This window comes from Indicator indicator, chromosome 13 (genome assembly GCF_027791375.1).
Source record: "Indicator indicator isolate 239-I01 chromosome 13, UM_Iind_1.1, whole genome shotgun sequence".
Taxonomy (NCBI): Eukaryota; Metazoa; Chordata; class Aves; order Piciformes; family Indicatoridae; genus Indicator; species Indicator indicator.
This window is the reverse complement of record NC_072022.1, coordinates 27,856,752-27,960,109: the sequence shown is the minus strand read 5'-3', so window position 1 is coordinate 27,960,109 and position 103,358 is coordinate 27,856,752. Positions and strand designations below refer to the sequence as shown.

Genomic DNA, 103,358 nt, shown 5'->3' with positions numbered 1-103,358 from the left:
TTGCTCAATGTCCCTGAAATCTGAATGTTTCAATTCCAAAGCCATGACCCTTCCCAGCTGCCCAGTGCCTTTGAAAGAGGCTTGGTGGTGACAAAGCTGCCAAGCTCACAGCGAGCTGGTGCACAGCCTGCTGTGACAGGAAGCAGCCAAGCTAAATCCTGCTGCAGAAACTGATTAGCACCAGTGCTGTGGTGGTGGACACATTCCCATGGCAGTTAGCAAAATGACTCCCTCCTGAATGCCTTGGTGGTGGCCAGCAGGAGTTCTCTGTGCCCAGGCAGAGGGCCCTGGGCTGTTGGTGGATGCGTTTGGGACATCAACTCTTCAGATGCCTTGGAAAGGGCCAGGGTTTCCTTTGCCATTCTGTCTGTCTTGCCTTGGCAGTAACTGAGGTGTTGCATCCTAGGCTTAGTGTCCCAGGCTCCAGAGGGAGGGGGCTGTGGATCTTCAGGATCAAAATCAATCCTTACTAACCTGGGGCTGACAGGAGGGGATGTGTGAGTGTGTCCAAAGTGTCCACATAAGGAGTAAGAAGGTGTCCAGAAGAGGACAGTGTGACCAAATGCCTCCTTGGGCACTGAAACCTGTCCTCTGTCTCTTTCCATGCCAGAGACACCCTTGCTGGTGGGTGGAAAGGCAAACCCTGTGCTAGAATTCCTCTGGCTGTGACCTGTAGGCCAGCCTCCCTTTTTCTTCAAGCACAGCAGAATCAGCCAAGCTAAATACAGCCACATTGCTTTTACTCCCCAGACTAAAGGTCTTCCAATTCCACCTCTGCATAAGCACAAAAAGAATTCAGAAGAAATTGGTGGTGGATGCATCTTGCAGCCCAGCCAGAACTTCACTGGGTTCACTCTTCATGAGGCAATTCAGCTCTGTCTTTACTGGGACAAGGAGCCACTTGGATTCCATTTTCTCCACACCTGGAGGGGGTTTTAGCTTTTCTACCCTTGAGTTAAAACTTGTCAAGTGCAGGATATAGGAGATTCAGTGCTTTAGAGTTGGCTTTTACTTTGCAGTTTTGGCTTTTTGCTCTTTCTGAAGGTGTCAGTGAACCTTGTTGTTGATAAAGGTGGCTTGAGGATGGCTCATGGTGTCATTTAAAATAGAAAAGAGCCTTGAGATCATCAAATAGTTAAGAAAGAGCCCTAAGATCTTCAAGTCCAATCATAGTTAAGATAGAGCTTTAAGATCAAGTCCAACCATAATTAAGAATGAGCCTTGAGATCATCAAGTCCAACCCTACTTAAGAGCCCTAAGATCTTCAAGTCCAACCATAGTTAAGAGAGAGCTTTAAGATCATCAAGTCTAACCATAGTTAAGAGCCCTAAAATCTTCAAGTACAACCATAATTAAGAGAGAGCTTTAAGATTAAGTCTAACCATAGTTAACAAAGCCCTAAGATCTTCAAGTCCAACCATAGTTAAGAGCCTTAAGATCATCAAGCCCAACCATAAACCTTATCAATACATGAGATGGTCTTGACAACATCAAAATGAAATTTCCAGGTCTCCAAATCAATGGTGATGGATGTGAAATGTGACCCAAATCATAGAGTAGCTTAGGTTGGAAGGGACCTTAGAGAGATCATCTCCTCCAAATGATGCAGCTCTTTCCTTTTTCAAACTGGATGGATTTGGGGTTGGGTTTTTATTTTTGATCTATGTTGCTGTTTTGTCACACAAGCCAGAAATGTTGCCGCTGAAAAGGGGTTGAAAAGGTTCAGCAAACTTTAGGTCTTGCTACTGTTTGTTCCTCCCCACCCTATTTTAAAGTGCAATATATTTTTTTGGTAATTATTAGAATGATTGTGGACTTCAACAGCTTCAACATTAACCCAAACCAACCAACCAAAAAGTCACTTCAAAAGGACAAGAGGAAAGAAATGGCCCAAGCTCTTCCTTTAGAGTCTGCTACTAAAATGGGAGATGGAGAAAATGGTCCTAGAAGTGGAGCAGGCAAATGGTAGCAGATGTTGTAGGGCCTGAGTGGGGTTCAGCTGTGCCTCCTCTCTAGCAAAATGGCAGGAGGTGGGGGGTTGTAGGTGAAGGGTTTGTCTGTGCTGCCCCAAAGCTGGTGTTCAAGGAGCTGACTGACACAGAATGGAGGTGTTTGGTTTGCTTCAAATGATTTTCTGTGCAGAAGAAGCTGCCAGGTGGTGGCTTGGTTTAAACCCCTGAGCAGGAGCAGTGTGGAGTGAGAAAGGTCCCAAGGGAGAAGAGGGTGGAGTGAGGGGTTGGTGTGGCAGGACATGGGGAGGTGGAGACCTCTCCCTTGGTGCCCATGTCGCTGTGGGGACTTGCAGTACAGGAGTCATCATCACCTGCACTCACAAGCAGGATTTGTTGTTTCCCTTCACAAAGAGGCAAATCCTGGTGCTCCAAATTTCAGTTCTGTAATTCCGGTGCCCTGAGAGAGAAGCTGTGAGGGAAAGCTTGGAGGTCTGAGGAGCTGTGTCCAAAGGAGCTGAGCACTCACCACTGCTGTGCCTGCCCCTCACAGCATCCCAGACTGCTTTGGGTTGGAAGGCACCCTCAGAATCATCCAGTTCCAACCCCCTACCATGGGCAGGGACACCTCCCACCAGCCCAGGTTGCTCAGGGCCTCATCCAACCTGGACTTGAACTCCTCCAGGGAGGGAGCAGCCTTGCAAGACAGCAGCTGAAGATCCAAGGTGTTAGCCCTGCCTCCCATGAGCTTTGGTGCTGTCACTGCTGCTGTCAACAACTCACCCTCCTCACCTCAAACACCAACTCCACCTTTGTTATGGACACTGCAGCACCTGCAGTGCTCACTGTCACCACTTCCTTGGTTTATGTGCAGCTGCTCAGTTTTGATCTCTTCTAGGTGTCTTCAGTGTAGTTTCAGGTGGTGATGAGCACTCAGCTGGCTGATGACAGAGGGAATTCAGATGGGGTTTGAGGAGAAACTTCTTTGGTGTGAGGGTGCTGGAGCCCTGAAGCAAGCTGCCCAGAGAGGTTGTGGAGTCTCCTTCTTGGGAGACTTCCAAGACCCATCTGGATGTGTTCCTGTGTGTCCTGCCCGAGGTGACCCTGCTTTGGCCGGGGGGTTAGAATCAAAAGATCCCCAGAGGTCTCTTCCAACCTCTACCATGCTGTGGTTCAATGATCTGGTAACACAGGGATGAGAAGAGTTCTGTCAGTAAGCACTGTCAGGTCCACTGTGGGCCAGCAGAGCACCAGAATGGAGAATGAGGTTCTGCAGGCAGCAGTATTTGGAATCATAGAATTATTTGGGTTGGAAAAGCCCTCTGAGATCATTGAGTTCAACCCAGCACCACCATGGCCACTAACCATGTCCCCAGGCACCATAGCCACACATTTTTTGAACACTTCCAGGGATGGTGATTCCCCTCCCTGAGACAGTCTGAATTATTTGGCATTTTCCCCACCACACAATTTGTAGCCAAGCCCAGCAGCAGGTTTCTTAAGTTGCTGGGCTACAGGTTCTGATTTTGCACTGTTTCTGTGTTTATTACTTAATCTTAAAGCCTTCACTCTGAGTTAAGTAAAGTCAAGCTAACAATGATACCACTTTGAAAAGCAAAGCACAGCAAGGGTAATATTTACCTGTACAGCTTCTAGCTACTCACTGAAGAACTGGTTTTAGTCTGAACCTTAGAGGAAAAGGTTTGATCCCAGTATGGGTTTAGCTGCCTTGGGTTATAAGTTCCAGTGGAATTGGTGCTTTTCCTGACCCCCTGAGTTGTGGTTTGTTACTGAGATCATCTCATTTGCTGCCTGTTGGTGTGGAAACCTAGAGCTGGCTTGAAATGGAAGACTTGAGTCAGCATAAATATGTTTGGGGTTTTATGTTCATGTCATGTCTGTGTTTTCTTTAAAGACCATCCAGGTGCATTGCACACACGGGCACTTGATTCACCTGAGGGGAACGCTTGGCTTGAGCCAAATTACAAATATTTGTTAGTTTGGAACTAAAGGAAAAGAATAAACAACTGATGCTGATGAATCCAGCAGTGCTCCTGAGTTGTGTTTTCTCTTCAAACAGTGCCTTGGGCTGCGACTGGGGGCCTGTCTGGCAGCACATTTCCGGGAGGGTGGTGGGGGTGATGTATTTGAGGTGTGATGAGTTAAGCTCATTACCAGTTAGGTTTAAATGCCAAAACGAGGGCACTAATTGAAGTCACCAGAGTAGTATGGCAGCTGCCTGAGCGCAGAAGCGGTGCCGAGCCTGGCTTTGAAGGTTTATGAGAGCTGCAGGCACTGGGCCCAAAATCTGCTTCCCCAGGGCACAACTCGCCTCTGGCCGCTTACCCCCTTCTCTTCCCGGCTCCCCAGGCCCGGCGCTCCGGTTCCCTTATGCCTCCCCGGTTCCCCGTCCCCTCCCCGGTTCCCCCCCGCCCGTTTTCCCGGCTGGCGGCAGTGCTGCTGGCTGCCGGCAGGGGGGGCTGTGCGCCGAGCCAGGCGGGCGCTGGCGGCCATGTCGGAGCGGCGGAGCGGGGCTGCCGAGGGCCTGGCTCGCCTGTCCGAGTGGGCGGACGCGCATCTCAGCCTCCTGCGGGTACCGGGGCCGGGGTGGGCGGTGGGAAGCCGGCTGAGGGGCCGGGGCTGCCCGAGGCGGCCCGGCTGAGCCTCGCTATCCTCTGTCCGCAGAGCCTGAGCGCCGGGATGGCGGTGGCGGGGGTGCTGGTGCTGGCGCGGAGCGTCCGCATGGTGAGTGCCGGGGGGCTCCGTGGGGGCTTTTCCCGGGGTTCCCCCACGGCCCTGCCGGGAGCCCAGAGCGACGAGAAGGTGACGGGGAAGGCAGCGGCCGGCTCGGGTCTGGGCACAGCCGTTTCACGCCGGTTTCAGGCCGTGTCCCCTAGCAGGCGGCCTCTCGGCGGCCAGAATCCAGAGCCGTTCCTCGCCCCTTGTTTGCTTTCTCATTTAATCGCTGGTCCGCATCTCGGCAGCTTCCTGCAGCCCCTCGCACCCCGCTGCTGCTGCAGCCCACGCTGCTTCACTCCTCTTATCCAAATAAAGGTGAAACAGAGGAGGGTTCCTCGCATCTTTTCTCCATACTCCCATGAAGGGTAGTGCTTGTAGAATGTGTTCAAAGGTGACCCTAAATATCCCTTCCCTCCTGAAATGGTTTGTTCAGAGCCTGTACAAACACTTCATGGCCAAAGCTGTGTCTTCACAGGCAGTCTCCCTTGTCCCCTGCTCCTCCAGCTGCTTCAAAATAATCATAAAAAAAGAGTTATGATCATAAGAAAGAATCATCACCCTCATAAAAATCTTTTAGGATCATCAAAACCTTCCCTCTGCACAACTGAGATGCAGTTTGCTATGGAAGAACATCTGTAGAGACTTGAAAATCCTGTCAGAAAGCCTCAGTTACAAATGGTGCCCAATATTTTTATTTGATTTTATCCTCGTTTCTGTTTTGTTTGGGGTTTAGTTTTTAAATCAAGGCTTTGTGCCTGTGTTGGGAACTTCCAGTGCAAATGGGATCAGACTTCAACAACTTCTGCTCCAGAGAACCTTCACAGAATCACAGAGTGCTCTGGGTTGGAAGGGACCTCCAAAGCTCATCCAGTCCAACCCCCCTGCAGTCAGCAGGGACATCCCCAACTAGATCAGGTTGCCCAGAGCCCTGTCCAGCCTTGCCTTGAATATCTCCAGGGATGGGGTCCCAACCACCTCCCTGGGCAACCTGTTCTGGTGTTCCACCAGCCTCCTGGTGCAGAACTTGTTCCTGAGATCCAATCTAAATCTTCTCTGCTCTAGTTTGAAGCCATTGTCCCTCATCCTGTCCCTGCAGGCCTTTGCAAACAGTCTCTCTCCAGCCTTCTTGTAGCCCCTTCAGGTCCTGGCAGGCTGCTGTTAGTTCTCCCCAGAGCCTCCTCTTCTCCAGGTTGAACACCCTCAGCTCCCTCAGCCTGTCCTCATAGCAGAGGTGCTCCAACCTTTCTCCTGACCTGCTCCTTCAGGCTTTCTCTGCATCCTGGTGAGAGACCTTAAGGACACAAAGGGGAAGGTTTACTGACTAAATACCCTGCAGCAGGAAGGTCTCAGGGTCTAGGCATGGTGGTTTGGGATTTTCCTTCCCCCCAAGGGCCAGTGTGTCACAGCAGTTGTACTTAAGCAGGTCAATACTTTTCACAGCTGTGCAGAAGTAGCTTAGTGTTCTACAAAAGGCTTCTTGCAGCCAGACCTTTAGACATCAGCGTCATAAATCCTGGGTGTTAGACCATCCCCAGGGCCTGTCCTTCTCCCTCCACCCCATAAATTCTTGGCTGCTTCTTTCTCTGCTTGCTGGCCAAGCCTTGGCTGCTGCAAAGCTTCATTTTCCTGTGTGATCAGGTAACCATCCCTTTGCATCCCCCCTGTAAATCGAGGGCTCTGGTATCAAATTTAATCTCCTTGTGATCTTTTCAGAGGTGTACACCTGCCTTTGTCCCTCTCCTCTTTCACTCTCTTATCAAAGCCTGTGTTGTTTCTGTCCTTCCTGCTCTGCCTTTATTTCAGTGTCTGCTCTTTGCTGGCTCTTCAGACACCTCTTGGCCTCCTTTCACCCCTATTTAGCACCCTTTTAAAATGCTCTTTTCATGGCAAACCCAGTGAATTTCAATATGCACTGCTCCAAAAATGCCAGTTTCTCTTCTTGCTCTGAACCTTGCTTTCACGGCCACCCTAAATTGCAGGTTCTGTAGGTGAGGGAACATCCCTCGGTGTCTGGAAGGTCTGGCACAAGATGACTTCTGCAGTTGATTACTGTTAAATACAGCTAAAGATACTTTTCTGTGCTGCCTGATAATAGAGCTGCAATTTGCCAATCTGTTTTCAGAATCACAGGATGGCAGGGATTGGAAGGGACCTCTGGAAATCGTCCACTCCAACCCCCCCTGTCAAAGTAGGGTCACCCAGGCAGGTCACACAGGAACACATCCAGATGGGTCTTGAAAGTCTCCAGAGAAGGAGACTTTACAATCTTTCTGGGCAGCCTGCTCCAGGGTTCCAGCACCCTCACAGCACAGAAATTTCTCCTCATGTTGAGGTGGAACTTCCTGGGTTCCAGTTTGTATACACTGCCAGTTGTCCTGTCACAGGACACCACTGAAAAGAGCTTGGCCCCTTCTTGACACCCACCTTCAGATATTTATAGACATTAGTGACATCCCCTCTCAGGCTGCTCTTCCCAGACTACACAGCCCCAGGTCTCTCAGCCTTTCCTCATCAGATGTGCCAGTCCCTCCATCATCCTCGTAGCCTCTGTTGAACTGGGGAGCCCAGAACTGGACCCAGTACTCCAGGTGTGGTCTCACCAGGGCAGAGTGCAGGGTGGGGAGAACCTCCCTTGACCTGCTGGCCATGCTCTTCTTCATGCACCCCATTGCTCTTCTTTCCATCAACAGACAACAAAGTTCACAAGTGCTCTGGATATACCTGTGGAGTTTGTCACAAAGAATGTGAAACTGAGGGGGAAATTACATCACATCACGGAGAAAGGTCTGGAGGTTGAACACATTCCCATCAGCATTCCTCTCATCACATCCATACAGAGAAAATGTAAGTGAGAGGAGGTGAAGAACCAAGGCAGAAATTAAACATTTATGTTCTTAATGTGGCTGCAAGAATGGGAGGAGCAAGCTGGAAGGGAGGGTGAAGGTGTTTGGGGCTCTGAGCAACCTGCTCTAGTTGCAGATGTCCCTGCTGACTGCAGGTGGTTGGACTGGGTGACCTTTAAAGGTCCCTTCCCACCCAAACCAGTCTGTGATTCTTTGAGTCTATTATTTGCTTTCATGGCTCATCTCCTTCCTGGCAAAAAAGACTCTGCTGGGAACAGGCTTTAATTTAGGGATGAAGATCTGGCAGCCAGGTACAAGCCCATTGTCATGGACAGTTTTTCTGTCACTTGGCAGAAGCTGTCCATCAGCTCTGAGTCACACTCCTGCTTTGCAAATCAATACCTGCAGGCCCTGGTGCTTCTTGCCTATTGTTTGTGCCCTTCCAGATAAAAGGGCAGTGACTGATAATGAAAACAGTTCCATCTGTGTGCAGAATCAACCAAACCAGCTCAAATCACTTCTGCAAGCTCGAATTCTTTTTCTAAAGGGAGAGATGAGACCAAATTCTTCTGTGTGAATAAATAGTGTTTGGGGGAACTAAAATGGGTTGGGTTTCTTTGGTTTGTAATCCATGGGAGTAAATTCACAACCAGCAGGTGAGGGTCCATGCAAAGCATCAAGCTGCCTTTGCTGCGTGCAGTAACCAAAGTTCTCTCTCTAACCAGGGCAATCCAAAGGTCTTCTGCTGGTGAAGCTTGCTGGAGTGGAGTGGGCTCCCAGTGGCATGGCCTGGTTACAGCAGGAGCTGAAACCCAAACAGATGATCTGGTTCCAGCTCCTGGGAAGGGAGGAGCTGGCACTCGAGTGCCTTGTGTTAGTAAATAAGGTGAAGAGAGTGGCAAATATTGACCTTTCTCTGTGGCAAATATTGACCTTTCTCTGCAGTTTTGAGTTTGTGGTTAGGCAGTTTAATCACCTCAGGACGTTTAAGGAGTGGACCCAAGATTTATCTATGGAAATGAATTTTAGTTGTGCTTGGAAGTCTTATTTCAAGAGCAGTATTTCTGCAGACTGGTTCATCAGCACTGGTGGGGCCACACTTTGCTGTGTTCAGTCCTGGGGCACTCTACAGCAAAGACACTGAGAAGGTCCAGAGAAGGGTAATGAAACTGGTGAAGGGTCTGGAGAACAGAAATAGGGAGAAGCAGATGAGGGACCTGGGTTGGTTTGGTCTGGAAAAAAGGAGGCTGAGGGGAGACCTTCTGACTCTCTACAACTCCCTGAAAGGAGGTTGGGGTCAATCCTTCTCCCAAGAAACAAACGATAGGACAAGAGGAAATGGCCTCAAGCCAGAGGAAGTTTAGGTTGGAGATGAAGAACAATTTCTTCATTGAAAGGTTTGTGAGGCACTAAAACAGCCTCTCCAGGGAAACAATTGAATGACCTGGAGGCATTTATAAGATGTATAGATGTCATGCTGAGGGTGACTTGGCAGTGCTGGGTTAATGGTTGGACTTGATCTTAAAGGTCTCTGCCAGGCAGAATGATTCTGTGTTTGTGTGAAACCAGTGTGTCTCTGTCAGTGGTGGACTGTCATTTACACTCAGGGTAGGGAGACACTGGAACAGGTTGCCCAAAGAGGCTGTGGATGCCCCCTCCCTGGAGGTGTTCAAGGCCAGACTGGATGAGGCCATGAGCAACCTGGAGGTGTCCCTGCCCACGGCAGGGGCTTGGAACTGGATGATCTTGAAGGTCCCTTCCAACCCAACCCATTCTATGAATCCATGATTTAGTTCTGATTAGTCAAATACTGAGTCCATCACATGTTCTTTTACACATGTTCTTTTACAAATGTATTGCATGAGTGTTAGGTTTTAAGTCAGCTGGACTGCTCTTAACTTTTAAGTCTGCTGGAGAGTAGATCTAGGCAGAAGTAAAGCTTGCATCTCAGAGGGATTTCACACCTAACCCCCTGATTTAAAGGTGAGTGTCATCTTTATCCTGCCTTTTTATAGGGTCGATTCCTCAGCGTGTGCTTGAACGAAGAGATCTTGAGGCAAGGGCTTGGCAGAACAGTGCCTATCAAAGGGCTGCCTCACGACTCCCACCTCCACTGGAAGCTTCACAGAAGGCTCCTTCGAGCAGAGTTGAAGGCCTTGAAGAAACACAAAGGAATATGGCAAGAAGAAAGCTACTATGAAAGACTTCGAGATCGGATCAGCAGCAATAGAGTGGTACAGGTACTGAAACAGTTTGTGAGCTGGCTAAGAAGCTCTGTGTGAAGGTCAAAAGGGAGGCTGGGCTGGTGAAATGCCAATTCTTTATGATTCATGCTTTATCTCAGGCAGGTGGTTATGATCAAAACCATTGCCCTGACTTTGAGGGTCCCTGTCTTGAGCAGAAAGCCCAGGAGGTTTCTAATGCCACATTAGAGTCCATGGGGCTGGGTTTTAACAGTAATACAAAAGGCAGGGATTAAAATGTTCTGAAGCCAAACTTCTCCACAGTAATGTCCTAAACTGGTTGTCCAGTTTTCCTCTGGTGAGAGCAGTGGGCAGTCCACTTCTTGAGAGAGCTGCAGGGTGTTAGTTCACAGGGTAGGGCCTTAAATGCTTCTCTGCTGCAGGTCATTGCTACCTTAGTTAGAAAACTCCATTTCCAGAGCTTGTGGGATGTGTTTGCTCAGGAGCATTTTGCTTGAATTCTATTCTTATGCCACTTTGGTAGACGATTTGTGGTTTAAAAATCTTTCAGCTTGAATAATGGCTTGCATTGTTGGTGACATAAAAGGTAATTTGTCATGGTTGAGCTTAAGAAGCTGATAAGGTCACAACAACTAAAGTTTCTTGGAAGAAAAAGTCACTTGGTGTATCAAAGCATAAAAATTAACACCACAGGCCTCCAAAGTTTTGGGGACAACATTCAATGGAAGAGGAAAAATTTCAGGGGTTTGGTGTTTTTTTGGTTTTTTTCCTGCTGGTTCTATAAATATCTAAAATTAGCTAGAAATAAAATGAAATTTCAAAAGAGGGATCATCCTGTGCCAATATATTCTTGGGTTTATTTTTGCAAGCAGTGTTAAGTATTATTTATTTTGTACACAGACTCAGAATAAAGATTGAATTTCTCACGTTTGATGTTACATGGTTTATATACCAAGCACTTGACCTTTGTTTAACCTCCCCCAGTGCAAATATTTATTTAAAGTGAAGTGTTTTACAGATTTTTCTTTCTTTCTGGGTGATTCCTTGCCAATCAAATCCAGGGAGAAGAGTGTGGTACAAAAATAATCAATAAATCTTCAAATCTGAGCATTGCTTCTTTGGCATTTCTAGGGGCTATGCAATTTTTTTATTTCCTTCAAATCAGCATGAAAATTGTGAATCCTGAGATCCTATAACAAAACCAACCAACCAACCAAAGGAAAACAACAAAAAAGACAAAATCTGCCAGTGTCTTTACTACTTTTGTAGCTCAAAGTTTACTTTTAACCCCAAACTACAGTCTCAGCAATAATCCACTTCTCATGGGGGTCTGTAAGTATACCTGGGAAGTACAAAGCTTTCAAAACTGAGCCTAATTGTGCAGTTCTGATGATTTTTTGCTATAATAATTAAATATTATTCTACCTGGACTTTGCTCTCCTAGTTTGTGAATGAGTGATAGGAGTGTTTATCACCAAAAATTCACTGTAAAGCTGAGAGAAATATCTTAGGAAACCACATTTTGAGTACGCAGAGGTGAAGTGTGGGTGAATGTGAACCAAGTTTCCTCCCTTTTAACCTTAAAGTAAGGTTTAAATTAAATTAATTAAAAAGTAAGGTTCAGAAAAATCCTTAATTTTTCTAAATTACAGCACAGGGCTGCATCCTGTTAGATTGTGGGTTATAAGGATTTTTAAAAGTTGGGAATACAGCTTTTGTACCACTTAATGGAAGCCTTACCTCACTCTTGACTAAAGTTTCAAGTTCCCTTTCAGTTGTTGGCAGTGAGGTGAAAACAGAAATAATTTTGTAAGGAACTACAAGGAACTACAGGGAGGGACATTTACATCTTTAAACTCAGGCCTCTCCTTACGTGATTGCTGCACAAATTTTGGTGATGTGCTTTTACCACGGGTCTTGTCAGAATACAAACACAAGAAATGTGTGGACATGGCACTTGGGGGCATGGTTATTAAACCATGGCCGTGGTGGTCTTAGACTGATGGTTGGACCTGATGATCTTGGAGATCTTTTCTATGGTTCTCTAAGCAGCTCCATGCACAGGATCAGGCTGTAACAGACAGTGCTGGTCTCACGAGCTTTGTACTGTGGGCTTCGAGATTGACGTGACAAACGATTTCAAGGAGAGTCAACTGCTCTAATTGTTGGTTAATGCTGTTTTCCTTATCGTTCAGGGCTTATCTGTTTAAAAAAAAACAACAAACAAACAACAACCAAAACCAACCACAAGGCACCCTCCCCCTCTCAGAAAAAGAAAAAAAAAAAGCAGACCGCAGTTCAAAGCTGTGCTTTCCATCTGTGCCAGGCTTGAGAGCTTGCAGATCTTGTCTCTGTGGGAGGCCTGTCTATTGACAAACTTGTAACAGGAGGAGAAACAAATAGCTCTGCAGAACCGAGCTGAGGAGCTGGCTGGGAGGTTGGGGGAGAAAAAGAGCTTTTCTCAGTGACATAAAACCACCCCATGCTGCCTCTGAGGAGCACTGTCCCACTCCTTTAGCCGCAGCAGCAATGCAGGCAGGAGTATTTTCAAGCAGAGGATGTAGCTCTTTTGTGATGAGGAATAAGGACAAGAATTAAACTGCTTGGCTTTTGTGACTTTGCCCCTGCAACTCTAAAGAAGCTGTGAGCAACACGACGTCTTAAAAAGATCATAGGGAGGGAAAGGAAATACGTCCAAATGGCCCAAAAAGGAAAGTATCTTCTGCGTGGCACAGGCTCTTTATTGCTGGTGAGGCATGCAAGGCAAAGAGCCCACCCATAAGCAGTGGGCATGGTGCTGTTCAGTGTCCCTTCCTGACAGGCTAACAAAGAAGCCTTGCTGCTGCACAGCGATGGGTGTCTGGGCTGGCTGCCCCCTGCCAAGCTCCCTGCGACAGGAGAAGCAGCACAGTTCCCCCTTTCCCGTTTGTGTCTCTTGTTCATGGCAATACCAGGCTTGTTGCCCACTTTGACAGAGCTCACACCAGCTGGGTCCCTATAAAACATCCTCAGACACACGTGGGACCATTGGATATAAAAAGCTATCATAGAATGATTTGGGTTGGAAGGGACCTTAAAGATGATCTAGTTCCAACCTCCCTCCCATGGGCAGGGACACCTTCCATGCAGAGTTTTAGACTTAAACTCCTCCAGAGGTGGAACTTTCTCCTTCTCACGTCAGGAGAAAGCCCAGAGCTTTTTGTGGCCATCAGGAAAATCATAAAACTGTTGATTGGAAGAGATCTCTAGGATCATCAAGTCCGACCATTAACCCAGCACTGCTAGGTCACCACTGAACCCTCAGCACCACATCCATTCTGCTTTGAAACCCCTCCCGGGATGGGGACTCCACCACTGCCCTGGGCAGCCTGAGCCAGGCCTCAACAGCCCTTTTGGGGAAGAAATTGTTCCTCATGTCCAACCTAAACCTCCGCTGGTGCAACTCGAGGTCGTTTCCTCTTGTCCTATCACTTGTTCCTTGCGAGAAGAGACCAATCCCCACCTCACTTCAGCCTCGTTTCAGGGAGTTGTAGAGAGCTAGAAGGTCTCCCCTCAGCCTCCTCTTCTTCAGCCTGAACAACCCCAGGTCCCTCAGCTACTCCTCATCAGCCCTGTTCTCCAGACGCTTCATCATACCTCAGGGCAATCAGAGCCATTTAAGGACCACATATCCCTTCCCTGCCGTTACCTTCCGTTATCCCGCGCAGGTGAACAGCCCTTGAAGTTCATCGAGATTTTTAAGGGAGAAGAAAAAAAGTTAAAAATCCCCTCCCCTGGGGGTCCGGGCCCGCTCGGGGGACAGATCCCCGGGTGAGAAAGGAGCACTGAGGAAGGTGTGATGAGGAAGGGACAGCGAGAAGGGCGGTGAGGAGCAGCCCCGCCTCACAGCAGGTGCGGCGCTGGTGGCGGTTTGCCGCCGTCCCATGGCGCCTTGAGGGGCCGGGGCCGTGGCCGTCCCGCCCCGCGCGTCTCCATGGCAGCCGCCGCCGGCGGGCCGAAGGTGAGCCTGAGGGGCCGCCTCGCCGCCTCAGTGACCGCCGGACGGCAGTTCGCTTTAGCCATCCCCGGTTCGTGGAGCTCTGTGAGTCCCGCCGTGAGGAGATGAACTGGGACAGGGAGGGGAAGGACCCTGAGGCGGGCGTGAGGCGGGCGGGCGCTGAGGGGCAGCGCTGAGGGCCGGGGTGGTCCGAGCGGCGCTGAAGGGCTGCGCTGAAGGCAGGGCTGGCCCCGGTGGCGCTGAGGGGCGGCTTGGAGCAGACACACAATGGAACAGGTTGAATGGGAGCGGGCCAGGGGCCGACGCAACACCGGGAATGGATCGACGGCCTCAGCCGCCGCTGGGTCTCCGCTGGCGAGCGGGAGCTCGTTCCGCTCCGGGTACGGAGCGGCTCCGGGTTTCCCTCTGCGCTGCGCGCCGGAGGGCGGGCCGGGCTGGGGCGGGCCGGGCGGCAGCGCCGTGCGTTTGAACGGGGAGCAGGTTGAGGCGGACGGGACGGAGCCGAGCGGTGAGTGCCGGGCGGGATGGGCCCCGGGAGGGAAGCTCCGAGCCTTCGGTCCCTGAGGCACAGCCGAGTGGGCAGCGGTTGTGGTGCAGCCCCCGCGGGGGCTCCCTGCGGCCGATCCGGGACGGAGCTGTCCCCGGGTGGGATTCGGAGACGCTCCGTTTGGTTTTCGTTTCTGGGAGTTAATACCGAGTTTTGCCGCTTTTTTTTGCAGCTGGAAGTTGAGAGTTTGCAAGGTGCAACTTTTGTTTGCGGGGTTTTCTGTCGGCTAAGATGCTGTTGTGGTTGTTGAGATACTGTGTATCGTAGTCCCCCGGACGCTGTTGCACTGATTTTATTAAAGCCACGAGGACTTTTCCTCCCCCAGGACCTCCAGAGCCCTGCGGGGCTTCTTCGGGAGCATCGAGAGGTCCCCCGGGGGAGCAGCCGGTACCGAGGGCTTTGCCTTGGTGCGCTCCCAGGTGTAGTTGGTGCCTTCCGGAGTCACAAGGAGCTACTCCAGCGCTTGGAGCCCTGTTTGTTCTGTTGGTTAAATAATGAATCATACCGGATAAACTTCCAGCTCTTTTTGGGGGGTTAAACCTGCTTTTGCCCTATGGTACGGCAGGTTCTGCTTTAATGTTGTTCGGTGAGGAATTAAAACCAGAGAAAACTGCAAGCGGTTTGTATGCCTTAGATTTAGTCCAGACCGTGTTAAATGAGGCTTAACATCAAGTCCTGACCCTTCGGAGAGGAGTGGAGGACATCACTTGAAAAGTGTCACAAGGCTTACAGAGCAGGCTTGGTTCCAGCTCTGTAAGATGCTAAAATAGGTGGGAACTGAGTCAAGCCTCTTGCTGGATTCAGTCCTTTCTAAAAATACCTTATACAAGGGCTGATAATCTGATCCATAAACTACTTTTCAAGAAAAAAAATAAAGTGCAGTGAGCTGGGGATTCTGCTCCGTGCACGTTTTGTTGTAATGGAGCAGCTGTGTAATTGTGGGAACTTCAACTCCAGCTGACTGCAGGCTGTTTTTAGAAGGAGTGTTATTAAATTGCAGGCAGAAAGATACAAGCCTTATCTGATGCACTAGTCATAGGCTCTTTGTTTAGAGTGTGCCTTTCAACTCCTGGGTTATAAAGCACAGTGTTTGCCTGTTTTCAGTGGATGCTCCTGATTTTCTTGTCCTTGGGAATTTCTGGCCGTTGTGTTACAAAACTTAGAGGAAAGCCAAAGGAAAGCAAAAGACTTTGGGAGTCCTGTTCTGAAATGTGAAGGAACACCTGTATGTAACAGTGCTGGAAAGAAGAACCTGGATTGAGGGTTCAGCCCTCAAATGAGGCACCTAAGTTAAAGACAATGTGGTGTGGATAAAGAAAATGTGGATTTTTGAGGAGGGAGGAGACAGCAGAGTGCATCCACGCTGTTAACCTTCCTGTTCTTTAAATGTTACCTCAATGGGCTAAGCTTAAGATGCTACTTTTGTGTTCTTTAAACTCTGAAGGAAGCTTTTTCTAGGTTTAAAAATGTCAGCAGGCTGTTAGGGAAAAACAAAAAAGCAAAGTTTTATCAGTCACAGATGAATGATTTGTGAGAAATGATCTGATCAGTGGCAATTTTCTGCTCCCTATTGTCTCTAAAAACGGGGATCAGCTGGTGGTTTTGGATCGAGGGCTGCACAACTCATTATTCCAACAATACTGGCTCAGCTTGGGAGGTTGCCTAGGGAATTGATTTAATGCTTCTTGTCCTTTCACCCTTTGAGGCGGGTGTCCCATGATGACTTTGATCCAAACCCACCAGCCTTTGTAAAGGAGAATACAATTTTCACTCCAGAAAAGCAGAGGAGAGGCCACCCCCTCTTAGCAGATCCCAGTTTTTTTGCACAAGTCAATCTGTAATTTAAAACAAACACCCGTGGCAATAAAACAAGTTTCCTGATAAGCATCAAAACACAGAATGAAATCAGTCCTCTCTGTTCAATATTTAGCTTCTCCTTATTTCTGGGGAAGGCTTTAACCCTGAAGCTGTGTATTTCTGTTGGCTCTACAGAGTAGTCTTTCTAGAAATGGAATAGTTTTGCTTTAATGAAATCTGAATCATTATTTTGTATTTAAAGTGCCACCCAAGATACACTTCAATTTAAATTGCTAACCTAGATGGCACAGGCTAGGTAGCTCAGACAGGGCTTGGAGATCCTGGGGTTTTGGAGATGGGGCTGTGAAGGTCAGGAGCAGCCAGCAGTGAAGACATCCTGGGTGACTGTCTCATTCCTGGAAAAATGGGATGGATTTTTGCTAGAAACAGTGTTGATTAGACTTAGGGACCAGCATGAACAGCAGCTGTGGGTCCTGCTCTCAATGCCAGCTTGAGCAATCTCCTGCCAGCTACTATGCAGGGTGCATGGTGGTGGATTTTGTTGGGGCTTTTTGTTTGCCTGGGGTTGTTTCAATAAGTTTAAAGAAATCTGGGTGTTAAAGAAATACCACAAACACCCCAGAATTTGGGAAGCAGAAGTCTGTTAGAGACCTCCTGTATTGTCTTTAATAGGACAGCTTTTCCTGCCTGTGCCTTCAAAGGAGGTAAGGCTATCATGACTAATCCCCTTGTAGGGTCTTACAGAAACTCCCTTAATGCCTCAATGTTATCAAATGAGGTGAAGGTGCTTTATGAGCACAGTTATTAGGGTGTTTTCACCATGACACACCAGGCTGCAGAGCGTTTCTGGGCATTGATGGTGGCTGCTGTAGTGGAAGGGTGTCAGAGCAGTCTCTGCCCAGCAAAGCATGGTTCCCCGGGGCACTGGAGATTAATTAGTTGGAACCACTGGGTCTGAACTGCACTAGGGATCAATCTGGCCTTGCTTCCAAGTCTGTAAGCAGGAGGTACTTCCACTGCAGTGCTGTTGGGCTTGCCCAATGTTAATGCAGACTGATCTAATTGCTAGGACGGGGAGGGGTGCGTGGAACTGGTTTTGTTTCCCCCTATTTTATTTATTTTAGGAAATGATTTGTTTTCTGTAATAAAGGTGGCTTTCTTGTTCCAGCTCTATGGACACAGAGGCCATTATCATCACTCCAGAGATCTGAGCTTGCCCTCTGCTTTCCTGACTTGTAGAATCACAGACTGGTTTGGGTGGGAAGGGATATTTCAAGGTCATCCAGGCCACGGACATCTGCAACTACAGCAGGTTGTTGACAGCCCCAAACAACCTGACCTGGAATGGTTCCAGGGATGGGGCATCTCTCACCTCTCTGGGAAACCTGGGAAAGGGTCTCACCACCCTCAGAGTAAAAAATTTCTTCCTCTTTCAGTTCAAACCATCCCCCCTTGTCCTGTCACAACAGGCCCTGCTCAAAAGTCTGTCCCCTGCTTTCTGCTCAGCCCTTGAAGCACTGAAAAGCCACCAGAAGGTCTCCCTGGAGCCTTCTCTTCTCCAGGCTGAACAACCTCAACTCTCTCAGCCTGGTCCCACAGCAGAGAGCTTCCAGCTCTGCCAGCATTGCTGTGGCCTCCTCTGGCCCTGCTCCAGCAGGTCCCTGTCTGTGCTGAGGGCTCCAGAGCTGCCCCAGCACTGCAGGGGGAGTCTGAGCAGAGCACAGCAGAGGGGCAGAATCCCCTCCCTGCCCCTGCTGCCCACACTGCTGGGGATCAGCCCAGGCCAGGCTGGGGCTGGGCTGGCAGCGCTCAGTGCTGGCTCCTCTCCAGCTCTGCACCCCCAGCACCCCCAAGCTGTCCTCCATGAGGCTGCTCTCCAGCCCTTCATCTCCAGAGTTATGGAGCCTTTTGCTGGACATCTGACTTTACAGAAGGACTATGTAGTTGTACCTGGGTAGCTGAGAGTGTGTCTCTGGGGGATGGAAAGGCAGACTGGGAGATCCAGAAGGAAATACCTGCTGCCACAGATACATGTTTATTAAGGTTCCTGGGGGAGTGCAGAGGAGAGGAAGGGAGGGGTGGGCAGAGCTGCTGGTAGGAATTTGGAAGCAGCCACCTGTTGCAGTGCTAGAAAAAGTCAGGGACATGCTGCTGGGCATGTGCCTTTCCAACAGCTCAGGTTCTCTGGTGAACCATGCAGAGGGCTCTTGGCCATGTGCATTAAAGCAATGTATCATCTTGGGCATGTCCATGTGAGTCTCTTCAACTTGAAATGACTCAAGGCTGCTTGCAAGAAGCTTCAGGTGGAAACAAGCTGTTGTGTAAAGCTGTCCATGCTCCATTGCTTGACTTATTGAGCCGACACAGAGTTCATGTACCCATGCACACTGAGCATGACCAAGCATGTCCTTGAGTATAGGATGTGTCAACTCCCTGCATAGGTCTAAATCAGGCACTGCTGAGCCTCACATCAATGTGTTTCCCATGGTCTTTGCTTGGTCTTGGTTCAAGGCATGGGTGTTTGATAGTATCCCCACAACATAAAATGGAAGAATATTGGCAGTTGTTATCTGTGTCAGTTGGTGGCGAACACAAAGGGTCCTGTGGTATGAAATGTCCACTCTTTGGGGGCTGCATGTCAATTGCTAAGTAGCCAGACCTAGAGAATTCCATTTCCAGTGGGATGACTTGTGCTGAACCCAGGCTGGGCAAGTTAGGTGTTTTCTGAAGCTGTGCCCACTGAGCTGCCTGCCCTCCTTGAAATAATTCCTTAAATAGGAGTTAAAAAAAAAATTCCTTTTAGGCTTGAGGAATGGGGGGCAAATGCTAATTCCCTTTCAGGGTCTGTTGCCATGGGGAGTCAGTTCAAATCCTTTCTAATGCCTTCCTCAGCAGTGAGTTGTGCTGACACATGCTTTTCAGGACTTCCCAGAAGGAGCTGAGAAATTACTTGAAACAAAAGCTCCATCAGAACTAAGAGCCACAGGGAGATTAAAGTTTGCTGTGTGTTAGCTGTGGGGAGGAGAGATGAAGTTGGCTGTTTTGTGGGCTAACACCTCTGCAGTCTTCCTGTAGGATCCCTTCAAGTACTGCAAGGCAGGTTTAAGGTCCCCCTGGAGTCTAATCTTCTTCAGGCTGAACACCCCTAGCTCCCTCAGCTTGTCCTCACAGCAGAGCTGCTCCAGCCCTTGGATCTCTGTGGCCCTTCTCTGCACTCACTCCCACAGTTCTATATCCTTCTTATGTGGGGACACCAGACCTTTGTAATCGATGAGAGCAATAAACTCTGGAAAGTATCCACACATCTGTGACATAATTTACAGCATAGGTGGGTGAAACTTTGCCTTTTAGATGATGAGAGCAACATGAATTTGGGGCCCAAGTGTCATTTTGTGTCAGCTCTACAGATCTTTGCTGCAGCCAGTGTGCCCTGCCTGTTCTGCATGGCTCCTGCACCATTCATGCAGGTTATTATTTGGAGTGAATGTTGATGTTTGATGCTGATTAAGGGGGAGATTTGCACAGATGATGTGTAGGAACCCTGAGAGCCTGGCTTTGTGTGAGAGCTAAATCTAAATCTGCCTGAATTCAGACCAGCTTAAATGCTTAGCAATATTGGGGCAACTGCCAGTGGCTTAGAGAAATAAGAAACCCAAGATTGCAGCTGGGTGGATCCCCCATGAAGTGTTGTTTATCATCTCTTCAGAGTTGGTTTTTGGGGCCTAACTGTGGCTGAACTTCACACCCAGTGGCTACTTGGTTTTGTGGATACTGTTCAAAAAAGGAAATACAGCCCACCCTGTGCAGCAGCTGCTCTCTGAAGGCTTGAAGGTCGTTCTGCCGGAAGATTGGTTGCTACTTTCTTTAGAAAGTTCAACCCAAAGATTTGTTGCTACTTTCTTTTAGAAAGTAAAAACATGGACTGGAAACAGCAGCTCTTGATCCTAATGGATAAAACCTGAACAGAAGTTCCTCTTGATGGCTACCATTAAACTAACCCAGGGGAAATCCTGCAGTTTGTTTTATTGTGTTTCAGGGACATAAAGGTGGTGAGAGCACAAATTTTCCTGGTTGCACGTTGTGTAAACAGAATTGCAAATGACTTCACTCCCTCTCGTTGGTATCTGTTACTTCCCACTATCAGTATAACAAAGGGCTGAGCCCTTGGACTTTGGAGAGCATGTCTGAGAAGTGTCCTCTCTTCTTGGATTTCCAGGGCAGCTCTTTGCCAAGCTGCTGAGTGCTGATGGCACCTTTGGAAATGAGAATGGCAGAATCATGCAATCCCTTTGGTGGGAAAAGACCTTTAAAGGTCATTGGGTTCAACCATTCTCTAAATCTACCAAGGCTGGTGGAAAACAATGTCTCTCAGCACCACATCTCTGCCTCTTCTAAATACCTCCAGGGATGGAGATTCAACCACCTCACTGGACAGCCTGTTCTGGTGGTTGAGAATCCTTCTAGGGAAGAACTTTCTTCTGATACCCAACCTAAAACTCCTCTGGTGCAGCTTGAGGCCATTTTCTCTCATCCCATCATTTATGTAGAGCTTGGTCTGGATGTTCCTTTATCAAACTCAGGTTGTACAGAAGGACCAGCAATCCTGTCTGAGCAGCCCTCATTCTGTTCCTGCGGTGTGCAAGTACAGCTTTTGCCTGTTCTCAAATGTAGGGTCAGTCAGTTAACTCTTTTCACTGCCACCACATTATTCTGCAAGAAAGTTCCAGGTGGGATTTGTACCATGAGTTCATTGAATGGCCTAGGTTGAAAGGGGCCTTAGGGCTTCTCTACTCCAACTACACTGCCATGGGCAGAGACACCTCTCAGGTAGACTCAGCTGCTCAAGGCCTCATCCAACCTGGCCTTGAACACCTCCAGAGAGGAGGCATCCACAAACCTTCCTGGGCAGCTTATTCCAGAGTCTCACCACCCTCATACTAAAGTTCTTCCTAAGACCCAGTCTAACCCTGTTCCCCCTCAGCTTCAAACTGTTCCCCCTTGTCCTGTCTCTAGACATCCTCATGAAAAGTCCCTCTGCAGCCTTCCTGTAGGATCCCTTCAGGTTTTGGAAGGCAGCTCTAAGGTCCCCCCAGTCTTTTCTTCTCCAAGTTGAACAGCCCCTGCTCCCTCAGCCTTGGTGCTTGCTCTGTCTGCAATGACTGGCAGCTAGCTGGGTGCACAGGATTGCAGTCAGCAGCCATTTCAGTGCCCCCACCACCATCACAGCTGCCAGATTAAAGACCAGGGTTTCCCTGGCTGGTGTATTCCTGCTACTCAGTGCTGGCCAGATGGTCCTTCTGCCCTCCTGTGCAGATGTCTCCACTAGAGAGCATTAGAGTGCTCTCTGGCCCTGGCTACAGCTAATACAGCATTATTTCCCCTCACACACTTAGTGTGCCCTTTGCTTGACTCTCTGTTGCTCTTCTCACTGTTAACCTATTTCTTTTTTATTATTATTATTTTTTCTTTTCTCTTTAAGTCAGTTGTAGCATCTGAACTACTTGTAGTGTAAAATTTATCATTGGCAGCTCTGCATCAGGTGCAAGCTTGTGGAACCTGGAGCCCTCTGAACAATTCAGTGTTTTCTGGGCTTGTTTTTCTGTCAAAGGCAGAATTGCCAGGCACACAGGAGTTTTTTCTTAATTTAAAACCTCTGGCAGAACTTTTGACACTATTTGTTTTTGCCACACCATTTTGTGCTAAGGAAGGGAAGGAATACAGCTTTTCAAAGGCATCACATGCTCAGTGGTTTTGTCAAAGGGAGCTGCAGTGTCTGTCCTGTTATTAGGAAGGATTCACAAGGATTCATGGTGTCTGATTGACTTCAGGCTCTTATCTGATCAGTGCTTCAGAAACAAAAGAGGAGAGAAGCAGCTCAGAAGGGGAGATCAGCAATGTCCACCCTGTACACATCTCACTTAACTACCAGTTAACTGCTCTCGAGAGAGCTGTGCACAGGACTCAGAGCAGTTCCTCCCCAGTGCTCAATGGACCAGTGCTTAATGCCTTCTTCACATTTGAGACCTGCTCAGTGTCCAGGTTAAATACTGCAGATAAATGTTTGGATTATGCTTCTGCTTTCTAAATGGTGCTAGCCACAACAGCCAGAGCTCAGTACCTGTCACAGAATGGTTTGGGTTGGAAGGGACCCTCAAAGTCATCTTGTCCAGTCCTGCAGTCAGCAGGGACACCTCCAACTAGAGCTGGTTGCTCAGGGTCACAGCAAGTCTGATCGTGAATATCCCAAGGGATGGGGCCTCAGCCACATCTTTGGGCAACCTATTCCAGTGTTTTCACCACCCTCATTGTGAATAACTTCCTCTTCATGTCCAAACTGAATTGGCCCTGCTCCAGTTTCAAAGCATTGCTCCTTGTCCTATCCCCACAGGCCCTTTGGAACAGTTCCCTCCCCAGGCTTTCTGTAGGTCCCCTTCAGATATTGAAAAAAAGATTCCCACTGAACTCCAGAAGAAACCTGAACATGCAGGTTTTGCCATGAGAACAGTCAGATATTGGAATCATCTCCCAAGGGAAGTGGTGGATTCCCCTACCTTGGTCAGTTTTAAGACTCAGCATGCCAGGGTGCTGGGCCAGCTCATTTCAGCTCTGCTGTTGCCTGGAAAGGTTGGACCAGCTGATCCTTGGTGTCCTTTCCAACCTGACACTCTGAGAATCTGTGAAGATACAGCTTCTTCATGTTGCTATGCTCTTGCAGACCACAGAATGTGCTCCCTTGCTCAGTTTACACCTTAACAGACTTTATCCAGATATGAAGTCAATGGATTTTTGACACACTGGAGTAACATCTCATCACCAGGGTAGTGAAGCACCAATCAATCACTCTGCCTCTTGGGATGAAAGTGCCAGGCTGGGGGCTGAACCTGCAGGAACTTGGCTTGTGAGTGATAGCCCGAGATGAGAAACCTGCAGAGCAGAAATGGTAGGAGTGTGTTCAACTCTCTGAGTTGGTTGTGTTGTCAAGAAGCTACACAGACTAATTTTTAAACCCAGATTTATTTCTGCTCAGGGTTTTGGTGCCTTTTTTTTTTTTTTTTCCCCATGAATGATTTTTATATGGGACAGTTCTTTCCTACTTAGATACCATGATAATATGCTTACTGGCATTTTTTACTCATACAGCTTGTTCTACATGTATAAAACTACAAGTAGAAAGCTTATGCCACATGTATGAAACAAAAAAGGTTGGCCCAAATGATCCTTAAGGTCCTTTCCAACCTGGCATTCAAAGAAAATAAGTTCCCCAGGTGTTACCTCTCAGACATTCTGAGCTATGCCATCAAATGTTTTTTCCCCCCTGTGTTATCCTTTTTGAAATGGTGCAGATTTGTCTACAGTGGAGTTCCCAAGTGCATGTTGATTTGAAATGATGGTATTTGGCCCAAAGCATGCCCTTAGTTGGGTTTTTGTTTGCTTTTTGTGGATTGTGCACAATCCAGTGAGGCATGATCTTGGCTGGGCTCTCGCAGAGCTCTGTGAGGGAGAAAGCAGAGCACTTTGAGGGCCATCCAAAGCAGTGCTGGTGTTTCTGAGGAGGGGTTTCTTACAGGATGTTTGTGTCAGCTGGTGCAGCCACTTTGGGATTCTGCCTTCATCCCCGAGGTGCCAGGGAGAACCTTTGTTCTGAGGGGCCACCGTGGTGTGGGAGAACCCTTTGTGCAAGGACAAAGGAGTATCGTATGGGCATGAGGCATGAAAGGGAGGGGAGGGGGCTGAAGGGTTTCTTTCACTGCTCTCTACCTCTTGACAGTAACATTTTCCCCATAAATCTCCCCAGTGATAGCAGTTATGTGTGGGAGCTGAGCAGGAGATCTCTTTGCATTTTGTGCACATTCTTAGTGATGAATATTTGATGGGCTTTTCTTAATTAACACACCATGCCACTTGTATTTTTACAGCCTAAAGCAGAAAGCCTGGCAGTAGGCTGGACCATGATGGAAGAATTATTCCTATCCTTTAAAAGTAGCTAACAGCTTGTGCCTTGCTAATTAGTGCTGGAAGAGTGGCCCTAGTTATGGCAAGCTGTAATGAAGGCTGGTGGCTGGCAAGGGCAGAAGGCCAAGACGTGTAGAAGGCAAAGTTTGGCAGAGGCAGCCAGTATCAGTGCTTAGCTTTCCAGAGCGGAGTGAAATATGCCTGTGATGTAAACAATACCTGGGCTGTACCCCAAACACATTCTGGGATGGAGGCTGGGATGGTTTGGAAATGGAGCAAGACAGAGAGGCTGTTTTGGCTAACACCTGCAGTGGATCATTCAGAGCATCTCCCCACAGAGGCACCAGCAGAGAGGCAAATCCCACATCTGCAGCAAGAGTCTCCTCACAAACCTGCAGCAGAAATGCTGTAGATGCCACTTTAGCATTTCCCTCTCAGTTCTCAGAGGCCTGGAAGCCCTGCCACATGAAGAAAGGCAGAGAGCTGTGTGTGTTCAGCCTGAAGAAGAGAAGGCTTAGGGGAGACCTTAGCACCATCAGCAGGACATGAAGGGTGGCTACCAGAAGGATGGAGACTCCCTTTGCACAAGGAGTCCCATGGAGAAGACAAGGGGTGATGGGGACAAGTTACTGCTGGGGACATTCCCAGTGGACTCTACTGCAGGAAACAGCATTTGGCACAGCCATGCATGGGGATGGGGAAAAGTTCTCCAGGTCCTGCTGTTCACTTATAGCTGAGCACAGTGGTTGGATTCCAGGAAATTGAATTTAAGCTTGAGGAGGGGAAATTTAGACTGGATATCAGGAAAGGATTCTTTCCAGTGAGGGTGAGGAGGGACTGGAGCAGGTTGCCCAGGGAGGCTGTGGATGCCCCCTGCTTGGAGGTGTTCAAGGCCGGGTTGGATGGGGCCTTGTGCAACCTGGCAGAGGTTGGAACTGGGTGATCTTCAAGGTTCATTCCAACCCAACCCATTCGATGAATCTATGCATGGAGAAGGGGAAAGATTCTCCAGGTTCTGTTCCCTTAGAGCTGAGCAAGGTGCCTGGGTTCCAGGAGATGTTTGTAGCTAAACTGGTCGTGAAGAACAGTTTGAGTCCTGTTGACTCAAGATAGTTTGGTTTCCTTTTTGTTTCCAAATCTCTGGAGCAAGCCTCTGCTGTGTTCCTCAGCAGAGCTGCCCTGAGGGCATTTACAGGCTGCTGTGGTCTTTCACTGGGGGCCACTGGTTATGAAGTCTGGCAATAGCTTTATGAGGAGGCTTCAATGGCAGTGCCCTTACATCCTGCTAGTGGATAAAAAGTTGGAGTTGTGTGTGCCAAGTGTGGGTGAGAAAGCAGCTGGGCTGCTCAGAGGGAAGGTGGGAGGGAGATAAATGGGAGGCTAAAGCAGGCTTGTAACAGGAAGGAGGATCTGGATTGATGAGCATCTTGAACTTGATAAAAGAGCAAAGAGAGAAGGATTCAGGGAAGGATGTGGTGTCAGGACAGGAGATCAAGGAGTCCATGGGGGGTTTGATTATTTTTTTTTCCAGCAAGAAGTACCACAGAGCTATCAAATAACTCATTTGTCTGCCTGCTACCATAAGTGCACAGCAGCTCCTACTGGGAGGGATGGATGGATTTCCACAATCTCCAACTGGCTCTACAAAAGGCTGGGATTCTTTGCATGGAAGTTCAATAGAACTGTTGGAGCAAGTCCAGAGGAGAGTTGCAAAGGTGATCCAAGGGCTAGAGCACCTCTGCTATGAGGATAGGCTGAGGGAGCCTGGCCCCAGAGGAGTTCATCTCAGGCTCCCATGGGTCGATGAACACCAAGGGCAGGGGTGCACTGGTGCAGGGGAAGTGCTCAAGGGGCTCTGTGGCCTCAAAATCAGGAGCTAATTACCTTTGATTTGCCTTTTTAAATCGACCTTCTCTTGAGGAGGATTTATAGTTTCATGGTGTTGTCTGATGTGTCTGTAGCTTGTTACATATGGGACAGCATCATTAAACATTCAATTGATCATCTCTCCATGGCCCCACAATCAAAATGATCATCTCTGTGGCCCCACAATCAAATTGACCATCTCTTCATGGCCCCACAACCTCCTGTGGTGGCTGGGGAGTGGCTGTAGCAGGGTGTGGTGGGTGCAGGGTAGGGCAGGTTTGCTTCAGCAGCCTGGAGCTGGCTGGTTGTTGACAGTTGGTCCCCAGCTCAGTCTGAGTGATCCCCCTGTGGGTGCAGGTGGATCCATCTTGCCTTGGAGAGGGGCATGTCTAGAGAGTGATGTGCCATGTCTGTGGTAATGCCTGGTGTGAAGCTGCTGAAGATGAAGGGCACAGATAGATGCTCACAGGGCTTGCATTGGGTTTCTTGTGGCTCATCAACATCTGCTCTGCTTGTCCCCACAGGTTCCCTGCCTTGGATGGTGAGCAGCAGGTCTCCTCACCATGAGTTACTGGAGTCTGGAGAAGAGGAGCTGTCTGCAGTACTGCAGGCACTTCCTGGTGGACAATGGAGCGTTCCACGGTAAGTGCCAAGTTACGGCTTTGGTTTGTTCTGTGTCCCGCTGGCAGGTGCCACTCGGGTCCCCAGCAGGATCCTGTCCATCGCCTTGGTACCCAGCCTCGGCCGTGCCCTCACCGTGCGGCGGCTCCTGCTGGGTGCAAAGCGCAGGTGGGGGTTGCTCCCCCCGGTACAGGGTGCGGGGAGGGCACGGACACCGGCTGGCTACCGGCGCTGCCCTACGGGAACAGCAGGGGGAGCTCCCGAACCGCCGCCCCTCTGCCCGGTACTGCCGAGTCGGCCGCGGGGTCTCTGCTCCTCCTCTGCATTCCCTGGCCGCGGAGTCTCTCCTCCTGCTCCGCACCTCTTTGCCACGGGGTCCCTCCTCCTCCTTCTCTTCCTCTGTACCTCCCTGTCTGCAAGATTTCTTCACCTCTGCAGCCCTCGGGCTGTGGGATCCCTCCGAGGGTTGTGGCTCCAGTCAGGGACCTCGTTGGTGCTTTAAGTGAAGCATTCAGAGGCTGAAGAGGAGCGGCAGCACGGGCAGTGGGCAGAGCTGCTGTGGGTGTGTGGAGATTGTGATTGGATTTTGGGGTGGGATGGATTAATTGTGCTCGTGTGGGCTGGCACTGCTGTGCGCTTAAAGCATTTCCTCCTGAGGCGTTTCTAGAGCTGCTCCAGTCAAATCTGTGTGCTCCTAGAGAGGAGGAATTGGAAGTGTGAGGAAAAACCTTTGCTTCCAGGTATTGATCAGACCTTTGTGCAAAGTCCATATCTAACAGTGATCCCTAATCAGTTGGAATATTTTTCTGCTAGCAAAGGCAGGGGAGGTTCAGAATACATTCTGCTATAAATGAGGTTCCTTTGCAGGACCTCTTTCCAGGTTTAAATCTTGATATTAGGAAAAATTTCTTTCCTGCAAGAGTGGTCAGGCATTGGAACAGGCTGCCCAGGCAGGTGGTGGAGTCACCATCCCAGGAGGTGTTCAAGAAACCTGTTGGGATGGCACTTGGGGACAGGGTTTAATGACCATGGTAGTCTTAGGTTGAAGGTTGAATTTGATGATCTTAGAGGTGTTTTCCAACCCAAACAATTCTATGATTCTGTGATATACCACCTTAGAGAGCACATGTGTTCCCCACATTGGTTACTCTCCCTTTGCTGGGTACCTTGGGCACAGGGTAAGGAGCAGTGCTGAACCCAGCCCCTGCAAGGGGGAATGGTTTGAAGCTGAGGGAGAGCAGGGTTAGACTGGATCTCAGGAAGAAGTTCTTCATGTGAGGGTGGTGAGACGCTGGAATAGGATGTCCAGAGAGGTTGTGGATGCCTCTTCCCTGGAGGTGATCAAGGCCAAGCTGGGTGAGCAGCTGAGTCTAATTGAGAGGTGTTCCTGCCCATGGCAGGGAGGTTGGAGTAGATGATCTCTGAGGTCCCTTCCAACCTAGGCCATTCTATGATTCATCAGGCTTGCAGTCCTGGATTGCAGACAGGATTTTGGTGGGATCATGTTCCTTCTGAGCTCTTCCTGAGATGGTGAAAGGTGAGAATTTTCTCCCAGATGTCTTCACCCAGGTTTCCCTTCACTGAATTGAAGCACTTGCAGTGTTTTGATAAATGCCTTTTGATCAGACTTCTCTCCAGCCACCAGCCTGCTTTCCAGCATGAGCCTATAACTGCAGCAGCTACATCTTGGGGGTGGTTTTGCAGTTGTGCTCTTACAGTCCAAGAGAGAAGAGCGTGGCACATAGTCTGTGAGCCAAGATGATGTTTTGTGGTTGAGCAGCACGATGGGATGTCTTTGTCCTGCTAATGGTGCAAAGACTGGATGATGACCCATCAGCAAAATGTCCAGTAAGCCCTCCTCAGTGAGGGAGGAGTCTGCAGAGTGGTAACTGTCTAAAGTAGAAGACATAATTAGCAGGAGCCCTAGAGACCAGAAAGATTCTGTAGCTTAATTTATTGTCTTTCATTCATGACCAGACAGGATTAATTATTTTTCCCTGTGAGAATCCTTCAGGGCTCCCCATTTGTGTCTTCATCCTAAGCAAGACACTGCAGTGACAGCTGCTTTGACTCTGAGGGAGCTGAAGTCACAGATTCAGATTCACAGACTGCATTGGGTTGGAAGGGACCTTCAAAAGTCATCTTGTCCAACCCCCCTGCAGTCAGCAGGGACATCTCCAACTAGATCAGGTTGTCCAGGGCCACATTGAGTCTGATCTCAAATGTCTCCAGGGACAACCACATCCCTGGGTAACCAGTTCCAGTATTTTACCATTCTCCTCACTGGAGGACTTCCTCCCATCCTCCTTGCCTCTCTGACAAACCAATCACTGGATGCTTTTGGTTTGAAAGGGACCTGTCAAGGTCATCCAGTCCAACCCCCTTGCAATCAGCAGGGACATCTGCAACTTGAGCAGGTTGCTCACAGCCCCAAACAACTCGACCTGGAATGGTTTTAGGGCTGGGGCAAGCTGGGCCAGGGACTGAGCAGTGAACTTTGGCCTTTGTATGATTAAGCAAATGGCAAACAACTCAAATGGGCCCTTTCTTGTGCCTGAGCCCACATTCTCTCCAGCAGACAGAAGGAAATTGTACTTGGGAAATTAAGGAAGAAAAATGTGCTGTGAACTCTATGTGGGAAAGGTTCTGTCTGTTCACAGGGAAAGTTCTGTGACCCAGCCCCTTGTGATTTGCTGACATTTCAGTGTTTGGGTTGTATGTGTCCAGCTCTGGCCTCTATTAATTCTAACTCACAGAGTGTTTTCATGATTTTTGGACAGCTGTAACTATTATGGTTGCATATTCTGACAGTGGGAGTGTGGCTGTTCAGGGAGCAAGCTCACAAAGCCCTGGATTACCTTGTCTACATTGATGAATACTAATTTCCTCTAATCATTAAGCAGAAAGAAGCTGTGACTTGTTTAGGAAATAGCTGATTTTGTCTCAGAAATTCTGGAAGTAGCTGCTCAAGCTTATTTGAGTCAGCTCCTTACATCAGTTATCTTTTCTTCTTGAGTTCCCTCAGAGATCCAAACCTTTTGTTTAAAGTGCATTGCCATAACTGTAACTAATTCTCTCTCTTTAGTTTCTAATTTCATCTCCACCTCTTTCCAGACCAGTGTCCAAAGGGACTTGAGTGTTATGGTGGGATGTCGTGTCCATTCACATTGCTCATGTTATCTAAACTACACTCTTTGCTTCAGAGCAATGGGCTAAGCCAGCTGCAACAGACTTGTCATGTTGTGACAAGCTCACATTATGGTGGCCCAGTCATTATCTCTTGCACTCAGGTGCAAGCAAGAGAGATAGAAACATCCCACTGCATCAGCTGGTGTTCTTCAAAAGCACAGCAGTGTCTGTCTGAAGAGACTTCAAGACTGGGAGCATCCACAGAGAGAGAATCACAGAATGCCAGGTTGGAAGGGACCCCAGGGTCATCTGGTTCAACTTTTCTAGGTAACAGCAGAGCTGAAATGAGCTGGCCCAGCACCCTGCCAAGCTGAGTCTTAAAACTGTCCAGTGTAGGGGACTCCACCACTTCCTTCACTCTTCTCATGGGGAAACATTTTCATCTGGAGTCCACTGGGAATTTCCCCAGCAGTAACTTCTCCCCATCACTCCTTGTCTTCTCCATGGGACTCCTTATACAAACGGAGTCTCCATCCTCCTGGTAGCCACCCTTCATGTCTTGGGCCATGGTGCTAAGGTCTCCCCTAAGCCTTCTCTTCTCCAGGCTGAACAGCCGCAGCCCTCTCACACAACATGAACTTTGCTGCTCAGCTGTGTTCACCTCTGGGGTCTTCTTCACACCCTTCTGGTACCTGCATCCTGTCAAGAACCTGAGTGGATGGTATTCCATGTCTTCACCTCCAGATGAGGTGTTTAGATGCAAGAAGCTCTTGTGGACTGCATAAATCATGCTGAAGCTCTGTGTTTATCAGAAGTAGTTTAAACATCTTGTGTGTAAAAAAAAGAAAAACCAACCAACCAAAAATCCTGACCAAACCCAAACCAAGAAGGAACCTAGAGGGGGAAAAAAATTGTAGAGAGAATGCATCACTGAAGGTATAACCTGTTGGAGGGCACAATGTCAATGCTGAAGAACCTCACTTGGAAGACAAGCAGTGTCTTCTGCTCCAGCTGCAAGTGAGGAGGTGGAAGAGGACAAAGCATCTGAGATATGGTACCAGGAGGACAGCACCTTGCTGGTGTGATGCATTAGTTGAAGGCAGATGCAGTTTTGAGTGTCATGAAGTAAGATGAAGGTGTTAGTGCTGTGAGGCCCAGCCTAAGTACTGAGCAGTGACGTTCAAACAAGGGAAGCTTGGGAACAGGCAGAGGAAAGGATTAAGAAGTGGAAATAAGATGAACCTGCTCTGTTTAGCTTAGAAAATGACAGACTGGGAGGGGATGTGACTGCAGCCTACAGATGCATTGCAGGGAGGAAAAAGGCTTATTTGAACTGATGGGGAAAGTTGGCACAAGCAAACTGAAGGTTGTCCATGAGGATCTAAATAGGCACAGGGAAAACCAACATACTTTGGGCTGGAAAAATGCTACAGGCATCCTCTGTGCCTTGCTCTGAAGGTGTAAATGTGACAGTAGCAAGCAATATGTTGACTGATGTGAGTGTAAGGCTGGAGAACTGTTGAAGTGGTCCTGCTTCAGCTCCTGTGTGCAGGGAACAGCAAATACAAGCAGCAGTGTTTCCATTCCAGTGTGGAAAACACTGCTGTACACAGATCAAACTGCTCTTTCCCATGTTCTAATGATGCTTCGAGACACTTGCATTTTGTTGGGCAAGAAAAAGTGTTGATACACAACTGTGTGCCTTTCCCCAGGGCTTCAGTGGATTGTCTTTGATCAGTGACTGAATTACAGACTCTTAGAATTGGACTGAAGGTTCATACATGTAAGGCTGAAGTATTTGTTTCATTAAGACAGCCTAAGAATTCCTCCTAGATTTATAATTTTATAAGGGAGAGCTGCTATTAGCTGCCTTTGCAGGATATTAAAATTCTTATCTGTTTATGTCTGAAATTTTTGGTTACAGAAGTGGAGGTTGCTGCTGTGCCTTGGACTCTAATGAGCCTTATCTGCCTAGGAGCAAAAAAATGTCAGTTTGCTTCAGTAACAGCAAGATACAGCCGGGTGTGTGCACACAGAGAATAACAAACTGAAGACAGATCTGGGTTTGAGCTATTTTAGCAGCTTCTGAAGAAGGGAGCAGAGAAGTAATTCTACCGTTCACAGTAGCCTTGAGGGCTTGATGAACCTGCTTTCTTTTCCTTCCTGTTGCAAAGAATGCCAAAAAACCAAAAGCCCAGCGTGCCTCTAGGCTTCATTTTCTCAGGGTTTTGGGGACTGCAAACACAGATCAGATTTTGTTTGTTTGCTGGCAATAACAATGTGGGAATGTGGCTGTGCTGTCAGAGCAAACAGCCTTCTGTTTTGCTAGCAGACCTTTGGGGATGAAGGTATAAAGGGAAAAAAAAAACAAACCCCAACTTAAGGAAAAAAAAAAAGCCTAACACTGTTGTGCTTTCTTTTCTTGTAACACGTACTCCCAGTGTCCACTGGTCAGCATCTTTAGTGCTTCCCCAGCTAGAAGCTTCATCTAGAGAATTACGTTTATTAATTTTATATCTGGGAAGGTGCATTTCTAAAGGTTTGGGGTTTTTTTATTTTTATTTTATTCACTGTGACCACCTGGAGGAATTACCTCCACAATTTACATTGCTTGGTGTAAAGCTTCTTCTTGATGGGCAGCAGGAATTCCATGCAGCCTTGCCATGTTCAGAATGTAGTGGGTGGAGTAAGTTTGATTGCTTGATGATGGAACACAGGAGGTTCCACCTCAGCATGAAGAGACACTTCCTTACTTTGATGCTGCTGGAGCCCTGCAGCACTGCCTAGAGAGGTTGTGGAGTCTCCTTTTCTGGAGACTTTCAAGACTCACCTGGATGCATTCCTGTGTGACCTGCCATGGGTGATCCTGCTTGGGCAGGGGGGGTTGGAGTCTATGATCTCCAGAGGTCCCTTCCAACCCCTGCCATTCTGTGATTCTATGATTCTGAAAACAGATTGGCAAATTGCAGCTCTTTTATCAGGCAGCCAGGAGAAGTATCTTTAGCTGCATTTAACAGTAATCAGCTGCAGAAGCCATCATGTACCAGCCCTTCCAGACACTGAAAGGTGTATGACCTGTGTGGCCAGTAATGGGCCATACCAGCCTAGGGACCTCTCTTAGAACATCTCTGACCTGCATGCCAGGGATGCAGCAGACTTCCCTGTGGGATGGATCCAGTCAGCATCAGGGACCCTCTGTTTGCCTAAGAAGGGAATCACCTACACCAATTCCTCTCCTTTTTTCCTTAACATCAGTAGTCCTAATGCATGGGGCTGGCTGAGCCAGCCCAGGCAGCCCCCTGGATGGACCTTCAAATGCTTTCTCTGCAGCCTGGACCTCCAGTTCTAGAGCCCCAGGGTGGCCAGGAAGGTGAGTGAGGCCAGGAGATGATTCACTACCTCCCTGAGCAGTGACCTGTTTCTGCTCTCCCCTGTCTTTTAGGTCTCCTCTTATGGTCTGGTAGCAGGAGGGGAGGGGATCCTCTGCTTCTTGATGAACCTCTGTCTGCTGCCTTTGCCTCAGAGGGTAGCTCCACCAGTCTATTTCTCTCACACGCTCCCTAATACTCCTCAACCTTTCCGATTTCTCATCCAGCTCTGCCACCCAGCTCAGCAGCTCATTGCCCTGCTCACTCTGCACACAGGCAGCCTCTCTGTTGTCCTCTGGTACCAGTGCCAGGCTCAGACACTGCCTGCACCCAGACACTTGGACAGTTCCATGTCTGTGGGGGGAACACTGTTTGGGTATCCACATTGCTCCTAGCAACAACTTTTGCCTGTGTGGTCACCATGCTGGCCTACCTTCTGAGAATGGACAATCAAGTTACAATCAACAGAGCTCATCCTTCAAAAGGTTCTCCCAAATCACCTGCTTCTTACTTCTCAAGTTGAGGGAGGGAAAGAGAGACTTAGTCCAAAGAAATTCCTTATTTTGAAAGATTATTTCATAGGTTTCCCAATGGAACAGATGCAGTTGTGTACCACCTTTGATTGATGAGCACCTATTGCAGTTACACAACCAATTTTAGGTAGCTTCACAAGAGCTTTGCTTCCAGCAGATGCTCCTGTGGTGTTTTTTCCATTCATTTCAGTCTCAGAAGCTGAGCTTTTGGGCAAGTTCCTGCAGGAAATTATTTTTTTTTTCGCTTCAGTGATCTTGAACTTCTGTGCCCTCTGAATGGGAACATAAAATGTTTTCATTTTGAAACACTGAAATGTTCCCTTTTGGTAATTGGAGCACAAGATTTTTTTTGGGGGGGAAATAATATCAAATCTTCACTGAATTGCACACAGCCATCAGGCTGCTGCTTGCTTATGGGCAGTGCTTTAGCATTAGCTCTGCTGAAGCCTTGTGCGAGCCCTGTGCTGGAGGCTGGAGGGCTACAGATGCCAGCTGCAGACTGCAGAATTCAGGCTTGTGTCTCACTAGTCAGCTGTCATTTGGGGATTATAAAGATGCTTGGGAAAGCAGAACAACTTAATCACAGAATCACAGACTGGTTTGGGTTGGAAGGTACCCCAAATATTATCCACTTCCAACCACCCTTGCCCATGGGAAGGGACACTTCCCACCAGCTCAGGCTGCTCAAGGCCTCATCCAGCCTGGCCTTGAACAGCTTCAGGGAGGGAGCACCCACAGCCTCCCTGGGAAACCTGTTCCAGTGTCTCCCCACCCTCATTGAAAAGAATTTCTTCTTAATCTCCCCTCTCCCAGCTCAAAGCCATTGTCCCTCATCCTGGCACTCCCAGCCCTTGTCAAAAGTCCCTCCCTAGCTCTCCTGGAGCCCCTTCAGGTGCTGGAAGGCTGCTCTGAGGTCTTCCTGGAGCCTTCTCTTCACCAGGCTGAACAGCCCCAGCTCTCTCAGCCTGTCCCCATCAGAGAGGTTCTCCAGCCTCTGATCATCTTTGTGGCCTCCTCTGGACCTACTCCAACAGTTCCATGTCCTTACTGTGCTGGGGACAGCAGAACTGGATGCAGTGCTCCAGATGGGGTCTCAGCAGAGCAGAGGGACACAGTTCCCTCACTCTAATCCTGCTGCTCACACTGCTTTTGATGCAGCCCAGGACATGGTTGAATTTCTGGGCTTGTGCAAACTACTCCACACTCCTGGTGCTCTATTAATTATGAGAGGAGCTACAGAAGTGAAGGGAGAGAAGCCCAAAAGTGCAGTAATTGATATTCTAGGTTGTCTATTAGCTTATCTAGTGAAATAGCCACAGCTCATTCCTGGGGACAGACAGACATAACTGAAAGATGTCTAGGCAAGGAGGATATAGAATCATGAAATTGTCAGGGACCTTGAGGATCACCTATTTCCAACCCCCCTGCCATGGGCAGGGACACTTTCCACTAGATTGGGTTGCCCAGAGCCACATCCAACTTGGCCTTAAAAACTTCCAGGGATGAGGCTTTCACCACCTCCCTGGGCAACCTCTTCCAGTGTCTTACCACCCTCATAGGGAGCAACTTCTATAATCTAAATCTGTCCTCCTATAGCTTGGATCTATTCCCCCTTGTCCTATCATTACCCAATATCCCAAAAAGTCCCTCCCTAGCTTTCTTATAGCCCCCTTCAGATACTGGACGGCCACAATAAGGTCTCCTTGGAGCCTTCTCCAAACTGAACAACCCCAACTCTCTCAGCCTGTCCTCATAGGAGAGGTGAAAGCATTGAGCTATTAAAGTTCCTATAGATTAAAAAGTGTCTCAAATGGCTGAAGAACCTGCTTCTTGGTGCTTTATGGAATGTAGAGGTGCCTTGAAGACCCCTGTGCCTGTCCCTAGACACATCCTTTGGTGAAAGGAGTTTCATGGGTGAGATCCATCTCAAGTTGGTGTATCCGGTAGCTGAGTTCTAATGCTGAGTGGTTTTGCTTTCCATCTTTGCATGTTTGTCAGCTTTCCACAGAAGTGTCTTTATTAATGCCAAATGAGTTGATAACAGCTTTGATCATTTTCAATGAGGGCCATGAAAATGATCAGAGGGTTGGAGCACCTCTGCTACAAGGACAGGCTGAGGGAGCTGGGGGTGTTCAGCCTGGAGAAGACAAGGCTCCTGTGAGACCTAATAGCAGCCTGCCAGTACCTGAAGGGGCTACAAGAAGGCTGGAGAGAGACTGTTTGCAAAGGCCTGCAGGGACAGGATGAGGGACAATGGCTTCAAACTAGAGCAGAGCAGATTGAGATTGGATGTGAGGAACAAGTTGTACCATGAGGGTGGTGGAATACTAGAACAGGTTGCCCAGGGAGGTGGTTGAGGCCCCATCCCTGGGTGAGGCTAGGTGAGGCTGGACAGGGCTCTGGGCAACCTGATCTAGTTGGGGATGTCCCTGCTGACTGCAGGGGGGTTGGACTGGATGAGCTTTGGAGGTCCCTTCCAACCCAGACCATTCTATGATCTGATACCAATTACAGTGTTTTCATCCAACCAATAAAAGCTTTCTGCATTGCTAGTTGCTTTTCAGAAAGAGCTTGTATTACAGTTTAGGTCTAAGGTTAACTTTGGATGATGAACATGAAGATGTTGTGGTCTTCTTCCTTCATTATCTATTTACTGTAAGAGTAAGGAGAGAATCAACTTGTACTGGTTTGAGGCCAGCCAGAACATCTCTTGCCCCGAAAGGGACAAAAGAATGACACACGCAAACGGATTGGAGAGTGATGGAAAGTTTAAGTGGAAAAGCGATTGGTGAAAATACAGAAAAAACTACAAACTACAAAGCATAGTGGAAAAGAACATCCCAAAGCATACAGAGTCCCCCACACAGTACCCAGAGGTTTCCCAATCCTTCCCTCCTCCCACCTGAGGGTCTACCCAATCCCTCAGGGCTCTTCCTTCTCCCCCCCCCTCCCACTGCTAGGCAAGTCTCAGGCTGGCCAGGTCTGAGACTGCCCCCCCCCCCCTTCCATTCTCCTCCTGGCATTAGGCCTAGCCAGGCCTAAGAGGCCTGAGATACTCCCCCGGCATTACCCGATAAGAGAGGACATCTCCCGTGGGAGCAGAGAGGGAAGAAAGGAAGAGAATGACTCTGCAGATGGCTTTATAGGGCACAGGATTTATGGGTAGAAATACGCCGTTTCCTGTGTCCACTCCTATTGGGTGGGCACCCAGGACATCAGAGGTGTATCTCATGCAGCAGTGGCAGGGGGCACCCAGCCTAAACTGCCACACAACTTTTCTGGCTCTTTAGCAGAATTAAGTCTTTGTATCTGTTTCCAGTTATTTTGACAGTGAAAAAGGCCAATGAGCCAGAAAATTAATATTCTTCTAATGCTGTAATTGCAAAACTACTAGTTGCATCAGCTTCTCATCTGTTGGAAAATCCACAGTTTGCAGCAGAAGTGTCCTTGCAATAGAAGGTCCCTTCCAACCCAAGCCCTGTTATGACTCTGTGAGCACAGTAAATCTGAGATGTGATGCATTTGATATGGAGCCTGCTTTATCCTTGCCGTGCTTTCCAGCCCCGTGTCCCCTTGGGCTCTGTCATAAGAAAGTGTAATTAATGGAAGTCTGAATGTCTCTGCCCACTGTTCCAGTCTGACCACAAACCTACTGGTTTCAGTAGCACTGAGCTGGCTCACACGAGCAGAGTGTTCAGCCAGCAGCATGCTGGTAGCTGCCGGGAGGGTGAAGGCTCAGCATCTCACAGGAGACCACTTGTTCTTACGAAATCAAATGCTCAGTGATGCACAGACCAAACCATCTGCAGGCTCCAACTGGGCTAGATCTGCAGAATCGCTGTTCCCCTTCAAGTTAGTGAGAGGAGCAGGAGGAGGGGGCACAAAAGCTGGAGGAAAGGAGCGTGGTCCCCAGAGGTCCTCGCCTTGTTCCTTGCAGCATCCCGTGGCTGCGGAGGCTGCTAGTTGCTCTGGAGCAAGGCTGGGCTTTCTCCTCTGCATTCAGCCTGCGTCACTGTGCCCTTCTCTAACTGGAGCAGGGTAATCTGCTCCTGATCAACCTCCCGAGGTGGCAGCAGGATTTCCTTCTGCTTGCCTCCAGAGCTCCTCTTCCCAGGCGTTATGCATGCTTAGCGCCTGGAGCCATCCGAAGCCGGCACGTCTCACACCGAGAGTGGTCGCTGCCTTCCTACAGCAGCAGCAGCAGCATGGAGCAGATGCTTCCAAGCTTCCCTCTCAGGCTCTGCTTTTTAGGGTTGGAAAAAGTTGTCTAGGATTGTCTCTGGATTTGTGCTTTCCTCTCTCTGCATCACGGATCACAAAGATTTCAATCTTCCTTGTGAAGAGCAGGGCTGGCAGCATTCTCTGGACTCCTAATGATTTGTGTTGGCTGGGGAAGATGAATCTGAGGCTTTCCTGCAGGGTGAATTTCCATCCTGCTTGCCAATAATGCTTGAGTTAGAAACTTGATGGCAGACCTTGAAGTATATAAAAATTTAAGTCCAGAAAAAGGTAAGGATGTCTGAGTTTGGAATTACTGTGGGATGTCTGAGTTTGAATTACTGTGGGATGTCTGAGTTTGGAATTACTGTGGGAAGAGCTCCTAACATTTCTGGGAGGGCTTCTAGACAAATCAGGTTGCTTTATCCTGGTGATTGCTAAGTTACACACAGCATTTCAGTCTGAGCAATGTATCAATAGATATTTCAGATGAAAACTTGATGGGCTTGTGTCGACTTAAAAGTAGATTTCTCCATCAAAACAGGGATTGCACATGAGCTGCTGCTCCTATGGTGTGGCCAAACTGCACCTGTGTCTTACCCTGAAAAACTGCAGATGTGTTTGCCTTTAAATAAACCACATCTTGACTTTTTCATCTCCTGGTCTCTTAGCTGTGACAAGTAGATTATTGTGGAAAAGAGTTTTTAGCTTTGGTTGTGGTGGTTTTTTTTTCTATTAGTGCTTGTAAATAGTCTGACAGAGATGCACATGATGTGTAAACTGGGAGAAGCAGTGGCTGAGGCAGATGTAGCTTCTCAAGACTTGTGGGAGGGTGAGACAGAAAAGGAAGACATTTTGAATAACTTTCTGCAGTAACTCGTAGTTTGTAACATCTGATTTTGTTCAATTTCAGTCAGAGCTGGATGAAAAGTGGTAATTAGTTGAAGCCTCTAGTGGATGTAGAGTAAATGCTGTGGAGAGAAGGAGAAATTCGAGGAGCTGGAGTTCATTCCTTTTACTCATCCTTAATGATGTTGGGTTGTGTGCTTATAAAGGAAAAAAAAACCCCTTCCAAATTGCACTTAGCTGTGAGCTGGGTTGGCAAAATTGGGTACTTCAGAAGCTATTTTCTAACAAGATTATCTATAATTTAAACCCAAACAAGCTTATCTGAAATAAAGCCATCAAAGTAGTAATAAAGTCACAGATCCTTTGAAACAGCATTTTGCCCACTCTGAAACAGGGTAAAAAAAATGTTGGGGTTTGGTAGAAACTGATTCAGCTTTGTCTTTTTCCTTTTGTTTTTCTTTCCCCTTTCTTTTTCTTTTTCTTCTTTTTTTTCTTTTTTTTTTTCCTTTGTTTTTCCTTTTTTATTTTTCCTTTTTTATTTTTCCTTTTTTATTTTTCCTTTTTTATTTTTACTTTTTTCCCTTTATTATTTTTCTTTTTTCATTTTCCTTTTTTCTTTTTTCTTTTTCCTTTTTTATTTTTACTTTTTTTCCCCTTTATTATTTTCCTTTTTTCCTTTTCCTTTTTTCTTTTTCCTTTTTTCTTTTTTCCTTTTTTCCTTTTTTCCTTTTTTCTTTTTTCCTTTTTCCTTTTTTCTTTTTTCCTTTTTTCTTTTTTCCTTTTTTCTTTTTTCCTTTTTTCTTTTTTCCTTTGTTCTTTTTTCCTTTGTTCTTTTTTCCTTTGTTCTTTTTTCCTTTGTTCTTTTTTTCCTTTTTTCTTTTTTCCTTTTTCCTTTTTTCTTTTTTCCTTTTTTCTTTTTTCCTTTTTTCTTTTTTCCTTTTTTCTTTTTTCCTTTTTTCTTTTTTCCTTTTTTCTTTTTTCCTTTTTTCTTTTTTCCTTTTTTATTTTTTCCTTTTTTCTTTTTTTCCTTTTTTCTTTTTTCCTTTTTTCTTTTTTCTTTTTCTTTTTTTCCTTTTTTCTTTTTTCCTTTTTCTTTTTTTCCTTTTTTCTTTTTTCCTTTTTCCTTTTTTCTTTTTTCCTTTTTTCTTTTTTCCTTTTTTCTTTTTTCCTTTTTTCTTTTTTCCTTTTTTCTTTTTCCTTTCTTCTTTTTCCTTTCTTCTTTTTCCTTTCTTCTTTTTCCTTTCTTCTTTTTCCTTTCTTCTTTTTCCCTTTTCCTTTTTTCCCTTTTCCTTTTTTCCCTTTTCCTTTTTTCCCTTTTCCTTTTTTCCCTTTTCCTTTTTTCCCTTTTCCTTTTTTCCCCCCCTTTTCCCTTCTTCCCCCCCTTTTCCCTTCTTCCCCCCCTTTTCCCTTCTTCCCCCTCCCTTTTCTATTATTTTTCCTTTTTACTTCTTTTTCCTTTTCTTTTTCTCTTTCCTCTCCTTTTTTTTTTTTTGTTTCCTTTTTCCATTTTTTTCCCCCTTTCCCTTTTCCCTTCCTTTTTCTTTTTTCCTCTTCCCTTCTCCTTTTCTTTATTTAGATCATTTTTTGTTTCTTAGCTAGGAAAAGTTCCTGGAAATACTCTCAGGTCCTTGTGAGTATTTTAAGCTCCAAAGCCAGTTAGTTTTATCTCCTCTCAGGGAAGGGCCTCCTGTGTTGGAGCTGGCATGCTCCAGATCCCACCCCTGGTTTTATTCTGGAGGTTTCAGTTACACAAACCCCTACATTAAGCTTTGATCCATAGAGTTAGGTAAAGGAGCCCAGTGTTACTCCATCTGCCTTCTGAGCTGCAGAAGGTAATGGATCTCTCCCCACTTAATTATTTACAAGAGCTAGCTCTTTGGAAGGGAGGTTTAGAACAGTCCTTGAAGGAAAGCAGCAGGTTTAATTTTTGAAGTTCATGTAAATCTGTTTTCATGTGCAGATAAAGACATTTCACACTAAATCCTTGGCTGCTGGTGACATTGGTTGAAGGCATTTTGTGTCCCTTTTCTTTAGCCAGCTGAATCATAGAATCATGGAAAGGTTTGGGCTGGAAGAAACCTTAAAGATCATCCAGTTCCAACCTTCCACTAGACCAGGCTGCTCAAGGCTTCAAGTGCCTACTTTCTGTTGATCTTCCAGTCAGCAGCACTGCCACTGCTCTTCCTGCTGGATGTGGCTAAAGGCTGCAGGAGCAGCAGGACAGCTGGGTGTGCCTTGTGTCCAGGTCTGGCTGTGTTGGTGGTGTCACAGCAGGGACAGCTGGGTGTGCCTTGTGTCCAGGTCTGGCTGTGTGGTGGTGTGAGGGGTCCTGGCTGGGCTCCTGGGGTGCTCTCCACGCCCAGGAGGGCTGACACAGCTCTGCACAGCTCAGGCTTTGGCTGATGTGCTTTGTAAGCATGAATATATTCACGAGCTTGGGTGGTGGAAGGAGGCAGAGCACCTGATCTGCCCTTCTCCAGGCTGTGGATTGCCTTAGCCTGCCAGCACTGATACTGATAAGGCAGCATCACATCCCTCACACAGTTCATGTGCCAGGGTAGAGGGAGCACTGAAGGAGTGGGTGCTGGGGGTGCTGCCACTGCTCCACCATCTGATGAGGCTGTGATGAACCCATGTGGGAGGCAGCAGCTCCGTGCATGCCAGCGCTTTGGCCTAAGTCCTCACACAGCTCCTGCCCACAGGAGGGATGGGCATGGCATGGGAGGAGGGGGACAGACCTCTGAGTCTTTGCTGGTGGGTCCTGGTGCTTTGTAGTGATCTTGTTGCTGCTTGAGCAGAGCACTGGGGTTGCAGCTGGTACAGGTAAGCAGGGATACAGAGGTGAACTACAGCACTTTTTATTCAGGGAGCTGCTGGAGGTTCTTAAGATGCTGAGGGGCCTGGAGCAGCTCTGTGAGGAGCAAATGCTGAGAGCCCTGGGGCTGTGAAGCCTGGAGAAGAGCAGCCCCAGAGGGCAGCTGAGCAATGCTCAGCAAGAGCTAAAGGCTGGGGGGCAAGAGACTGGGGCCAGGCTCTGCTCAGTGCTGCCCAGGGACAGGCCAAGGGGCACAAAGTGGAACCCAGGAGGTTCCATGTGAGCAGGAGGAGAAAGTTGTTTGGTGTGAGGGTGCTGGAGGGCTGGAGCAGGCTGGCCAGAGAGGTTGTGGAGTGTCCTTGTGTGGAGAGCTTCCAACCCCCCCTGGGCATTGTGCTGCTGGACAAGCTGCTGTGGGTGCCCTGCTGGAGCAGGGGCTTGGACTAGGTGAGCTCCAGAGGTCCATTCCAACCCCCACCATGCTGAGATTGTGTGACAATTGCAGCAGCCTTTTTAAGGTCCTTATTAGCACCTCTTTGGGACTCTTGTTTGATCCGAGCACCTGGAAAAGAAGTGCCAACTTTGAAGGCATTTTTCACACATTACCAACAGAACCATTGATCAGCATGAAACTCAGATGCACAAAACATCATTATTTTGGGTAATAAAATAACTTTGGAGACTGTCAGTTTATTGTTTGTCCACAAATGACTCACTGTTGGTGGCTTGCAGGGAGGTAATTTGGGAACAGAATAGATAAATATTTTTCTTTAGCAAAAATGGCTGGTTCTGAGCAGTGCCAATACATCGGTTCCAGCCATCAGTCACACTGCAGTCTTCATTCATCTCTTCTAAAGGTTAATTAACTCCACCTTCTGTTCTGCTCTGCTTTTTTTTCCCCTGCCACTTTCTAGCTGGAGCCCCAGATGGATTTATTGGGCAGCCTGAGGGGCAAGTTCTTCCAGGCTGGACCACTGGCACAGCCCAGTGTGGTGAGCACAATCCAGGTCCTTGGGACTGGATCCCTCTTCCAAACCTACTTCATCCTGCAGCTCCAGCTGCTCTGATGCTCTGTGGTTTGTTCTCCTCTCCAGGCTGTGGTGCAGCAGGGGTGCCAGGACTGCTGTGACATCTGGCTGGCTGCTGGGACATTTGCAGGGATCAGACTTCCCTGTTTGTGCTGGAGCTGGGACACTTTATCCTCTGCACATCTCCTGGGTGGGGACAGCAGTGAGCTTTGTGAGGGGTGCTCTGCTAGAGCTTTTCTACTTTTGTTCTGGTGGAGGAGTTAAGGGGGGGTGGGGGTTAGCATATAGGGAATGGCATATCTGGGGGAGAAGGGTCATAGAGAATGGTGCAGGTTGGAAGGGACCTCCAAAGGTCATCTAGTCCAACCCTCTCTGCACTCAGCAGGGACATCCTCCACTAGATCAGGATGCCCAGGACCCTGTTGAGCCCCACCTTGAATATCTGTAGGGATGAGGCCCCAGCCACCTCCCTGGGCAACATGAGAATGAGGGAGTCTGACCCAGCTTAATATATTGCAGGGTAAAATGTGTTTCATTGAAGCCCTGGGTGGTACCTAATAGGCTGAGGAACAGGGATGACATTTAATGGAGTACAAGAAAGGCAGGCTTAGAACAAGGTATGTTTGCTTCTTGGGGGCCAGCTCCTTGGGTGTCTGTTTCTTAGGGGCCTGCTCCTTGGGTGCATGATTTAATAGCCATGGTGGTGTTAGGTCAGTGGTTGGACTTGATGACCTTAGAGGGCTTTTCCAACCAAAACAATTCTATTTTATGATTCTATGATCCTTCTTTATGTGCTTAGGACAGAGAAGAGCAAGAGCTTGTGGCTTGTTGTTTTCCACTGTGACCTCTGCATCCAGAGGTGCAGCTCCTGAGATGTTTTTCAGACTGTTGTTTATGGCTTGTTGCGAAGCATCAGAGGAGGAGCTGCTGCCTTAGCACTGCTGAGGAGCACATAGGTGACTTGGCTGGGAAACTTGGAGTGGGTTGCTGCCATCCTTTCTGGTTTTCATTCTGAAGCTTCACCCCTTTGCTGTTTAGTGAATTTCCAAGCTGAGTTGTTTTACACATTGTAAGGCACTCAGGGTTGCATTGAGTGGTCATAGTTTGTATTTGACTCATTGCTCCTCCTGTGTTGGTTCTCTACCTTCTGGAGAGGTGGAATAAAACACCTGCAGGCTTTTCAGCTGGGCCTTGCAAGGACTAGCACCAGCCCTTGGTGTTCCTGCTGGTGTCTGTGACTTCCCTCAGGATTTCTTGAGATTTGCTGAAGTGTAAGAGATTGTCCAGCTCATCCCCCTGGGCTTCACAGAGATTATGATTAAATCCACTGTAAGAAGCTTACTGCAAAATTCCCTGAGGTTAGAAGAGGAGGAAAATTGTGCTGTGAGGGTGATGGAGCCCTGGAACAGGCTGCCTAGAGACCTGGAGTCTCCTTCTCTGGAGAGATCCCAACCCCGCCCCCCCCCCCCCGGCCCCCAGACATTGTGATCCTGGGCAGGCTGCTGGGGTGCCCTGCTTTAGCAGGGGATTGGACTGGAGGTCCCTTCCAATCCCCACCATGCTGGGATTTGGTGATTCTATGTTCCCCTTTTAGAGATCAACACTTCAGAACACAGCTCTGAAAGAGTATCTCTGTGAGGAGCAAAGGCTAAGAGCCCTGGGGCTATAGAGCCTGGAGAAGAGCAGCCCCAGAGGACATTTGATCAATGCTCAGCAAGAGCTCAAGGGCCTGTGGGGAGCAAGAGGCTGGGGTCAGACTCTTATCAGTGGTGCCCATGGACAGGCCAACGGGCAAGGGGCACAAATTGGAACCCAGGAGGTTGTATCCGAGCAGGAGGAGAAAGTTGTTTGGTGTGAGGGTGCTGGAGGGCTGGAGCAGGCTGGCCAGAGAGGTTGTGGAGTGTCCTTGTGTGGAGAGCTTCCAACCCCCCCTGGGCACTGTGCTGCTGGGCAAGCTGCTGGGGGTGCCCTGCTGGAGCAGGGGCTTGGGCTGGGTGAGCTCCAGAGGTCCCTTCCAACCCCCCATCATGTTGGGATTGTGTGGATTTGCTGCAAAGCAATTTAAAATCTGGCACAGAATATGAGATGTGGCAATTAAAAACAGTCTGAGTGGGGCTGTGGATTCCTCTAGACCTGCATCTGTGGCCTCAGCTCTCCTGGGCTCTTTGGCTGTTACATAACCAACCAGCAGTCCACAGTTTGATGACATTAGTGGTAAGCTGCATGGTGGGCTGGATCTTGCTGCTGTTCTGGGGGATTTGGATCAGATGTGCTCTCAGGGGCTTGGAGATAGGGAGTAAATGGCTTTTAATGGCATTAGCATAAAGGAGAACTTCAAGCTTTCCTGTGATAAATAAATAAATGATGCAAACCAGGGTGATGAGTTCAGACAAGTGAGAATGTTGGAGATTTGGGTTGGTTTTCTGGGTGATGTTTTTGTGATTGCATCCAGAGTATACTGGGTCCAGTTCTGGGCTCCCCAGTTCAAGAGGGACAGGGTCTTGCTGGAGAGGGTACAGCAAAGGGATACAGAGATGCTGAGGGGGCTGAAACATCTCTGTGAGGAGGAAAGGCTGAGAGAATTGGGGCTGGGGAGTGTGGAGCAGAGCAGCCTGAGGGGGAGCTCATCAATGCTGATTAGTACTTAAAGGGTGGGGGTCAGGAGGATGGGACCAAGCTTTGTTCAGTGGTGCCCAGGGACAGGACAAGTGGCAATGGACACAAAGTGGAACATCAGAAGTTCCAGGAGGAGGAATGTTCCTGTGAACAGGAGGAGGAATTTCTTTAATTTAAGAATGATGGAGAACTGGAAGCAGGCTGCTCAGAGAGGTGTCTCCACCTACGGAGACATTCCAAACCTGCCTGGATGTATTCCTGTGAGACCTTCTCTAGGTGACCTTGCCTTGCCAGGCGGGTTGGACTTGGTGATCTCCAGAGGTCCCTTCCAACTCCAACCATTTTGTATCTTCACTGCTTGCCTCAGGATTGTTTAACTGCACCCCAGTCTCCAGTCTGGGGGAAAAATTTATTTCCTGCAAGAGTGGTCAGGCACTTGAACAGGCTGCCCAGGGAGGTGATAGAGTCAGCATCCCTGGAGGTGATCAAGAAATGTGTGGCCATGGCACCTGGGGACAGGGTTTAATGCCCCTGGAAGTTTTAGGCTGAATGTTGGACTTGATCTTGGAGGCCTTTTCCTACCCAAAGAATTCTATAATTCTGTGCTTTGCATAGCAGTCACCCTGAGCTGATGTTCAGTAACATCTGCATTTTATGTGTTTCTTTTATCTCCTCAAGCTTAATGTTGGCTTAATGTTTGTATCCTCTTTATTAATTACACTTCTCATTGTTTGGTAATGCTCTTGATGCCTTAATCCTTGTGTTTGGCCAGGTGGCTGTGATGCTAAGTCCATGAAAGCAAAACATGAAACCAACCCTTTTTCCTTTTGGGTGCATCTAGAAATATTGGTTTTGTTCCTTCCAGCCCATTCCATGATACTGTAACAGGGAAAATTCATAGAATCACAGCCTGCTTTGGGTTGGAAGGCACCCCAAAGATCATCTAGATCCAACCCCCCTGTCATAGGCAGGGACACCTCCCACCAGCCCAGGTTGCTCAAGGTCTCATCCAACCTGGCCTTGAACACCTCCAGGAAGGGGACATCCACAGCCTCCCTGGGAAACCTGTTCCAGTGGGTCCCCACCTTCAGTGGCAAGAATTTTTTCCTCCAGTCTCAATCTCTCCTCTTCCAGCTTCAATCCATTGTCTCTCGTTCTGGCACTACAAGCCCTTGTCAAAAGTCCCTCCCCAGCTCTCCTGTAACCCCTTCAGGTACTGGAAAGCTGCTCTAAGGTCTCCCTGGAGCCTTCCTTTTCTTCTTCAGGCTGAACAGCCCCAACTCTCCCACCCTGTCCCCTTAGAGGAGGTGCTTCAGCCCTATGATCATCTTCGTGGCCTCCCCTGGACCCTCTCCAGCAGCTCCAGGTCCTTCTTGTGCTGGGGGCTCCAGAACTGGAGGCAGTGCTACAGGTGTGGTTTCAGCAAAGCAGAGCAGAAGGACAGAATCCCCTCTCCCATCCTGCTGCTCACACTGCTTTGAATGCAGCCCAGGAAGAACTTCCTGTAGACAGCAGCAAAACAGTTTATCTTTGACTTAAAAATTCAATCTGTTTCACAACTTCAGTGGTGTAATCTTCACACCTGCTTGAAGGCTGTGAGGGGAAGCACACCAGCAAGCAGATGTGTGCCTCATAACTCTGGCTGCTAGGAATTAACCCCAATTAACTGCAAACCAGAGCTGGTCCAGGGGGTACTACCATGAGGGTAGTGGAGCACTGGAACAGGTTGCCCAGGGGGGTAGCTGAGGCTGGAGATATTCAAGGTGAGGCTCAGCAAGGCTCTGGGCAACCTGCTCTAGTTGAGGATGCTTCTGCTTACTGCAGAGTGGGTTGGACTGGATGACCTGTGCAGGGCCCTTCCAACCAAAACCATTCTGCGTTTCCAAGGGCTGTCAGACCTGTGCCCAGAGCTGTGACTTTGGGTGCAGTGCTGAGCAATTCCCTGGTTATTAAAGCCCTGCTTGCACACAGGGCTAGATTAGAGCAGGGCTGCACAGAAGGTGGTGCTGGTTGATTTGGGGCGGATTAGAGCGCTTCGGGAAGGGCAGGTCGTGTGTGGGCAGCGGTCAGAGCCCCGGCTTAGCCTTCCCAGGCAGCAGCTCCATGGATTCAGCAGCGAGGAGCAGCCTTGGCAGGTAGAACAGACAGCACCTGGCCAGCGTGCAGGGTTGCAAGGAACATCTGGACTCCGCGATGGCTTTGCTGCTGGCTTCTGAGGCCTGCCATGTGTTGGGGAGCGTGGCCGCCTCGGAGAAGGTCCAGCTGGCACAGATGGGTTTGTATCTGCCTTAGTGTTCGGGAGAGAGGCTGCTCCAGCTGGAAAGGAGATGTGTGTGCTGCTGGGAATGATGATGGTTGCTTGCACCGCGATTAAACCCTCTGCATTCAGATCTGGGTCGCTTGAAATGGTTGGTTGGGGAGGGGGAAGTAGACTGTGAGTATTCTTAACCCCCACGAAAGGGCAGGGTGTCTGTCAGGGGGAGGTTAGGCTGGCAGCAAGAAGTTTGCCCACCTCTGGAAAGAGAAGTGGCTGCAGCTTTCAGATTTGGTGAAAGAGAATCTTGAAATATACATTGCAGTAACAGAGTATTTTATTTGCATTTCCAGGGTAATTTTAGTCTTGTAACAAACTCCATTGAATTTCCAGGTTAACTTTAGTCTTGAAACACAAACTCCATTGCATTTCCAGGATAATTTCTGTCTTGTAACACAAACTCCATTGCATTTCAAGGTTAATTTCTGTCTTGTAACACAAACTCCATTGCGTTTCCAGGATAATTTCTGTCTTGTAACACAAACTCCATTGCGTTTCCAGGATAATTTCTGTCTTGTAACACAAACTCCATTGCGTTTCCGGGTTAATTTCTGTCTTGTAACACAAACTCCATTGCGTTTCCAGGATAATTTCTGTCTTGTAACACAAACTCCATTGCGTTTCCAGGATAATTTCTGTCTTGTAACACAAACTCCATTGCGTTTCCAGGATAATTTCTGTCTTGTAACACAAACTCCATTGCATCTCCAGGATAATTTCTGTCTTGTAACACAAACTCCATTACATTTCCAGGTTAACTTTAGTCCAGTAACACTAACTACATTGAATTTCCAGGTTAACTTTAGTCTTGTAACACAAACTGCATTGAATTTCCAGGTTAACTTTAGTCTTGTAACACAAACTACACTGAACTTCCAGGTTAACTTCAGTCTTATAACACAAACTGCATTGTATTTTACTTTAACTCTATTAATTGACAGGCTCAGAGCAAGTAACTGCACAGTCAGTCCTTGTGTTAGCAAACTACCATAGAATGGAAGCCATGTCTTGCTTCCTCAGATTTGAGTATCCATCTGCATCAAGGAGCTGCTTCATTTACTTGGGATTCATGATCTATCTAGAGGATTAAATGTTTTCTGGAGCCCGTTTTGCTGTCCCTTGGTGAAAGCATTTAGAATTGTTCTGGAGCTTTATTCTGAACTGCCTGTGTTCCATAACCTCACCTTATTCAGATGCTAATGTGCAGTGTCTGTCCCTGCTGAACTTCTGGCTAGAGACTGAAATTAGCGTACTAGGAATAGATTTGGAAAAGACTTTTGTTTTTCCTTTGTGTGCTTGTATTTGATAACTAGCTGAAGGGGAGGGTGGTGGGCAGGCGAGTGGTGTGGCATTACTGTCACCTTAAAGTGCATTGGTTCTGTGATTAGTACCTACACAGCAGGGAGGAAGCAATGAGCTCTCCCACACATTGAGAGACCCAGAGAATCTCTTTGGTTGGAAAAGACTTTTTAAGATCATCACATCCAACCACATCCCTCAACCAATGGCTGAGGGATTGTTCAGCCTGGAGGAGAGGATGATGAGGGGAGATCTCATTGCTCTCTACAACTCCCTGAAAGGAGGTTGGAGTGAGGTGGGGGATGGTCTCTTCTCCCTCTCAGGTGATAGAAGGAGAGGAAATGGACTGAAATTGTGCCAGGGGAGGCTTAGGTTGGAGATGAGGAAAAATTTCTTTGCTGCCAGAGTGGTCAGGGATTGGCACAGGCTGCCCAGGAAGGTGATGGAGTCACCATCCCTGGAGGTGGTGAAGAAACATGTGGCCATGGCACTTTGGGACATTGTTTAATGGTCATGGTGGTCTCAGGTTGAAGGCTGGACTTGATGGATCTTAGAGGGCTTTTCCAGCCCCCCAAAATTCTCTTATTCATTGATTATCTACTTCTAATTTACTCTTCTTTAAATGTTTGTGTTCTGTTGGTGTTTTCCTGCAACTGAAAAAGAGCAAGCAGAAAAGACGGTGCTTACCTGGGTACCAGACTTCTTGCAGGTAGCATTTGAGAAGTGGAGAATGTTGAGATACTTGGCAGGGACTGGACTGCTTCCAGTTTTCTCTGCTTGTGAAAAAAAAGTGATTGAAAATCTATTCAATATCACTTTGATTCTGAAGTCTGTCTGAGAAATGTGTAGGTGAAAGGTATCTCTAACACTTCCAGATGTGATGTGGAAGTGCTCAGGCAATTGAAACAGTGAAGATGACACTGCAATGCCTTTTGTGCTTTTTTCTTTTGTTCCTCATGGTTTTGTTGGCTGTAATTATCTGAGCCTGGCCCATTTTCTGCTTTTGTTACATTAAAGCAGTGTCATCCTCTTTCTTCTGCCTTTTGCTGCCTTCCACAACATGTTAGTGAAACCATTTTTTTTCTAGTGATAATAGAAAGACTTGTGTGAGAATTGCTATTTTGTAAGGCTTTTATTAATAACTGATAGCCTTAGGTGCAAAGAAGCAATGGTTTGTGATGAGTAGCTTGTTGCTAAACCTCTTCCTGAGCTAAAACCTTCTTGCAATCCATCACTCTAACAGTGCAGTCAAAGTGTGCCTGCAGTTTGCATGCCAGCCTAATGTGACAGCTCAGCTTTGCATAGCCACACACAACCAGAACAGCCTTTTCTTCTGGAGAGCCTGACTTCTGCCTGGAGGAAAATTCTTGTTTGTTGGGTGTGAATCCAAGCAAACTTCATCTCAACTCTCTGGACATAAACTTGAACATAGGAAGCTCCTTCTAAACAGGAGAAGGAACTCCCTTACTCTGAGGGTGGCAGAGCTCTGCAGCAGGCTGCCCAGAGAGCTGGTGGAGTCTCCATCTCTGAAGACTTTCAAGGCCCACCTGGACATGTTCTTCTGTGACCTGCCCTAGGTGAACTTGCCTTGGCAGTGGGGTTGGACTGGATGATCTTCAGAGGTCCTTTCTGACCCCCATCATTGTGTGATGCTGTGAAGCTGTGTGGTTCTCTGCTGGAAGTCATGTTCTGGCCACCCTTGTGCTGTGCAGGGCCACCACGCTGTGCTTTGGCATAGGGCAGCACTTTGGGGTTTCACCTGGTGAGAAGTCCACTGCTGCTTGGGCCACTTGCTGTGGAGCTAAGGAGGTATCAGGAACTGGGAAAATAAATCCTGGCTCTGGCAGAGAGGAGTGGGAGGGTGTGTTAGCCTTGGTTGTGGTAGCAAGAGGAGTGCTGAGGAGAGAGGTGGTGAAGAGAAGGGTGATAAGTAGACACAAAGACAGACCCAGATCGCATTTGGGAGCCTGCCAGAGTGCAAACAAATCGTGTGGGAGGTGAATTTGGATTGATATCAAGTGAGGAGAGGCTGTGAGTGGATAAAAACAGGAGAAGGTAATTTGAGAGCATGGATGTGTACTGAGATCAAGAGGAAAAGTTATCTTGATCCTAGTGTTTGGAAAACTGTAGGAGGGAAGATGTGAGGTGAAATGGAAGAGCTGGGTCTGTTTTAGTCCAAACACAGAGAAGCAAAAACATTATCATCATCCTGGAGGATGGAGGAAAGGAAGTCACCACAGCATGTTCTTGAAATGTGGTAGCAGGATGGAGAGGGTGTTAGTGGCAGTGAGGAGGGGCTGTGTGCCTGTTGTCCTGGGGACAGTTGTCACAGTGTCAGAAGCAGGAGAGAAAAAGTCCAGGATTGCTGAGCCCAGAGGGGTGTGGAGCTTGAATGAAAAGCTCACCAGGCAAAGCTGGTGGAGTGCTGGGCTTTCAGGTGCCAGCACTGTGTGTGATCATGTGAAAATACTTGAATGAGACAAGCGTGGTGTTCCACAGAAATATCCTCCTTCAACATACGGGTACGTGGGGAGGTGTTCTGAGAGATGGCAGCTCTATGCAGAAACACCTTGCAGACCTAGCGGACAGTAAGTTCTCCATGGGAACCTTGTGGCCAGGAGGGTCAATGGTATCCTGTGGTGCATCAAGGTATGGCCAGCAGGTCTAGGGGAGGTTCTTCTCTCCCTCTACTCTGCCCAGGTGAGACCACACCTGGAAAACCGTGTCCGGTTTTGGGCTCCCCAGTTCAAGAGGTACAGGAATCTGCTTGAGAGAGTCCAATAGAGAGCTATGAGAATGATGAAGGGACCTGAACATCGCTCTTTTGAAGAGAGACTGACTGCCCTGGGGCTGTTTAGTCTGGAGAGGAGAAGGCTCAGAGGACTTCTGATTAGTATCTATTGATATCAGAGGGGTGGGCTTCAAGAAAAAGGGGCCAGGCTCTTTTCAGTGGTTCCCAGTGTCAGACAAGGGGCAATGGGTATAAGCTGGAACCCAGGGAGGTCCACCTCAACATCTGAAAAAAAAAAAAAATCATTGGTGTGAGGCTGCTGGAGCCCTGGAGCAGGCTGCCCAGAGGGGTTGTGGAGACTCTTTCTCTGGACACCTTCAAAACCCACTTGGATGCGTTCCTGTGTGACCTGCTCTAGGTGACTCTGCTTTGGCAGGGACCTTGGACATGATGATTTCCAGAGGTCCCTTCCAACCCCTAACATTCTGTGATTCTATGATTTTTTTTTTTATTTTCCTATGTGGAGAAGCTAGTAGTGAGGAGAAGAAAGAATGTGGGTCCCAGAGCAAGGACCAGTCTTTGTCATTAAGGTCAACAATCTGAGATGCTCTGCAGATGTTGGAGAGCATTTGATTAATGGCATCAGGTGGTCATGTCACTGAATTTGTTCTCTTCTGCTTGACAGTTGAAAGATGCATGGGTGTTATGCAGTCTGGGACCCAGATGGTTAAGCTGAAGAGTGGTACCAAAGGGCTCGTCCGACTCTTCTACCTGGATGAGCACAGGACCTGCATCCGATGGAGGCCCTCCAGAAAGAGTGAAAAGGCCAAAAGTAAACCTGGAACATTTCTTTTGATTCCCTGGGGGCAGGGAGGGGGTGTTCAGTGGTGGCATGGGGGTTACAGAAGGATTAAACACACAGGGTTTGATACTTGGGGTCAATGTGATGTGGTTGCACAAAGGGTTTCAAGAGGGTGGGAAGGGTTTAACCACCTCCTACAAGTTCAGGATTCTGACAGGGAGGGGAGTGTGAGGTCAGTCAGAGGTCAGCCTTTTCCATAGCTTTGTATGAACTCTGAGCAAACTGAAGAGGGTCTTGGTAACAAACCACACTGAGCTCTTCAATGGAGACATCATAAACTTGGACACAGAACCTACAAGGGCTTAGACTCAAGGTTTCTTCATCTTTACTGTGATCATTTTCTTTAGGCATTGTGGCATCTTGAGGTTATTGCCTAGCATAATTTCTCATGGGAATTGCTCCTGCTGCACTGGTTGGAACTGGAAATTCAGATTAGTGGGGCTTTGGATAAGATAAGGGCTGGAAATTCACAGAACTGTCGTTGTGATGAAAACTAAGGAGCTGGGAAGGCTACAGACAATGACAGTTGACGGTTTGGGGCCAGTTTGTGGTGCCTCAGGGCTGCTGTATGAAACAGCATTGGGTGCCACAGCACTACCCTAGCACAACCATGTAGAAAGCATAGCTGTGGTGGGAGCAGTTCTTCTGGAGCTACACAGTGCTTCACAAGTTAGCTTGACCAGGTTGTTGGTGGAGTCCCCATCCCTGGAGGTATTCAAGAAACCTGTGGCCATGGCACTTGGGGACATGGTTTAAGGCCCATGGTGGTGTTGGGTTGATGGTTGGACTGGATGAGCTTTAGAGGTCCTTTCCAAGCACAAGGATTCTGTGGTTCTCTGTTGGGTGGATGTCCAAGCATGTCCATCCCTGGTTTCCCTTTTTGCCCCCAGTTATCATCGATTCCATTTACAAAGTCACAGAAGGTCGGCAGTCTGAAATCTTCCACCGCCATGCCGAGGGCAACTTTGAGCCCAGCTGCTGCTTTACTATTTACCATGGCAACCACATGGAATCCCTGGATCTGATCACATCCAACCCAGAGGAGGCTCGCACCTGGATCACGGGGCTGAAGTACCTGATGGCTGGAATCAGCGATGAGGACTCCCTCGCCAAGCGACAGAGAACACACGACCAGTATCCTCTGGGGAGCTGAGCTCCAGGCTCTGCCTCAGGATTTCAGGCTTGGTTTTGAGGGACTTCAGCACGGGGAGTTGCCCTTTCACCTCCTGTGGAGTGACCACAAACTTTGCTGTGGATAGCAGTGGAAACTTGAGCAATGGGTTTGACATGGCCACTTACCAATGCAGTGAAACACCAGCTGTGCCTCAGAGACTGGAGGAAACTGCAGTGGAGTCAGGTTGGATGGGGCCTTGAGCATCCTGGTCTAGTGGAAGGTGACTTTTTACAAGGAGTTGTAGTGATAGGACAAGGGACAATGGCTTTGAGCTGGAAGACGGGAGATTTAGACTGGAGATTAGAAAGAAATTCTTTTCAGTGAGGTTGGGGAGACATTGGAACAGGCTGCCCAGGGAGGCTGTGGCTGCCTCCTCCCTGGAGGTGTTCAAGGCCAGGTTGGATGAGGCCTTGAGCAACCTGGGCTGGTGGGAGGTGTCCCTGCCCATGGCAGGGCACTTGGAACTAGATGATCTTTAAGGTCCCTTTCCACCCAAATCATTCTATGAATCTATGAATGAATCTATGATAATCTTGCATTAAAAGATGATTCCTGTCATCTGTTGGCCCTACTGAGCTTTTATTCTTCTGCTGAAAGTTGCAAGGTCCATTAGAAGACACTTATTTCAAGGTGCTACTTGAATACTTTGGGGGACCTTAGAGCTGCCTTAAAACACCTGAAGGAAACCTTAAGGAAGGCTGCAGAGGGAATTTTCATGAGGGTGTCTAGCAACAGGACAAGGGGGAATGGTTTGAAACCAAGGGAGAGCAGGGTTGGACTGGGGCTGAGGAAGAAATTCTTTGGTAGGAGAGTGGTGAGACTCTGGAATAGGCTGCCCAGAGAGGCTGTGGATGCCTCCTCCATGGGGGTGTTGGATGAGGCCTTGAGCAGCTGAGTCTAGTTGAGAGGTGTCCCTGGCCATGGAGTGGAGCTTGGAGTAGATGAGCTCTGAGGTCCCTTCCAACCTAAGCCATTCTATGATTCTGTAATTTGTTAGCCTCTGCACAGGTGAAACCCTAACATTTTGGGAGGGTCCTTCATTAACCTGACTAGCAGCTCCTGGCCATCTTCATGTGTCTTGCTTGGTGTCTGTCAGGTGTCTGTGTGTCAGCCTCCATTGATGGTGAGGAGCACACATATATAAAACTCATTAAAAGTTTGTTGTAGCCTAATAACCACAATGAACTCCTTGTAAAGATTCATGCCCATTGAGTATTTTCTTGAGGTGCTTGCTGTCCCAGCAGGGATGACTGATATGTAAAACATACACAACAATCTTCCTCCTAGGCTGAACCACCCAGACCAAGCTCATCTCAATTAAGGTTGAGACCTGTTTCTTCTGTCAGACAGAAATCTGCAGTGAGCACATGAAAATACTCTTGTTGGAGTACTTCAGGTAGTTTGAATGGATGCTTGGAGACTTTAATTCTGCTGCAAGACAGGCACAGATTTGGGGGACATACTGCATGCTCTGGTGCACACATACTCTGCTTGCTATATTTATCCCCAGCTTTTCTGAGCTGAACCTATCTGCTCTATGTTCTCTGCTGATGAAACATCACTTTGAGTCTTGTTTGTGTTATCAAATGTGGCAGCTGGGAGGCTGCAGACAAAATGAGCCTGTTCCAATTTCAGCTAGTGGGAGGACTTAGAAAAAGCTGCAAAGGGATCTGTGTGCAAAGAGGGGCTGCAAGGTACTGGTTTGGAAGTGGAGGCATTCAGGAAGAATGAAGGGGGGAGTGGAAGAAGATTCATAGAATGGTTTGATTTGGAAGGGCTTTCAAGATCATCCAGTTCCAATCTCCTGCCATGGGCAGGGACACCTCCCACCAGCCCAGGTTGCTCAAGACCTCATCCAACCTGGCCTTGAACACTTCCAGGGAGGGGACATCCACAACCTCCCTGGGCAACCTGTTCCAAGATCCTGAAGAAGTGGAAGAAGATATTGGATCAAGCCCAGCAATATTTGAAGACTTAGAGTATGTTTTGAGAGGAGAAGCTGGTAGCAGAAAGGAGACTGCAGAGGAGCTGGGATTGTGAGCCTAGCTGTAAATAAACCAGCGTGAAGCATTTAAATGAAACTGCAGCAAGGGTGAAAGGGAAAAAAATCTGGTTCAGTGTGAATTCTGCAGAACATCCCAGAAAAAGGTGAGGTTGGATGGGGCCTTGAGCATCCTGGGCTAGTGCAAGGTGTCCCTGCCCATGGCAGGTGGGTTGAAACTGGATGATATTTAAGGGTTCTTCCAACCCAAACCGTTCTCTGAATCTATGTTAGAGACAAGCTATAAGCTATGTGAAGAGCCACCTCTTCAAGTGTCTCAAGTTTGACAGCTTCTAGCTTTCTTTGGTACCATTTTGTCCCTGTGAAGGGAGAAACAACAAATGTCTGAGCTCTATCCGTTGTTTTTCCTGTGCAATTATGATTCTGTGGGGTTGTTGCTGCCTTGCAGAAGGTGTAGCACAAGGTGAGGGCAGAGATATTGGACAGCAAGAAGTTGTCCAGAGATGGAAGAGTTAACAAGCGCATGGACAGTGTGGCAGTCTTGGAGGAGAGAGCATAGAAACCCCAGAGTGGTTAATTTTTTATGAGGTTCTTATGGAAACTGAAGGTGATTGATAACAATGTGCTTGGGCTGGTTCCACAGGAGTCTTCCCTATTTCATCTTCATGCACTGGATTGCTGTTGTCCCTGCTAGAGCTGGCTGTTGAGCTTGGCTCCTTGAGTCGAGCCACAAAACCAGCAGCCCTCAGATAGAACAGTCTTGGTTACACCAGGTAGCAGCAATTGGTACAATAGCAGAAGGTGCAGAGTAGTAAAAATGCTTTGCTATGCCATCAGCCTGGAGACAGCCATGTAGATAGCACCAGATCTTTGCCAGCAAGGACTCCCCACTGTATCCCAGGAACTCTAATGCAGGCTGTGGTAAGCCTTGCCCAGAGGTTTTGGCTTGAAAATGACGTCTTTGTGAAGGTTGGTTTGAGTAATGCTCAATTCTTGACCTCATTCATGTTGATCAAGATGTGCAGGGTGAGTGCCAGGAGGGAGCACAAGGGCCAATGGTGGGAGTTGAGGCATAGGAAATTCCATGGAAACAGGAGGAAAACTTTCTTCCCTGTGAGGGTGACAGAAGACTGGAACAAGCTGCCCAGGGGGTTGTGGAGTCTCCCTCTCTGGAGATATTCAAGACCCCCTGGGTACATTCCTGTGTGATCTGCTCTAGGTGATCCTGCTTTGGCAGGGGGGTTGGACTGGATGATCTCTCGAGGTCCCTTCCAGCCCCTAACATTCTGTGATTCTCCCTGGAAGTTAAAGCCCTGCTAAGGAGGCTTTCACCCACACCCAGAAGAGCCAGGGCAAGGCCTTGTTCCCTTGCGTTCACATCTTGCCACTTGTGTGCCAAACTGCTGTGCTCTACCTTCTCCACGAGGAAATCCTCTTGTACCTTTCCTTGACACACCTGTAGCTGGGTCAAGCAGACCTTTGAGGAGGCTGACAAGAATGGAGATGGGCTGCTGAACATCGAGGAGATCCACCAGCTGATGCACAAACTCAACGTCAACCTGCCCCGCAGGAAGGTCCGACAGATGTTTCAGGTTGGTGGCTCCTAGCACAGTCCCAATTATTGTCTGTTTCTGAGCAGATCCACAGCAGGACCTGCACGTTGAGACTTAAAACTTTTTCCTCTCCAGCATTGTTTTTGGTAAAGAACAACCCCATGGATTAGGATAGGTTGGAGAGCAGTGAAGGGGAAAAAGGATGGAAGGTTGACCATGAGCCAGCAATGTGCTCTTGTGGCCAAGAAGACCAATGCCATTCTGGGGTGGATTAGAAGGGCTGTGGTTGGTAGGTCCAGAGACGTTCTCTTTCCCCTCTACTCTGCCCTGGTGAGGCTACATCTGGAATATTGTGTCCAGTTCTGGGCCCCTCAGTTCAAGAATGACCTCAGGGAACTACTTGAAATCGAGTCCAGTGCAGAGCCACAAAGTGCTGAAGGCAGTGGAACATCTCCCTGTGAGGCCAGGCTGAGGGAGCTGGGGCTTGGAGCAGAGGAGTCTGAGAGGTGCCCTCATTCATGTTGATAAAGATGTGCAGGGTGAGTGCCCAGAGGCTGGAGCCAGACCCTGCAGGGTGATGCCCAATGCCAGCACAAGGGGCAGTGATGGAAGTAGAGGTGTAGGAAGTTCCATGGAAACAGGAGGAACAAACTTTTTCACTGTGAGGGTGACAGAACACTGGAGCAGGCTGCCTAGGGAGGTTGTGGAGTCTCCCTCTCTGGAGATATTCAAAACCTCCCTGGATGTGTTCCTGTGTGACCTGCTCTAGATGCTCCTGCTCTGGCACGGGGGTTGACTGGATGAGGTCTTGAGGTCCCTTCCAGCCCCTAATGTTCTGTGATTCTGTTAGCTTGGGTTGGACAAGAAGACCTTTGAGGGTCCCTTCCAACCCAATGCAATCCATGAATCTCACAGAGTTTTTCCAGGTGTTCTTTTTTTTGTAGAGGAAGCTTCAGGAGAACATTATTTTTCTGAGATAAACCTCAGAGAAGAGAATTTATTAATGTGACTTTTTTTTTTTTTCAGATGCATTGTTGGTTTAATCTCTGAACTGAATTGTTCTCTGCTGGCATTGATGGACAGTGAAGTTACTCTCTTTCTATTGAAACGTTTTTTCATTTCCTTTAGGGAAAATGATTTAGTAGAATCCAGATTTATGAAAGTAATTAGTTCTTTTTAACAATCTCTTCTCACTAAGTCAGAAACCCTTTTGGTTTGTTTTTGCTTCTGTTGTCTGAAAACAGTCACCATTTCCCCCCAGCTCTACTTCTGCTGCAGGAAAGAAAAGATAAAGCCAAGGACAATACTGGGGAGCAAGAGAAAGTTATCCTGACTTCAAAACCAGCAGCAGCCAGAAGCTGGTTTGCTGTGAAACAGGAGAAAGTTGAAGTGTCTTCTATGGTCAAAGGTGCTTTGTTTGGCATAAAATCCACATTGGAGATATCCCTATGGAGTGTTTACTCCCCAAAGACTACAGAAGACTGGAAACTGGTGGGGTTGTGATGCAGAGATGGATTTGAGTTGTACCCACAAATTAGAAACATTATTTAAGGTACATAGTAGAAATAAAATGGTTCAAAGTCCCATTTGGCAGCAGATAGCTGGGCAGTATTTTCTGCTCTGCTTACTTGGCTGTGCTCAGATGACAGTTGCAGTGACACGCAGCTCCCTGAGATCCTGGGGCTGAGGAGAAGCAGGAGAAAAAATTCTGTCTGCAAGTAGGGCACTTTTGTGTAATCAGAGGCCACTTTGGGTTAAAAATAAGCTGGTTTGCTACTTTGTGCTGCAGTTGCTGATGGCCTGTACCTGAGTTAAGATCCTTCCCCAGATTTTAGAGGAATGGTGAAGGTTCAATATAAAAAGGAAAAGGAAATTAAGGTCCAGAATAAAAGGTGTGAGCTGTTCCTGCCCATGGCAGGCGGGTTGGAATCTTTGAGGTCCCTTCCAACCCTCACAATTCTGTGATTCAGTTTGTTTGCTGTTAGTCCTTCAGAGCTCAGTCCTGAAGGGCTGGGAATAGAGTATGGGGCTTGAGGGTCACTGGTGTAAAGGTGAGTTCCTGTTCTAAGACATGCTTCAAAGCTGGGTGTGTTATGTGAAGGGAAAACAAAACTGGGGCCCTGGGAAGCAAAAGCTTTCTTGCATCTGCTGCTAGACTGGCTCCTCTTCTAGAGAAGAAGTGAGCTTGGACACCAACTGGAAGAGCTGTCTTGAGAAGGAAGCAGCAGGATGAGGATGCCCTCCATCTGGAGAAGAACTTGCAAGCCAACAGGTTCAAAGCCAAGAGGTTCAACATTGAAGATCTCTGCACAGGAGGTGTTCTGACCTGAAGAGAAGGAAGCAGCACTTTTAGCAGAACATAGCTTGGAAACAGCAAGGGGGGGTTAAAAGTACAGGGAAACCCCACTGCATGCAGCTGTGAGTGAAGGACAGAGCCCATGGCAGCAACAGCACATTTCTAAGCATTCCTTTCACCTTGTCTCCGTTCTCTGCTCACAGCCTCTAGCTCAGCCAGAGTTGTAGCTTCCCTGAAGTTCATTTTTCGTGGAGACCTAGATAACGTTTGACAGCAGTTCTCCAGAAGAGATTCTTTGTTGGAAAATCCACAGCAATCCTCTTAGGCAGATGTTCACAGGAAAAAGCTTGTAGTGCTGTGCCTTAAATACTCTTTTCTTCTCTTCCTGCCTCTGAGGACAAACAAAGGCTGGGCATCTCTTTTGGTGCAGAGCCTCAGTGCTGTTGCAGACTTGTCCCCTCTGCAGGTGCTGACAGGGGGCTGGGAGGGTTGCAGTTTGCATTAACACACATTTAAGACTGTGATATTGTCCTGAATGCTTTCAAACATCAGCCCCTGTTGATAGGGAAAGCCACAGGGTGAAATGATGATGTTCCTTGCTAGCTTTTAATCCAGGATAACTGCAGGGCATACAGGAGGGTAACGGAGATCAAAATAAAGCCCAAGCTGAGTGTGGTACTCACCCACCACACTGAGCCTCTTTACACAGGGAGGTTGTGGATGCCCCCTCCCTGAAGGTATTCAAGGCCAGGCTGGATGAAGCCTTGAGCAACTTGGTCTAGTGGGAGGTGTCCCTGGGGGTTTGCAATTAGATGATCTTCAAGGTCCCTTCCAACCCAAATGGTTCTATGAGTCTATGAATTCAGAAGTAAAGATGGAACGGCGACTTTCACAGGCAAGCTGTGGCTTTAGTCTGGTAACTGCACCAACAAATCCAACCTCACAGTAGAAGTTTGCAGTTATTTTTGCCTACTAGGATTTGAATCTGAACAGAATCTTGCAGACTAGAGTTTATTAGATTTTGGTGATGTACCTAAATGCTCTTCTGCTTTGTTCCCTGCTTACCTGAGTATCTTTGCCTCTTAGGAAGCAGACACAGATGAGAACCAAGGCACCCTGAATTTTGAAGAATTTTCAGTGTTTTACAAGATGATGTCCCTCCGGCGAGACCTCTACCTGCTGCTCCTAAGCTACAGTGACAAGAAGGATCACCTCACTGTTGAAGAACTTGCTCAGTTTCTAAGGGTGGAACAAAAGGTATGGGATCCTCGTCTGCATCTGAATCCAAACAAGTGGAGGGGGAAGAATTGGATGGCAAAGTTTAGCTTGGGGCAGGGGGTAAAGCACAGAAGTTGTTTCTAGGTCCCCTGAAGCTCTTTTGGACAGAAGGATGCCCAGGTGCCAGCAATGTGACCTTGTGGCCAAGAAGGCCAAAGGCATCCTGGGGTGGATTAGAAGGGCTGTGGTTAGCTCGTCGAGAGAAGTTCTCCTGCCCCTCTGCTCTGCCCTGGAATATAGCATCCAGTTCTGGGCCCCTCAGTTCAAGACGGACCTCAGGCAACTGCTGGAGAGTGTTCACCTCAGAGCCATAAATCTGCTGAAGGCAGTGGAACATCTCCCTGTGAGGCCAGGCTGAGGGAGCTGGCACTTGGAGCTTGGAGTAGAGGAGCCTGAGGGCTGCCCTCATGGCTGGGGATAAAGATGTGCAGGGCTGGAGCCAGGCTCTGCTCAGGGATGGCCAGGGACAGCACAAGGGGCACTGGGGGCAAGTTGGAGCAGAAGAGGTGCCAGGGGAACAGAAGGGAGAACTTTGTCACTGTGAGGGTACTGGAGGCCAGGAGCAGGCTGCCCAGAGAGGTTGTGGAGTCTCCTTCTCTGGAGACATTCCAAAGCCATCTGGATGCATTCCTGTGTGACCACAGGAACAGGCAGACTGATAAGGAATTAAAACAACTGATAATGAAAGGAAGCAGAAGAAACTCAAGAAGCAAAGCTAGGTCAAGATCAGAGGTTTTCTCCCAGTGTGCTTATGAACAAACTTGCTGAACAAAAAGCTCTTTGGCCATTCCTATACTTGTTGCTCTGGTGGAGATCTTTGTGCTCATCCTTAAGGAGTCTGGATTACTACAAAAGTGGTCTGTGGAACCCATGGAGATAACTTCTACACTGGAGAGTGAGGAGCACAGAAGGAATTTTGTGATCTCTGGGACTCTTCTTCGCTTCACCTCGTGTGTCCTTGAAGAGTGTTGTTCCAGACCAACCTTACAAAAATAAACACTACCATAGAATGGGTTTGGTTGTAAAGACCTTTAAGGTCATCCAGTCCTACCATTCTCTAAATCTACCAAGGCTGGTGCTAAACCATGGCCCTCAGCACCACATCTCTGCCTCTATGAAACACCACAAGGGATGGAGATTCAACCTTCTCTCAACCTACTTCAGTGTCCTAGGCATAGATGCTGTGTTTTGCCTGCAGTTGTTGGACATCTCCTGTGCCATGCTGGGTCCTGCCTGCAATTTCTGCCTCTTCTGAGATGCCTCACATAAGACATCAACAGGCTCTGCTGGTTTGTTGCTGAATTTCCCCTTTGGCCACTGTGACAGTTCCCTGGCATGTCAGGCTCCCTGGTTCTGGGCACATGGAGCACCATCACATCACTGATCTTGCTGTGACAGCCTCAACACAGAGATTCCTGCAAGCATTCTGGTCCTGGCAGTTCTGCTAATTACAGCTTCAAAGCACAAAAGGTTTTCAGCTTTTTCTCTTTGTGCTGTTGCCCTAAGGGATTTATTATTATTATTATTATTATAATTATTATTATTATTATTATTATTATTATTATTATTATTATTATTATTATTATTATTATTATTATTATTATTATTATTATTATTATTATTATTTTGACCTCCGTGCTTTTTTGTTTGTTTCCTTTTTAACCACTGCCTTCTACTTGGGTGCCCTTCAGTGGAGCACCCTTGACAGCAGCAAGCAGCAAGGTTGACACTGATGAGAAAGTAAAGAATTGCTCCAGGGAGGACATGTTCCTGGAGATGCTGAAGTGCCCAGGAACTGCTAAAGAACAGTTGTTGTGAGAGGGCACCCAGGGACCTAGATCAAGAAGAAAAACATGTGAAAGAGGCAGAGGAGCTGTCTTTGTGGGTGCACAAGGACATGATGAAACTACTGAAAACAAGTTGAGTGTCAGGCCTGGCATCCTACATCCTTTTCCCACACATGTGGAGGGGGCTGTCCGCTGTAAATGATCTGCCCAACATTATTCCAAACCCAGACCATCACAAGAGTAAAAAGCACAATCACAGAATCACAGAATGTTAGAGGTTGGAAGGGACCTCCAGAGATCATCCAGTCCAACCCCTCTGCCAGAGCAGGATCCCCTAGGGTGGTCTGCACAGGAATGCATCCAGGTGGGTTTGGAAAGGCTCCAGAGAAGGAGACTCCACAACCTCTCTGGGCAGACTGCTCCAGGGCTCTATCACCCTCACTGGAAAGAAGTTTCTCCTCATGTTGAGGTGAAACCTTCTATGTTTAAGCTTGTACCTGTTGTTCTTATGTCTTATTACTGTGCACCACCAAAAAGAGCTTGGCCCTCTTCCCTTGATCCCCACCCCTCAGCTATTGATAGACATTGATCAGATCCCTCTCAGTCTTCTCCAGACTAAACAGCCCCAGGGCCCTCAGTCTTTCTTCACAGGGGAGATGCTCAAGTCCCCTAATGATCTTCATGGCTCTCCGTTGCACTCTCTCCAGCAGGTCTCTGTCTCTCTTGAACTGGGGAGCCCCACTCCAGGTGTGGTCTCAGCAGGACAGAGCAGAGGGGGAGCAGAACCTCCCTAGCCCTGCTGGCCACACTTTCCTTGCTGCACCCCAGGATCCCATTTGCTCTCTTGGCCACAAGGGCACATTGCTGTCCCATGCAGAACTTGCTGCCCACCAGCACTCCAAGGTCTTTCTTCATGGAGCTGCTCTCCATCAGGGCACCTATAATCTCCTGTAGATCAACCTCTTGGTAGCATGGTTTAGAAGCACCTTGCACTTTCTTTGTCTCTTCCCTCTGGTCTTCCTCCTATCCAGCACCAGCAGTGTTTGAACAGATTGACCCTTACATGTTTTCAGGACACAGACATGATCATGATGTCCTGGGGCAAGGCAACTATCTTCCAAAGCTGATAATGGCTCAGATCACCATGCAGCTCTCAAGTGCCTTCAACCAAGCAGCATTTTGGTTTTGCTGTTGTCTGGCTGCTTGGAAATCTGCAGGCAGTCTGTCCAACTCCATCTGCTGCTCTTTTGGCAAGACACTGAAATATTCTGCAACCTGAGGATAGAACAAAAGGGGTCTGGGTTTTATTGTTAACTTGCTAAACTTGCCTTTTTTTTTTTTTTTTTTTTTTTTTTTTTGAGGAGAGCTCCTTGTTGCCTTCACCCCAGAGGTTGTGATTGGATTGTCCCTACCTAGGTGTAGATAAACTCAGCTCATTGCTATTGACATTGCTGTTACCTGGCTTCCAGTGGCAGAAGAGCAGGAAGCAGGCTGGCTTCCTGGAGTCACTGCTGGTCCTGCACTTCTCTTAGCACAAGTGGCTGTGAGGGAGGAACATCCCTGGATGTCCAGTCACACTCAAGTGCTGTCCTTTTGGGAGTGTCCTTTCTTTGGTCCTCCCCAGAAACTGATCTGCTGATAGATGGCAGGTAGCTTCCAGACTCTACTGACCAATGGAGGCTGTCTCATACTTGGCTTTGAGTAGTGAGGCTCAGGTGAAAAAGGCTCTTGACCCTCATCCTCCCTTCTAAAGAGCTGCTTTGGAGTTGATGGTCATTTTGGACCTGGCCTTCCAGTACCTGAAGGGGGCTCCAAGAAAGCTGGGGAGGGACTTTTTACGAGGACTTGTAATGACTGGTTGAGAGGAAATGGTTCTGAACTGGGAGAGGGGAGATTTAGACAGAAGATTGGGAAGAAATTCTTTCCAGTGAGGGTGGGAAGACACTGGAACAGGTTGCCCAGGGAGGCTGTGGTTGCCTCCTCCCTGGAGGTGTTCAAGGCCGGGTTGGATGAGGCCCTGAGCAACATGGGCCAATGGGAGGTGCCCCTGTCCATGCCAGGAGGTTGGAACTGTATGATCTTGAAGGTCTCTTCCAACCAAAACCATTCCATGATTCTGCCCTGGTCTCGGAAGCTCCACAGTGATGCTGCCCTACGTCTGGAGGCACAGCCAGCCTGCAGCTATGGTCTGACTGCTATCTGTCCTTCCCTCCTCCTTTCTGCTCTGTCCATATCACATCAAGTACTTTCATTTCAGTCCCAGCAGACCTTCCTGACTGGTGCTGATGGTTTCATGCAGGCACAAGGCTATGATATGGAACAGCAGAAAGTGCCTTAATTTCATTCCCAGCAGAGAGCTTTATGAATCTTGTGCTGCTGGTTTCATGCAGGCACAAGGCTGCTTTGGTGTTACAGCCCCAAAATGCTTAGTTTGGGTTTTCTGAGGGTGAGGTTTCCCCTTTGCTTGTTTATCACCTGCTACCTTACCATGGATCAATTACTTTGCAGTGGAGCTTTCATCTGTCCTGAGAAAAAGGACAGCCCAGTGGTGCCTGCAGCAGCATTCTCTCTGTTTCAGGGTAGTGCTGCACATTTGATGATGTGCCCTGTGCTGCTCCCAAGTGACAAGCGGTGCTTGCAGTCAATCAGCAACACCTACTTGAGCTGAGCTAACCAATGTTTTTGTCTACTGAACTGGGCTTTTTCCTGTCATCCTGGGTAATTCCTGCAGGTGGTCCCTGCTTGTTGGCTTGGCTTGGAGGTAGAATTGACATGTTTGGAGAAGGAGAGGGGCTGAGCCAGGCTTTCCCTGTGCCAGAGGATGAGCAGAGGGAAGGGAGAAGGGGGGAGAAGCTGGCAAAGATCTCAGCTTGAGTCACCATGAGTCGAACCACTCACTTGCCTTCTGTTGCTGTACTTCTTGTGCTGTCATGTCTCATTTTTCCCCTCCTCAGGTGATTTTTCATACTTAGGCTGTAGCATTTTAGCTGTTAGGAGATATGGTCAGTCAGAGCACCCACATTTCTTAGGAGGAACTCAGCACTGGACAGGATCAGGCCCATAGAGAAGACCAGATCAAGAGAGTCAACCTACTTCTGCTGAATGCTGATGCTGGGAATAGTGAGCTACAGGAAATCATGGAAAGCAGAAATGCATCATAGCCTGCAGAGCAGAGAGAATGGAATTGCTCTTGCCATCTGAAAGAGGAGTCCATTAGCAAGAGAAGAGTTCACAGAGCCACCATTTTTGGACTGAAACAATAAATATTGTGATGAACCTCACTCCTGCCTTTGCCTGAAGCAGTCCTGATGCCAGCAGAGATGCCATGCTGGCCAAGAGAGGGGACTGCATGTTCCTTATATTCCTTTGTTTCCAGGCTGCTCCACATCAGGCCATTTGAGCTGCCTTTGGCAGAGGATGCAGAGTACAGGCAGTAAACTCAACAGTGGTACAAATGAGCTGGCAAAGGCTTTGGTGTCATTGTCACCCTGTGATATGATCAGTGTAGGAAATGAAGTACACCCAGCTGGAGATCTCACCGTGGTTTTCTATGACTTAAGGACCTGAGGGTGAGAGAAGATGAGTGACAGAAGCTACTTCTTCAGTTTTACAGGAATCACAGAATCACAGCCTGCTTTGAGTTGGAAGAGGCCTTAAAGATCATCCAGTTCCACTCCCCCTGCCATGGGCAGGGACACCTCCCTCTAGACCAGGTTGCTCAAAGCCTCATCCAACCTGGCTTTCAACACCAACAGGCTTTAAGTCTCAACATCTTCTCTGGGCAACCTGTTCCAGTGCCTCAGCACACTCATGGAGAAGAATTTCTTCCTCATGTCTAATCTAAATTCAGCTTCTTCCAGTCTGAAGCCATCACCCCCCCCATCCTATCACTCTATGCCTTGGTCAAAAGTCCCTTCTCAGCTCTCCTGGAGCCCCTTCAGGTACTGGAAGGCTGCTCTAAGGTCTCCCTGGAGCCTTCTCTTCCCCAGGCTGGACAACCCCAACTCTCAGCCTGGCCTCCCTGTCATGATGCTCTGGCCCCACTAATGAGTTAGAACTTGAGCTATGGGCTGGTTGAAGCTGATGTCAGAGCTGATATTTGTACCAGCAGCACTGCGGCTTTTCATTTCAGAATCTAATTATTTATCTCATAGCCTGTAGATTACAGCAAAGTCTCTTGGAAGTAATGAAATCACAGAAGTGGAAAATGCATGAAAATGAAATCTGGCCCTGCTGAAGCTTTTTGCACGTTTCAGTGGATTATATTAAAGAATATAACTTCAGATTCCTCCTCTCAGCAGTGGTGCCCAGCATTAAGTGTGCTTAACAGCTAATTTTCATCTCTAGACTAAAGTTACCTGGCTTTGAAGTGATCACTCCTGTTTTTCTCCTCACAGGTAAGAGCTGTGAGGCTTGTGCAGCACTGACAAAAATCAAGTCATAGAATCATAGAATGGTTTGGGTTAGAAGGGACCTTTAAAGGTCATCCAATCCAACCCCCCTGCAGTGAGCAGAGACATCTTCAACTAGATCAGGTTGCTCAGAGCCCTGTTCAACCTCACCTGGAATGTTTCCAGGGATGGGACAGTTTCTCCTCTGGGCAACCTGTGCTAGTGTCTCACCACCCCCATTGTAAAAGATTTCACAGAATGTTAGGGGCTGGAAGAGACCTGAAAAGCTCATCCAGTCCAACCCCCAGCCAGAGCAGGAGCACCTAGAGCAGGTCACACAGGAACACATCCAGCCCTGGATGCTCCCAGGAGGGATCATGCTTCCCCATGAGGGTGGTGAGACCCTGGAACAGGGAGGTGGTAGAAGCTTCATCCCTGGAGGTTTTTAAGGCCAGGCTGGATGTGACTCTGAGCAACCTGCTGTAGTGTGAGGTGTCCTGTCCATGGCAGGGGGGTTGGAACTGGATGATCTTTGAGGTGCCATCCAACCCTGACAATTCTATGATTCTGTGAACTCCATACAATCTTCAATCCTTTTTCAGTCATGTTGCTGCTGCCTGTCCTGCTGAACTCATAAGGTTCTCCAACTGGACCCGGAGGCCTAAAGAAGTTTTTCTTGTGAGCTGGTATTAAAAATAAGGGCACCAAGACTCCTTTTGTTTTCTTGCAGATGAACAACGTGACACCAGAATACTGTCTTGACATCATACAGACGTTTGAAGTATCAGAAGAAAACAAGAAGCAAAATGTTCTTGGGATTGAAGGTAAAAGTTTGGACTTCAGAATTAGGTTTGCTAATACATTCCAGTGAGATAGAGAAGGTCTGGTTTTGTGGAGCTTCTAGTGTTTAACTAAAATGGTGAGTTGCATAGAAGATCAACACCTTCTGCTTTCTAGACCAGAAGTACCTCTGATCTCTAGAGGTCCCTTCTGATCCCTAACATTCTATGATTCTATTAGTGGAGGGCTTTGGTCTGAGCTGCAGAAGGCAATCTGAGCACAACCTGTCTTGGTCTGTGCACTGGGTTTGGGGTAGAGAGGTCCTTCAGAGTTTCAGAAAACTCTTTCAGCTGTGTTTTAGGAAGAAACTCTTTCCAGTGAGGGTGGGGAGACACTGGAACAGGTTGCCCAGGGAGGCTGTGGATGCCTCCTCCCTGGAGGTGTTCAGGGCCAGGCTGGATGAGGCCAACCTGGGCTGTTGGGAGGCTGTTGATTGGGTTTGGGTTTTGATTTTCTTCAGCAGTCATAAATGTGTCTTTCTAGATGATATTTCCTTTTCTAGCTCAAAGCTGCTTGAATATTGGCTGGGGACAAGGGGTTTATCTTGGGGATGGATTCTCAAAGGTGTTATAACTTCAACAGGCTTCAAAAAGCAAAGGCTGTGGGTGTGTGCCAGCAGTGGGCTGAGTGTGGGCAGCCTCCTTGGCACACAGAGAGCCAGGCAAGCCACAGACAGCAGTTTAATAGGATGAAAACGTGGGACACAGGGAAATTGATCCCTGCTGGGTGACTCAGTGGGTTTTGGAGACATGAGTTAGCACTGCCAAGCACAAAGAGAAGAACCCAAACGTTAGAGCTGGAGTCATTTGCTGTACCCTTGGCAAAACTGCTTCTCTCCCTCCAAAGGGTTCACCAACTTCATGCGCAGCCCTGCTTGCGACGTCTTTAACCCCCTGCACTGTGAGGTGCACCAGGATATGGACCAGCCCCTCTGTAACTACTTCATTGCTTCATCTCACAACACCTACCTGACAGGAGACCAGCTGCTGTCCCAGTCCAGAGTGGAGATGTACGCCCGGGTGCTGCAGGACGGCTGCCGATGCATCGAAGGTACAGCCCCAGTGTGACTTGCAGCTTGCCAGAGCTATCTCTGACCTGCTACACCTTGGGGATTTTATACAGGAGGAAAAAATACCTCAGTTTAATATAAGGGGAAAAAAACCTTTTTAGATTGCAGATTTTTCATTTGATACAAGACTGTCTGACCTTACCTGGTAGGTCATAACAGATTCAGAGAATGGTTTGGGTTGGAAGGGACCTTAGAGATCATCCAGTTCCAACCCTCCTGCCGTGGGCAGGGACACTTCCCACCAGCCCAGGTTGCTCAAGGCCTCATCCCACCTGGCCTTGAACACTCCAGGGAGAGGGCATCCATAGCCTCCCTGGGCAACCTGTTCCAGTGTCTCCCCACCCTCACTAAAAAGAATTTCTTCCTAATCTCCAGTCTGAATCTACTAATAGCTTGAATGACACTTGTGGACAAAGAGGAAGTGGCCTTCAGTTGTGCCAGGGGAGGTTCAGATTGGATATTAGGCAAAATCTCTTCCCAGAAAGATTTGTCAGGCACTGGAACAGGCTGCCCAGGGAGGTGGTGGAGGGATTTAAAAGACCTGTGGTTGTGATGCTGAGGGACACAGGATAGTTGCAGTGGCTTAGCAGTAGTGGTGGGGTTGTGAACTCTAGGTGAGTGGTTGGGCTGCTCCCAAGGGCTGAGCTGCTCCCAAGGGTCTCTTCCAACCTCGAAAGCTCTCTGGTTCTGTGACATGGTTGAGTAGAGCACACGAGGTCTGCCCACAATCAAGATCAGTAGAAATGTACAAGTCCTTGGGCATCTCTTAATGTAGAGCTTTTTTTTTTTTTTTGTCTCCATAGTGGATTGCTGGGATGGTCCAGATGGAGAGCCAGTGGTGCACCATGGCTACACTCTTACTTCTAAGATACTCTTCCGTGACGTGGCAGAGACCATCAACAAATATGCCTTCATCAAAAATGAGTGAGTGGAGAGTCACTTTTGAAGCTCCAGCTGTCTGGTTTGGACAGTTAACCCTGTGTCAAAATCACCAGTCAGCACCAGCTGATTCTCTTAAACACTGAGAAATTACAGAGGTGCTTTTGTTCCCCTGTTTATTGCCTGTGTCATGTTTGTTGTTCAGCTGCAAGAGCTCTTCCCATCAATCAAGTTAGAAAGGTCAAGCTAAGTTAGGAAGACCTTTTGTGCTTTGTGAACTCAGTAATACTTTGAGCAGACTGAGACTGTTGAATATCTACAGTTTATTTTGTTGGGTTTTGGTGTTATTTTTTTGTTTCCCCCACTCACATCCACAGGGAAGTTCTCCTTAAAAATTAATACTGTAAAAGTCTCTTACCTAAGGAAAAGATTTAGTTTCAGTAGGAAAATGGGAAAGCTGATTCAAACATGAGGAAATGCTGAGATGTGGAGTGATATTTGGATTCTTTTTCATTTGCCATGGTCCTATATAATAATAAATTATGAAAATCATGGAGTAGAACCAAATTGACACAACAGCCTCAACTGATGAGTGGGTATATGGAATTCTGAGTAGTTTAGAGAATAAAGGGAAAAATCATCCTTCTCTTTATTAAAATAAGTGATTCAAAAGTGAGGGTGTGGAAACCAAAACAGTACAACAACAATAAAACTCCCCAAAAAACCCAAACAAACAAAAAAAAACCCCAACAGAACAAAAAACCTGACCCAAGTTTTGATGTTATTGGTTTGGAGTAGGAGGTGCTGATTTCCAAACTGAAGGAGAGGGCTCTCTATGTGGTGTCTAGTTGGCACCTGGGCTTCCTTGCCTATAGTGTTCTGGGGTTGCCAGGAGTTTAGAGAGCAGTGGGGCAAACTGGTGGAAGAAATAGGCTGAATGAATAGGTTGATATGAAGAAATAGGTTGAATGAGGAAAACAGGCTGTTTCATGAAAAAAAATAGATGGTTAAATACAGAAACACTCTCTGTAGCTCAGTAAAGTTTCTGGTGCTTGGGAGAGTATTCTGGAGATCATGAATCAACTGCAAGGAACTACCTGAGGCGTTCTGACACAGCAGGGATTGGGGAGTTCAGCTGCAAGGGACTCCCTGAGGCATTCTGACAGGGCTTGGGGGATTCATGTGCAAAGTCCTCCTCAAGGAGAGTTTGTTTCCACCCCTGAAGATACAAAAGCAAACTCTTTGAACCGGTGTGTGTGTGGGAAGCTGTGAGGTCTTCTCTCTCAAGATAGAGTGGTGTCAATCTCTGGGGTTTTGTTTCTAGGTTTCCTGTGATACTGTCTATTGAAAACCATTGCAGTATCCAGCAGCAAAAGAAGATTGCTCAGTACTTGAAGGAAATATTTGGTGACAAACTGGACTTGTCATCTGTAGTCACTGGAGATTCCAAGCAGCTTCCCAGCCCTCAAAATTTGAAAGGGAAAATCCTAGTGAAGGTAACTTGCTATTTGGATGTTCAAAATGTGACCAAAACCATCTTGTGACATTTATTGTAGGCTTTGGGTTGGCTTTGGAGAACTGGTTCAGCAATACAGGTGCAGGGGGTTAGAACTCTGAGCTTTGCAGGGACACTTAACAAAGTTTACCTTGGACTCGGCCAGTGTCCCAGAGCACTTCTGCAAGTGTTTCAACAGGGGGGTGATACCAACAGCAGTGGAGAGAAAATTCTTATTATTAACCACAGAATCATAGAATTATTTCAGTTGGGAAAGCTTTCTAAGATCATCCAGTCCAACCTTCAACCCAACCCCACCATGACCATCAAACCATGTCCCCAAGTGCCATGGCTATGTGTTTCTTAAGCACCTCCAGGGATGGGGACTCCACCACCTCTCTGGGCAATCCCTGACTAATCCCTGACCACTCTTGCAGGACAGAATTTTTTCCTCATCTCCAACCTAACCCTCCCCTGGCACAGTTTCAGGCCATTTTCTGTCACCTGACACTAGGAGGGTCTTATCCAAGAGTCTGAAAGTCTGAGGGGGGTGCTTGCTTTTAAACCATCGCACCAGGAGAGCAGAGAACTGATAAAATGCAGGGTTATGAACAGCAGGAGCTGTGACCCAGTTAGCTGAACCTGGGTTTTTTCTCTTTTGGGGGATTTTGTCCAATCTGTCATTAGTGGATATTGTTCTGTTTGGTTCATATCATAGAATCACAGAATGGGTTGGATTGGGTTGGAAGGGACCTTAAAATCATCCAGTTCCAGCCCCCTACCTTGGGCAAGGACACCTCACACCATCCCAGGTTGCTCCAGGCCTCATCCAGCCTGGCCTTGAACCCCTCCAGGGAAGAGGCAGCCACAGCCTTCCTGGGCAACCTATTCCAATGTCTCCCCACCCTCACTGGAAAGGATTTGTTCCTCATCTACAGTCTGAATCTGTCCTCTTCAAATTTCAGTCCTACTATCCCTCTAGTACCTAAACACCATCCTACAATCCCTTCTTGGCCAAAGTATTTTGGAGTAATATCAAAGCATCTGAGAATTTCTTGGCTTCTCTTGCATTTCCCCTCACCCTGCTATGAGCAGTAGCTCATGAAATGAAACTGTTTCCATGGTTCATCAGCCATGGTTCTGATAGAGGAGCCCTTCAGAAGGTGGCTGGAAGAAGCAGTGAGGGAGGAGGCCCCAGAGCACTGGAGTTAGTCTTGTGTGCAAGATTCATTGTTTGCTCCTCTTGGTACAAAGTGAGTTGCTCTGAGAGGAATTTCAAAGACCAAGATGAGTATAATGAGAGAGAAATACAAGAGAAGCCTTTGAGAGGTGGTTAATAAAGTTGGGGTTGTTAGATTGATGAACTTTGACACATGGGGGCAATTACTTTGCTGTGAGCTCTTCAGACACTACTTGCTCTGCCTTTGGCCTCTGTATCAAGCTGGCTACAAGGAGTCACAGTTTGGGTTTGCTGTTAGCTGGAATGCATTTCAATGCATGTTACAAAACTGACTCTGAGCCGGGCAGCCTTGGAGTGCTCATCTGTGACCTTGGGTTTCACTGAATGGATGTTGTCTAACTGCTAGTCAAAGAGCTGTGCCAGCATGGAGTGTTGGGGCTTCAGGGAGCCACCAAAATCCTGTGTAATGTCAGCCCTGCAGCCAACCCCAGCAAACCTGCCCTGAAATGCTCTGCCAAGGCATGGAAGGCAAGAGAGCCTTGGTTCTGGGCTCTTCCTACATGACCTCTGGAGCTGCTCTTCTAGCACATTTCCATTTGTGCCTTTAGTTTGACATAGAGCTGTTGGAGTGAGTCCAGAGGAGGGCCACGAGGATGATCCCAAGGGCTGGAGCAGCTCTGCTATGAGGCCAGGCTGAGGGAGCTGGGAGTGTTCAGCCTGGAGAAGAGAAGGCTCCAGAGGGACCTTAAAGCTGCCTGCCAGTGCCTGAAGGGATCCTGCAGGAAGGCTGCAGAGGAACTTTTCTGAGGGTGTCTAGAGACAGGACAAAGGGGAACGGTTTGAAGCTGAGGCAGAGCAGGGTTAGACTGGAGCTGAGGAAGAAGTTCTTCAGTATGAGGGTGGTGAAACTCTGGAACAGGCTCCCCAGGGAGGTTGTGGATGCCTCCTCCCAGGGGGTGTTGAAGGCCAGGTTGGAAGAGGCCTTGAGCAGCTGAGTCTAGTTGAGAGGAGTCCCTGCCCATGGCAGGGAGATTGGAGTAGGTGAGCTCTGAGGTCCCTTCTATCCTGAGCCATTCTGTGATTCTGTGTACATGAGAAATAGTTGAGGAATGGTCTGGTATAGTCTTTGCATAACACTGAGCAATGTGAATTTGTTGTGAATGGCTTTGCCTCATTGTAGGGTAAGAAGCTGCCATACAGCCTGGGAGCAGATGCTGAGGAGGGAGAAGTTTCAGATGAGGACAGCGCTGATGAGATTGAAGATGACTGCAAATTAAAGCCCTGCTATGTATGTGCCCTGCACAGCTCCCAGAGCTCTTACATCTCCACATCTCTTACCTGCATGCTCCATCCTCCTACTTACAGTGGTTAGCAGATGAGAGTTTTTAACTTTGATTCCTAAGTCAGGCCCATAAAATACAGGAGCTGTGTAATTCCCCCTTTGGATATGGAATGGCACCACTCAGAAATGCACTTTGGCTTTTAAACCATAGCCAGAACAGATTTGAGCATTAGACTGAAAGCACTGATGCCAGCACTGGACTCTTCAGTCCAAATGTGTAGCCCTCATTCTGAGGTGTAAACCATTTTTACCTTCAATCCTTCTGTTCTTTTTTAGCCCCTGAAGATTGCTTTCTGTTGCCTTTATTTCTTAACTCCTCGTTAATTTCGATTTTATTACCATTATATTGCTCCTGGTTTTATTACCATTTTATTGCTTAAACAAAGGCAAACGTTTTTTTGCTACAGGGACAAAGGAATGCTTGGTGCCCACTTTTCCATAGGATCCATTTCTATTTTAAACCCCTTATGTAAGAGACTGGTTTGTGTCTGTATAATCCATTGACTGCTGTTAACAGTAGCTGCTTCCTCTTTCTTACCATGAGGAGCAGGAACCTAACGAAGCTTAGGTTGTCTGATGTTCTTGAGGAAGTGTGCAAGTGCATTAGCTGAGAATCCCTGCCAGGAGCTCAGGTTTGTGACAGGTTTGAAGCAAATTACTAACACCAGGCTCTGGGGTGATCTACACGGTCACCTGTGCTGATCTACCTGGTGGCTTGTGCTCTGGTTAGACACTGCAAGTTGTCAGGAGGACTAAAGTTAACAAGGAAAAATGAAATGGCAGTAAAAGCCACCAAGAGAAAAGGCAAAATCAGGCAGGGTTAGGGAAGGAGCTTTTTCTTGCACAGAGAAAGGAAATGTTGGGAGTACTGTGTGGCCTGAGGTGTGTAATGCTCCATCAGGCTGGCCCAGAAGCAACGGACATGATCATGGAATCATTTTGGTGGGAAAAGTCCTGAAAGATCATCCAGTCCAACCATCAACCTAAGGCCACTGTGGGCAGCATCTGCTTCAAGTGGATTTCTTGATGTCTTTCAGAGTAATGGTGCAACTCAGCACCAGGTGGAATCTTTCATAAGAACAAAACTGGAATCTCTGATCAAAGAATCCCAAATCAGGGACAAAGAAGACCCTGACAGCTTCACTGTGAGAGCTCTGCTGAAGGCTACCCATGAGGGGTTAAATGTTAACCTGAAGCAGGTATGTGGATTTTCCCCCTTGCATGCTCTGCTGGGTCTTACAGCACAGTATGTGTTGCACATTTTGCAGATGAGAAACCTGATAACTTGTGAACAGCTCCTGAGAGTGTTTTAGCCAACTTGGAAGTGTTTCAGGAAAACATCTAAGGAGGGAACTTGAATAGCCAGGCATGAGGAGTACATTGTTTGTGTGTTCTAGTCTGGTTTGTTCCTTGTTCAAACTTGGAAGTGACTGATTCAGTAAGTACCAATATTGCAAGCATGTGTCAAGCAGTTTGGGTTGTGTCTAGCTGGGGAAAGATCCTTCTTCTGTTGCCTTCTGGTCCTATCAAGACTGGCTGTGGCAACTGGAAGCATTGCCTGTAATGGTGATGGCTCTTTTGTTGAGCCCTAAAACACAGGATTGTGTTTTTACTGCCCTAAAAAGGTTGTTTTGTTTTTCTTTTCATGACTGTGTTGTCAAGCTGCTGTAGATCTAGACAATGTGTTTCTTTTCCTTTTTGACATCAAACTATATTTGTAACACAAGGAAATGAATCAGAATTTTGAGGATGTCAGTAAAGAGTGCCTTGGATCCATGGTCACCTCAACCAGTGCAAACCTCAGCTATATTAAATACAGAGGCAGAGGTTCTCTGGGGGATGTACCAGTCTTGAAGGTCAAGCACATGTAGCTCTGCTCTCTGCACATCTTCCCCTTCTCTAGAGGTTACTAAGAACTACAGAAACCCTTTCTCCAAGGCTGGATCTAGGAAGACTTTTGCCTGAAGCCAGGCTTGACTACAGAAAGCAGACTCAGCTTGTGCTGATGCTTGAGACATCAGGGGCAAGCATAGGGGTGTGTTGTGGTGGGAAGAATGCAAAAGATGAAGCCATCTGACATGACAGACAGGGTTTATTTCAGGCTGTGGATGTGCAGAGTGAGAACAGTCAGCTTGCCAGCTCCCCCTGGCCTTCAGGAGGTTTGCAAAGTAGCATTTCAGAGAGGTAGTAACTCTGATCAGATATTCACAGATTGCATTGGCTTGGAAGGGAGCCTTAAAGGTCTTCTTGTCCAAACCCATGCAGTCAGCAGGGACATCTCCAACTAGAGCAGGCTGTCCAGGGCCCAAGTCTGATCTCGAATCTCTCCAGGTATAAGGCTTCAACCACCTCCCTGGGCAACCTGTTCCAGTGTCTCACCACCCTCATTGTGAAGAACTTCTTCCTGATGTCCAACCTAAATCTGCCCTGCTCCAGTTTCAAACCATTGCCCCTCACCCTATGACCACAGGCCCATCTGAACAGTCCCTCCTCAGCCTTCCTGCAGGTCCCCTTCAGATATTGAAATGCTGCTAAGTTCCCCTTGGGGCCTTCTCTTCTCCAAGCTGAACAACCCCAACTCTTTCAGCCCATCCTCACAGGAGAGGTTCTCCAGCCCTCTGATCATCTTGGTGGCCTCCTCTGACTTTGCTCCACCAGGTCTATTTTTCTCTTGTGTTGGGGTTCCCAGAGCAGGACACAGTACTCCAAGTGAAGTCTCCCCAGAGCAGAGTGGTATGAATCATATCAGTATTGTTTTGTGTTAGAATAATTCCATTTGGCATGTTGTCTGGCAGCTGGAAAATGCTTGGCCCCTAGATAGCTTTTGAGGGCATAGGGAGATTTGTTTCAAGAATGCAAATTTCCGTAAGGTGTTGGCTGTGATGCCTGAGATTAGCCAGGAAATGTCCCTGGCATGGCCAGGATACTGCAAACACTCCAGTCCTGCAAGTGCCTCCTTCAAACATCTGCCAGGTAACAGTAGTAAGTGAGAAACTGTCTGATGCCTGGTTTTAAGTTACTAAGGGACCTTCAGAGATCTCTTCCCCTGCTGCCACAGGCCTGTGTGCAGACTGATTGTATCTGACTGTTGCTTTCAAGGGCCTTAAAGTAAAGCAGAGTTGAACAATTAGTAATAATAAGTTAAAAACCACTGGAAGATGAACTTCTAGCAGCTGTTGACCTAGGTGGGAGAAAATTAAATGGTTAAAGGTTGTTATGGTTTGGTAATTGTGTAGCTCATCAGTTAGCTTTGGTGTTACAAAGCCCTTCTTTAGGAGTTACTGTGGAATTGATGTACCAGGAAAGGATCTGTTGGAAATTTTCCTACTTTTTTGCTGGTCAACTCTCATTTAAAATAAAAGCAAAGCATCTACAATGTCACTTTCTGTTCTAATCTTCAGTAATTCTCAAGCTGGGCTTGGGAGAGTGAGGGGGGAAGGCAATGTGTGCAGTGCTGGCAGGCAGGCCTGATGCTAGATGGGGTTTGCTGTTGGATCTGCACTCCTCTCTGGAAGGAAAAACAGTACTTTGTCTGCTAAGGCTTCCTCCTACCTTTTACAGAGACTTTCAGCCTGAGCTGGGAACAAATCTCTGAGCTTAGATAGAGAGGTTATTGACCTTCTGAAGACACCTTCTTGTACTCTTCTCTTTACAGTAGCCAAGAAGTGAATTCCAGCTCAGTGCTGAAGTGCTGAAGGAATATTCTTCAGCACCTTTAGGTCTTTCTTTTGCTCTTTGGGAGAAGAAGAAATGTGCTTTCCTGACAGAATAAGCTAGATGCTGCCAGAAGTTTTCAGAGTGATGCCCAGGGGCATGGCTGTATGTGAACTTCTGACCTCAGGCTGCCTCTGAAAAGTCCAAGTTTCTCTGTTAGGAGATTTTAGTTTCCCTCTTTGCCTTTGTGGCTGTTTCCCAGCACACTTTGAAGTGTTGTTGTGTTTTGTTGTTGCTTGCCCCTGTTTGTTAGACTGGGTTTTTTTTCTATGTGGCTGGTTGTCTCCAGTGCTGATATTAATATTTTTCCTTGCTGTTAGAGGATTGCTGAGCTGTCAAGCATAGAAAGTAGATAAAGACGTAAGGGAAGTCCTGTAATGAGATTTTGGATTTCAGTTTGTGTTTACAGCTCAGTCTGTTGTGTTTAGACTTTTATTAGATATAACTTAGACTTTTATTAGACTTATACATTTATTAGACTTAACTTATTTAGCCTTAACTCACTTTTATTCTCACTGAACATTCTCAGGGTGACATACAAGAGCTTTTCTTAGACTGAAATTGTGTCTCATAGAGACTTTCAAGACTCCTTCAAGATACTCCTGCAGGTATCTAGTTACACTTTTTGTTGCACTTTCTCTGCACAGAACCTGGACTTGAAAGAAGGTGGCAAAAAGTCTCACAGTCGATCCTTAATGGGCAACTTTGGTAAGCACAAAGTAAGTACCATGAGAGATCCAACCTTTTGTTCCAGGGACACTGAGGGTGGTTTTTGCTTTGAAACAAACCTGGGGTGTATGGGGGGCAGTGGGGAAAGACTGCATGGTTAAACTTGGTGTATCTATTGCTCCTCAGAAGAATCTTAGCTGCTAGGAGTATTCATAGAGTTATAGAATGGTTTGGGTTGGAAGGGACCTTGAAGATCATCCAGTTCCAACTCCCTTGCCATGGACAAGGACAGCTTCCACTAGGCTGCTCAAGGCCTAAGGCCTTCAAGGATTCTCAGGTATGGAGAACCTTGTAAAGATGCTCAGACAAACACAGATCATCTTCACTGGTGGTGTGGGGTGGCTGGTTTCTGACCAAACAGCAAATCAGCAGAGCAGTGTAGATCTGTGCCTTGATGTGCTCTTGTTTTCCCCCCAGCTGGCAGAGTTGGTTTCAATTAGGGTCCAGTTTTACCCTGTTTGGTCCACTGGGCAGTGCCATGCAGAGCACTGTTTCTGTCCCTTCCTTTAAGTGACTGCTCTGAGCACTGGGCTCCTGCTATGCAAAGCTTTGTTCTTTCCTAACCTCTCCATGGGTTTGCTTGCAGCAAATGTTTGTGTGGCTTCTAGGGCAAACTGGCTGCTTTGCTGGCTCTTCACCAAGGCAGCTCTACTGAATATTCCAGTGGGTGTGAGTGTCCATTTTCCAGCTGCACGGAGAGCAGCCACCAAAAGGGACACTGCATCCATGTTTCCTCCCATTCCCAGATCCCCACAAATGTGTTCCTATCATCTGCCTCCTCTGTTCCCACACTCCCACGGTGCCTCGAGGCTTGGATTTATTCAACATGCAGGCTCAGCATGAGCTGATGGAAGTGAAAGCTTCCTTCCTCCCAGGGTCAATTAGCAGATGCCAAATCAATCAGCAGAGGTTGGTCATGATGCGGGCAGGCAGCAAATCTGTGCCACCAGCGGCTTCCTCTGCCCCCAGCCTGCTGGATGCCTGTGTTCCTCTTCAACTCTATCCCTGGTGAAAGCTGCAGCCAAGCAGGGAGCACAGAGGAACTGATCAGCTGAGCAGTGGTTTAGGAAAACCAGCAATTAAGAAATATTTCATCAGCCACCAGCTCCTCTGCCCTGAAGCCAGCCAGGAGCTGTCATAAATTCTCTAGACAGACCACAGCAGGGCTCACCTTGATTAGCAGCTTACAGCAGTTTAAAATGATCCTATTGCTGTCATACCCTTTACTTCCTCAATATGAATTGAGATCTGCAAGCACCTGCTCTGCATGGGACTGCACACTTCACACTGGTGGCAAAATAAATGCTGTGGGATGGGATGTCACAGAGAAAAGTCAGCCCCTGAAAAGTGCTGGCTACACTGAGGGCTGGGAAATGTCTCAATAACTTAATTACTTCAGCTAGTTATCCTAATGAATACAGCAGGTTAGAAAGCCCATCTCACACAATTCCAGCATGGTGGGGGGTTGGAAGAGACCTCTGGAGATCATCCAGTCCAACCCCTCTGCTAAAGCGGGGCACCCACAGCAGCTTGGCCCAGGGTCACAAGGTGCCGGCAGGTTTCCAACCTCTACCGTTCTATGGTTCTATAAATTTCTAGACCCAGCCCATAAACTGATTAATTGCTTGATTGGCTCTGCTGGATTCTTTCCCAACAGAAAGCTGTGAAGGCAGCAGCCAAATACCAGAGTGCATCAGATGAGGAAGAAAGCCAGCAAAACTCCTCTGGGAAGGAGGTGGGGCAGCTGCACAGGTAAGCTGTGAATCACCACAGGTTTCCAGCTCAGTTAAAGCTGGAGTCATGTTTGTTGCTACCAATATTTATGTAATTTCCTCAGGGAGGCCTTGTTTTTAAGAGCAGGTCATTGATGAGTCTGCTGTTGGGGGATAGCTTGCTGTGAGTGCTGCAGCCTGATATTCTGATTGTAGATTTTCCTAGGCTGCAAAGAGCAATTACCCTCAGACTGCAAAGCAGTGTGGCAGTAATTATCTGCTGATGAGAAGATGCCAGTGTGCCTGCTGCACACTGCAAAGTGTGCTCAAAGAAAAGAGTTTAGGCTAAATAAGGGCACCTCACAGCCCAGCCAACTTTATTACATCTGAGAAGGTAAAGGAAAAGCAATCAAAAAGGTGCCATGGAGAATGGGTTTGGGGCTGCTGAAATGCTCCACTTGCAGACACAGCTCCAAGCTCTCTGCTCTTGTGGGGAAGGAGCCAGGGTGCAGCTATTTCATTAAGTCTGAAATGAAAGCTTTGTGTTGTCTGACTACAGAGGTACAAGGGCAAGAGTCACCTGTTTCCTTATTTCCTTATAGCTGAAAAGGACAGAAAGGGGGAGGGGGGGGTGGTGTTCAAATATACCATGAACATTTCTGCAGCATGCCTGACCTGTGGGATATCTCAAACAGCAGCAGGCTGACACGGAGAAGGAAAACAGTGAAGCTGTGCCGAGCTCTGTCTGACCTGGTGGTCTACACCAACTCTGTGGCAGCCCAGGATATAGTAGATGATGGTAAGGCTGGCATGGCATGAGAGGATGGCATGAGAGTCACATCTGCCCTTTTCTCTGTCTGTGTTCCCAAGATTTCCCTTGTTTACCCAAGATACTTTCAAAGCAGAGTAATTAGTGACCTGCTCTTCTCTCTTAATTGCTGAGAGTCACCAGTGGAGTCTTGCATCTGGGAAAGAATAACCCCATGGACTAGTATAAGTTGGGGGCTGATGTGTTGGAAGGCAGTCCTGGGTAAAAGGACCTGGGAGTGCTGGTGGACAAACAGGATAACCATGAGCCAGCAATGAGTCCTTGTGGCCAAGAAGGCCAGTGGTCACCTGGGGTGCATCAAGAAGAGTGTGGCCAGCAGGTCAAGGGAGGTTCTTTACCCGCTACTAAGGCACAGCTGGAGTGCTGGCTCCAGTTCTGGGTTCCCCAGTTCAAGAGGGACAGTGACTTGCTGGAGAGGGTACAGCAAAAGGCTACAGAGATGCTGAGGGGACTGCAACTTCTCTGTGAGGAGGAAAGGCTGAGAGAATTGGGAATAGCTAGTCTGGAGGAGAGCAGCCTGAGGGGGATCTCATCAATGCTGATCAATACTTCAAGGGTAGGTGGCAGGAGATTGGGACCAGGCTTTGTTCAGTGGTGCCCAGGGACAGGACAAGGGGCAATGGGCACAAACTGAACATCAGAAGTTCCATCTAAGCATGAAGAGGAACTTCTTTAATTTAAGGGTGCTGGAGCTCTGGCAAAGGCTGCCCAGAGAGGTTGTGGAGTCATTCCAAACCCACCTGGTCATGGTCCTCTGTGACCTTCTCTAGGTGACCCTGCCTTGGCAGGGTGGTTGGACCTGATGGTCTCTAGAGGCCCCTTCCAACTCCTACCACTCTGTGACTCTGTGAACTAGAAAAGATCTCTGGATTGTTCAGAATCTTCAGAAACTTATGTGAGAGAGAAAAGGGTTGTGTGCTGCTGTTGATGTGTTACAATGACAGGAGCAAGATCAGAGCCCTGCTGGGCCCTGTGTTCCCCTGGCTGTGAGTAAGGTAAAGGTGATCATGGTGCCATTAGTAGATGTCTCTGGAGAGTCTTCATAGCAGCCATGCCTGGAGAACTGCAGGGGAAAAGGTCCTGGCAGTTAGCTTGAGCTCTTGCTTGCTTTGAGTCTGGAAACTTGAGGGCAGGACAAAAGACCCTCCTGGGAGGGGAAGCTGGTGCCCTTCAGTTCTGCAGTGCGCATGATTTGTGTGTGACAGGGCAGCCTGACAGGGCAACTCTGGGCTAAACCTCATGTACTCCTTGTTTAATAGCAGTGTAACTGAGCAGTGGGTCCAGGGACTGCTCTCCAACTCTCTTGTTGGTTCCACACCACACACAGGATCGACAGGGAATGTGCTGTCATTCAGTGAAAGCAGAGCCCACCAAGCAGTGCAGCAGAAGGCTGAGCAGTTCATGCTCTACAACCAGAAGCAGCTCACAAGGGTCTATCCATCAGCCTACAGGATTGACTCCAGCAATTTCAATCCTTTGCCTTACTGGAATGTTGGTTGCCAGTTAGGTGAGTGTTCCATGACAAACTCCTCGTCAGCTCTTGTGCCTGTCTTGAGTAAATATTGATCAGTGACTCCTGGGTTTTCTCTTTCCACCACAGTGGCACTCAACTACCAGTCTGAAGGACGTGTGATGCAATTAAATGAAGCAAAATTTAGGGTAAATGGCAACTGTGGTTACGTCCTCAAACCTCAGCAGATGTGCAAAGGTAATGTCCCACTGTGCATTTAGTGCTGTGTCAGGCCTTCAGAATGTGGCTTCATGGTGAAGTTGTGAAGATACAAGAAAGCAGGAACACATACAATCTGTCAGATTTCCATACATCTAAATCTTAGGTTGTAAATAAAACAAGTTATGGATCCATAGAATGCTTTGGGTTGGAAGGGATCTTCAAGATCATCCAGTTCCAACCCCCTGCCATGGGCAGGGACACCTCCCACCAGCCCAGCTTGCTCAAGGCCTCATCCAGCCTGGCCTTGATCACTTCCAGGGAGGAGGCATCCACAGCCTCCCTGGGCAACCTGTTCCAATGTCTCCCCACCCTCACTGTGAAGAATTTCTTCCTCATCTCCAGTCTCAATCTCCCCTCTTCCAGCTCAGAACCATTTCCTCCCATCCAATCACTCCCAGCCCTTGTCAAAAGTGCCTTCCCAGCTCTCTTATAGGTCCCCTTCAGGTGCTGGAAGACTACTCTAAAGTCTCCCTGGAGCCTTCTCTTCTCCAGGCTGAACAGCCCCAACTCTCTCAGCCTGCCCCCAATTATCTCTAAGTAAGAGAGCTGTTACTCTCCAAGTAACTTACAGATTAGTAAGAGAGCTAAGTTACTCTCTAGGTTACTAAGTTATTCACTTCTGACTGCATTTGGGCTCTGTGTATGCATTTTGGGGGACCACATTTATTCTGTATATCTTTTTCCTTACACTTCTCGTTCTTTGCCATCTTTTAGGCACATTCAACCCCTACTCTTCTGATCCACTTCCTGCCAGTCCTAAAAAGCAGCTGATTCTTAAGATCATCAGTGGACAGCAGCTACCAAAGCCTCCAGACTCAATGTTAGGAGACAGGGGAGAGGTGAGCTACTCTGATACCAACAGGCACTTCTGTGAGAGGTGCTGGGGTGACCTGGCAGTATATGACTCAAATAAACTTTCTGCTTAGTTAAACACACCAAGAAATATCAGACATTGTTGAGCTTTTGGTCACTAAATGTTCCCACACATGATGTTCATTGGTTGGACTTGGTGATCCTGAGGGTCTTTTCCAACCTGAATGTTTCTGTGATTTGATTCTGTGTTTAAGAACTGGTTTGGTTTGTATTTTGGAGGTGGCTTCACTAGATTTTTAAATAGCTCCTGAGACTATAAGGTCTACATCAACTGATACTTCATGAACCATAGAATGGCTCAGGTTGGAAGGTGCCTTAGAGATCATCTACTCCAATCTCCCTGCCATGGGTTGCCTCTCAACAAGACTCAGCTGCTCAAGGCCTCATCCAACCTGGCCTTGAACACCCTCCAGGGAGGAAGCATCCAAAATCTCCCTGGGCAACCTGTTCCAGGGTCTCACCCTGTACTGAAGAACCTCTTCTTCAGCTCCAGTCTAACCCTGCTCTGCCTTAGCTTCAAACCATTCCCCCTTGTCCTGTCCTGCACACCCTCATGAGGAGTCCCTCTGCAGCCTTCCTGTAGAATGCCTTCAGCTACTGGAAGGCAGCTCTAAAGTCTTCTCTTTTCCATTTCCCATGGTTGTGCTCTTGAAAACTGATATGAGTGAAGGTTTTGGTGAATTTAAATTAACCCTCTGTGTGAATTTTCTTTAGAATTGACCTCCTTGGCTTACTTTTAAAATACTTTGTTTTTCAAACACAGATAATCGATCCCTTTGTTGAGGTGGAGATTATTGGGTTGCCTGTTGACTGCTGTAAAGATCAGACCAGGGTGGTTGATGACAATGGTAAGACAACCTAGCTGGCTTCCTCCTCTCACAGAAAAACCTAAGTCATTAGAAGTGATTCAGTATCTGTCATTACTTTCTACACTGCAAAGCTGCTCTTTTGATGAAATCAAATGATTTTAACAAATTAAATTTTGCTTTCTGGACAATTTCTGGTGTGGGGAGACAGGCTAGAGGTGAAGGACAAGAACTGCTCACTACCATAGCTTTCTCCTGGGTTGTTCTAAAAATCTCCTTTATGCAGAAGTTCCTCATTTATATAGATGTATTAAAATATGGGTAGAATTTCACATGCAAGGAAAATAAATCATGCCCTAGGCAGTTTCACTGCCACCTCAGCCTTTGTGGAAGGAGATGAGTAATAGAGTGGAACAGCTTGTTGCAGCAGGAGAGGTGGCCACCAGCTCTCATAGCTCCAAAACCATGGAGAAAAAAGGTAATTCCTGTTTGGTTTGGACTGTCTTTAGCCTACCATAGTTCTGCAAAACAACAAACCCCCTTGGTGTCCCTGCCAGAACCCTTTATTTTGTAAAAGCAGTGCAAGAGATAATGGGGATGGAGAGTGCCTAGATCTAGATGAGCAACAGGGAAGGAGATTCCATTTGTCTGCTTGGTCTGCTTGGTTCTTGTGCCTCTTGCTAAGCTATGCATGATGAAAATCAAGGCTAGTGCTTGCTCTGGACTTCTTTCCCAAACTTGCTGTTGTGTTTGCTTTGCAGGGTTTAATCCTGTTTGGGAGGAAACACTGACTTTCACCATCCACATGCCTGAGATCGCTTTGGTGCGGTTCCTTGTCTGGGACCACGATCCCATCGGGAGAGACTTTGTGGGACAAAGGACTCTGGCCTTCAGCAGCCTGGTCCCTGGTTAGTCCTGCTTCTTTTCCTCAACTTAGAAACCTAGTTGAAGTGCAAACACCTGGGAACTTAAAGATGAGAGTATCAGCATAAGATAGATGCTTATACCTCTTACAGAATCACAGAATGGTAGGGGTTGTATGGGTCCTCTGGAGATCATTGAGTCCAACCCTCCTGACCAAGGCAGGGTCACCTAGAGAAGGTCTCACAGGAACACATCCAGGCAAGTTTTGAATGTCCCTAGAGAGGGAGACTCCACCACCTCTCTGTGCAGCCTGTGACAGGGCTCCAGCACTCTTAAATTAAAGAAGTTCCTCCGCATGTTTAGATAGAAATTCTGAGGTTCAGTTTGTGTCCATTTCCCTTTGTCCTGTCACTGGGCACCACTGAACAAATCCCCATCCTCCTGCCACCCACCCTTTAAGTATTGATCAGCATTGGTGAGATCCCCTCTCAGGCTGCTCTTTTCCACACTCCCCAGCCCCAGTTCTCTCAGCCTTTCATAGAATCATAGAATCAAGAAGGCTGGAAGAGACCTCAAAGATCATCGAGTCCAACCTGTCACCCTACACCTCATGACTATCTAAACCATGGCACCAAGTGCCATGTCCAATCCCCTCTTGAACACCTCCAGGGATGGTGACTCCACCACCTCCCTAGGCAGCCCATTCCAATGGCCAACCACTCTCTCTGTGAAGAACTTTCTCCTCACCTCCAGCCTAAACCTCCCCTGGCACAGCTTGAGACTGTGTCCTCTTGTTCTGGTGCTGGTTGCCTGGGAGAAGAGACCAACCCCCTCCTGGCTACAACCTCCCTTCAGGTAGTTGTAGACAGCAATGAGGTCTCCCCTGAGCCTCCTCTTCTCCAGGCTAAACAGTCCCAGCTCCCTCAGCCTCTCCTCATAGGGCTTGTGCTCAAGGCCTCTCACCAGCCTCGTTGCCCTTCTCTGGACATGCTCCAGCAATTCAACATCTTTCCTAAACTGAGGGACCCAGAACTGGACACAGGACTCAAGGTGTGGCCTAACCAGTGCTGTGTACAGGGGTACAATGACCTCCCTGCTCCTGCTGGCCACACTATGCCTGATGCAGGCCAGGATGCCATTGGCTTTCTTGGCCACCTGGGCACACTGCTCACAAGAGAGATGTTTCAGTCCCCTCAGCATTCTTGTAGCCCTTTGCTGTACCTTCTCCAGCAAGTCCTTGTCCTTCTTGAACTGGAGAGCCCAGAACTGGAGCCAGCACTCCAGCTGTGGCCTTTCTAGGGGGTGAAGAACCTCCCTTGACCTGCTGGCCACACTTCTTGATGCACTCCAGGATTTCGTTGACATTCTTGGCCACAAGGGCACATTGCTGGCTCGAGGTCAAAGAGAGTCAGACTTCAGGTATCAACTTGGGCAATCCTTCTGCCCTCTTAGGGTGGCACAGTCACCACTGCTTGAAGGAGTTTGGGTGCCTGTGCCTTTGGAAGTGATTGCTGGTGTCTTATTTAGAACTTTGTACTGGGTGGGGCTTGGAAACCATGGGTTTTACCCAAGGTATAAGGTGCTTGCTGTGTATATTTCCCTTTTGTAGGCATTTCAGTGCACAGCATGCAAAGTGTTGGTCATTTGTGGTGCTCTGGTTTTGTTTCCCTAGGCTATCGCCACGTGTATTTAGAAGGGCTGACAGAAGCATCCATATTTGTTCATATCACCATTAATGAGATCTATGGAAAGGTAGGTGTGCCTGGAAATGGACCTCTTCTGCCACCTTCTTCTTCTTGTTTGAATTCTTCTGGTAAAAATGGATTTTAAGATCCCACAGAACCCCACAGCGTTTATCTTCTTTGTAAATGGATCACACAGCTTAGGCTGGTGGCATTTTGTACCCTGGATGGGCAGCACCTGGCTCTCTCTGGCACTGCTAAGGGGTTAGGTTTGGACAAATTACTCATCAATGGAGAAGTACAAGTCAGGGGCTCTGTTCTCAACTTGATGTCTTCATTTTTATACAAATGTGAAGAGGTTGGGGTGAGTCCAGAGGAGGGCCCCAAGGGCTGGAGCACCTCTGCTATGAGGACAGGCTGAGGCAGCTGGGTGTGTTCAGCCTGGAGAAGAGAAGACTCCAGGGAGACCTTACAGCTGCCTTCCAATACCTGCAGAATCCTCCAGGAAGGCTTCAGAGGGACTTTCATGGGGGTGTCTAGAGACAGGATGAGGGGGAATGGGGTGAAGCTGAGGGAAAGCAGAGTTAGACTGGAGCTGAGGAAGAAGTTGTTTAGTATAAGGGTGGTGAAACACTGGAACAGGTTGCCTAGGGAGGTTTTGGATGCCTCCTCCCTGGGGGTGTGCAAGGCCAGGTTGGATGAGGCCTTGAGAGGCTGAGTCTAGTTGAGAGGCAACCCTACCCATGGCAGGGAGATCGGAGCAGATGAGCTCTAAGGTCCCTTCAAATCTAATCCATTCTATGATACACTGCTGAGCATCAAGGAAGCAAAATGCAGATCCTTACTGCTGGTGTTTTCTCTGAGGAGCACTGAGCTGGGATACCCACTGAGAGCACAGCCATGTTCAGTAAAACACTGGGCTGTCTCCAGCTGAGCTGCAGCAGTAACAGCATAGGCATGCTGCTGTCAGAGTGCTTAGGAAGCAGAAGGATGTAGCTCAGTGTGTGTTTAGGAGATCCTTGCAGGAGATCAAGAAGGAGAGCATCACAGACTGGTAGTCTTAGCATGCTGGTACTTAGAAATGTTCTTGCTGTTAGCACCTAACAATTATCCTGTCTAGATAGAGAAAGACATTTCATAGACTCACAGAATGGTTTGGGTTGGAAGGAACTTGCAAGATCATCTAGTTCCAACTCCCTTACCATGGGCAGGGGCACCTTCCATTAGGGCACTGTGTTCAACTAATTCTACTTTAAGAGTAAACCCTGAGAACTGTTAGTGCATCCCAACAAGGTCTCAGACAAGCAGTGAATTTAAGCAGTGAAATCTCTCAGGTTATAGTGCAGAATTTTGCTGGTCTGCAAAATTTCTGGTTGTCAAATGTTTAAACAATGAAAACAAACCCAGAGTGCTCTTTCTCTGAACTTCAGCTGCCTTCAGGAACAGTTTGCAAGAGCTTTTTGAGGGCTGGAGCTCCTCTCCTATGAGGACAGATTGAGAGAGTTGGGCTGTTCAGTCTGGAGAAGAGAAGGTTCCAAGAAGACCTTATTGTATCTGAAGGGGGCTACCAGAAATCTGGGAAGGGACTTTTTTGGGTGTCAGGGAGTGATAGGACTGGGGTACATGGAGCAATACTAGAAAGGGGTAGATTTAGATTGGATTTAAGGAAGAAATTCTTCCCCATGAGGGTGGTGAGAGACTGGCACAGGTTCCCCAGTGAAGTGGTGGAAGCCTCATCCCTGGAGGTGTTTAAGGCCAGGCTGGATGTGGCTGTGAGCAACCTGCTGTAGTGTGAGGTGTCCCTGCCCATGGCAGGGGGGTTGGAACCCCCTGACAATCCTATGATTCTATGATTTTCTATACATTTTTGTATATCTACACATATCTTATATCCAATAATATCTCTGTTTGGAGCTTGTGCATTGCAGATAAGTAGCACAAAGAAATTCAGGCCATACTCAAGAGAATGCTGAACTAAAGTAGCACTTTGTAGAGATAAAAATAAAGGAAAAACAAAGACAGAAACAATCCCCAAGCACTTTCATGAAGGGTATAGGTTAAAAAGCACAGTTTGCCCTCAGCCTTTCTCCCTCTGCAGAGGATGTCATGTCACATACATGAGGCCCCAGTGCTGTGAGAACCCGAGGAAAGCTCAGTGGAACAGAGAGCGAAAACAACACAGAGGAAGCCCAGAGGCTGAGATTTGCTCTAGTTCAGATCCTCATTTAACTCCACTGTGTTTATCCTCACTGATCCCTTTAGATACCTGCATGATCCTGTGATGACTCTATAAATCCCTTGGATGTCTGCCTGGCTCTTGGCATCTTGTCTCAGCACAGGCATTCAGTGCACTTGTCTGCCCCAGCAATGTTCCTCCTGCCAGGGAGGACAGCAGCAAGGCAGTGGAGGGAACAGCAGTGGCCATTCTGTGCTACAAAGAGAAGCTTTTAGTGTTTAAGGTGGATTTTATTGTGCCTAAACCAGTGTAAAAGCAACAGCAGTGGTGAGCAGCTTGGAATGCATCTGAGATACTTCTGTACACCTATGGTACCTGGGTGAAATCACAGCCAGTTTTGGTGAGAGTCTGCTGGGGAACTTCTTTGGCCCTTGGCTCATGGGCTTCTGAAAGAGGAAATACACTCAAGAGAACCAGCAGAATAGGGAAAACAAAAGATGTGTGTGGGGGCAGACAACCCACTGAGACTTGATCTCTGCACCACTCAGTCTGTTCATCTAATGCCTGCCTTAATGATAAGCTGTGTGGTTGTTTGTAGCAGTAACTGAGTGCTGAATGCATGTAGGCACTCATTCTTCAGCTTGGAGAAGAGGAGGTGGACTCCATCAGCATGCACTTTGCCCTTGCTGGGCACTGGTCTCCCTTAGAGCAGCCTTCCAGTACCTGAAGGGGGCTCCAGGAGAGCTGGGGAGGGACTTTTGACAAGGGCTTGTAGGAAAAGGGAGAATGGCTTTGAGCTGGAAGAGGGGAGATTGAAACTGGACATTAGGAAGAAGTTCTTTCCAGTGAGGGTGGGGAGGCACTGGAACAGGTTGCCCAGGGAGGCTGTGGATGTCCTCTCCCTGGAGGTGTTCAAGGCCAGGTTGGATGAGACGTTGAGCAACCTGGGCTGGTGGGAGGTGTCCCTGTCCATGGCAGAGGGTTGGCACTAGATGATCTTTAAGTTCCCTTCCAGCCCAAAGCAGTCTGGGATGCTATGATCCAGTGATCCTTATCAGTGAGGATATCTGGGCAAGTTTGAGAGGGGCTGACATTAGACTGAAAAATAGCTTTAAATCCTTTGCTGTAAGGGGTTATGGTTGCAGCTGCCTTGCTATTGCCTTCTTTCCTTGCATCACAGCCTTAAGAACATTAGCCAAATGTATTTGCACTTTTTTTTCCTTTCAGTGGAGCCCTTTAATCCTCAATCCCAGTTACACAATCTTGCACTTTCTAGGAGCCACAAAGGTAGACTCCATCAGCATGTACTTTGCCCTTGCTGGGCACTGAGCTTTATCCAGTGGTTCCAAAACGCATGACCTGCAACTCCCAAACTCTGCGTCATTCTTCATCCAGCCTCTGGACGTTTGAATATTGCTTTGGTGAAGCTCATGCCTAAACCTCCCAAGTTCATGTGTAGCCTGTGGCTGCCATACACTTCTCACAGCCTTTTCACCTCTGATTAGGAGACTCTGAGCAAACTGCTCTGCTACTTGTGCCAGGCTGCCACCCTAATGAGGAGAAATCTGGTAACTGTGGCAGGCAACCACCCTAATGAGGAGAAATACAGGCATGCATGAATTGGTGGAGACCTGTGTTGATATTCCTTGCTCAGAGTAGCTGTGAAGTGCTTGGTGTGAATTTTTGCTTTGCCACATCTTTAACTTTGTCTTCATCATTCATGAATAAGAGCAGCTTTTTTTGGTTACACTCCTTATCTAATGTTCTGAACTCACTCAAACCCTTGGGTATTCCTTCTCCTTTCAGAACAAGCAGCTGATAGGACTGAGAGGGCTGTTTAACAAGCCCCCTAAGGCCAGCTCTGCTGAGAGCAGCGGGCACTACATCCGGAAGCGCTCTCTGGGCGAGAGGATTCTCCGGCGCACGGCCAGCGCGCCGGCAAAGGGCAGGAAGAAAAGTAAGATGGGCTTCCTGGAAGCTGCTGAGATCAAAGACAGTGCATCTGAGCCAGCAGACCTGAAAGACTTGAAGGATGGAGTTGTCAGGAGGACAAGCCGGAGCTTGCAAGCACGCCCTGCTTCTATGCCCGTCGATAAATATCTCCTTGTGGAGCTGCCGTGCCCAGGAGATGAACCTGCCCAAGCTGCCAAAGGAAAAGAAAATGCATCTGGTAAGGTGCTTCCAAAATCAATTTTGAGGTTGTAAGTTGAAATAGTCAACTCAAAGCCAGACTGGGCAGTGAGGGTGGTGAGACACTGGAACAGATTGCCCAGGCAGGCTGTGGATGCCTCCTCCCTGGAGGTGTTCAAGCTCAGGTTGGATGAGCCCTTGAGCAGCCTGGGCTAGGGGAAAGTGTTCCTGCCCATGGCAGAGGGTTGGAACTGGATGATCTTGGGTCCCTTCCAGCCCAAACCGTTCTGTGATAGTCTGTTAAAAGGCTTACTTCTGCAGTCCCTGTGCAAGTAGTTTGTTCAACTCAGATGAAGAGTTACTGGGCAGATTTACCTATGATTGAAATATTTTAACAGCTCCTTCAACTCTTTGGTAAGTGACCTCCTGGAAAACTGGCTGTTCTCCAAACTGGGCAAGGATTTCTGGAAGTGCCCTTCAAAAGAAACTTGCCAGTTTCTTTTCAATTACACTTCATCAGTTTCTAGTTGGCTTCTTATCCCTTTACTCATGGAAACAGCTGCTGGCATGCTGGGATTTCTCTCCCCATTTTCAAGGAGGAAGAACCCCATGCAGCCATATGTGTTTGTTTTTATTTTTTTTTTTAAATAGTGGGTGCAAAAACTAATGGATAGTGTCAAACAGGTGTAAAAAGGGTTAAAATAGGTCAGAGTTTGCATCCCACAGTCTTGAACTGGGGTTGTTCAACCTGGAGAAATGGAGACTGAGGGAAGACCTCCTGACTCTCTACAGCTCCCCAAAAGGAGGTTGGAGACAGGTGGGAGTTGGTCTCTTCTCCCAAGGAACAAGTGATAGGGTAAAAGGAAATGGCCTCAAGTTGCACCAAGGGAGGTTCAGGTTGGATATCAGAAAAAACTTCTTCGCTGAAAGGGTTCTCAAACACTGGAGCAGCCTGCCCAGGAGGTGGTTTAAACCTCGTTCCTAGAGGTGTTTAAAAGTTGTGTAGATTTGGTGCTGAGTGACCACAGCACCAGCCTTAGTAGAGTTGAAGAATGGTTGGACTTTATGATCCTTGTAGGTCTTTTCCAACCAAAATGATGGTATGGTTCTACAGGAATAGTCCTGGCTTTGAAAGGCTCCCGGGAGGGCAGCAAGCTCAGTGTGTTTGACTGAGCTGATAACTGTTTTGCTGGAGTATTTCACAGAATCACAGAAACATTCAGGGTGGAACAGACCCTCAGGATCACTAAGTCCAACATGCCTCGTTTCACAGTATGATGGTTTTTAACAGAGCTGTTTTGTTCTGTCTTTATTGCCATGCTTCTTTGTAGTACAAATCTGACTAGGAACACAGCTGAAGGTAATGCCACCTGCAAGCCCTGCTCTGGTACCTCATCAACATTATTTGCAACCAATATTACATCACCTGCTTGATGTAATAGACATCCAAAGGAAGTTTCAACGAAGTGCCTGCAGTTGTATTTTTCCATTTTTTCATGTCCCATGGATGATTTGTACTAAACCTGCACAACCCCATAATTAAGTTCTGTCACAACTGTACCTAATTTTGCGTTCTCCATTTGTCTGTCTGAGGACAAAATAGGTGTTCAGACACAGAACCCAATCTTGTGTGTGACTAACATGTTTCTCATTTCATTTAGCCAACATTGAGGACGCTGCAAATGGGCAAGAAACAAACCTGAAAGACTGTGGTTCAACAAATACTCTGAGTTTGGCATCTCAGTTGATGAAGAATGACCAAAAGGAGACCTCAGTTGATTCTTTAGTACCGCCTCTGCAAGAGCAACCTGAACATTTAGTTTTTCCAAGTGTGGCTGAAATTAATCACCTTGTAGACTGCCAGGAAAATGATTTCCCTGATGGAACTGTGCCCCTCGTGCAGGGCTCTGATGTTGACATTTCCACAGAAGCACCGTGTGACAAAAACTGTGCAGACCATGAGCAGGATGATGGCACAGAAGGGCCTAAGGGGGAGCAAATAACTCTTGCAAGGGCTTCCCACTCTAAAAATGTAGAGGTGGAAAACCACAGATGTGACATGATGAAGGTCAGCCCTGCAGAACCTCCTGCTTCAACAGATGCTTCCCCTGCCATTTACTCTGCTGTTGCTGCCTTGCACTCCACCTCAGCCGTGCAGGACAGCGACATTTCTCGCCTGATAGATGAGGTGTCCTTAGCCACCGAGAGCCAGATGGACAGTGCCGTCTCGGCCCTGATCAGACAGCTGGATGTCACTGATGACCAAACCAACCTTACCAAGGTCTCAAGCCTCCATGGCTCCAGCAGTCAGACCTTCAGCATGCTGGCTACACAGCCACGTGTGCCTACTGCTGATCTCCACAGTCCCTGCAAGCACAACTTTCTCACTGCTCAATCCACCAAGTCCCCTTTGTTCTCCACTCCAGATCCCACCGCACTCTCCAGCCCTGAGACTGCCGAGTATTCCACGTACACAATTATCCATGAGGCCACTCTGACACCAGCTTCTGAGTATAAGACCCACAGTGAAGCAGCTTGCAAGAAAAAGTTAAGTAGCATAGAAAATAACCTGGCCAGTTCTCCTTGTCCTTCACCCCTCTCTTTGCTCAATGCGAATCCCAGAAGAAACCATGGAACAAAGCCTGGAACGAGCTGGGAAGCCCCTGAGTCTGCCACTTCTTTTACTTCTAACAACCTCATCTTTGAGGAGACTCTCGCTGACCCTCTCACTGGTGAGACTTCAGAGAGCAGCAGCCTTGTAGAGGTAGATGGAGATTCTCAAGATGATCTGGTCACTGCCTGTGAGTACAAAAGGGAAGACATGAGCCAGTTGGCTTCCCCTTTGAAACTGAGGCAAAGGCAGCATGCTGGACATGGTGGTGGCAGGTCCTCTGGGAACAGCACAGCTGTTGAGCTCTGTTCTGCTGCCCTGGGCTGCTCAGATCACTTCAGGACTGCAGGCCCTCAGCTCCCTTTCCCCATATGTGCAAATCTTGGATTCTTGTATCACCACCATGCAGAGAAGCAGACAAAGGTAACCTGTGCCGCTGAGAGCCCCCAGCTCAGCACACGCTCCCCACTGCTCCACAGTGCTTTGGCTTTCCCACCTCACTCAGCCATCAAGCAGACCAGTCCTTGCAAATCCAAGAGTCTTGGGGACTTGACATCCGAGGACATTTCCTGCAACTTTGAAAGTAAGTATCAGTACATAAGCAGGAGCTTTGTCTCCTCGGGCATGAGGGACAAGAAGCTTGCTGCTATGAAAAACTTGAGGCCGCACTCCACAGACGCTCTGACAGAGCAGCTGAGGAAGCTGGTGTCCCTCGACCAGGAGGACATCCAGCAAACCCTCTGCTCCAGGCAGGTTGATGAAGACTGCCCAAAAGCACTGGTCAGAAAACTCTCCTCCAGGAGCCAGAGCAGAGTGCGGAACATCGCCAGCCGTGCCAAGGAGAGGCAGGAGGCTGCCAGCAAGCAAAAACCTTCCCACTCGAGTAGCCTCACAGGGGTTGTCCTTCGCAACAAGCCCTCAGCATCTCCTCACATTATCAACAGGCACTCCACAGGCTCCTACATAGCCAGGTACCTGAATGGCTTCCCTGGGGAGGACCTGGAGGGCCGTGGAATGCCGGAGGGCTCCTGCGCCACCTTCCACTCCGGCTATGACGACCGCTTGTACTCCCATCACCCTGTCCTGCAGCTGGAGCATAGCACTGAGGACCAGCCTGAAATCTATTTCCTGCTGAGACTGTAGATTGTATAAATGTACATTTTCAAAGTTTACAAAATTGAAGTGAAGGATTTTTAGCAAGAGACCCCCTTTGGAGGGGTTAAGTTATTTAGAAATGCAATTTCGTGCTCCTGGTTCGGACCTGTGTAAATACAACCCACGCTCCACCCTCATCTGTGCAGTGGTTTGGGTTAGAAATCACCCCCAAGGGAAGTCACCTGGGGACTGTTTGCATGCAGTGAGCGTTGGTAGCATCGTTTTGTATTTGCCATGCTGTGCTCAGGAGCCTAACACTGCAGTAACTGCTAGAGTATTGTCTTCTCCTGCTATTCGGAAGGATGTTTTTAGTGCTTGCTTTTGGCCCTTGGTGAGAATTCTCCTGAGCCTCCTGCTTTCTGTTACTGTTAGTGTCCTTGGGGGTCCTTGGACAGCCCCAGAATGAGCCCCATCCTTAGCATCACTCTGCCTTGGACTCCATTGTTCATTTCAGACATGATTCAGATTGCAGAGCTCGGGGTCAATCCAGACCTGTCAGTCCCCTGTAGGTTTGTCCTTCTGCCCACTCTGTGAAGTTGTTTTCCTTTCTGGTGGCCGTGTTTGAACGCTCAGAGTGGGATGTTGGAGTCCTTCTGCATTTATGGCTGGAAAACACTGGATTGCTGCATTTCTTTGGTTCTGTCTTTTTGCTCTTGGCTGTGTGTGTAGCTTTGGTACAGCAGAGCTGTGCATTTGTAATTTCCTTGCTGAATTGGTGCCAGTCAGTGGGACCTGGCAAGCTGATGTGGTAGAGCAACTATTTTGACTGTCTTGTCTTTTTCTATGAAGGCTGAAAGTGAATTGGGTGAGCAAACCTCAACCACTGAAGCTTCCCTGGAGGGAACAACAGAGCTTTATTTTGGTTTGAAGATATTCTTTGCCTGACTATAATTTTTTTCTGAGCTGTACAAGATGTACCTTTTACCTCTTTCTTTTGTAATGCAGAGTATTATTATTCTTGAAAACGTTATTAAAATAGATTTCTAAGCACTTGGTTACATTTTTAATGAAGCTTTAGCAAACACAGTCCTGCTGAAACAGTAGTTAGTGATTGCAGGCAGCTGGTTTGTGGATCATCTTGAAGGTCTTTTCCAACCTTGGCCTCTTCTCCCAAGTAGTTGCTAATGACAAGGCAAAAGGAAATGGCCTCGAGCTGCACCAGGGCAGGTTTAGGTTGGATATTAGGAAGAATTTCTTTACAGAAAGTGTGGTCAGGGATTGGAACAGGCTGCCCAAGGAGGTGGTGGAGTCTCACCATCCCTGGAGGTGTTAAAAAATGAGTAGATGTGGCACTTCAGGACATGGTCTGGTGGTCATGGAGGTGTTGGGTAGAAGGTTGGACTTGATGATCTTAGAGGGCTTTTCCCACCTTAATGAGTCTGAGTCTAAATTGTAAAGGAATAAAACATTTGAAAACAAAAAAGTGAAAAGCTACAGAGAGCAAAGCCAGAACTGAAGCTTCAGCAGTGGAGATTTAGACTCAAGATCAGGAAGAAATTCTTTCCACTGAGAGTGGGGAGACACTGGACCAGGTTGCCCAGGGAGGCTGTGGATGCCTCCTCCCTGGAGGTGTTCAAGGCCTTGAGCAGCCTGGGCTGGTGGGAGGTGTCCCTGCCCATGGTAGGGGGTTTGGAACTGGATGATCTTTAAGGTCCCTTCCAACCCAACCCATTCCGTGAATCCATGAATTTCCCCCCAAAATATGTTGGGTTGGGTTTGTTCCTGCCCTGATGCTCTTTTGGGTTTGTTTGATAAGGTTTTAATACTGCAGCTATCTGCAGCAGGGGAAACCATGCTCAGGACCCTCAGTCCGTGTGTCTGAGGCAGTGTGGCAGAGTGATTACACTGATAGCAGATCTGCTTAGGTGTGCAGGAGGAATAAATTGAATTTCTAGCAGAGATTATCTTTCAAAGTCTGTGTTGATTGAGACAGAAATAAATGAAAAGTGGCAGTGCCAGTGCTGGCCTAGTTGAGCCTGGAACTTGGGGGTGCATGGGGGAGTAAAAAGCCTTGGAAGCTGCAATGTGTCCTTTAGGAGGTGAACTGGGTGTCTGTGGGCCAAAGAGGAGCCTGTGCAGTCCAGGCAGAGCTTGCTGCTGAATGACCTTCTCTTTGCTGTCTGTTAGCAAATGCTCTCATGTCAGATGGATTTCAGCTTTGAGGCCCTCACTCCAACAGGGACATTGAAGTCCTGGAGCAGGTCCAGAGAATGGAGCTGGTGAAGAGTCTGGTGAACAGGGCTGGTGAGGAGCAGGTGGGGGAACTGGGGTTCATCAGTCTGGAGAAGAGGCTGAGGGGAGACCTCATTGCTCTCTATAGCTCCATGAACGGAGGTTGGAGTGAGGTGGGTGTTGGTCTCTTCTCCCTAGGATCAGGTGATAGAACAAGAGGAAATGGTCTGAAATTGCACCAGGGAAGGTTTAATTTGGAGATGAGAAAAAATTCTTTGTGCAAGAGTGGTCAGGGATTGGCACAGGCTGCCCAGGGAGGTGGTGGAGTCCCCATCCCTGGAGGTGTTCAAGAAACCTGTGGCCCTGGCACCTGGGGACAGGGTTTGGTGGCCATGGTGGGGGTGGGTTGATGGTTGGACCCAGTCTTTGAGGGCTGTTCCAAGCCAAACAATTCTATGATTCTGTTTGTGTGAGCAGGGGTCAGGGAAGGGAGAGAGCTGTAGCTGTGGCAGTGGCTTTATTAATCCTCTTTAAGGAAGAATTAGGTTTTTATTGTCCAACTCCTTTGCAACAGAGCCTTGTCTTTAGGTGTGACCTGACTCAGTCACTGCTGTAGCACTAGTAGAATTTCTGGGGTCCAGATCCAGCCTGAGGAGCAAGTTCAGCTTGAACTGTTCTCCTGAAGGAGAACTTACAGTGATTCAAAGCCTGCCTTGGCTGCTTTGTGGTGTGTAGGTGGAAGGTTTGAGGAGGAAAGCCTCCACCTTGGACAAAACATTCATGGAGCTCTGTGTTGTGTTCCTGTTATGGGCAGAGCCAGAGATGCAGCACTGCAGAAGACCTGCTTGGCAGCTGTCCCCCTGAAGCTCTGTTGGTCCTGATTCCTGGCATTTGTTGGATGGTTAATTTGAGCACATCTGGATACAGCCTGGAGTTTGTCTGTAAGGTCAGACAGTATTTATGTGATACCATTTTAAGGAGTAATAGTCTCTGGGAAGCCTGAAGGGTAGCAGATGTCTCGAAGCAGCTGATTAATTCCTGCTTGGCTTTCAGAACCTCCTTTGACTTCCAGGTTTTTCAAGTGGGTTCTTTTCATTTAGTACTCCAGGTCTTAAACATTCAGAGTCAAAGACTTCTTTCAGTGAAAGATTTGTTAGGCTAAGGTGATCCTTGTAAGTGCAGGGGAGAAGTTCTGCTGGGAAGGAAAGGAATGGATTGAAGCTTGAGGAGGGCAGATTGAGACTGGAGATTAGGAAGAAATTCTTTCCAATGAGAGTGGGGTGACACTGGAACAGGTTGCCCAGGGAGGTTGTGGATGTCCCCTCCCTGGAGGTGTTCAAGGCCAGGCTGGATGAGGCCTTGAGCAACCTGGGCTGGTGGGAGGTGTCCCTGTCCTTGGCAGGGAGTTGGAACTGGATAATCTTGAAGGTCCCTTCCAAGCAGACCATTCTCTGATTCTACTCACCCAGAATCAGTCCATGGCCATCACTAGAGATGGAAGTTTGATTTGAAAGGTGTGTCAGGGCTCTGGGACTTTTCCATGCCTGATCTTCAAACAGAGGTACTGAGTAAGGAAGATGGTAATGAAGCCCCTTGTATTTAGCCTGTCTTGGGATTCAGATGTTAAATATTTAAAATCCTTGCCTTGCTTTCTTAAGGCTGTGGGCCTTCCTGTTGTTCTGAATTAATTTAAGTAATTAATAATTAATAGTAGCCATCTTGACCTGCACTCTCACTTTTCCCCTATAGCTTGAGTATGAACCAGGCTCTGCAGAATATTTGCATAAAATCAGGCTTTGGCATGAATCACTGCATGCCTAATGCTGGAAGGGAGCCACTGGGATTTGCTCATCCAAGAGAGACAGAGAACTGCTGGAGAGAGTCCAGGGGAGGCTGCAAAGCTGCTGAGGGGCCTGGAGCAGCTCTGTGAGGAGCAAAGGCTGAGAGCCCTGGGGCTGAGAGCCTGCAGAAGAGCAGCCCCAGAGGGCAGCTGAGCAATGCTCAGCAAGAGGCTGGGGCCAGACTCTTTCCCAGTGAAAGGACAAAGGGCAATGGGCACAAACTGGAACCCAGGATGAGAAAGTTGTTTGGTGTGAGGGTGCTGGAGGGCTGGAGCAGGCTGCCCAGAGAGGTTGTGGAGTCTCCTTGTGTGGAGAGCTTCTGAACCTCTCTTGGGCATTGTGCTGCTGGGCAAGCTGCTGGGGGTGCCCTGCTTTAGCAGGGGGTTGGACTGGATGATCTCCAGAGGTCCCTTCCAACCTCCACCATGCTGTGCTTCTGATTTGATTTGTGTAGTTGTTGGGTGAAAGTTCAGCCAAGTTGGATGCCTGATCAATAGGCTGAAAGGTCTTCTCCAACCAGAATGCTTCTATGGTTGTATATCGTCCTCTGGAGGAGACTCTTCTGTCTCTGGCTGCACATGCAGGCTGCAGGAGGTGACTGGATTCCGTTGGCTCTTTGGTTCTGCACCACCCCACCCCCCCCCAAAGTGCACAGTGCTGGAGGGCACTCCTGAAGCAGGAGCAGAGAGAACCTGTTGTTGTGTTTTCTCACAGGTGTAATGCTGCCAGGAAGGGTCTGCTGCTCTCCAGAGATCTGTCCTCTACTAGAAAGGTTGAGGTGAACACAGGGAAGCTGCTGATGGAATAAAATAACCAAATCTGAGAGCAGTTTGGGATAAGGCTGCCAGCACCCCTCGAGGGGCAAAGGGGCAGAGATCCAAGTGTCTCAGGAGCAGGTAAGCAAAGTCAGAGAGCTGAGAGTTGGAGCTGCTGCACCAATCCACCCCATGCCTGAGCTGTGGGAACACTGGAGCCAGGAGATCTTCAGTGCAGGGAGATCCTTCCTCACACTACAGTGTCAGATACAGTTGGGAGGGATTCATGTTTCTGGGTTTTCCTGAAGCTAGTGTGGCCTTTAACGAGATAAGCCAAGATTTAGTCATTAATGTGGTTTGTAATTCCAAAGCTAAGTCCTCAGCAGTCCCCTTTGCTCCTGGGCTCCATGCTCAGCCTGTGCCAAGCCCAGCCCTGAGCCAGGAATGCTGCTAGACTTGGCAGCAGGGGTGAAGGGAGAAGGCCTGGTGCACACATGTCCAGTCACTTGTCTCTTTTATTTCCTCCCTAGACTTGCTGCCTACATTCTTCTTAATGAACCCCAGGAGACCAATTGGCTTCCTGGCCACATTGTGCCCCATGTCCCATTTCTGCTGAGAAATGCTCTTAGCTAAACTGCAGTGGATCCTTCCATTCCCACAGGACTGCTTCAGACCTTGATGAAGCAGGACCTGTTTGGAGATGTTTGGTGTCAGGTTTGGAGGATCTGGTAAAATCAGATCATCTCTGGTGTCAAAATTTGTCTCCTTTCTGCTATTCCACACCATAGAGGGAAAGTTGTAGGAAGATCTTTTGTGATACCTTTGTTGTGGAACAGGCTACAGAGCTAAACCCAACCCAACAGTTATTGAACAACTTCTGTTTGGAAAAATAATGCAGCAAGCTGTTTCCCAGCCAGCTTTACTCTTTGGCCAGCAAACATCCTGCTGGAGAAGACCACATCTGAAGAGGTCCTGTGGTTCCTGTGGGTGCTTCATCACAGCTCCTACATCTCCAGGACAACTGAGAGCAAGCTCTTGTAGGGCACCAGGGGTGTCTCCCTGAAAGGTTTTTGGGGTTTGGGTTTCCTTTTGGGTTGTTTGGGTTGGGGTTTTTTGTGGGTTGGATTTTTTTGGGGTGATGGTGGTTTGTTGGGGAGGTTGTGTTTTGGTTTTGGTTATTTTTAGTCTGGTTTAATTTGGTTATTTTTGTTCTTTGCCCTTTTGAGAATGAAAGTTCATCTCTGTTGGAGGAAGCTGCAGGGTGGCTTTAGCTTTCCATGGCATCTCTTTTACCTTCTATTTCATCAGCCTAATTAACAGATCACAGCCTCTGGGTCTGCTTTTGACAGAAGGGTTTAGTGGAGCTTGGAAACTGGTCCCTCAGCTTCTGTCACTTCTTGCCCCTCAGAGAGGTGTGAATTGCCAGGGATTTTCCCTCTGCAGCAGCACAGGATGAGCTGTCCTGTGTCTGGGCATGCCTGGGGCAGTGCTGGTGATCACAGGGAGGACCTTGCTGCCAGGCTGTTGGTGTGAGCAGGGTTGGCAGCAGTACCTGGGCAGGATTCTAGCTAAGGGTGGCAGGGGAGGTGTGAGAGCTGCCAGCCTGTGCTTTGAGGAGCCAAAGGAAGGAAATGATGCTTCTTCAAACCTAGTGAGACTGGCACATGCATGGGAGTCTATCCACAGCCTGGGCTGCAACAGAGACCTGTGGAATGCCAGCTCAGGCCAGGGCAAGGTGTGGAGTGTCCAGCATCACCTCAGCAAGGGAGAGATGGAGTCAGCCCTCAGGAGCAGGGGAAGCGGAGCCACGCTCCACTGGGCTGTCACACCAGGAGCTCCTCAGCCTTTTCACTCTGGCTGGGAGCATTTAAGGTAACACTCCAGCACTTTTTCAACCCTTTTTTTTTGTAGTTATGGAGCCCAGGAGCTTTGTAAAGCAAAGCAGAAACTCTCTAGGTGCAGTTGGAAACTAGCTCAGCCATTCCTGCCTCTTTTGGCTCCTTGTCAAATCTTGTTACTTTCTGAAAGGGGAAAAAAATTAATCAGGGTGCCACATGCAGAATGCTGGGCCTTGGATGAAAATTCAATGGGATGCACATGAATGAATCTGCATCCGAAAGCAAACTGCCTGTCAAGTCCCCTCTCCCACAGCCACTGCTCTGAATGCAAAAGGTGTGTGCCAGTGAAACCAGCAGCTTAGTCTCAGGCACCCACTGCTGACTAAAGCAAGGACAGAAAGAGCTGCACCTGGAGAAGGCAGGAGCTGGGGAGGTGCAAGAAGATGGTGGGAAATGGCCTGTAAGTAAATTTGACACTAAATTGAGTGGGAGTGTTGATTTGCTTGAGGGTAGGAAGGCTCTGCAGAGGGATCTGGCCAGGCTGGATCAATGGGCTAAGGCCCAGGGGATGAGATTCAACAAGGCCAAGTGCTGAGTTCTGCACTTGGGCCACAACAACAACCCCATGAATGCTCCAGGCTGGGGACAGAGTGGCTGGAAACTGCCCAGCAGATAGGGACCTGGGGTCGTTGGTTGGCAGCAGCTGAAGACGAGCCAGCTGTGGCTGGTGCCATTTCAGTCCTGCTGGGGACAGTCAGACCTCCTTTCCAGGCTGGACAGCTGGCCAAAGCTGGAGGAAGCAGCTGTAGAAAGCTGTTGCCCTAAAAGGTAAAAATCAGTGATGGTTTGGGGTATATTGACACATCTTTGGTGCAGTGCCCTTTCTGTCAGCTGGGATGCAGAAAGTGGCAAACAGTTCTTGCTGGACCCTTTCACCCAGCCCTTCTGCAGAGTCTTCTCCTGAAGGGTCAAGCACAGCTTCTTCTCCTGTTTCTTCTTGTCCCCTGCTGAGTTCTGTTTTCCTTCCTGCCCACAGAACCCAGCCCAAAGCAGCATGTGCCCAGAAGCCCTTTGGTTCTGAAGAGCCCTGGCTTTCCTGCTCTTCCGGACAGAAAGGAACTTTCAGGTGGGTGTTGAGCAGAGCAGCTTGGTCTCTGCCTTTCCCTAATAGGTGACACAGCAGAAACTCCCTCCCCTGCCCCAGTAGCAGGGCCCTGGGCTCACCAGCTGCAGGTTTGGATGAAAGCTTGAGGGAAGACATGAAAGTCAGCTGCACTGGTGCTATTGGCTGCACTGGTGCTGTCAGCTTGCATAAGCCAGGGTCTGTGGTGTTCAGCATCTTCTTCCTTCACTAGGTGCTGTGAGATACTGTGGTGCCTTCCATAACACACCCCATTGCCTCCTGGAACCAGGCATGAGGAGGGTAGAGGGGAGATGTAGACTGGAGACTAGGAAGAAATTCTTGACAGTGAGGGTGGGGAGACACTGGAACAGGTTGCTCAGGGAGGCTGTGAATGCCTCCCCCCTGGAGGTGTTCAAGACCAGGCTGGATGAGGCCTTGAGCAACCTGGGCTGGGGGAAGGTGTCCCTGCCCATGGCAGGGAGTTGGAACTGGATGGTGTTGAAGGTCCCTTCCAACCCAACCCACTCTATGATTCTATGACCCCAGGGGACTGATCCTGCTCTGGTTCAGTATGAACAGTTTGAAAGTGGTTTCTTAAAGCACTGAAACCAATGGAGGTGCCTTTGGGAACTTTAGTGTCAGCCACCACCTCCAGTCAGGGGAGAGATGGTTTGGGGAAAGGCAGTGCCATCATTTAAGGTCTATGTTTAGTTTAAGGTCAATGTCATCATGATGATGGTTTCCCCAAGAGAGAAAAAAGATGAGGCCAGGTTGGATGACGCCTTGAGCAGCCTGGGCTAGGAGAAGGTGTCCTTACTCATGGCAGGGGGTTGGAACTGGATGATCTTTAAGGTACCTTCCAACCAAAGCTGTCTGTGATTCTATCATTAGAATAGCACCAATGTGTTGGTTGGTTTCAATACTTGCATGGCTTATCAGACATTGATTCTAGATGTCAAACTTGGCAGTGGGCTGCCAAAGGTGCCCTTTGCTGCTCTGCTATCTCCTTCATTGAACTTGGAAACAACTGT

The 103,358-nt window shown here is 48.0% G+C and overlaps 2 protein-coding genes across 2 annotated transcripts; both read left to right on the top strand.

Moving 5' to 3' along the window:
- Positions 1–4,634: 4,634 nt before the first annotated feature.
- C13H3orf33 (chromosome 13 C3orf33 homolog) lies at positions 4,635–13,457 on the top strand. The gene is made up of 5 exons (XM_054385771.1): positions 4,635–4,694; positions 7,379–7,532; positions 8,257–8,417; positions 9,547–9,771; positions 13,443–13,457. Exons 1-5 carry the CDS (start codon positions 4,650–4,652, stop codon positions 13,455–13,457), a joined length of 600 nt encoding a protein of 199 aa, XP_054241746.1. The 5' UTR covers positions 4,635–4,649.
- A 13,022-nt stretch (positions 13,458–26,479) lies between these two features.
- PLCH1 (phospholipase C eta 1) lies at positions 26,480–94,586 on the top strand. The gene is made up of 23 exons (XM_054385770.1): positions 26,480–26,558; positions 52,123–52,269; positions 53,190–53,433; positions 56,938–57,067; positions 60,411–60,581; positions 67,511–67,604; positions 68,467–68,670; positions 69,493–69,613; positions 70,893–71,064; positions 73,424–73,531; positions 74,623–74,784; positions 77,947–78,018; positions 79,686–79,780; positions 80,442–80,539; positions 81,897–82,076; positions 82,170–82,277; positions 83,016–83,140; positions 83,938–84,022; positions 84,742–84,888; positions 86,517–86,596; positions 89,930–89,989; positions 90,509–90,877; positions 92,736–94,586. The coding sequence occupies exons 1-23, from the start codon at positions 26,480–26,482 to the stop codon at positions 94,584–94,586; spliced, it is 4,902 nt and encodes a 1,633-aa protein (XP_054241745.1).
- The last annotated feature ends 8,772 nt before the right edge of the window (positions 94,587–103,358 follow it).

What these genes read in the sequence shown, in the direction of transcription:
- C13H3orf33 (XM_054385771.1), top strand. Translation starts at nt 4,650, where the DNA reads ATGGCGGTGGCGGGGGTGCTGGTGCTGGCGCGGAGCGTCCGCATG. An exon ending in TGGCGCGGAGCGTCCGCATG is followed by an intron (nt 4,695 to 7,378) that starts GTGAGTGCCGGG and finishes TTCCATCAACAG; the next exon opens with ACAACAAAGTTCACAAGTGC. An exon ending in GCCTTGTGTTAGTAAATAAG is followed by an intron (nt 8,418 to 9,546) that starts GTGAAGAGAGTG and finishes GCCTTTTTATAG; the next exon opens with GGTCGATTCCTCAGCGTGTG.
- PLCH1 (XM_054385770.1), top strand. Translation starts at nt 26,480, where the DNA reads ATGAGTTACTGGAGTCTGGAGAAGAGGAGCTGTCTGCAGTACTGCAGG. An exon ending in AAAGAGTGAAAAGGCCAAAA is followed by an intron (nt 52,270 to 53,189) that starts GTAAACCTGGAA and finishes TTTTGCCCCCAG; the next exon opens with TTATCATCGATTCCATTTAC. An exon ending in ACTTTCTAGGAGCCACAAAG is followed by an intron (nt 89,990 to 90,508) that starts GTAGACTCCATC and finishes TTCTCCTTTCAG; the next exon opens with AACAAGCAGCTGATAGGACT.